Consider the following 121,896-nt stretch of genomic DNA (forward strand, 5'->3'; position numbering starts at 1 on the left):
GTTCAGAGGTCCCAGAGGCTCTAACGGTGGAGAGAGTTCACGGTTTCTAATATACTTCTCTGTCTGATCTATATTGAATTCTTTCGAGAACCGTCAGCTCTGAAACTAAGACTGCATTAGCATCCTCACCTCCTCTGCCCAGAATAGAGAGAAAAATTCCTAAGCACAAATGCTTATTCAGCAAAAGTGTTAAATAAGATATACCAGAGTGATAAGAAATAGGGAGTCCATTGCAAAAATAGTACTGTGGTGGTACAGTGGTATGATGATTGAAGCTGGATGGTACTAACACAAACATGCCACATTTATATACTGTGGTATATGCGGTACGCCAAAGTACTTCAAGGAACACTATGGTACATGTACAAAAACTTGGTATTACCATAGCACTGTGTCCCTTTGTAAGCCCCAAAATCGCAATAATACATGGATTAAAAAATATACTAGATTTAAAACATATTTATAATATTTTTCTGCATAAGGAATTTGACTTAATGAACATTAAAATTAAGGTTTTTTAAAACAATCAGGAATTTCAACCTATGATTTTGTATATTTGTATTATATTTGATTAATTATAATATAATTTAAATAACAAATATGATTTGACTTATTCATAATGAAAAAATTCTAATTATATCTATAATTTATGCTAACCATCATTGTTTATTGTGTGCAGGTAAGATTTAATTTAAGTATTCTTAAATGGAGGGAGGGGGGGCTTTTGTGCAAGTGAATAAGTTTGACATTTTTTGCTCTAGAACAAAAAGAGAATTGCACGTCATCATGTTTGTGATATCAAACGTTCATCTCTTCAATGTCCTCTGGAAATAGTGGAGTTGGAAAGACCATCATTACAAGAGATAGAAGTGATGATTCCTTTCATTCCTAGCTGAACATTTTAATTAATCTTTCAACAGTTGTGAATAAAACAAGCAAACCGCAGCACTTTCCCTCCCAAGTGCAGATACCGAAGAACAGCAAGAATTCTGCAAGAGGAAAGTGAATGAGTGAGAATAACTGAAAATAGAGAACATGGGAGCAGGTGAGAGAAAGATACAGGGAAACGGACTGAAAAACAGAGGCTAGCAGAAACAGTCAAGAGAAACTGAGCATGGAAAAGCCTACAGATTAATGCTTGGAGAGGAAAGAGGCAGTGCTCTGAAGCAGCCTAGATAAGACGAGAGTGAGTATGTGTGTGTTTATGTGTGTACAAAGTCTCCTGAAGCAGCCATTCTGGTACTGCAGAACCCAGTGGTCTGTGACAGCAGAGAAACGACAGCACAAAACCAGAGCAGCTAAGGATGAGAGCGAGAGAGGATGAAAGAGAAGAGCTGGGACCACTGGGTGAGAAAAATGCTCCATTACAATTCACACATCACACAAACTTACTATACTGCTGAAAAAAGGGCTCTCATTTAAATGAAGAGTACTTGTCCACTGACCACTGTTTACACTACACCGTTTTCAACTAAAAACTAGGGCTGCCTCCGACTTAAGATTTTTTTTAGTCGACTAGTAGTCGTTCATTTAAGCCATTAGTCGACTAATCGCACGTTTATATTAATTTAATTACTTAAATATATACTGGGTGGCAGAATATAGCCCATGCCTCATGCTCAAGCGCACACATAAAGCTTTTCATTGTCATGTAAATGTGCTGAGTCTCTTTAAACCACTGCTACTAGAAGCACTAAAGCTAAATATTAGATATTAATATTAAAGAAGCTTATTTAGCACCGCCACTATAAGAAAATTCCAGGACTCACAACAATAGAGTAAAGAGAATTACTGCATACTAAATCAAATGTTAATACTGATATTGTTTACATTATTATAAATAATCATTAAGGGTCATTTTTGTGAGGACTATGAAAGTTTCTATGACAGACACTTATTAGCATCTTTCTCAATTGACAAATATACATTTTTTGCAATTAGTTTGACTAATCTACCAATTACTCGTTTATGACGATATGTACAATAGGTACACTACCAGTCAAAAATTTGGGGTCAGGTCAGTTTTTTTGTTTTTGTTTAAGAAATGAATAGTTTTATTCAGCAAGGATGCATTAAATTGATCAAAAGTGAAAGTAAAGATATTTATAAAGTTAAAAAAGATTTCTATTTTTAGATAAAAAATACTGTCCTTTTGAACTTTCTATTCATCAAAGAATGAAAAAAGCATCACGTATTCTACACAAATATTAAGCAGCACAACTGTTTTCAACATTGATAATAATAATAAATAATAATAATAATAAATGTTTCTTGAACAGCAAATCAGCAAATTAGACTGATTTCTGAAGGATCATGTGACACTGAAGACTGGATAGATAATGCTGAAAATTCAGCTTGGCATCAGGAATAAATTACATTTTAAAATACATTAAAATAGTAAAAAGTTGTTTTAAATTAAATTGTTAAAAAAAATTAAATCAAGTAAATGCAGCCTTGGTGGTTATAGACTTCTGTCAAAGAGATACAATTTTTTTTACCTGACCCCAAACTGTAGTGTACGTGTTCAAACCAAACACAAAAAGTGCTGGGAGAGTGATCACACAACACACACACAACTCGTGCAAACTCACCGACAGCATCTACACTCACAAACGTGTCGTGCGCACAAACACACACTATGTAAACACATGAAGATACACACTTAAAGTACCTTCACCACTCTGAGTGGCTGATGCTGAAGACACTAAACCTGAAAAAACGCAAACAGCAAGGGTTTATCAGGTGTAACATTGACACACGTGCACACAGGTGTCAAACGGTCTTACCCAGGCTGCGGTTGCTAAGATACTGCCGCAAACTGACGTTGCCGAGCTGATTGGGTCGGATCCGCCCCACCTCCAGAGCTACTGCTGTGTCATCACCCTTCAGATCCAGAGAACAGCAGACCGAGTGAACCTTCAAAATCAGTACCGACACCTGCAAACGCATGCAATTGAGGTATTATATACATGGCTACACATTACTAACACTGCAGATGCATAGATAATGTACTTACAATCTCATTATTTTCATTCAGAATAACAAAAAAGTTAACTTGGGAAAAGAGGAATGAAAGGAGAGAGGAAATTACAAGGTCTTTTGTGGGTTCGTCTATGCTCTGTGAGGCAGCGCTGATGGCGTCAGGTGACTGGGCCTCATCTGCCTCCTGAGCGAGACTCACATTAGCCCCATCTGTGGAATTCTGTTCATTTAGAGCGTCCTTAAAGCCAGAGATCGATACATCATCTATAACAAAACACACATATGCATATTATTTGATTAGAGCGGGAGAGTGTACCTGCATATAAAAATAAATAGTCATTTTCCCATCATGATTGGACCTGATGTTTAGCTTGCGCTAAATCTGAATGAATTTGTGGTTATGAAGAAACGCAGTCAATATTGCTCTATCAATGGAACAATAATATCCCAAACCTATAGAAGTTACAATACAGCCCCCTTGTGGTCGCTAACGTAATACAACTCTGGTATAAGAGAATACACATCAGTAAAACATGGTGTTCTGGAGTGCATGTACCTCTCTCCAGCAGGCTGTAGCTATCACAGTCCTCCAGTGAGTAGCTGTCTATGGAGAGATCATCCAGAGACTGCAGCGAAGGACTTTTCTTCATGTTCTTAAAGGACACGGCGAAACTCGACTGTGACTTGCCCTGCATCAAACGACCACTGCAGAGTACATGCAAAAAAAAACAAAAAAAAAGGGAAAAGGTGAATACAATGAGCACATGTCAGTGCTAATATAAAGAACACCAAGAATGATAAAAATAAAAAAAATATATTGATAGCATGTACAAAACATTTTTGGGCAAAATCAAAACACCAGTCGGCAAACTCTGAACACGTCCACGGTTTTACGCACAACACTACAAGGGACAAGCTAGTGTGAAATGACCACAATCACAATACCACGGTTTTGTCCACAAACATTCACACGCACACCGATGGGCACAGAGTCCTACAGAGGGTGTCTTACATGTTGGACATGGAATATAAGGAGGTAGACCTGCTGTGCGTGGAGGTTAAGAGGTCAGAGACCACTGATAAACTGCCTTTCCTTCAGAAGAGAGATTAAACAAACACACACACACATCCAGAGATCACATTCAGAGCAAGGAAGCAGTTGTGTATTGGGTTTTACTCCCAAATACACACACATACTCGTATAACATTCATATATATTATTTCTGCAATTATTTCTGCAAACTCACAATACCGTAATGAAGACCAGACTCAATTCTATGCCGAATACTGAAAAGGTGTGTCTCAAAGGCTGATGATATTAAACATACCTCTAATCTTAACTTCATACACCTTTAAAACGAACTTCAGGCACAAAGCGGGGCACCCTACATATATTGTACAGTATGGGCCCTGTCCCACTTGATCAAATATGAAGGCCACAAGTCTGCAAGTATTTGCGAGTCTGTGAAGGTAAAGGTTGGATCAGGGGTGGGAAACTCTGCACCTCGGGGTCCACTTTCCTGCTGAGTTTAGTTCCAACCCTGATCAAACACACCTGGAAAATCCAGTGGTGGACGAAGCACACATATCAAGTACTTGAGTAAAAGTACAGGGGTGGAATTGAGGTATAATGCACTAGACACAGATTAAATAGGTTACAGCTCAGTCTGACATCATTATGAATTATTTTGAATTGTGAAGTAGCCAGCACTAGTCAATAGGATATTATAGAATATTATGCAGACACTTAATATGTATTGATCTCCAAATAAGAAAACGTTTAATTTTATAACTCGCTCTGACCAGATCATTTGAATCATTTGAGTTGTTGACTCGAGAACAGATGCAATCGGATCAGTCCAATTCATGAATGAATTAATCAATCAGTTCGATTTGTGTTTTAAAACGATTTAACGATTCTTTTAAAAGAATCAGCTTGTTCACGAATTGGACACCGCGTCTCAGAGTGCGTAATGATTTCTTCAGTTCAACATAACGAAAAACACCATGTTTTTATGAAATGTAGTGGAGTAAAAAGTATGATATTATGCTTTGGAATGTAGTGAAGTAAAAGTTTCCCCAAAATAAAAATACTCTGATAAAGTACAGATACTTGAAAAATGTACTTAAGTACAGAAACGAAGTAAAATACTTCATTACTGTCCACCACTGGACCTTTATAGTAAAAATCTAAGGGCCAGATTTACCAAACAGGGCAAATTAGCATGTGAGCACAAAACCAAAAAAACGTAATCTACTGACGACGTGCAAATTAAAGAATACAGACGCAGCCGGATCATTTCCATAATGACCAACGCGATCTACCAAGAGCAGCGCAAACTAGCGTCTGGTTTAAGACATGCTTTTTTTGGGAGCGTTAAATAATGGCACAAATACCAGTAAATTGACAAGCGCAAACCTTAGTAAATCACCTTGCATGATTCATTTAAATACTCTCCTCCCACGTCTGAAAGGGAAACTCCAACAAATGCATATGGAATAATGTCAGCTGCAAAAACAACTCAGTCCACGCCTGTCCATGTGTCTTTAGTAAATCCTGACAGTAGTTTTTTATGCAGTTCTACTTCCATTATCAATTTTCAAAAACCAAGCAGGAAAGAAAGGGTAGTTGTGTTCTAAATATACAAACAATGCAATACCTGGATATGGACTGAGGCAGCCTGCCTCCCTGACTCTTGTCGTTCCACTCCCTGGAAGAAGTGTCGGAGATGGGATCTATTACCGCAGTTCCACCATGAGAGGTTTCACTCTGTTGCCCTTTGATTTCAGTTCTGCTGCCCTCTACATCAGGAGATCCTTCTCTCAATTCCTTCTCCCTCCCTCCAGATGCCACGCTACTCCTCTCATCCATAGACGCCTTTCTCAGAGCAGGAGATGGGGATGAGGAAGGAAGGAGAGGAGATACGTTGAGGCCATGCGTACCAGCAAAAAGGAGCTGATCTACGTTTGGACTACACTCTCCTTCAGCCGAGGGTATCTCGTGTCCCTCGCCCACCTCAATCCCGGCTTCAAGAGTCGTCCTGCTTTCTGAGGGGGAGACATCAGAGTCCAGGGGGCTGGTGCTTAAATCCGGTTGGGGAATAGGCTTTAAGAGTAGTGCAACTTCTGCACTTTTCATGAGCACGCCCACGCAAGCGCTGAAGGGTTGTGTGGGACCCTGGAGCTTGGAGCCGTACTGCTCCAGATCTTGCTGTAAAGTGCGCTGCAGAGATTTCACAGCATGTTGCAGTCTGAGCAGGAACATATACTGCCCATGGCTCACCTGAGCACTCAGGTGCTTCTGAACGTGCACTAGCACCTGCACGTCTACTTCACTGGACGAGGACGAGGAATCAAGGGAAAGAGACGAAGAGGAGTCACTGAATAGGCCATCTAGAGATTGTGGTTTGTGGAGACCATTGCTTGGCGTGTTGCTTGGACACGCATCAGTGGTGTAGTACTCCTTAAGAAGTTTCTTCCTCTGCAGACGATTGGCAATCTCTGCTGACTCACTGCGAGGCAACAGACCCGACCCTACACCTGCTCTGAGCCTCTCGTTGTGCTGTGCATATCGGGAAGGGTGGCATACCCAAAGTGTCAGAGGGAAAGAGTCCACGCAAGGTGTCGGACGACCTCGCCCACTGCGTGAGCCCTCATAGTCCACCCAGAACTGAGAGAAGTGCAGAGCCCACAAGTCAGTGGCTGCTGGTGTTTTGAGGGCCTTGGTGGAGAGAGATGGTGGAGCGAGGCCCCGGTACACATCATGAACACGTGTATCCTGCTCATGAGCATGCCGCTGGAAGACCGGATGGAGCACAGAGGAGGAGTTTTGGGCATGAGGAAAGGAGGAAGAGAGGGAGGTGAAGAAGGGTTGCTCCTGGAAGGCCAGCAAAAGGGCTTCCAGACTGGATCGTGTGCATCCGGAAGAGTGCCGTGTGTTAGTGGCTACCATCTCAGAGGTCTGCACTGACACAGAGCGAGGCTGGCCAGGCTGAGCCTTCTCCTGGTCTGCAGGAATCACCAGCTACAAACATTAAAACACAGAGTTATATATTAAAATGCAAAAAAGATGGTACAAGCCATGTACAGCATGGCTCCTCAAATTAGGGCCTGTAGAAGCGCTGATCAAACTCACCAACCTGTCATTTTCTGATAACTACATTTCACTGGAAGTATGCAAACGTAAATTAATTTCTACCTTCAGCATGAGCCCGTCCACTCTGATATCTACATGTTCGTCAGGTTTCTGCGAGTCATTGAGTTTGTACAGCTCCATGAATTGTTCTAAGCTCTGACGAAGGTCCAGTGCAAACAGATTGAGCCAAATCAGACTGCGCGAGTCGAGCACCAGCTGTAGCGCGTTCAACTGCACGTACAGGTTGGGACAAGGGACTGGAGGGAGAGAGTTTATTCATGTCAATTCAGAGAATGCTTGAGTCGAACTGATATTAAGTGAATATTCTGGTCTTGTCAGTGTTAATGATGGATGTGGTCACTTCGGTCTTACTGGGATAGTCTTTGCCATCCGGGAAGTAGTACTCTGTGAATTCGGCATGGATGGCCGGCATCTCTTGAGGGAGATAGAGGGTTTTCTTATTGCAGGATATCATGCTTTGAGGACTGGAGCGTGGCTGGTCTGCTGTAGACACCTTCAACACAACAGAAAAAACTACTTTTAAAAGGTCTCACATTTTAAGCATTCAAGCCGTGTTGCATCTGGTTTGATGTCAATGATGACATCATTGATTCCCACATGGCAGCACACCATATTTGAATTTGAATTGAGTTGAGAAGAAATGGCGTTAAACAGTTATTGCAGATGGGAAGATTATCAGTGAATAAGTTTCTGTTTTCTGACTTGGACTATAGCATGCAACTCATATGCCCCACTTTTATGATATTTTTGCATCTATGTGATCTTGTTTTTTTTATGAATGAGTATGTAGATTGCAGAAAATTGTGTTGTATGCATGTGTTTATCAACACAAACCTGATAGATGCTGAAATCTGCTATCCGTAGCACAATTGAGCTGGACATGAGTTGGGTTCTCGGTGCAGATGGAGGCGAGAAGGAAGTGCTGGAGCTGGTGGAGATCTTTCCTGTGGGAGACACACAAACTCAAAAGTCACAATCACAGTGGATCATCTGCACAAACCACAGCCATGTGTTTGTGTGGCACCTCAAACGCACACCAGAGAGGTACCTGTCTCCAGACACCAGCAGCAGCTGGCCGTGGGGGAGAGCGGCCACAAGCCATCTGCGCCTGAATCCAGCTCCCTAACCATTATCCCTTCACCCTGCGCCTCTAAGACAATCGACTGACGGACTGGGGACACAGAACCCATTACGCAAAAAAAAAAAAAACTCCTAAAACTAGGACAGGTGTTAGCTGCTTTCAGGACACACTTAATGACCACTGCAAAACACTTGAAGGACTTCATTAAAGCCATGATCACCATATGCTCATAAACATCAGCCGTACTGCGCTACTGAGCTAAAAACTGTACACTTTAGCTAAAGGCCCTTATACAAAGACTCTGCTACACTCTAAGAGGCCACATGGAAAACTTTGAACATCACTGCAGCCCATAACTGTGTTGTCTGTATCATCTGAAAGTGCCCTACAGTCTTTGAGAAGAGCCCTTAAAGTGTCACAAATTATTGCTTTATAATAGTGTTTGGATGGGCATATCCAGATTTATGCATCAATGAAGAACAGCTCATAAGTAACCAGTGTCCAGATCACATTTAACCAAAATTCCCCCCAAAAAACAACAAATAAATAAAATGTATAAATTAAATACAGTTAGCAAATGTTTTATTATTTTCATGGCAAATACACATTTAGCACCCAAATTCTCATTACCAATAATGTGTAGAGAACTTTTTATGCATTGTAATAGTCATTATTATTCCCAGCAGCGATTCTCATTACCATAAAACAGTATTTTTAAATGTATAGCTGTAAAAAAAAAAAAAAATAATCCACTAATGTAAATACTATAAATGTAATACAATGTAATACAAATGTACTGCTAAATCAATAATACTATGATGTATAAAAACAACAAAAATTTTATTTTTTGGATTACAGTAATATGGGAAAATGTGTTAAATTGTCATGAAAATAATGTCACAAGGCAAAAAATATTTATGGTCCGAAAATATTTTCTGAACATCTAATTCTCTACATTTAACCATATGTTACTGTACAGGTGTGTAACGAAAGTGTTTGTGTGTATCCTTACCCTCCTCTTTAAAATGCAAAAAATATTTATGGTTTGAAAATACTTTCTTTTGACTTTTGAGTCAAATATGATCCAGACACAGGATAGGTTGCATGAAACTAATCCATTTTTTGTTTTTCAGTCACAGTAAGTGTGTGTAAATGTGCAGGACGTTCTCACCATGCTGAGGAGAGCTCTGGGACTGGCCACTGACTACGTTTTTGAGCATATCCACATTAGACTTAAACTCCTCCAGGAGAGAACGGACCCAGGTCTCACGAGACTTTGTGGCCTCGCTGTAATGCATCCAATGCAAACAGCCCTCACCTGAAAGAAAGAAAGAAAGAAAGGCATTTTCTTTAATAATCTGAACATCTTCCTGTTTAACAGGTTATTAAAGGAAGAATCTATTTTTACCAGCTTTGTGGAAGGGATAATAGTCTACAGTTATAGAACTGAAGGACACCTGCATTGCGCCACCATCTAATCTCTTATTAATTCCTGCAGAGGAGAGAAAAAAAAGACACATTTCAGCTGAACACCACCAAACTCACACACTTTGGTGTTAACAGTATTGTGTGTGGGCATGTGGTACCTCTGTCCTTGGTATTGGTGTCGTCACAAATATGCAGGTCCAAGTGTGTGATTTGGAGATGGTGTGAGGTTTCACGAACATCATAAGAGTTGAAGAGCCGTTCCATGGAAGCGCTCTGATCTGCTGTGGCTGAAGCCTGCTGTGTGCGCACCTGCTGGGCTGAGGGGGGTGGCGGTGTTACCTAAAAACACCAACTGAGTTGAAATATACTGTATCTTAAGCTCAGATAACACACTAAAGACATTCAAACAAAGACATTTACAACACTTGACGCATCACCCACTGCAAAATCTAGGATTAAAAGTTTTAACCAGTAAGAGGCACCAAAATATTACTCGGATAATAGATGCAAACATAAAAAAGAGGTAGTCTGAAACAGCTGGTGTGGTTGATTTGGAAAGGGATGAGGAAGTGCACCTGTGTGGTGTCGGGGGGCATGGTCTTCCTCTGTGCAGCTGATTTCTCCATGGCTTCACTGAGAGACTTAGCATACTGCACCATGGCCTTGAGCTGAGAGTCCGTCAGCACCCACAGCAGGTCATCCAGGATCAGAATCAGCTTTGATGCAACAACATTACAGTCTTTCATCTGGAAAAAGAAATGGACATACAGCCATGACATACATAACGTGCTAATTTAAATACTTAATTTCTTCATCGGAAATATATACACTACTGTTCAAAGTTTTAGATCGGTATGATTTTTTAAATGTAAAAAAAAAAAAAGAAGACACTTCTGCTCACCTGATGCATTTATTTTAACCAAAATACAGCAAAAAACATACCGGTACTATTGTGAAATATTTTTTTAATTTAAAATAACCGTTATCAATTTGAATATATTATAAAATGTAATTTCTTCCTGTGATGCAAAGCTGAATTTTCAGCATCATTATTCCAGTCTTCTCTTCAGTGCCACACAATCCATTAGAAATCATTCTAAAATGCTTATTTGCTACTCAAGAAAATTTTCTGATAATTTTCCAGGATTTTTCAGGATTCTTTGAAAAATAGAAAGTTCAAAAGAACAACATTTATCTGAATTAGAAAGCTTTAGTTGGGCCAAAATCAAGCCTGGTGTTGATCCACTCTGTGATCGTTGCCATCAGGCCCCTGCTGATTTATTACATATGTTTTGGTTATGTCCATCTTTAACTTCTTTTTGGCTATCAATCTTTAATTGTTTTTCTTTAGTGACAAAGAGACAGATTGAGCCTTGCCCTTTGGTTGCACTTTTTGGACTTTCTCCAAATGTCACTGGCTTGTCTGGAAATGCTGCAAAGGCTTTTGCCTTCTCAACATTTTTAGCTAGACGGCGCATTCTTCTGCTATGGAAACAAAATTTCCCTCCATCTTTCGATGACTGGCTGAGAGATGTTATGAGCTTCATTCATTTGGAAAAAATTAGGTATACGATAAAGGGCGACAGCGACACTGGTCAATTTTCTGAGATCCGGGATCCATTCATTAATTTTTTTTCTAAATATGTTAGTACTTCTTCTAGAGTGTGTCAACCTAAGCATTAAAATGTCATTATGATTGAGGCTAAAACCTGTTTAGGAGTATATGTGTGGATACTTATATGTAAGGTTTTGTTTGTTGATGATGTGCATACACTTGATATCTGGTTAAAATGTCTAAACTTTAACGATCCAACATATATTCTATACTTGAGACATTATGCTTGACATAAATATTTTTATTTAGTGGGTGGACAATATTTTTTCACTATTCTCCTGTATCTGTATCCTGGTATTATTGTAAAAGTTCAATAAACAGATTTAAAAAAAAAGAAAAAAAAAAAAAAGAAAGCTTTTGTAACATTATACACTACCGTTCAAAAGTTTAGGGTCAGTAAGAATTTATTTATTTATTTAATTAGGAAAGAAATTAAAGAAATTAATACTTTTATTTAGCAAGTATGGTTATTTTAAATTGTAAAAATGTTTCACAATATTACAGTTTTTACTGTATTTTGGATCAAATAAATACAGCCTTGGTGAGCAGAGGAGACAGAAGAGACTTCTTTTAAAAACATTTTAAAAATCTTACCGATCTAAAAGGTTGTGTGAAAAATGTTCTTTCATTTCAATTTATATATATAATATATATATATATATATATATATATTGTTTAGTTCAGTTTTATTACGTTTTATTTTGTTATTTTTATTTAAAAAATATTTTTTACAAATAGTGCAGAATCTTAAATATGTCTTTTGTATATTACTTCATAATGTTTTTCTTTTCTTTTTTAAATCCAGGTTTATAAAGGATTTAAAACCCCACATTATCTATGTGCTCACAACCACCGCTGTATTTCATTTAATCGTAAAAATTTGAGCACACTAATGCACAGAATTTTGTTTGTGTGTGTAGCTGAATGCTACCATAATAAAACCCTCTAATCAGCTGCCAATATTTAGACTACCAACAGAGAAATGGATCCCGGCTGCCCCCAGACCTCAGAACTGACCCATAAAAGAATGACTGCTACACACACACTCTCAGAAATACACACGCTAGTACACAGTGATCCAAAAGTTGACAGTTTGGATCTAATTTTGTACATTTAACCGTATGTTACTGTTTGAGGGTTGTGTAACTAATGTGTGTGTGTGTATCCTCACCCTCCTCTTTAAAGTGACTCTGATCTTTGATTGGTTGGTGATGAGGCGTATGGGGGCTCTGAGGACCTCATGTTCGGTGTTCTGGATGGCATCTGCTTCAATCCTGATCATCTGCCAGCTCACTTCCTTAAACGTTAGGATCTAGAATGCATCATAGTGTTAGCATAGAAACACATGTCTTATGGTCTCCAACACCAGAGTCTTATGGTCTTATGGTCTCCACAACACCAGAGAGATGTATGTTGTCACCTCTCCACGTGTGGGGTCCAGGATGCGTGTGTATCGCAGGTCACCAGTGGCCCAGCTGGTGTTGACGCTGAGGACCTGGAGCTGCGAGAGCTCGAAGGAGGCATTAAAGGCTTTGGCGCTGATGCGGATCACTATGGAGTTCACAGAGAGTGAGATGCCCTCCACCACTTTCTCCGCAAAACCATATTCACTGACAAAAAAGAGAATAAGAATACAAAATAAACCCCCACAAATAAACATGTAATATCATAATATTGCAAGCAAGTTTTATATTACAACAAGCACTGACCAAAAAATAATATCTAGCCAAGAAAACAAACAAACAAAAATAAATAATATTTTCTATGGCTTTTCAATTTATATACATCCAGGTTTTTCATAACAGAGGGAACCATGAAAACAGGAAAGCAGAAGAGGAGGGATACAAATCAAGGCTGATAGAGCCGATTAACTGAAACCAACCTTTGACCTGAGGCTGTGGCAATGGGTGATGGACCGTTGGGAGGGCGAGGCTCGTCACAGGTGCTCATCTCCATGACAACTTTATCCAAAGACTGAAAGAAATGATATACATACTCAATAATTAAGCTGCAGAAAATGTAACTGCCTTTAATCAGAGCAGATTAGAACAAAACTAAACTCTAAAAATGCGACTATAAAAAAATAATATAGGCTATACATATATACACTTTTATAAATAGAAGAAAAAAAATAAAACAATGTCATTACCAGAGAGATTGGATGAGTCTTCAGCTTGGTCCATGGGATCTAGGTCGTGCACACACAGGAAAAACATATTTACAATTTATACAACACTGTCCTTTGTAATTAAAGGCACTGTTTGCAGCACTGATATATGATGTGTGCACTCATATCTATGATGCTGTGTATTAATAATATTGCTGCAGTGCAGGCCTCTAGACAAACACATACACTTTTAAGGGATTGGTTTTATTGTATTTCCTTAATTTAGCCCACACAAGTATAACCAAGACTGAAGACTTATGGAAAATATCCTCAGAATTATAGTGAAACCAACTTAGGAGAAGTGAAGTGGTCCTCACTATTTTAAACATTCATAAATCATGTTGTGCTTCAAATCTAATAATCACTAAAGGTTTGTTTGAAGGTCATGTTTAGGGGTAGGGAATAGGAAATATCATTATCTTAGTATGAAAACCATAATTAATATTAAAAATGATTATAAAAGGATTAAAATAAGGTTAAATTATTTTTTATTATTAATAATATTACCGTAATAATAACACTAGTTATTATTATTATTATTAATGCTAACAATGATAATAATAGTACTATAATTCTATTCATAAATTATTATTATTATCATTATAAAAATAATATCAAAGTTGTTAAATTGATAGCATGTGTCAAATTTTAAATATTTGTAAATATATTTTGTTCAAATAAATTAAAAATAAAATGCTAAAAAGCAATATAAACCATTTTAAACACTACACGTGTCGTGAATTTAATTAGACAATATTATAATGTACAATATAACAAATGTTCATGTAATCTTTATTATAATCTTCACTATTATAATCAATATTAATAATATTATTTTAGCATTACTATTAATATTATTATTATAGTAAATATTATAAAATTAATTAACAATTAAAATTAAACTGACAAAATTACTATTTTAAACACTACAACAATATCTAGATTTAGACACCTTTATAATTTTATAAATTTTTTGTTAAAGATTACATTTTTAATAAAGATTATTAAGTGTTATTAAATTATTACCTTTTAAAGATTAACTTTAAAGGAGCTGTATGTAAGATTGTGGCCAAAACCGGTACTGCAATCACTTTCAAATTACTGTAGAGCGGTGTATCCCCTCCCCCTCCCCCCTGACTCGAGGTTGCCAGATCGGCTGCATTTTTTTATCCGACACGTGTGTAGCTGCAGCTGTGGTAACTAGAGCAGAGCTGGCAACCCGGATGCCGCAACACTACTGACTTCGTGAATGGTCGATAGGTGGAGGGAGGAGCATCAGACCAAAACAAAACATGACAACATCAACATCAGTTGAGGGCTGCAACTTCACTTTTTAAATGACAATATCCTGGCCGGACTACTGTTGTCAGTGATATAAGTATTTGAAATGAACATGATTTCTCAATGTCTAGTGACATATCAGGGCCATTTTATGATTAATTCAAATAAATTTCTTACATACAGCTCCTTTAAGTGAGGTTTACATGACAACAAGATAATCTAAAATGTAAAAATAGGGGAAAAGAGGACACACAAAAAAAACAATATTGTCCAAAACGATTAAAAAATAAATTAAAAATCTCTACTAACTGTTTGATAAACGATATGGTACATATTGTGCACAACATAGGATGGACATTATGCAAATTTGAGTGTAAATCTAGAGGGCTGAGCTCAATCAGCAGATCCTATGATTCTAGTGTCAGAGGGACTCATAGTGATGATGTTATCAAGAAGCCACGGCGTCTCATACCCGGATGGCGGCCTTATTGCAGAAGACTTTATTAATGGCGAGCCAGGTGGGCAGATCCAACATGTTCTGCAAAACCTCCTCATCCAGCTCCAGGTTGGTAAGCTGGCCCTCCCCTTTCAGAGTGCTCAGATTAATCTTATCTGGGGAGAGGTTCTTAGCAAACCTGCAGAAAAGAGAGAGAGAGGGAGAGGAACAGGGAGAAATGAGGGAATAAAATCAGTAATATGAAAGAAGTGAATGAGGGGAGGCAAAGAAAACCACACTGCAGTTTTCTTTTATGGTTTAATGACTCTTTCTCTTGACTGTAATTACAGCTTCACAAGCAAGCAGATCGGTGAGAGGTCATGCTGTTACCAATACCACCCACCACTGAGCTGTGTGTGTGTGTGTGTGTGTGTGTGTGTGTGTGTGTGTGTGTGTGTGTGTGTGTGTGTGTGTGTGTGTGTGTGGACACTTCTACACATTAATAAGTTCAATAATGACAGTTCACCGATTAAAGTACACGGTGCAAATGTGATCACATTCTGGATAAAGTGTTTTTCAATGATTACAACAGCAAAAAACAGACTGGAAGTTACTGATCTTCAATGGAAGGTCACATTGACTTCAAGATTGATATTAAAAATTATTTATATAATGTAAAATTATTAATAGAAAATAAATGATGTTAATATTATATTATTAATATAAAGTTGCTATTATTACAATTATTTTAACTATTATTATTATTATTATTATTATAACTATGCTATGATGTTAGATTTAAAACACTTTAAAATATATAATATATTTAAAAATATATTTTGTCAAATAAATAAAATAAATAAAATCAACCATTTTACATGCTAAAAGTATATCTGTTCACTGAGGCATTAGTACACAGTGTAAGGTTGATTGCATACTAGAAAAAGCTGATTTCTCCGATTACCAAAACAAGTCAAACATATCAATATATTTTGTTTGATTTCATCTTATTCACATGCTGCTTCTGTAGAATAGATGGGTAATGAATAAAGTCAAAATTTGTGTAATTTAACACCGTAGCCTTTGGCAATCCAAAACTATTGCTGGTCATTTGTCTTACACGGGAAGCTAATCATTTATTATTCATCCATTCATTCATCTATCCATGAATTACCATCCATCAAGTGGAGGGTAAATGCTCTCGTCATTGCTCTTTTACTAAAGACGCACACAAAAAATCTCATGAGTGAAAATGCAGCTCCATAACAATTTAAATGAATGCGACTACCAATAGGGGAAAGTTGCTACATTTGCATTTGGAGATCGCAGACAGGCCAAGTTTTTCATCTTGTTACTGCTGACCCGCCATCCACACTGAAATCAATAGTGTTAGAGCGTTCTCTGATGCTAAACTTGAACATTTAGCAACCTCGAGGATCTGAATCCGCAATAGTGACCAGGAGCTCTGCATAGCCATGACCTTCTGTTTCCGTGCTGATTGATTTTTCAGTTAATGTTTAAGAGTGTTCCCGCAAAGAGCAATGTTCTCTGCACGGCCCTCAGCGCGCCAAGGTTGATTTGTTATCATTTCCTTCTGCTGTTTTGAATCGGCGAGCTAATGGCACAAACAGGTCAGGGTGTGGAAAAGCCAGTCACCCAAAGCCTATGTGGCCACGGTCAATGTTAGTCTGGGGAAAAAAATGTTTTGTTGTGTCATGAACATCTTGAAGATGTTGGATGGCCTGTTTATTTGACGTTCAGCCCAGTTTAAAAGCACTAACACAGAGTCGCTTACACTTAAAATGATTGCTCCTTTGAGTCACCGTAAATGTGTAATAATTAGGTCCCAGACTATGTGTAATCGGTGTTTGAGCAAAAAGTCTTAGATGGGCGTTTAATCCGGTTTCACTCCAACAGATTCAAATGAAGAGCCTTACATAAAGGACTACAAGCAGATTACTAAAGCAAAATTACTGAGTGACAAAACACTAATAACCACTTCGATAACTTTAAAGCTTCTCATTATAGAGCTTCTCAACTAGCCTAGCGTTTAAAAACTGCACTGACGTAACCACTGGCCTGGAAACCTAGAAACAACTGTACTTTAGTTCATGTAAAGATAGCCTAGATGATAGAAGTTCACAGCGTCTGTGTTTCCAAGGACTGAATAAGGATAATGGTGTCTAAAAGTCAGACGCCGTGACACTCATTTTCCTGAAAGTCTCTCTTTAAAGTCCTGCTTAATGAGGTGGAAAACATACAATAAACAATAAAACAACACATAATAATATACTAAGCAAAACTTGTATCAAAGTGATTGTTTATTATTTTTGTATTGAAAGATGAAGAATTGAGGAGGGAAAAAAACAGAAAAGGTGGAATCGTGATTGAAGTGTGAAGTCTCCACAGAACTGTGGTGTGAATTACTAAAGCCGCCGCTGCGTGGGCTTGTTCATCACTGTGTGTGAAACAAAAGCAAACACGAGACGAGAAGTATGAAAACATGCAAACTTTCATAGACAAGCCAGTTCAAAATGAAACGTGAACAGTCTGGCCACCGCATTACGTAGCTGTGTTCTGTGAACGGTTAAATATTCATTCACACACGGCCTACCTTCTTCAGTCCCTGATATATCAGATATCGGGTCAGAACGCTCCACCACTACAGTGAAGAGATCGGACAGGTGCCAGCCGGGTGACATCAGGTGGGCTCAGCTCAACTACTCCTGGGTCGTCTAGTAGCAAATCTCAGATAAATGCATCTTTATTCTGTGCTGATGGACTGAACTTAGCACTTATTTCGATGTTGAAAACCCACAGTTAAAGGTACAATCTGTAATTTTTTCGCCGCCAGAGGTCGCATTTTCAAACCAATAACAAAGACGAAGCTTGACGCTATGAAGGAGAGTGGAACAATGGGAGATTTCGTTTTCACCATGCAGAGATGTGTGGAATTCACATGATGCTAGATTAGCCTGTTACTGATATGTGACTATTTGTCAAATGATTTGTTGGGTTATTGCTGCGCAGTTTTACACGTTTGAAACAATCGTACTAAAAGTCCATTTGAACGAAACCACAGCATTTGCAAGTAATGGCTAAATATTTTTGTGCAACACATAGGCTACTGTATTTAATATCCCTGCCATAGACTTGATAAAAAGCAATACAAACAAAGTGCAATATAACTGTATGTCATTGTGTACAATAAATAATATATATTTGCTTACCCGTCTATTAAAACACATGCGAGAGCGGAGTCTCTGTGGACAGATCAAGTCCAAGTTTGTCGCAAAGCTCTCTCCATCTCGAAAACGCAACGCTGATATTGATACTTGTTTTATTTCTCCGTTTGTCCAAAAGCCTGCTTTCCTTAGTTGATCTACGTTTACGTTTTTTGGGATTTTCGGTACTCGCAATCAATAATCGTGAACCATGATGACGTGCGAGATATTGTATCATAGATATGTAGGCTATACATAGATCCCTCATTAGCAGCTTACGTATAGCGGCCCATTGAAATGGCCACTAATGAGGGATCTATGTATATATATATAGCCTATATGGTTTCTACAAGCGGAAAGCGAGGATAGAGCGGATATTACGTATATGCGACTGACAAGGGACGAGCCATTATTTAAAACTGAAATTTCTCTGGATTTACAAATAATGTAGGCTAAGTGCACAACTACATGAAATATATCACACTGTGCAAGTGGTCTTTGAATATTTTATTACAAAAATCTTACATATTGTACCTTTAAAAACAAAAGGAAGGTCTGAAGATCAAAACCAGTGGGAAGGACAAGTCAAGTATTACAAGTTCACACATTTTTACCATTGCATGATGTACTGTATACCGCCATACTGCCCCATTCTAGATGACACGAAGGTCATTGATAGACTATAAATCAACCTCCTACAAAACGAACAGTGTTATAACAGTCAACACATTCTGTCCCAGTGATAGCAAAACTGCTGAACTGACGTGAGGGTGGTGTTGGGTCTAAACAACACAAAACAGCACTGTCACATGGACAGACACTCATTCATATCAACTATCACATAATATGCACAAAGCTCCATAGACTGAAATCACATAGAAGAATGAGTAGACTCACAGAACTTAATTTATAGCCTTAATTTTGCAGAACACATTTTAAATACGACCAAATGTGTTAAACGAAGTATACTACTGTTTAGGCAGCTGAAAGCATAAACAATTATAAAACTTTACCGTTTCAACTTAATGATGGATGGGGCACATTCAAAGTTACTGTAAAATAGCGATTAAAAAAAATCAGCGACATAAAACTGAGTGCCGAAGAGTTTTTCTAATTAGAATGTAACACAATTGGTCTATTGTACAATCGCTGCTGCTGCTACTATTTCATAAATGGAGTAAGTCAGTCCAGTCATGTTTTACAGTGAATTCACCATACAGTGATTAAGTGTGTTTAACATGGTGAATTCTGTGGCCACTCTGTCTATCTATACTGCCAAGAAATTAGACATCAAGCTGGAATAATGGCATAATTTGCATTTTGACTCAGCATCACTGTCGGAAATGAGCTCACAGAGATACAGTGTCTTCTGTGACATTGTGATAAGACATCCCACTACTGTAGGCACCGTATTAAAAGTACAAAAGTGTATAGCTCTTATGGTATCTTGGTACCATGTCTGTGAACTTGGGAAGTCATTTAAAGTCAACATGAAATGCCTTTTAGAAGTCATTTTACATCCATAAATGTAACTTTTTTTCCCCCTAAGAAAAACCAGAAGATTTCAAAAACAAAACAAATGGGTTGGACTTAATTTTATTGAGAATTGACTGAATTAAGAGCCAACTCCACACCTGAAACTTATGTGGCCTTGATGATGTCACTTGATACGGAATATGGTTCCAGAGGCGGAGCAAGTTACTGCGCTACATGATGACACACAACACAAATGCAAACATTTATTCATTAGACATAATGCAGACTAATTGTGCAGAATAAGCCAAGCAACATGCTTAGAAAAAAGTAAGAAGGACATTTGAAATTTAAATGTTTAAAATCAACATGACAAATTCTCTGTATTTTGTCAACCATATCTAACACAATAGCAGCTTGAATCATTGCACTCACTGGATGAATTTCAAAGTGTGGGCATTAGGGCTGCAACGATTAGTCGACGTTGTCGACAACGTCGACAATAAATATTTGTCGACAAATATCTTTGTTGTCGAGTAGTCGTTTGATCTCACGTGACCTAATGTAAGGGCCTGCAATCCCGCGATTTGACCGCTACGGCGCTGTAGCGCTAGAGTGCAGTGCAGCCCTTACAAATGCTATTGCGGTAGAAGAAAACACAGCGCGAATTATGACAGTGCAAACGAATCCGAACTAGCAAGGTTTAGGTTTGGGAAAGTTTCACAAAACTTCAAATCAAGAATGCTGTCGTGTGCAATACATGCAAGGCGGAACTTGCTTTTCACGGGAGCACAACATGCATGTGTGCAAGAGGAAACATCCCGGCACAAGAGGAGCCGGTGAGAAGTGAGTGTTCTCCAGCTGGAGCTTACTAACCAGCGGTAAATTTCTCTTTATTAGAGAATGCAATACTACTAATAATAGTAATAATATTATCAATAGTAATATAATTACAGTAATGTGATGACTTATTTTGTATAGAATAATGCTTGATCGAGCTTAGGAGTCAGGGCTGTTTTTATTATTGTAACACTATTAGTATATTAGGTATTATTATAGTCTTTTCACTTGCCTGTATTTTGTTCAATAATCATGAAGACTTGCAAAACGAGATGTTATATCCTTCCTATGATATAGGAAGAATATCATGGCAGTTACTGTATCATACTATTAAAAGGTGAATGAGAACGTCTCTGTCAGCTCAATTGTCATGTAAAAAAAGATTGTAATTTTGTACTTATAATAATTGTTTGCAGATTAATATTTTACCATTCTTTGTGTCCTGAAGTAAATGTCCCTTTTTCTGTTTCAGTTCTAAGAAAAGCAGTGGGCCTATTAAACAATGCTTAGAGAGCATTTGTGTGTGATTTGAGTTGGACTGAAATCTGAAAACTTAAAGAGAATGACCTGTTTAGTTGGCTCAAAGTTCATTAAAACAACTATTTCAAAAGCTGAAGTGATTTTCTTTTTTATATTATAGTTAGAATATGTATAACTCAATGTTTTAACTAATTGGAAAAGCTGAATAATCGTTCCAAACTTACTGATTAGTCTGCGGAATAATCGACGATTAGTCGATTAATCGTTCTATTAATCGTTAGATTAATCGATTATCAAAATAATCGTTTGTTGCAGCCCTAGTGGGCATCTCTTGAATGAGATGTTTGAAGGAGATTATACCCGTCATGGTGACTTATTAATCTAATGCTTTACGCCAAGGACACAGAAGGAGAGCTCTGAATAGCCCAAACGCAGCAGTTATTCACAGGATGACAAAAGCCCTCATAGACCCTATGCAAATGTCAAAATAATACACATAAACAAACACAAGTGCAATGTGTTTGGCCTCACAGAGCCGTCCTGCATCTCAGCACAGGGTTTTAGACAAGCCCCAAGAGGTGCATGGATGAATTCTAGGCAGAAAAAAAACAGCATCCAATGGGAGTCGTTAGAGAACAACAGCTGAGGGACAAAACCTGAGGAAGGTCGGCATGGCGATAACATTGACAGAAGCCAGGACGAACATCACAACAGCGGTAAAAGAGAACAGACGGTTAGCCTACTTTACAAACTAAGGACTTTCCTCCTGACAGAAGACGTTATTACTCTTTTTTATGGCCTACAAACACTGATCGACCCGAGCCATAGTCCAGAACTTAACCGCTTGCTATATAAACATAGACCTCTAGGCATATGCCCAATACATTTTTTTTAACTTAAATTTATTAAATTTAACACAACACATCAGCTGTGATTTTGTGATCTGATACGTTTCTGATTCATTTGGGGTATATAGGTTAAAAATATATATTTGGTCAAATCAGCTTCATTATACTGACCCTTCTTAAGACTGAGTCATTCAACACAACAACAGCAAAAACTCAATTTCAAAACATGCATTTCCTTATTTCTAAGACGTGCTAAAACAGCAAAGTCAAACTACCAAATGGGTGAATCAAGGGGAAACTCCAGCAGCCATCTGCAGTCATTCTGAGTCTGTGTGGGTGTGCAGTTGAGATCAGACAACCTCCATTTGGATAAATGTAAAAGGTGCTTTAAGTTTCACTTCATTTCACACAGTGATGTGAAACCTCGGCCTCAATATGTGGAAGAAACCATGGATCCTGAATCTGTTTGGGTCCCGGAGTAACAGGAAGTAACTGTTATACTAGGAGTAGGGGTGGAACGGTACATGTATTCGTATTGAACCGAAACGGTACGGGCGTCACGGTTCGGTGCACGAATTTGCACGCAGAATACACGGTACAAATAATAAAAAAAACCTCTTAAATAGCGATAAATTTCGCTCTATTCGCTTTTGGTGTGACTGTTAACGCAGCAATGAACAGGCTGCGATCAAGATTGCAATGCAGGAGTGTGTGTGTGTGTGTGTGTGTGTCTGTGTGTGTGAGAGAGAGAGAGAGAGAGAGAGAGAGAGAGAGAGAGAGAGAGAGAGAGAGAGAGAGACGATGAACAGTGTGTGTGTGCGAGAGAGAGAGAGGCGCGATCGAACAGTGTGTGTGTGTGCGCGCGTGCGAGAGAGAGGCGCGGGCGCGAATCGCGCGATGAACAGTGTGTGTGTGTGTGTGCGCGCGTGCGCGAGAGAGAGAGAGAGAGGCGCGGGCGCGAATCGCGCGATGAACAGTGTGTGTGTGAGAGGCACGGGCGATCGAACAGTGGAAACGTAAAAACATAGTCCGTCATTTTTTTCATACAGGACATCATTAAAACTGCAAATTGTTTACTTATATTTGTGTACACTCGCAATAAAACACAACATTGTGCTTTTGTCACACTCTAAACTCTTGTCAAACTGTAACCTACAACTGTTAACAAAAGTTTTTATGGTAGTATTATTTTATACGGAAATCAATTATTTATAATTCAGATGAGAATAAAGTTAGTTAATTAAAATGAAGGAAAACAAATATCTTGATCTGAAATAGCAAATTAATTTTAAATTCATTCAGGTACAATTACCAAACATATCTCAAGGTCTTTTCGTCTTTTTAATAATTTAATTAATAAACTAATTATATAAAACTACTGTCAGTGCACTACAAATAAACTGGTTCTATGCCTTTATTAATAAAACTTATTTGAAAAAATACAAGGTTTAAGACATTTATAAAAATGCCTTCTGCATTTTTGCTTTGCTTTTCACTCCATTGTACCGAAATCGTACCGAACCGTGATGTCTGAACCGAGGTATGAACCGAACCGTGACTTCTGTGTACCGTTCCACCCCTAACTAGGAGTCATACAGTTAAACATAATCGACCGAAAGCTGCTAAAGAGCCACATGTTGCTTGTCAGGTCTTTTGCAATAAACCTGATCAATGCTAAAACACACACACTGTGAATGACAGTTTCCGCAGAAGTGCTGTAGAAAATGCACCTGGGAATGCATCTGTTCAATTGTGTCAGTCAGACCGCTGCCTTTTTCCTGTGTGTGTATTGATTTTCTACACAGTCTTCTACTCAAAAACACTTTTATTCCTCCTGCAGAAATGTACAACGAGCGTTGTGGTACTTTAATTTAATCAAATGAAACAAAATCAAGTCAGACAAACATTAAGTCAAAAATGATTAAACTCTATTGTACTCAACCTCAGGTCTTTAGAAACCTGTATGACTTTCTTTCTTTCATGGAGAACAAAAGAAGTTTAGCAGGATATTCAGGCTGCTCTTTTCCATTCAGAGAACTTAGTGACTGGTCTCTCTCTATCCATTTTCATTAAAAACAGCCGCTATTTCAGGTTTGGAACAACACAAATGTGAGTAACGACATTTCAACATCGATTCTCTGATGAAATATATTTTCTCAGTATCTGAAAAACTAGTTCTAAGAGGGCAACGCCTCCTTGACCACCACAGGAGTTTTACCCTGGTTTTACAATGCATAACCATGAGCACAAACAGAAAACAAGATAGGACTGTGTTTTCTAATTCATCTTCTAAAAGGGGGGCCACGGACTGGAAATACGGGCCATGTTTCTTTCCTCTGAAAAATGCCTACTGGGCATCTTCAGATTTTCACCAAATCACTCTCCAAAAGCATATATAAATATAATAATATATAGGCCTATAACATAAATAATATAATAGTTTTATAAATGTATTTATATTTAAAATGTAAAAAAAAATATTTTAAATATAAATTAATGTAAATATATTGCATACTTAGCCTATATTTAACTAAATGAATTTATAACGTAACATAACATAACATAATATAATATACGCAACGTACCAAAAAAGTTTGATAAGCTATAACAATAAATATGAGACTATTACAGACTGAAAAAGTGCTGACGCAAGACGAAAACTTGATTTTGTGTAGGTCAAAGTCTGGGCGAAAGTCTCTCAGTGGTAAATTAATTTAAACAATAAGTCAAGGTCCATAGAGTGCATTTTTAGGAGGCCTTGAGCGCCACTATTCCTCCAAAAAATGCAGAGTGCGCAAACAACACGTACAAGCTCTAAACGTGTTCACCCTGAAGGGCATGGCCAAAAGTTACGACCCTTTTGATATGCCATCCCACACACCTTTATTTTATCACGCTGACTGGTCGACATCGTGGAAGTGAGATATTGCTTATCGAATGAGGAACACCATAAACCCACATTTCACCATTTTACCAAATGCCTCTTGCGTCATTTTGAATGAATAGAGTAGTATTGCATTTCATCTGGATACGCTCCACTGAGGGAATCAATAATGCAGGTAGGTTGGACTCAAGAACTGACACTACAATGGCAAACAATAGTGAAACCATTTGGCACAATGTGCACTCGGCAGCAAAAGGGAACCCAGGCCTCATCCTAACAATAAACCAAGACTTAATTCAAGTTTCCACAACAAACTGAACACATTAGAAATGGATAGACGTGACTCGATCAACCTGTGCAATTGGAGGGTCGACTGTCTAAGGTGCCAGTCACACCATGGACAATAACTATAACGATAACTATAAAGTTGTAATAAATATTCTAATTCTAAAACAATACGAAAGTCCACGCCACAACTGAGGAACGGTATTACTGAAATTGCTGGTACAATAAAAACATTGACAGCCAATCAGAATCCATCAAACTTTTAAAGAGCTTGAGTATTTAATGCAGCAAATGATATAACTGAAGAGCGAGTTTAATAAACAGAATGTTTTTGTGCATTGGTGCATGGAAGCTTATATAGTTATCTTTATAGTTAGCAATGTTGGCGTGAATGGGCCTTAAAAGTTCTAGAGATTTCAACACAACTGGGGAATGCATTTTTGGAAAGTTTTACATATCTTCTGCACATCCTTGTGTTGTGTATTAAATTAAAGAGATTTCACCCAAAAATGAAAATAATTTACTATCTGAGGTCACAATTGTCTGTGTTTTTCTGTCAATGCAATGAAAAGTCATTGGGTCCAATGCTGTTTTAAACCCCAAAATGCCCAACAAAAGAATTAAAGTCATACAAATTTGGAACAACATGAGGGCGAGTAAATTTATGACCGATTTTGTCATTTTTTAGTGAACTATCCCTTAAAAAAAAAGTGGCCAATATGGTTTGGCAGACGTCTCAGCTCTTTTACCATGTAATTCCACTGAAATTCTGCAGATTTTGTTCTAGCACAAAAAGTCCAAATCAGTTGATCTAGGCCTGGTGATGCGTTACATTACGCTCAAAATCAGCACAGACACACGAGGGGACACAAGTCACCTACCCAATATTATGATTTAATGTCACGAATCGATGAACGAAAGATCTGTTTATCCATAATTTGATGTACTTCCAATTGTAACGGCTTTTCGGGGAAAAAAACAGGGAGGAGACTTGGTTCTATGCATTGCTTGTTGATTGGATTTTTGAGATGAGGCCATTGCTCTCAAAAATGGAGGCAGAAAATTTAACAACACTTAGTCCGACCTTCCGGCCTTTGAAGTCAGAGTCCTTAAAAGGATGTAGCCTTTGAATTGGGACACAGGGCATGACAGGGTTGGGAACCACTGCACAAGAAGAACTAGTTACAAGTAATATTAATTGTAAAAAAAAAAAAAATTTAAGAAACAAACATGCAGAGTGAGTGAGCAGAGTTAATTTTCATTTCATGTTGACTTTAAAATCTATCAACATGGAGTTTTCATATTTCAGACTCTTAAACCTTACATTTCTCTCCCAAAATCATAAATATCTGGATAAATCCTTGGGTTACATGTGGTCCTGAAAGCATCCTACTAGACTATTTGATAACTGAACTTGATAACTTGAAACTGACATTTAAGTGTCAATCAAATACAACATTAGGTTGGAAATGGAGTCAGGCTGTCATGCCTGTAATAAGTAAATCCACTTATTACCAACGATTCAACCTGTCTGAAACGGGATGAGGGGTGGTTTCATCCAGAAGACATTTAGAACGAGATTTAGCCAGCTCTCTATCACACTGACCCATAAAAACACATTAAGATGAGGCCAGACAGACTCGTTTGGCTGGAGACATGACACCCAAAGCATGTTTTGACATCAACCCAGTGGAACAGCATTTTCTCTGGCAAGCTGTCAAACCCCAGTTATGACCCATCAGCATGTGTCATCCAGCACAGCCACATCAGCAGGAATCATCCCAGCCTTAGACCAACGGTTTATATTTATCAGACATCGATATGTATGTAAAGTGTGTCAGTAAGGGATCAGCTCTGACCTGGAGAGGTGTTTCAGGATCTGTTTCTTGATCAATCCAGCCATGACCGGTATCTCATCAATCACTTATCCAAGGACGGGCGGTAGAGTTTGGTAGCTATACATTTTAGGTTTCCTCCGGTCAAACGGAGTATTTTCTTTTGAATACTGAAGCGTCGTGATAGGCGAATATAAACATGACTCGTAGACGCGTCCGTCGCTACCGCTTTACCGTCGGGTCCATGTTGAATGCGCAGTGACGCGTCGGTGGACAAGGGCGCATGCGCAAGAGCACCCCACGAAAATGAGGCTCGCCCAATTCCGTTGAGCCAATAGGAATTAAAGTTTACGTCACATCATAGCTCAGTGTTTATACGGTATTCTATTAGTAAATAAGGTCAGAGAGATTTCTTTTTTTTTATCTTATTCATTAGAACTCTCCATATTTAGACAACATAAATCTTTGCTATCACCTTTTATCAATTTAACACATTCTTGATGAATAAAAATATTAATTTCTTTATTTTAAAAAAGAAAGAAAGAAATGACTGAATAAACACTCAAACTACGACAGTAATAATAAATCTATTTATTATTGATTGGAAATGCCATACTCCTAAACAGAAATGACCATTTGCCATGATGACAGGCAAACGCACACCAAAAATAATTCAATAATTCAATTTTTAAACTTGTACCGAAATGGACGGGGCTTAAAGGCTGAATACTACACTTTAATAACTTAACATAATAACTAGTATGACCAATAGAGGGCGACAAAACAATTTTTTTTTTACAGTGATCTCACTTGTACATGTAACATCACTTTACAGAACGACACACATTTTATTAGTATAGTGCAGAGTCAGACCAGGGCAAAACAGCAACAACGTTGTTTTGTCTATTTTAAAAAGGAGGAACGTACAATGCTTGACCTGGCAGATAAATACATTAAGACAGATCCTGTTGTAAAAGAATACATGATTTAGAAAACAGAAAAAATACAATTACACCATATTAATGATTAAGATTTGCATTCATTTGCATGACAAAGTCATATGTCTGAGATACATTGTATAGACAGCTCAGTGTTAGTCCAATACAAGCTGAAAAGGTACATCTTTGTACCTTATTTACCCCTAAATGGTATAGTACCTTAAATGTTCATATAAGTACTTTAAGTGTACATAATAGTATCTTTTAGCTTTTGTACCTTAGGGTACTGCCAAAGGGACAGCTTTGGACCTTAAAAGTCTAGTTCATCAACATACATTACATTCACTTGGTCCCAAAGTGTCCAATAGACAGAAGTGAATCTGTCTTTCCTAATATATGACAGATGATGATGCCAGTCTCTATGAGGGAGATGCTTTCAGTTTAATGACCAGCTTAAAAACAAACATGATGCAGTGTGAATACCAATTTCAGCTCCAACCACTTCGTTTCATGTTGTCAAAAAGCTCCTTAACTTTGTGCATGTCCTCTATCAGCCTAGCGGGGGCGTCTGTCTGTTCCAGCTTCTGAGAAACCTGTAGAGACCGAGTATTCAAAAGAAAAAGTTATGCTAATACACAATCTGAATCCTTAATCATTCTAGAATTACCCAATCGTCAAATGATTACTAGTGGAAAATACAAGTCTCCTTTCAAAACAGGTTTCTAACATCCTGAACTAAAACAGGATGTGAAAGTGTTGTCACATTTCATTAAAGTGTCAAAATAGGTTTCCTTTTTAGAATTTCTGTGGCTTCAAAATGCCTGAAAATCCTGTGAAACTGTTCTGTGAAACTGCCACGAATGCACGAAAGAGTAGATGAGCGATCATAACACGGGAATCGTACCTCACTGAAGTAGCGGAGCATGTATTTGTAGAGTTCACGCAGAGCTGCAGATTCATTGAACTCATTTTGATGTTTCTGATGAAGAAGGGAAATTAACATTAGGCATTTATTCATCACCATATTTTCATCAAGATGCTTCATTAAATCTCTAGGTGACAAATTGTACCTTTGACTCATCTTGAAGAAATAATTTCAACTCTTGGCTGCTGATAGAAGGCTGGTCTTTCACTATCTTGTAGTACGACTTGACTTCCTGTTTGTACTGAGGGATATCTTTGGCATAGAGTAGCTTATTGGTTGGTGAATGCTGTAGGAGAATAAGAGAGTCAATAATTTTTCTGATATTCACAGGTTTCCATGTTAGTTTTCAGTGGTTACCTTGTCTAGGTGTTGCTCAGTTAGTGAGAAGGAGTCCATGAAAGCCTGAGCGATGACGGACAGACAGCCGTCCAGGTGAGGCGTCTTTACCATGTCACTGAACACAAAGTCAGGGTTCTTCAGGATATTCACCCAGAAACGAAGTGGAAGGCTGATAGGGAGGTTAGAAAATCTTTTTTAGTTCTGCATGAACATATAAAAGTTCATGCAGAACTTCATACAGTTCATACAGTTCAAATCATTTGAGGCATTTGATAGTCAGCGATCAGTGCAGCTATTGGTGGAGCTACGCAAAAGTGTACTTCAATGGAGGTGTGTTATCCGGCAGCACCTGTTTGTTTTCCAGATGTGGAGAACATCTGGATCTGAGATTTTTTTTCTCTCTGCTTGTACATCCAGGAAGTCGAAAAAATACTTGACAGCCATTGGTGCCCTGCTGTTGGGCAGTCCCCAGATGCTCTTGAAAAGGGTCTCAACAAAAGAATGGACTGCCACCTGGTGGACACGTCAAAAACAAGTTTCATTTATATTTCACACAAGTTGAATTTTCATATTTTATGACGACATTCCATAGACAAAATGTTTTTTATACTGTACAAACTGTATATTTAATCCTCTAACCCTAACACTACCCCTAAACCTACCAATCACATAAAACTTTTTTACATTTTCAAAAAAACATAGTTTTATATGATTTATAAGCTGTTTATAACCCTCATGGGGACCAAAATATGTATGGTCTACATATATCTATCCATCATGTCTGTCCGTCCGTCCATCTGTCTATTTATACATCTATCTATACAACAAAATGCTTCTATGTGTCGGTTATTCTCACCTTGGTGGAGAGCAGCTTGGTGAGGTACATCTCTTTGAATTTTAATGCTTTTTTCTCGGGATGTTTGCTCAGGTCTGTTTCGACATCTGGATCGACCTAGACCAAACAAAACGTCCGGGTTACCAGGTTTATTTGTTGAAATTGTCAATGCATATAATTCAAGTTCTTTTACAACAATGTATTCTTATGTGTACTGACAGTGTTTGTAATATAAATGTTTAAGCTGTCTCTTTGAACAATACAAACTGCACTGAGATTCTTATGTTCAGATTCACTTAAAAGCACTTCCTCTTTTTTGAGCAGGAAGAAGGTGGCAAAACCGAAAGTGTCACACGCCCACAATCACTTCACTGCAGTGTCATGGCAATGCCAACTAGATATAACTCATGAACCCTTGACAAGGACCCATGCATGAAAACACAACGCAGTCATTACTTCACATATTCGGTGTGTCGGTGCATCGAGAAGGACACACCAAAACAGACTTTATACAGAAGTAAAAATGCCCTAAATGGCTACTCACCATATGGAAGTACTTGATAGAGAAGTTCACGTCATCTGTGCAACAAAACACCATGATAATGAGTAAATGAATAAGCAGTGTCAACCCAACACTTAGGCATCATTGGGCATTACAGACTGATGTTAAATAATTGAATCTCCACTGTGGTCACAGTGGGTTTAGGTGAGAGCTAGAAAAACCCAGGTCTACAACCAAACCTGCATAATGCAGTTGCACTCAAACAATACAGTATGCAACACCCATGCAAACATAATAAAAATATAAAAATGCATGTGTTTATACAGACAATTCAAAATGTTGGACCTTGATTTAGGCCTATATATATAAAAAAAACATTATTGCATCATATAATGAATGTACAGCAATTCCTGATCTGTTAAGCATGTAAAATGTTTATCAGTGACCAAATGAAAGTTATTATAAAGCACTATAAAAAATAATAGCGGTCAATAAGAGACTACACTGACAGATGTAGGATGTGGTATAAAAAACAAACACTTGAGACAGTTTAGACACCTATACCAACACTTCCTATACGCAAGGCCATGCTTAATTCTTGTGCCTCAATGTGACAAGATGCACAGATGTAAATGTTGCCTCGCCTGAGCAGTTTCAGTTCCAGTTCAGATCTCTTATAAAGGGACAGTTGTCATTATTTACTCATCCTCCTCAAGTCATTTCAGACCCATATTACTTCATTTCTTTGGTGGAAAACCAAAACAGATGCTTGTCAGACTAATGACAGTGCTCTCTTTCATATCATGAAAGTGGATGGAGACCAGAGGATGTCAAGCTCCAAAAGGCACACAAACCATCATAAAAGTAGTTTGTATGACTCATGCACTATTCATGTCTTCTGATCATATGATAGCTTATGTGAAGAAGACATTAAAATTCAGGTCACTATTTAGGCTCTGAAAATATTTCTCGATAGCTGTGGTCACCATTCCATCTCATTGTATGGACAAAATGAAGTTTGGATATTCTGATAAAATTCTTCCTTTTGTTTTACAAGGAAGAAAGAAAGTCCTAAGGGTTTTGAAAGGAGATGAGGGTGAGTAAACTTTTGGGCTGAACTATCCCTTTAATCAATCTTCTCCCAGCTGATGTAATAGTGTTATATTGCACTGCTTCATGAAGAAAATTTTGTTCCGTGAACACATAATCTACATCATATGCGTCACAGTCACCAGTTTATCATCCAGCTCTTTACTACATTTCCCAGCATCCTCCTTGGCCCACACCTGCACTTCCTTCACAATCACCTGCACTTCATCAATCACCATGGACACTTATGATCATCACAGCTGTCTCTCATTGTCTCGTTATCATCATCATCATCTGCATCAACTGTGTTGTTAATAGTGATGGGAAGTTCGGATCCTTTTACTGACTCTCCTGTTCGAACTCGTTCATCAAAATGAACGAATCTTTTTCCGAGTCATTTCGTTCATTCAAGTGGCTTTAAACGTTGTACTTCTAACCGCCAAATTCCCCGAACACATCCACCTATGCAATCTTGATCATATTCTGAATAAAGAAATCATTATAATGCAGTCAAAAATAATTTACAGGGAACATAAATAATTAATTTACCTTCCGAGTCTTTCGTTCATTTGTCACGTGACAGACGCAATGAACGGATCGTTCATTAACGACCCATCACTAGTTGTTAACCAGTGTTAATCTGTGTTTGTATTTAGTTCCCTTCGGTTCAGTCAGTCTTTGTCCGTTCTAATTTGTATCTAGTGTGTGTGAACCTTCTACCTGTCTGTACCCATTTTAGTTATATTATTGTTAGTAAAAACTTTGCATTGGCATTTTGGACTCCTCGTCTCCTTCTGCCTGCACCACATCGTGACAATATGTGGCAATACTAAACGTTTTTGTAGAGTGGGGTGTGGTGTTTGCAAAGCTACAGTAGAGCTGGGGAAAGATTCAAAGGGATGTGACTCACCCTTCACACTGTTCTGAGACCTCAATGGGGCATGCACTCTTGTTGTGATCACTTTAATGCATGCTCCATCACCAACCTGGATGGAAATACATATTTAAAAGCACATAAACTCAGAAGATATCAGAAAATACTACTGTGCTGCTGTAGTCTATGGATGTATTGTGGGTTAACACAACAGTTTAGCTTAATCTGGGTTTATTTGGCCTTGTGATACAAGCTTTGCAAGTGAAAGGTCAATCTCGAATTAAGCCAACAGCCACCCTTGAGAACATAAAAATACCATGTAAAACAGGATAGATCTTATATTTCTTAACCGCTGTTTTCACAGGGCTGTTATTATTTATTGTCAGTGTTTAATTTGTTATTGAGAGAAAAGCGTGCAGCACATATCTAAATGCTGCTCCCAACAGTGGTCAACATCAGGATGTTGGCTAACAGTATATCACTGCAAAGGTATTTCAAACTTATTTTTACCCCTTAGCGAAGAACGAAAAATAACTTCACCTTTATGATATTCTGGTCTCTAGATACGGCTCAGGTCCTGTCTTTAATGTACCATAGGTATATGGGATTTTTTTCTTGTTTTATCATTTGTCTGATTGCTTAGAATATAGTACACTTCTTCTCAAAAATGATGTTTAAACCATTTTTGGTTCTTTTGCACTCACCTGATAATGTTTTAGAGTATTCAACATGGTAACATGCCCTCGAATCTCTGAGGTCTCGTCGACTTCCTGTAGCATGACAAACTTTCCTTCCTTCTCATATTCTGTGAGAGCACAACAAAAAAACAGAGAGATCAAATAGTAATAGTTCTGTGGTTCTGTGGATAGTGCGACTGACAACTGAAACAACAGTTTGTTAACAACACAAATAGGTCCTATAAGCTTTAAGCCTTTAAGAAAAGTTTCATGAAGTATTTTGATAATCAACACTGAAAGAGTAATGAACAGGGAGCCTACTAACCGATTTCTATATCCCTGAACTGCTGTGTGTAGGGGAAACCAAACTTGCGCTGAAAGGTCTGTAAGATTTTCTCCTTGACCTGCTGTACTGTGTCACAGGTCAGTGCGTTGACCTCTAAGGGTTCACTGACTTCTCCTCCAGTCCCCACAGCAAACACCACCTTCAGTTTCTACAGGGGCGAAAACATTAACAAAATGATTTAGTGAAGAAGAACTACCAATTATATATGTTGCACATAAACATTGTAACAGTTCTTCTTTTAATGAGAATGAATAGAGAAGGAAACAATTTAGGGGACAAACATCCAGAGCAAAAAAAAAATCGAAATCATATATGCTCCCTTGTTTTTTCACAATCTGTTAAAGCAAGCACGAATGTTCAAATTCAAATAAGATATTGACAAAAATCAACCTTAAAAAAGTTAATAATCAAAAGAGAACTCACAGGACATATAGCGTCACAATCACTTAGCACAAACATTGACAACATGGAACAAAGAACAGAATGATTTGAGGGCGTATATACATACACAGAGCATAAGGCAAACAGGAACTGAACACAAATCCAAAACTAACTATACATGTTACAATAAAAAAAATGACACTGGAATGAAAAAAAAAAATCATATTCTGCTAATAATGTCCTCTGCAGTCAGACAGAGTCAACATCTTTCATATCACTGGAGCTCTACTCACAATATCCAATAAGCTCCAGTAAAACAAAACCTTATTTATACACGTTATCTCTTCTTTTATATACTTGGCATATTTTTATTAGCCTATTTTAGAAGGTGTTCTGTTTTTTTTTTAGATCAAAACCTTTAAACTGCCAGACCAATTGTTTATATGATAGATCAGGTATAAAGACCCTTTCAGTACATGAATCAACTGTTATGGGCAATACAGGGAAATAACTTAAATAATTAGACCTAATATATGTATCTTTTTAAAAAGTCAGTTTAAAGTAAAAATTTAAATAAAAAATGCAATATCAACCTAAAATAAATGACTTATGGCAGGAACTTTTTAGTTGCCGTTTAAAGTTGCAGTCATTTTAACTGTAATAAAGGGGCAGAATACAACTCAAACTCAAATGAGTTAGACCATCTTTCCTTAAATATGTTCCTTTGGAGGAATGCAAGTTTCTTGCTTGGCAATACAGGTACAGTCCGGTTTTGTGAGAGGAAGGCTTGTGCAAAACTGATCAGCAGAAGGCAAAATGCAGAAGCACAATGGTTTCACAAGTCTATCCATTAGAGGCTGCTGGTGGTTTAGGGGAAGATGGCCTAGTCACATGATTCTGTCTGCATACTGTCATTAATCTTTCCTCTTTTCTTGCTTACTCAAGTGTTTATGAGCTGCGAGACAACAACCATCCTACCACAGTCAATCTGAGAATCACAGGTCAGGAAAGAATCAGGAACAGAAAATGTCAAGAACTGTAATAAAAATCTCTGTGGCCCGCAATAAACAATTACTACAAAGTGTAACAAGTCCACATGTAGGAAAGCAACACAACAGTCGGAAAATGATGCCCGAAGCACTTATGCAAGAAATATTGCGCAACGAAGAGAAGTTTCAGGAAGTTACAGGATGTCTTGGTGATGGAAAGTTTATGAGCTAATTTAAGAGGTTAAACTTAGATAGACTTAATAGACAAAATATTTGGTGTTTCTTTTTAATTCATTAAAAGGGGGAACAACTAAAACGTCAATGTGGCTTGTTATGGTATTTTTGAGGTTAGTACTTTCCAGAACTGTTTAATTTTGTGAACAGTTTCTCGATTGTATAAAATTGACCGTAAAAGAAGAACATACTGACCAGGGCCTCAAAGTCCTGCGCTTGGCAGAGAAGCCAGTCCTCGCTAAGGGTGTATAGAGCTTTCTCTGTCACTGAATCCACCGGCCCTTTAGAGATCTGTTGAGTCAGAGCTGACACCAACAGAAAGAGAGGCTGTCCTACTGATTCCTATGGACGAAACACACACATTTTGTGCATAAACATGTGAGTAGTACACATGAGTAGTGAAAGATAATATGCACTTTATAAATCCACGATAAAGTGGATGTATGGACGGACCCTGAGGAAGCCATACAGACAGATGGACATCCAGTTGGTAAGAAGCTTCTCCACTATGGACTCTGTGCGGCGCAGGAGAAGTTTTGGATTCGCATTACTGGACTGGTCCATCAGAGTCTGCAGAAGGTCCTCCATTACCTCTGTGAGATAAACCAGGTCTCCATGGAGGGCCAGAGTCAACAGAGACGCCACTGTACATCTGAGACAGAGGAACAGAAAGAGAGATATAAAGAGAGGAACGAAAAAACACGGTATAAAGAACAGACAAAGACGAGTAGATAAAGGGTCAAAGACAGAGACTGAGCGAAAGAGATCAGTTGCAGTATAACTGGCTGTTATGCATCTCTCACTGATCCTTTTATGATTAAAAAGCAATCCTTGATCTGATTTCAATACTCACTATACTTCAAGGAATATTTGAAATGCCCATTTACTGAATGTTTATTTTATTCTAATACAATTATTTGTAATAATAATTATTGATTTGTTTGTTAAACTTTATAAAAATATTATAAAGTGCTACATATTATGCAAAACAATCAAGCCAATGTGTATTGCAATTATTTGCCTAAATATGCTTTTAATATATTTTTTATAATATTGATGCTTTTATGCAAAACCTTTGAAGAATCTTAGGATCTAATTTGAGGTTTCAGTTGCAACCTGTGTGTGTTTCAAAAGAGCAACCATATATTTGTGTTGTGTTTTATTTTCTTCATTTTGCTTTATTATCATTTAATTTTGTATATCATGTGTATTTAATCATTTATATTATTCATCATTTGACCATCTATACCAGTCATTCATTTTTTATATTGTATATTACTTAGGATTTTCCTCACTCTTGTGATGCTTACTATTGTAGTTTAATCTTATGATTGTGGGCTTTCGTGGAATATTTGTCTTCATGAATAAAAGATAAGATGGAATGTCTCCATTTCAAGGCTTTATGAGATGTTGTTGTGAAGCAATTTGATATAACAACACTTGCTGGATTTGTGCTGGTCAGACGAAGTCTATGCATTGAAACATCTAACATGACATTGTTTCTGTCACAGTGGTGTTTGGTTTAGTTTGTTTTCATTTGGACTTGTCTGCCTGTCATCACATGTCACGTGTCATCTTCACTGTCACTATCAGTTCAGCTGTATCACCGGTGTTTAATCAATCTTTGTCATCTGTGTTTGCATTTAAGTTCCGTTTGCTCAGTCAGTCTTTGTCCGATCACAGTGTGTGTTGCTGCCTGTTCTGCTGTCCTGTATTTTAATCATCATTAAACCTTCGTATTGAAAAGAAACCTTCATCTTCTTCTGTCTTCCTGCAACCACCCGTGACAGTTTCACTGTGATGGTCATTTTAAAGGACACTTCTGAGTTCCCTCAAGGAAGACGAATTGCTTTTTTTATAATGCCACAAAACACTATCTCTGTTTACACTTTCTGTTTACAGCTCTAAGCAACGGAACCCAAATCAGGGCCATAAGGACCTGTGACCAAGTTAAACAAGTCATATTCAAACAGAGGCGAGAATGTTTTCAAAGCGTCAAAGCATCTTCGACTCACTTGTCTTTTATGCTGAAGTTTTTCTGTTCCTCTAATGCATGCACAAAACAACTGAGAAACTGCTTATCTCTGATCAGCACCGCAAAAGCCTCACATTTTTCATCAACAGTTGTCTGCGCAGAGTCCTGAGCATAAAAAAATGACAGAGTAATAGTTAAAACATCTATTTTTACAGTGTGATATGTTTATACTACATATAGGCCAACTGCTAAATATACTGTAGCATTTTACCTCTCCAATGTCTCTGATCATGACTGTTGACAGAGGACCAGCCTAATAAGAAAATATATATTAAACAAACAAACACATTTGGTAAATCTGTAAATCTGAGTAAATATGCATCAAAAAAGTAATAAAGCTCTTAAACCTCAGGAAAGAAGATTTTTGAGGCAAAGTGCTTGTAATCCAGGAAAGGTATGGCTCCAACATTGTCAATCAAGTCGGATTTTTCTGTTTGCAAGTCAACAAAGCCTGTCAAAAAAAAAAGAAAAAAAAAGTATGATGTAATCACAGACAATTAGACATCAAAAGTAACATGGCAACAATATGAGCACTGAAGGAATTAACATTTTATGTTTTCAGCAGAACAGTAAGCAACAATTGGTGTTTGCCTGCAAAAATTGCCTGCAAAGTTGCCAAGGTGTTGCTATGAGGTTGCTACTCATATAGACTTTAAGTCTACAGTATATAGACATGATTCGATCCACCTATTCTTATGCAAATTTAGTGATGTTGCATAAAAATAAAAAATAAAGGGTACATGCTCAATTAAAGCAGATCATTTTTTTCTAATAAGAAAACACATAAACTATGAACTACATTTATCGAATACATTTCTTGACGCGCAACAGAAAATGTCTTGTGACTTTACCTCAACGGATCATGTGATCAGAAAAATGGAGGAGAGCGAGAGGTATGTTCAGATGGACGACGAGGTCAGAACATTCTTAAACATCCTTTTTGAAAAAGATTCTTGATCTTACCGAAGTTTAATACTGTATTTAGGATTTAGTTGTTTTTTCAAATCATTAACCTTCAGTATGAGCAATAGAAACAGTGACACTTGCCTTTACAAACACCACACTACAAAGACCAGCATTTCAAAAATGACCGACCTTGTCGTATATCCCTTCTGATGTTGCTTTCTAGCATTTCCAGTTGTTTGTTCATTTTCTCATTCATTTGTCTCTGGCTCTTACGGTGAACAATGGCTCCAACTAGACAGATGTGCAAAACCACATATTAATCCCTGCAGGACTTATGTTAAAATATGTGACGTAAATCTGAAATCACTTACCAACAGCAATTAGAATTATGAGCAGAATCAATGCGCCAAGGATGTATAAGTACTTTATAGGACTTGGAGACTCAAGGGTTTTAGTAAAATTCCCAACATTTATCTGAAAATTATAGTAAAATAAAGGAGATTTTTGTATTTTAAATATGCAAGGGTCAATAATTAATTAACAAGAAATGTTGCATAAAGACATGTTTATTTAATATTTATTATTTAGACTCACAATGAGTGAGTCCACTGATGTGACGGCTGGTGATTCTCCTTTAATCTTACAGATGACGGCATTGGACTCAATCTTCTCCAAAACACACTGATACTGCTGATCTCCCCGTAGACCCGTCACATTCACCTCGCTCATACTCAAGTTCAATGCATCTGCCTTTTTCTGAGAAAGAGATGTAGAATGGTGTGGAGGTTGTGAGATTCCCATGCCCATTTATTTTCTGGGAGTTTTTAAGACCAGGGCCAGGAAAAAATAGGCATGCATGCCAAAACATGCAGACTGTACATTGATCTTAAACTCACTGTAATACTAAACTCACCTGAATGTTCACCTGTAGGTAGTCGGCCACCTGTAAGGTGGTGAATCCAGTGAATTCTGGATCAGGCTCGTAGGACAAATGCCCACAGTCCACAGTGGAGTTTCCAACTTTCAACTTAAATGAATATCTGTTATAACTTTTTGGTGAGTGAAACCACATGTCCTGAGAAAGAGAGACAATTAAAATATAACTAAATGAAGCTACATATAAGCTGGGAATACTATAATGTTTTACAATTATACTAGCTGTAAATTAATTAAACAACCTGTCAAAGTTCTCATGCACTATGTGTGAAATATGGCTGTTTGACTGTTGATCTCCATATGTCAGATAAAGTGTTGTAAGCTGCTTGACTGGATGTTTTTTTTAGGATAATAGCTCACTTTTAGCCCAATGCAAGCATAATAAGCACTTCTTACCCCTGCGCTTCGGTTGTAGTGTGTTTGGAACACCGGATTTTGGAAAATAACTGATTCCACTAATTCCATATTGCTCCCTTGAACATGAATCTTCCTTCCACCACTGAATGAAGAGATATTTAAAACAATTTAATCAAAAAGCAGACTTCAGAATCAGGGTAAGTGAAACCGGTATAAAATAATACTACATATAATAAAAAATACATTGTATATAAAATATACAAAAAATTATATGATATATTTTATATTTTTAAACCATAGATGCAGAAAATCCCACTTTATTGACAGTATGTAGGAAATTTGCACAGCGTCTATTACATGGATAAAAGAAGGAAATCCTCTACATTTTGAACATGAACTCTGTTCCCCCTTGAAATTCACTCCCTGGACTTAGTCCTGATTATAATAAAATTAACAGAAAGTCCCCACAATGACATAAACATGCCTGTATGTGGAAGCTGATCTGCCAGAGGTCTGAAAGCTCTTACCTCCTCCAGGAGACTGTGGGCTGTATTCCTGTGCAGCTGGGCTGAGAACTGTAAGTGATGATACTGTTACCATGACAACGGTCGTCAGGAGTAACAACACACACTTTCACTGTTCCTTTAGTTCCACTGGGAGGAATGTTGAACCTTAAAGTGTCACTGGAGCGATCAAACACTGGAGATCTGAGGGGAAACATTCATGCACAGATATACAGTATCATTTATATCAATCTACACACTTTCATAAATACAATTAAACACAAACACACAGAATCTCACTCTTTAGGAATACAGTCCAGATCCCCTTGAATATGGATTTGAGTGACAGATTCCAGGTTCCTTCCTTTTAATGATACGTTGTTTCTGCCATGGAAAGACACATGGCTGTGCTCCAGAGAGAGAATCTCTGGCTTCTGCAGGACACAAAATGTTGCACTCAGTAAAGAAAGGCCATACAGGAAGAAAAAAAATCGATATCCACTTTATATATGACCAAAGCATTCTTTAATAAACAACAGAAATAAAAGTACATTTTATTACATACATTTCATAAATGATAATAATAATAATAATAATGTGCAGTAATTAAATATAAGTAAATATCAATAATGTTATACATAGTTTAAAAAGAATAATGATTGTGACAAATAATTTACTGCTGATATGATATAGAAGAAAGCAACTTTTGTTTTAAAATAAATTTAAAAGCAAATAGTTCCTCAAAAATGAAACAAAATCCTCAGACTCTTGTAAAGTTGTATAGGAACAATTTAAAATAGGAACATACTGAAAAAAAGACATCCCTATTCTGTGCAGTTGGGTTCATAATCAGCATGACACTTACTCTGTATTTAATCTCAGAGAGTAGATCTTTACACGCATCCTAAAAAGTAGAAAGAGAGAGAGAGAGAACTGAGCGGTTCATTCACTTCCTGAATTTTCTTCAGTCAACACAATGATATTTAAGCTATTAACAATTAATTAATATCATCTTGAATCTTTATAAAGGTTACATATACTTATTTCCCAATACGTATACGTATAATGAAGCACTGGATTGTAGAATACAGTATGTCTCACCTGTATGAGTAACTGCGGTCCAGGTCCATGTGTCCAATCACAACGCTGAGAGGAAGAGGACCACTGACACCCAGATGAGACACACTGCACACACCTGCATTCATGCACATATGATTCATATATTTTAAAGTATTAAAATATTAAAATATAATAATTTAAAGTATTAATAAATTAAAGTATTAATATATAATATAAAGTATATCATTTCTGCATTATGCAATTTTTCTCACTGTGTATAAGAAGCATTTGTGTTATCTGTGATACTGGAGCAGTTCCTCAGTGTCAGTGTCTCTGTGATCTTCTCATCCTTAATGGCAACAGTAGCAGAAACTTCTGAAACTGAATAGATTATCAAACATGTTCATGGTTATAAAAAAAAATAATATTCTGACTACAAAAATAGGCTGTATAATTGACCATATACAACTTTATTAAAGGGGTGGTTTAATGCCCCTTTTTACAATATGTAAAATAAGTCTCTGTTGTCTCCAGAGTGTTTATGTGAAGTTTTAGCTCAAAATACCCCACAGATAATTGTTTACAGCATTTTTTACAGTCCCTTTAAATGCAAATGAGCTGTTGCTCTCGGCACAGAGGGCAGAGCTTGTGTGTGTGTGTGTGTGTGTGTGTGTCATAGAAGCTCCGATAACCTCACGCAGACAAGCACTAAAATGTCAGAAACTATTCTGCCTTTTATGTTTAAACTGGAGTCGGACAATGATGGAGAGACTCAAGAAGAAGTGACAACATGTAGAATGCAACAGGACATTTCTGAATGCTACGTTGATGAATTTATGTTGCTGATGTGGAGTTAATTATCTTCAAGTTTTTGATTAGCATATTCTGTCATGATAATCTGTAAAATCGCTCGTGTGGGAACTGTTGTAAGATGTCTACAGAGTGACATGCTATTGCATTTGTGTCATGTACTGTATTGCATGTGAAAAGACGGATGCGACAGCTTGAGGAGACTAACAAATCTGCTCGACTATAACAACTCTTCCTCTTCTCAACATGGACTGTGTTCCCGGGGGCGAGTTTATGTACATTTTAGGGGTTAGTGATGTCACTAACCCAGGAGGAATGTTGTGTAGTCCCTACCAGCCGTTTGTTGTAGTCCTTAAAAAACGATTTCTTTAAAAGCAAATATCTTCCTTTGGTTTAAACTTTGAGCATTGTAACTTTGCAGATGTTGTTTATGCTCAAACAGCAACATTACACACTAACTGAAGTTAGAAAAGTGAAATCATAATCAACCACCCCTTTAATAGAAAACCAACCTCCAGTATAAAGTATGTGGTCTGAAAAACTACAGGAGCAGTTTGGGAAAACTGCAGTCAGATCAGACCCGTCACACACATTCACACTTCCTGTGGTGAAGGAACATGAGAAGGCGGGATTTCCTGTGCTCTCCAGACTCAAGCCAAGATGTAGCGTAACCTGTGTAGGAGAGAGCAATGTTTGGTAGTCAAATAAATTATTTCTTAAATATATTCCCTAAATTATGATAAATACTTTAAGATTACGACCCTCTACCTTTCTAGAAGAGTTCTCTGTCATTTGAAAAGAAAGCAGCTGTGTCTTAAGAGAGTTTTTTGGGATGGACACCCATGAAGTATTTGAGCATTCATCTTGAGTAGAACATCTAGATAAAAACATCATCAATATATCATGTACAGATCTGTTTGCACACTGCTCACCATGTCCATATAGAATAGATGATAAGAATTTAAAAGACTACATTTCTACAATGAACCATTAGGCATATTAAGTGATGATAAGCAGATAATGTGATGTGTGACAAGTCACATGTGATAAAGGCAGGCTGACCTCTGTGTGTTTAAACACCAGCCACAAAGAGGATCCAGAGCAGCTCTGCAGTCTTCCAGAGAGCTGTATTTAGCACACTGAACCACAGACACTCTTCTGAGCTACATCAACACATGAGCAGAAAGAGACAAGTGTGATAATTCAAGGTAACAGTTGAGTAGAGATATACTGTCAATGGTTTGTTTGTTAATTGCACATTTCTACACCTCACCTCTTTCCTCAGAGCGATGTAGATATGTTTGAAATCTACTGGATCAAAGTGCATTCTGGGAAGCACTGCTCGTTCATCATCAGATTGGTACAGCACTATTGGACAGCCTGGTGTGAATTTCTCATCCAAAACCAGCTAGAAACACAAACAGAAAGACTGTGATTGTTTAGTAGTTCAAATGAAGAGGTAAACAACAGATTAAATGGAGGGCAGGAATTTAGAAATGAAAACTTATTGAGAGGTGAAAGAGACCTTTATCAGTTGTCCATCACTGGTTCCTATGAACAACACAATCCAGGATCCACTTCTATCTGCTGCCACTGATGACATTGAGCTGTACTTGAACACCACAGAGAGCGGCTGAAGGTTACTACCACTCTGCAACACAAAGAACGAAAATATTATGACTTTGGTGAAGAGTGAAATTAAGTTTTGTCATGCAACATATTATACATTCTATTACAATTATTATACATAACTCAAATCGATAAAACTACTAAACTTCATAAAAGAAATAAAAAAATAAAATGTATATTGAGCACATAAATGCTGATTTTCCAACCTCAGAATCACATTTTTCACCAGTAGTGCAGAAACCCTTCACTCGGCCTTGAACTCTACTGATGTCGTACAGAGCCAGCGCGGTGTTCTCCGGATCCTGCTGATCCTGCGCACTGAACACACCTGCCCAAATAACACCGTTCCCTGAGGGAATAACGGTGGAGGCGACGAGAACTGGACGAGCTTTATCATTGCAGCACTCTATCGTTGCAGACTGTAGGGATTTGAAGATCTCTGTCTTTTTTGTTTTATTGCTGTTCATCCACAGGACGTGCACTTTCCTCTCCGAGACAGTCTTTGCGTTGAGAAATAAGTACGAGTCTGACGATGAAACTCTCTGGAATCCGTCAACAAACTCCACATCTCTAGCGGTGCTCTGGATGAAGGGGGTTGATGCTACTTCTATGTTGGTGAAAATCCCACCAAATTGAGACTGTAAAGTGTTCCACAATTTAACAACAGGATACGGATCTCCAGGTTTTGTTGGTTCGTCCTTTTTCCCAACCAAAAGGAACCTACCGGTACTTGGACCTGCTATGAACCCAACCGATTTCTCATTCTGTTCCGGTCCTACCGATATAGGACTTTCATCGTAAATACTCTTTGTAATGTCATTTATATCAAGAACTTCGCAATATCCATCTCTAAAGGTCCCACAGGTTATCAGGGTGTCGTTGTCGTCAAAAGGCACTAGAATGTTGACTCTATTTTGATGAGTGGCATTAGTGATGTCCTTCCTCTTCTCCTCAGATAGATCGAGTCTCATCTGATGTAGTCGATGGTCAGTAAGAACGAACAACTTACTTTTACCAACTACAAAGTCCTTGATGTCTCCATTAAAGTTCACCACATCACTGCAAATGCAATGTTTCAAAAGTGGGACCACAAGTATTCCAAGTAAGTATCCTCTCATCTTGCATATCTGAGAGATCAGCTAAAGTTTCGAGATCTTGTCACAGAGATCAACTGCGCTCAGATGCGTCCACGGCTGAATTGGATGGAAGTGAAAGCAGCGGCTCTGAAGATGCCTGATGACTTCCGCGCAACACCAACAAATCTGTAGTAGCCCTGATTGCGACATTTAGATGTTTTGCAAGTTATACCATTTCATGATTAAACACTTTTCGTGATTCTACACAATATATGGGACCGGAACATATACTCTCTATTGAATTCAATAATGACAGGAAACTTTACATTTAATATTTTAATTTTCAAGTTCTGCAATCTTTTGGTTACTGCTACACCCTTGTGGTGTAAAAACAGCTTCATATTTAGAATAGAATAGAATAGAATAAAATAGAATAGAACATAATATAATTTATTACCACTTCAAATTGTGAGATTTGATGAGTTTGGGTGAAACATCGATATTCTATCTATAGATATGACAATATATTGTCACTACTTTTTTATTATAAAAAAGTCACATGTGTCACAACACATTTTATTATACTCTTTAGTGAACTAGTATCATTATTTACTTATACATAGACACTACAAATATTATTTGTTAATGTGTACCTGATATTGCTGTAGACGTTAGCACTTCATAATTTACAAATAAATAGTCACTTGTCTCCATCTACAGGCCACCAGCCACAGAGCCACAAATACACATATGCCTACTGATTGATGACAACTGTAATTTATTTATACAAATATTTATATGGCAGTCAGACATATATACTTTTTTTTTTTAAATAAAACAGTTCTGGCAATATTTTGTCAAAATCTTCTTGTCACAGTTAAAATCGTCATTTTAATAAAATTTTATAAATATTTTTTCGCCAGGTTAGGCGACTGGCTATTAATACTCAAACCACTTACATCTAGTGGCAATAAATTATATTCTGATGCATTCAGGGAGGAGATCCAGTCAGTTGATTAAGGCAAATTTTATTTCTTAACAGCAGACAATCAAATAATTCATTTGATAATTCTTCAATAATCAGAACAGTTAAAATCACTTCTAATATTTCCAAGTAAACTATAATTAAAACACTCTGAGTATAATATTCTTAGCCTAAAGATAATTAAAGTTGGTTGAGTTGTGAAGGAGCAAGGTCTGAGTCCATGGTATAGACTGACCAGTACAGAAAATATTCGACTTCTAATGCAGATGCTTATCAGCGCAAGGCTAACTTCCTCTTTCCAATCTCATTCGAGCAAACCCGAAAGACAAAGTGATATCTTTCTTTTGTGGTTTGTCTCACAAAACACATATTGTCTCGAGTCTCGTACACCAAATGTGTCAGAAAGTTGTTAATCTTTACTACACAATACAGAACTACTGCACATGTCTCTTCTGCAAGATGTTCAGCTAAGATAACATTCGTTTAGCACTTTATTCTGAGACATTCGAGCATTTGTGGTCTGTCAATTGGAAACTTATAGACTCTTGACTGCATTTAAACAGCTATAGCTTACAAAAGTCAATCAGTATACATTTGAGGCATAAAGATTAATAAAAGCATTAAACATAAACATTTCAAATGATAATAATGGTAAACACATCAAATGATCAAACTAATGAGAAACACATCAACATGATAATAACGATTTCTTAAAATGTCATGATTACATTTGATTAAATTATTTTTAAGATCTAAACGATTCTTATGATAAAACATAAGAAAATGAGAGTCGGCACAGAAGCCAATGGCACATATGCGTATTGGCACATCCGGTCTTCATTGGCATGTGCCCAGTGATAGTGGCATGTGTCACTGACATTATTGGCATATGCCAGTGGTCGATAGTGGCATGTGTCACTGACATTATCGCGACACACTGACACATGACACCTGACTGACGAGTCGCGGAACATGTCACCTGTTGTGGTTGTGACACCTCCAGTAGTGAGTGACTGACCGATTAATCGAGCAGCTATTGCGCTGGCCAGTGTTACACTCACTTATACTGACACCTACTGGCGTGCGTCCGTGCAGCATCACGCAAAAATAAAGGTTTACAGTAACGGACACGACTGTTACCTTATTCGTAGTGACCAATGATAGATTTATTTAGTGTCCTAGAACGGACAGTTTGTGACTTTAAAGAACATAAAGTAGCACTCGTATTACAAAACATTCAGTGGCACATATACCAGATACAGGCGTGACACAAATAACACGTTTGTAAAAAAATATATATATTAGGCCTACTGACTTTAATGCCTTTAATTGATATTTAGAATATCACAAAATTAGGCTACTTAGGATTTTGTGTCACAATTACATCAGTATAGGTGCTCGATTAATCTGTCAGTCACTACTGCAGGTGTCACAAGTCACAACATATATGTTCCGCGACTCGGTGTCAGGTGTCATCATGTCAGTGTCAGTGTGTGTAGCGATAACAGTGACACATGCCACTATCCACTGGTACATGCCAATGAAGACCGGATGTGCCAATACGCATACCCTTACGAAAAAGAAGTTTATTCAAGTGTGCTATTAGTATACTTCTTTTAAACTAAAAAATGTGAAAGTATACTTTCAGTCTACTTTTTATGTACTTCTCAGAAATATACTTTATGTACTTCTCAGAAATATACTTCAAATTACACTTAAGTATACTTGACTTATATTGACAGAAAAGTCTAAGTATATTTGGCCTATAGGCTACTTGTTGATGGAGATATACTTAGAAGTATAATTAAGTATTCTAAGTATTCTTGGCTTGTACTTGTGTTTACTATGTTGATTGAGTAGCTTATTAAATACTTTTTTTAAAACATACACACTGTCTTATACACTAACATGTTCAAGTTTATATAGTAACAAGCTTTCGGGTAGAATAGCTTATAGAGTAAATAAAACAAGCATGGAACTGAACCTGATCTTGTACACGATAACAATTACCCTTACGAACAATACGTTTATTCAAGTAAACTTCTTTTGAACTAAAAATAAGAAAGCGTAGCCTACTTTCAGTCTACATTTTATATACTTCTCAAAAATATACTTAAAATTACACTTAAGTGTACTTGACTTATACTGAGAGAAAATTCCAAATATATTTGTCCTAAACTTGTATTCAATCTTTTGATCGAGTAGCCTATTAAATATTTTTTACATAGTTTTTCATATAGACAGTCTTATGAAACTTACATTGTTTGAAAATATTGATTAAAATATTGATATAAAACAGATATGTTTCTAATTCTGCGTATCTGAATTTTTGTGTAGGCTTGTCCACTAGTAGTGTACAGGAATTTACTTTAATTCTACTTTACTCTTTCCCCACCATTGACTGAATTTTCCAGCTATCCATGTTTTCACTGTTATACGGTAGGGGGCGCTATGACATCTTCTAGTACAGAATCTCCGAATTAAAAACACAGGAGAAGAAGAAGCTGAAAGAAGTGATAGAAGATTGCTCACTCAAATGTAAAATAACGTGATCATCAAACATTAAACAGCGTGTAAATCAAAACTGAAATGAAATGAAACTGTAAACAAATGAAATGAAGCGTAACCATGAAGAGAAAACGACTGTGAAGCTTTGGGGGTGTTGGACTCGATCTACTCCATCTGTGTTTTGATCATCGTTCTGAATCTGATCAAGGCGTAGTCTTTGACAAAAATGAGATTTTCTCAACTTTTTTGTTAAAAATGTTTCCTTTCTTTATGAAACTTACCAACATTCTACAAATTGTTGATAAAAAAGCATGCATGAAGCTAATAAAATGTTGTTGTTTTTTTTAAATTAAAGTACAGTTAAAATAATTTTTCAAGTATAAAAAATAACGTCAACATAGTAGTATAGAGGCCTACTGCAAGTGCAAATATAATATATAAATAGTAAACTATAAGTATAATATTAAGTTCACTTAAAGAAAACTTTCAGTAAACTACTAGTTGAGTAGCTAGTTTTATACCATAAGTTTTCTTTAAGTGAACTTAACATTATACTTATAGGGAGGCAGCCCCTGTGTTAAAAACTGGTAGAAAGTGGTAAGCAAAGAAAGTGGTCAGCAAAGAAATCTGTAGTAGAGGCAAAGGCTGCCCTTCAAATTGGGGATATCGTGGGACAGGTACAGCATGGAAGAGGGGGTTTTGGGCTCAGTTTAGCTCCTCCTAAATGGCACAAGGCAGGCCCAGCTCAAAGGAGGAAACTGGTAGTCAACGAGGTGCGAAAGCAGGAGGAGAGGATGAGGTGTATAAAGGCCATTTCCCAGGCTAAGCAGGGAGAGTGTGGAACAACGCAAGATGGGCTGGCAAGACCTTTGGTCAATGGAAGAGAGGATCAGTTTCCTTATTAGGTCAACATATGATGTTCTCCCATCACCGCAGAAGCTAAACCTCTGGGTAGGAGAGGATCCCTCTTGTCCTTTGTGTTCATCACCTGCCACATTAAGGCACATTTTGACAGGATGTAAGGTGGCTCTTAGCCAAGGTCAGTTTACTTGGCGCCATGACCAAGTACTGCGATGTTTGGCTTTAGCATTGGAAGGCAAGCGTAGTATGACCAATAAGTTGCCGCAGGTTCTAGCAAAACATTACACGCAGAAGACAATATTCCTCCGCCCAGGCGAGCAACCACCAAGAAAAGGTGTTAACACCAATTCTCGCCCAGGACAACTGGAAGCTGCTAGGAACTGGAAGATGCTGGCTGATCTTGATCAACGGCTTATTTTTCCACCTGAGATTGCCACCACTAACCTACGACCAGATATTGTTTTGTGGTCTGGATCAGCACGCATTGTTCAACTGATAGAGTTAACAGTGCCATGGGAGGATGCGGTAGATGAGGCATATGAGAGGAAGAAACTGCGGTATGCTCATCTGGCCACTGAAGCAGAACAGCGAGGATGGAGAGTCCAGGTTTATCCAGTGGAAGTGGGTTGTCGAGGTTTTGTGGCACACTCTACAACCTGGTTCCTCAGAGACGTCGGATTCAGCGGCCAAGAGTTGCGTCGCACAGTAAAGAACTTATCTGAAGCAGCAGAAAGGAGCAGCAACTGGCTGTGGTTGAGACGGAAAGATTCTAGCTGGCTGTGTACAGGCCGCCACGCTACGGTTTCGGTTTCTGTTGGTTTATTTGTATACGTTCCTGTGGATATTGCGTGAATGACGGGTGGTTGGGCAGATATTGTGTTTTGCGGTAGGTGGTATGCCATACGGAACAGTTGCCACTGAAACATATTAACACACCAGTGGGGCTCGATAGCCTTAGTCAAACGGGTTGGCGCGTATGGTCGGGTTGCGGAGAGATTGTGAGATTGTGGTTAGGTCTCAGCAGCAGGAGGGATGTAGAGGTCAGTAAGCTGGGCTGAGTTGAGTGGGGGACAGAGGGGGGTGACTCTGGGATGCCAGAGTCACTGTCGAGCCCTCTTGAGGTGTCTTGGGCTAGTCGACGAAACACTGAGGACTGAAGGTGCCCAGAAGACCCTAGAGATGTCCCCTACTCGGCTCAATCCAGACGGTTGTCGTGCTGGTCCTGTAGTTGCAGCCGTCGCGTGTGCTGACGCGCCAAGTACACTGCAGCCGTTAACGACGAACAGAAGGGGACAACACCATGTCACAACACCATATGGAAAGAAGCGTAAATGGATGGAGAAGCATAGTTTACTGTAAAGCTACGTCTTAGTTTGTGCTTATCTTGGCGAAAGCCGAGTACAAATCAGCATTAATTTTTAACATCTACTCTCATGTAATGGCAATCATAGTTTACCAATTATATATTATTTTTGCTCTTTTAGTGTACTCTCAGTAAACTAAGTTTAGTACTTTTATACTGCAAGTATACTTGCAAGTTTTCTTTTAGTGTACTCTCAGTAAACAACTAGTTTAGTAGTTTTATACTATGATAATTCAAAGTGTACTTTCATAAACTAAAAAAATTCTACAAGTATTAAAAAAGTAAACTACTAGTATACCCATAAGTTCACTTGCAGTACAAATGAGAAACGTAATTATGAACTAGGTGTGCACTTAAAGTTTACTAATGTTACACTTATAGTACACTTAAACATATACTTGTATATACTACAAGTGGGCCAATTTAGTCCCAAGCGGTATTAAAATGGTACACTTACAAGTTTACTACTAGTAGCCTACATATTGACATTAGTATACTTACTACATAAAGTATACTTAAAAATATACTTGAACATTACTTAAGTATACTTCATAAAATGAACTTGAAGTAGGTTATACTTCTTTTTCGTAAGGGTAGTGACATGTGGCATTGACTTCTGTGTGTCAGATGCCATGTCACTTAATGTTAATACTGTCCAACTGCTCGTTCAGATAAATAAGATAATAATTATTTAAAATTATAATAAATAAAGTCTGCTGCATAAAATGATTTCAAGAGAGATTAGCCTACATACGTGTTTCTTTTACTCTTATTTTATGTAGGATTATGAAGTGTCTTATCATGAAATGGTATAACTTAGACTACTAAATAAGTCAGGAAGTCATCAGGCATCTTCAGAGCCGCTGCTTTCGCTTTCACTTCCATCCACTTCAGCCGTGGACGCATCTGAGCGCAATTGATCTCTGTGACAAGATCTCGAAACTTCTGCTGATCTCTCAGATATGCAAGATGAGAGGATACTTACTTGGAATATTTGTGGTCCCACTTTTGAAACATTGCATTTGCGGTGATGTGGTGAACTTTAATGGAGACATCAAGGACTTTGTAGTTGGTAAAAGTAAGTTGTTCGTTCTTACTGACCATCGACTACATCAGATGAGACTCGATCTATCTGAGGAGAAGAGGAAGGACATCACTAATGCCACTCATCAAAATAGAGTCAACATTCTAGTGCCTTTTGACGACAACGACACCCTGATAACCTGTGGGACCTTTAGAGATGGATATTGTGAAGTTCTTGATATAAATGACATTACAACGAGTATTTACGATGAAAGTATATCGGTAGGACCGAAACAGAATGAGAAATCGGTTGCGTTCATAGCAGGTCCAAGTACCGGTAGGTTCCTTTTGGTTGGGAAAAAGGACGAACAAACAAAACCTCAAGATCCGTATCCTGTTGTTAAATTGTGGAACACTTTACAGTCTCAAAGTGGTGGGATTTTCAACAACATAGAAGAAGGTTTAAACCCCTTCATCCAGAGCACCGCTAGAGATGTGGAGTTTGTTGACGGATTCCAGAGAGTTTCATCTTTGTACTTATTTCTCAACGCAAAGACTGTCTCGGAGAGGAAAGTGCACGTCCTGTGGATGGACAGCAATAAAAGAAAAAAGACAGAGATCTTCAAATCCCTACAGTCTGCAACGATAGAGTGCTGCAATGATAAAGCTCGTCCAGTTCTCGTCGTCTCCACCGTTATTCCCTCAGGGAACGGTGTTATTTGGGCAGGTGTGTTCAGTGCGCAGGATCAGCAGGATCCGGAGAACACCGCGCTGGCTCTGTACGACATCAGTAGAGTTCAAGGCCGAGTGAAGGGTTTCTGCACTACTGGTCAAAAATGTGATTCTGAGGTTGGAAAATCAGCATTTATGTGTGTGTTTTTTATGTTTTTTTTTTACAAATGTTTAGAAGTTTTATCGATTTGAGTTATGTATAATAACTGTAAAAGAATGTATAATATGTTGCATGACAAAACTTAATTTCACTATTCACCAAAGTCATAATATTTTCGTTCTTTGTGTTGCAGAGTGGTAGTAACCTTCAGCCGCTCTCTGTGGTGTTCAAGTACAGCTCAATGTCATCAGTGGCAGCAGATAGAAGTGGATCCTGGACTGTGTTGTTCATAGGAACCAGTGATGGACAACTGATAAAGGTTCTTCACCTCTCAATAAGTTTTCATTTCTAAATTCCTGCCCTCCATTTAATCTGTTGTTTACCTCTTCATTTGAACTACTAAACAATCACAATTTATAATTTGTATTTCTGTTTGTGTTTCTAGCTGGTTTTGGATGAGAAATTCACACCAGGCTGTCCAATAGTGTTGTACAAATCTGATGATGAACGAGCAGTGCTTCCCAGAATGCACTTTGATCCAGTAGATTTGAAACATATCTACATCGCTCTGAGGAAAGAGGTGAGGTGTAGAAATGTGCAATTAACAAACAAACCATTGACACTATATCTCTACTCAACTGTTACACTGAATCATCACACTTATCTCTTTCTGCTCATGTGTTGATGTAGTTCAGAAGAGTGTCTGTGGTTCAGTGTGCTAAATATAGCTCTCTGAAAGACTGCAGAGCTGCTCTGGATCCTCTCTGTGGCTGGTGTTTAAACACACAGAGGTCAGCCTGCCTTTATCACATGTGACTTGTCACACATCACATTATCTGCTTATCATCACTTAATATGCCTAATGGTTCATTGTAGAAATGTAGTCTTTTAAATTCTTATCATCTATATGGACATGGTGAGCAGTGTGCAAACAGATCTGTACATGATATGTTGATGATGTTTTTATCTAGATGTTCTACTCAAGATGAATGCTCAAATACTTCATGGGTGTCCATCCCAAAAAACTCTCTTAAGACACAGCTGCTTTCTTTTCAAATGACAGAGAATTCTTCTAGAAAGGTAGAGGGTCGTAATCTTAAAATATTTATCATAATTTAGGGAATATATTTAAGAAATAATTTATATGACTACCAAACATTGCTCTCTCCTACACAGGTTACGCTACATCTTGGCTTGAGTCTGGAGAGCACAGGAAATCCCGCCTTCTCATGTTCCTTCACCACAGGAAGTGTGAATGTGTGTGACGGGTCTGATCTGACTGCAGTTTTCCCAAACTGCTCCTGTAGTTTTTCAGACCACATACTTTACACTGGAGGTTGGTTTTCTATTAATGAAGTTGTATGTGCGCAATTATAGAGTACATTTTTTTTGTCAGAATATGATTTTTTTTATAACCATAAACATGTTTGATAATCTATTCAGTTTCAGAAGTTTCTGCTACTGTTGCCATTGAGGATGAGAAGATCACAGAGACACTGACACTGAGGAACTGCTCCAGTATCACAGATAACACAAATGCTTCTTATACACAGTGAGAAAAATTGCATAATGCAGAAATGATATACTTTATATTATATATTATTAATACTTTAATTTACTAATACTTTAAATTATTATATTTTAATATTTTAATACTTTAAAATATATGAATCATATGTGCATGAATGCAGGTGTGTGCAGTGTGTCTCATCTGGGTGTCAGTGGTCCTCTTTCTCTCAGCGTTGTGATTGGACACATGGACCTGGACCGCAGTTACTCATACAGGTGAGACATACTGTATTCTACAATCCAGTGCTTCATTATACCTGTATGTATTGGGAAATAAGTATACGTAACCTTTATAAATATTCAAGATGATATTAATTAATTGTTAATAGCTTAAATATCATTGTGTTGACTGAAGAAAATTCAGGAAGTGAATGAACCGCTCAGTTCTCTCTCTCTCTCTTTCTACTTTTTAGGATGCGTGTAAAGATCTACTCTCTGAGATTAAATACAGAGTAAGTGTCATACTGATTATGAACCCAACTTCACAGAATAGGGATGTCGTTTTTTCAGTTTGTTCCTATTTCAAATTAATATGACTTAACTTATGAATATGACTTTACAAGTGTCTGAGTATTTTGTTTTGCTTTTACTTTTCCTTGGGAATAATTTGCCTATAATCTTCTCTTAAAGGGAAAATTTATCCAAAAATGAAAATTCTCCCTCATGTCGTTTCAAACCCGTACAACTTTCGTTAATCTTTGATACCCAAATGAAGATATTTGTAATGAAATAAGAGAGATTTCTATCCCTCCATTGACATCCTACGCAACTACTACTTTAATGCTTCAAAAAGTTCATAAAGAGTTTTTAAAACTAATCCATATGGATTGAGCGGTTTAGTCCAAATTTTCTGACAGATTTAATTTTAGGATTTCATTCACATATAAACATTGATCAGCGAACATAAACAAGATCAACTGTACATGCTTTGACGTGCGAGAGGTTTGAACAAACCTCATTGGTTCTTGCTGAAGCTCAAACATGCTGCGTAATACACAAGAATGAACCTCATTGGTTCTCACAAGTCAAGTGAGCATGCTTGAGCTTCCGTTGACCATAACTGATATGTGCGTTGATGAATGCTTATATGTGAATAAAAGCCTAAAATTAAATCTGTTCATCATATAAAGCGATCGAATCTCTACCGAAAATTTGGACCAAACCACTCAATTCGTTAGTTTTACGATCTCTTTATGAACTTTTTGAAGCGTCAAAGTGGTAGTTGCGTAGCTGTCAATGGACGGACGAAGATGAACGAATGTCTTATGGCTTTGGAATGACATGAGGGTGAGTAATTAATGACAGAATTTAAATATTTGGCCGAACTATCCCTTTAAAACAACAGTAGTTTTCATGTATCATATCAGTCGCAAACAATGTGTCAATCATCATGCTTTTTAAATAATATATAATATATTATTTATATTTACAATTATATATTATAATTTTTATTATCCAATTATATAATTTTTATTATAAAAATTATATTTCTGTACTGAGTGCAACTTTTGTGTCCTGCAGGAGCCAGAGATTCTCTCTCTAGAGCCCAACAAGATTTCTTACCATGGCAGAAACAACGTATTATTAAAAGGAAGGAACCTGGAATCTGTCACTAAAATCCATATTCAAGGGGATCTGGACTGTTTTTCTAAAGAGTGAGATTCTGTGTTTATGATTAGTTATATTTATGAAAGTGTGTAGATTGATATAAATGATACTGTATATCTGTGCATGAATGTTTCCCCTCAGATCTCCAGTGTTTGATCGCTCCAGTGACACTTTAAGGTTCCACATTCCTCCCAGTGGAACTAAAGGAACAGTGAAAGTGTGTGTTGTTACTCCTGACGACCGTTGTCATGGTAACAGTATCATCACTTACAGTTCTCAGCCCAGCTGCACAGGAATACAGCCCACAGTCTCCTGGAGGAGGTAAGACAGGGTGTCCGGGGGTCCTTAAAAAGTCTTAAATTAGATTTGAAAAATGTATGGCCTTAAAAAGTCTTATTTTTACTTATGAAAGGTCTTAAATTTTCGATGGCAATTTGAGTTAGACATATCTAAATGTTTTCCAAATTAAAACTTATCTAATTAGCGTACTTTTTTATTTATTATTCGTTCTTTGTGGATTTGCTCGTTCACGTGACATTTCGCGTCACATTCGCGCCAGCTTTACGTCTGTCTCCTGCACGCGAAACAGCAGGAGAGGAGAAGAAAGCTGGTTAATTTCAGTTCAATTGTAAGTTCATTCTTTATGTGCGTAGTGGTGTGGGATGTGTATCGTCTATTATGATATTGTAATCATTGTTTTACTTTAACGTTAACTATGTACGAGGGCGCACTGCGAGCTGACATCGCATTTGTCTCTCATGCTTGCTTTCACTGCGTGATGTGTCAGTGCAGTTATAGGTATGTTCCCTAATAGACGTATAAAGTTTTTGTATTTTATATATCATATGTTGTTATCATACAATATTACATCAGCAAGAGGGCTGTTTTCCCGTGCACAATAGCAAATATGATATTTATTTTATATAACAGTTAAATTAACATTGTTACATTTTATAAACAATATTGTCAATATTGTTTGTTTTCCCTTTATTTCGCTGACGAGAATTTCAAAATGAAACCGTAGCAAGCAGAGTCTCAATGCAAAAGACAGCGATGATTTCTTGACTGAAATCCGCGTTTTGAACGAATCATTTTAACGATTCAATAAACAAACACTTGCAGTAGGCTTTATGCACAGCTTCACTACTTCCTGAACTTCAGCCAGCCCTTTGTTTCCTGTCTGTCATTATTGGACAAACTGATTAATCCAGGTGTGCCTGATTATATTGTTACTGAGGCCAGGCACACCTGGATTAATCAGTTTGTCCAATAATGACAGACAGGAAACAAAGGGCTGGCTGAAGTTCAGGAAGTAGTGAAGCTGTGCGTAAAGCCAGTTCCATGAATGAATCAGCCGTTTGAACAAATCGGTTGAATGAATGACTCCCTGAGACAGTGACTTGCCGCCACCTACTGGCGGGTTTAGTTTCACATTAAGTACCCTGTAATTAAAATGTTACAATTAGAAATCAGTTCATATTTAAATATTGAATTAAGAATTGAAAGAATTGAATATATCATAGCTTTATTTATGCAATTGTAAATGGAGTATAAATATATTAATGCCAGTTCTGATGCTGCTTCTGTGTCTCCTCTGCACTGCAAAGATGGATTTTGATTTAATGATTTAATTTAACTGGTAACAGTGGTATTGTGTTATTATTCTAATATAATTTAATTTGAATGTAATTTGACATAAAAGGTGATGCATACCTCTAAGTAAAAAAAAATGAAAATGCCCCTGGAACTCAATTTAAGGTGGCAAATATTGCCCTTTAATAAAAAATGTTAATTTCTTTCACTGCTGTGAACTGACCACTGCATAGAATATGAAAAATATGAATATCTTCGTGAGTCAGCTGTCAACAACAGGCCTAAACCAGCCATGGTACCAGTACACAAACACAATCAGTAAAATATCATCTAATTATCATCAACAAAACTTTGAAAATATTGAGACATATTTGTCAATATTGCGCACCCCTAATGTAAGGTATTAATTTTGATTTCTTCAGGTCTTAAAAAGCCTTAAATTTGACTTTAAAAAGTGTGCAGATACCCTGTAAGAGCTTTCAGACCACTGGCAGATCAGCTTCCACATACCATCAGTGCCTTGAGATGACATCGGCACATTATAATTACTTAATCTAATGTCCTACAGCCCATTTTAGTCACGGAATTTGCAAGAATGCTGTTAATGTGGTAAAATAATATTTGCAGTGTAATGATCTGCAGAGTTAACGTTAATGTTGATGAAAAAATAAATTAAATAAAAAACCCACTCATATGCAAGACAGGTCAGGACATTTCCTACATGTTTGTCTTTGTTCTGAGAGCTGCAGTTTGTAATGGTCACTTTGTGCATTTACGGTAATTTGAGGTACAATGAGAACTGCGCATGTGCGTAGAGTGTGTGTCTGTAATAGATGCGACAAGTGAACAGGAGAAGAGATAACCACTCTACCGACTTCAGTACACTTTCTTTTATTTTCCTTTCTATTTGTGACCAGAGTTGAATGTTTATTTATGCTTTTTCTCACTCAATCCCCATGTATGAGGATGAGTGTGACGTTTAAGTCATTTTTTTAACCCTGGGCAAATACACCATCTCTAGTCTCTCGTTCCTCTTTTCCTCCGACACCACATATTGTTTTTCTCTCTGGGCAACAACATCTCAACTTTGAGTTACAAAGTTTACTGACTCATGTGTGACCAAGACTAGTCTTTAGTTTAGTAAAAGCAAACTGCTTCCTAACAGCCAGACTTTTTTCCTGTTTTTGGGAGGTTTTACTTCCATTGGTTGCTGAAACGTCTTGAATTTTGTGTGTTTGTGTATGTGAAATAAACATGCAGGAAAGTTAGTGGGAGGAATTAAAATGTTAATACTGTACTTTTACTTTAGCATTGTTTATTATGTATTATTGACTGAAATTGGTTTTAATATCTCTTCATTCAGCGGTGGAAGGAAGATTGATGTTCAGGGGAGCAATATGGACTCTGTGGAATCAGTTATTGTCCGTCCCTCTAATAAAGTGTTTCAAACACAATACAGCAAAAGCTCAGGGGTAAGACTGACACACAGAGGTCAAAGGGCGATTTAGCAAATGCTAATTTTGCAGTGAATTTTTGAGATCAGAAACTTTCAGTATGACATGTAAAAACTCTTATATGTCAAAGAAACAAGGGGATAAAATCTTCAATTAAAGTCATGTTGGAGTCATATTTTCATTGTCTCTCTTTTCTCAGGATGTGTGGTTTCATTCCCCCCGTTATGATGGCAGTGGACCGTTTAGCTTGTTAATGAAAGTTGGAAACGTCACTGTGGACTGTAAGAAATTGTCCTACGAGCCTGATCCAGAATTCACTGGATTCACCACCTTACAGGTGGCCAATGACCTACAGGTGAACATTCAGGTAAAGAATTGCTAAAAACCGAGGAAGATCTGAACTTTATAGTTAACACAAATTCATCTTGTGGATCTCTATTTCTCAGAAAAAGGCAGATGGATTGAACTTGAGGATGAGCGAGGTGAATGTGACGGGTCTACAGGGAGATCAGCAGTATCAGTGTGTTTTGGAGGTGTCTGAGTACAATGCCGTCATCTGTAAGATTAAAGGAGAATCAGGAGCCGTCACATCAGTGGACTCAATAACTGTACGTCTGTTTTTGATATTTTCAATTCTTTGGTAAATCTATAAACATGGAAGTTCATAATTTTACTTGATAATTGCTCCTAACACTGCTGAGTTAAGTTTAATGTAAATCTTACTCAACTTTATGAGATTAAAAGACATTGCTTTTCATTGTCATTTCAGATCACGATTGGGAATTATGTTCTCAGGATGGGGAATACAAAGGATTTGTTCTGCCTCAGTCCACAGAACACACCTGGCCAAGTATGAAATAGCAATGAAAACACTCACAGAAAAAGAAACGTTTATCAAAAAAAAAAAAAAAGTTTTTTTTTGAAAAAGGCTTAAATTTATTATTTGCTATTTCTAAGACTAGAGAGCTCTATACTTTTTATATCTGCGTATTTCTATAGAATTATACATTTGAGCAGTTTGCATTTTGTTTTATATTCTTCATATATATATTTAAATATATTAACTATATAAATATATTAACTATCTATATTAATATTTTTAAATATTCTGCTTTAAATAAAGAAATTATGTTTTGTCATGCTTTAACTAGTCAAAAACCTCTGCGTTCAAATATCCTGTGAGAGCAATCCTGAGACTGAAAAGCAGGTGGCGCTATATACTTACAATTAATTCAAAGTTCCTGCAGGGACTGGTTTGTTATTTAGTACTGCAGTAGTTATTTTGTAGGAGAATGCTTTCATTGAATCTTTTTCATCGAACACCTACACAATTATTCTGTTATATTTTGTTATTAATCTGATCATTTATGTTATCACTCAGTATACTGCTTTACACCTCATACTTACTAATAAACATGCCAAACATGAAATCCATTAAAAAAGAGTCTGGTCTAATTTAAATTAACAAGCACACATGAACTCACAGAAACATTATTTTAGTTCTGCAAGTCACCAGCACACATTCAGAGCACACAGCGTGGTTACTCTAAAATAAAATATAATATAATATACTTTGTCTATAAGAACACTAAAAGGTCTTCTAAACACAGATCTGAATTGTTCTATATCGTATCATCATCACATGTGCTGTGTTGTATATTAAAGATTTTTAACAAACAGCTGCTGTGCATAAAGTTGAAATATTTCATAGTAGTGCCTTAATATTTCATACATTTTCATTCAATAACATAACGTATATAAAAGTGTGCAAATATCAGCCTAGTTCAGCTAGGCTAATATTATTATTAGGCTGTTTTTGTTGTTATTATCATCATCATTATTATGCCAAAACTGTGTTGACCAGTGTTGCATGAACTGGTGAGTTAAATAATGATTTTCAATGTAAAGAATTTCTGCATATAAGCTACAAATGTAGGCCTATGCTTTTTCTATCGTCTACGAAGTGTGTGATATTTGTGTCCATTACAATATTTTTTTCATATTTATTGTCAGAGCCTTATAGGAGTCAGGACACTAATACAAATTTTATTATTAATCAAGTTGTTGTACAAACTATGTGGAAAAAATCTTACTTCATAAAAGTGTAAGTGTAAAACTTCCTCTAGATGTCATCAGATAATTTCTAAACCGTTTAGGCCTATTCTACTTTTTAATTGTATGCTTTTTAATTCTATACAAATGACCGCAGATCTTTTTTTTTTACGTTTCACTAAAGTAACTTTTTGGATAAATGAATGTTTCAGAAAGTAGGATACAATTTCTCTCCCACCCTCCTCTCACAGCACTGCTGATGATCACTGTGACAAGATCTCACGATAGAAGGCCTGTCCAACTGCTCCTTCGGATATTTAAGATAAGAGTTATTTAAGATTTTAATAAATATAAAGTCTGCTGTCAATAAAATGATTAAGAGAGAGTAGCCTACATACGTGTTTCTTTTACTCTTATTTTATGTAGGATTATGAAAAGTGTCTCATCATGAAATGGTATAACTTACAAAACAAGTCAGGAAGTCATCAGGCATCTTCAGAGCCGCTGCTTTCACTTCCATCCACTTCAGCCGTGGACGCATCTGAGCGCAGTTGATCTCTGTGACAAGATCTCGAAACTTCTGCTGATCTCTCAGATATGCAAGATGAGAGGATACTTACTTGGAATATTTGTGGTCCCACTTTTGAAACATTGCATTTGCGGTGATGTGGTGAACTTTGATGGAGACATTAAGGACTTTGTAGTTGGTAAAAGTAAGTTGTTCGTTCTTACTGACCATCGACTACATCAGATGAGACTCGATCTATCTGAGGAGAAGAGGAAGGACATCACTAATGCCACTCATCAAAATAGAGTCAACATTCTAGTGCCTTTTGAGGAAAACGACACCCTGATAACCTGTGGGACCCTTAGAGATGGATATTGCGAAGTTCTTGATATAAATGACATTACAACGAGTATTTACTATGAAAGTCCTTTATCGGTAGGACCGGAACAGAATGAGAAATCGGTTGCGTTCATAGCAGGTCCAAGTACCGGTAGGTTCCTTTTGGTTGGGAAAACGGACGAACAAACAAAACCTCAAGATCTGTATCCTGTTGTTAAATTGTGGAACACTTTACAGTCTCAAATTGGTGGGATTTTCACCTACATAGAAGAAGGATCAATCCCCTCCATCCAGAGCACCGCTAGAGATGTGGAGTTTGTTGACGGATTCCAGAGAGTTTCATCTTTGTACTTATTTCTCAACGCAAAGACTGTCTCGGAGAGGAAAGTGCACGTCCTGTGGATGAACAGCAATAAAAGAAAAAAGAGAGAGATCTTCCAATCCCTACAGTCTGCAACGATAGAGTGCTGCAATGATAAAGCTCGTCCAGTTCTCGTCGTCTCCACCGTTATTCCCTCAGGGAACGGTGTTATTTGGGCAGGTGTGTTCAGTGCGCAGGATCAGCAGGATCCGGAGAACACCGCGCTGGCTCTGTACGACATCAGTAGAGTTCAAGGCCGAGTGAAGGGTTTCTGCACTACTGGTGAAAAATGTGATTCTGAGGTTGGAAAATCAGCATTTATGTGCTCAGTATAGCCTACATGTTTTTTATTTTTTTTATGTTTAGTAGTTTTATCGATTTGAGTTATGTATAATAACTGTAATAGAATGTATAATATGTTGCATGACAAAACCTAATTTCACTATTCACCAAAGTCATAATATTTTCGTTCTTTGTGTTGCAGAGTGGTAGTAACCTTCAGCCGCTCTCTGTGGTGTTCAAGTACAGCTCAATGTCATCAGTGGCAGCAGATAGAAGTGGATCCTGGACTGTGTTGTTCATAGGAACCAGTGATGGACAACTGATAAAGGTCTGTCTCATATCTTATTTTTCACTAATTTCTGAAAAACCCTCCAGATAGAATAAGGCTGTGTAAGTAAGATTTATGTTATTGTGTTATTTATGTTATTCATGTGGTCATGAAAATGGACTCTAGGTTTGAAAATGGTCATGACATTAAAATGATAGGCCTATAACTACTGCAAACACAACAAGTAGTTTCTTCCCCAAACTTGAGTATCTGTGGATTTGGCCATTCACATATTCCATAATAAAACAATGGTAACTTGATTTAAAAAAACACACACATTATCTTCAGAAATATGAATCAGATTTGGAAAACCCATATTTAATGCATTATTACACAAAACAGAACTTGAAACATAATTAATATAATAAAAAATAATTATATATTTATAAATAACTATCACTCTGAGACCCGTCACTTTCAACTATTTTAATGGCGAGTACACTCAAAGTCTTCAGTACACTTCAATATGCTACAGACGTACATCTATTGCTATTTTGTATGTATTGTTTTTATTATTATTGTGTTGTTAGTGGAATTGAAGAATTGAGCTTTTGTGACTCATGTTTACGAAGTGTTTAGGCAGTGCAAATGCAAATGGGTTTTAGTGTAGTTGTACGCTGGACTATATTGTGTTTTGGTAATGTTTTAAATTATATTATACATTTCATTATATATATTCTGGCAACGGTCCTGGTGATTAATATATCATCATAAAACAACATGTATAATCATTTTATTATACAATTAGATAAATAGTGCTTTAATTTTCATGCCGTCTACCCATATATTAAAGGGTTAGTTCACCCCAAAATGAAAATTCTGTCAGTAATTACTCACCCTCATGTTGTTCCAACCCCGTAAGACTTTCGTTCATCTTCGGAACACAAATTAAGATATTTTTGATTAAATCTGAGAGCTGGATCACTCCTCCATACGCTTCTAAAGGGATCGAAACTTGCCGGCCCAGAAAAGTTAAAGACATCGTTAAAATAGTCCAAGTGACTACGGTGGCTCAATCTTAAGTTTATCAAGCGACGAGAAAAAATTTTGTGCGCAAAAAACAAACAAAAATAACGACTTTATTCAACTATTCATTTCCTTCTCTGTGGGCCTCGAGATTTCACGTAGTGAATGAATGAACGAATGAACGTAATGAACGAAAGTCTTACGGGGTTGGAACAACATGAGGGTGAGTAATTACTGACAGAATTTTCATTTTGGGGTGAACTATCCCTTTAAACCTTTATTTAGTTGCAATAAAATCAATGTAAACAAAACAATGCGTAAAAGTGAATAAAAGTTAAGCAAATGAGGTATCTATGTGGGGGGGGGGATTTTATTATCAAAAAAATAATAAATTAAATAGGACATACACACAGAAACTTGGAAAAATAAATGAATTAATATAAGCAATGACTAATAATGTGCTTCGTCATATTTTCACTCTGACTCTCTTTTTGTATCTTTATGTTAACAGTCTGTTTTAGTTTCTGTTAGATCTGTTTTATAGTTTTTAACTTAGTTTCTGCATTTCTGAAAACCTTGAGCACTTTTGTGGAATCTGTGAATAATCATACGGTGATAGGTACTCAATATCTTAGGGACATGAATAAAGCATCACAATCATTTAATGATTTGAACTGAGTAAAGTTTGGATAATGATGCGGTTTGTATTTTTAGCTTATGTTGGATGAGAAATTCACACCAGGCTGTCCAATAGTGTTGTACAAATCTGATGATGAACGAGCAGTGCTTCCCAGAATGCACTTTGATCCAGTAGATTTCAAATATATCTACATCGCTCTAAGGAAAGAGGTGAGGTTTAAAACTGTACAGTTAATAAAAAGTGATACTCGACATTTAAAATATATTTTTTTAACCTGTTGTTTTTTCATGCTTGACATAATTTGTGAAACATATAGACTTTTGCACCTTTTCATGATGCTGCATTTACACAATTATTAACTGTAAATATAGCCATTTAAAAAAAAATCAAGTGTAATGTATTTCACCATACCTTACGTTATATTATCCTGACATTAAATTAAGAAACTATCTAACACTGCTGCAATGGGTTTTACTAGAGCTGCTGAGGGAACGACTGTAACTGACAACAAATTTCTTCTGACTGCTGTAATCAACCAATCTGGGGGTTTTTTCTTTCTCATTTAAAAAGCAATGGGAACGCAATAGTGGATGTTTACTTGCTTTCTGCTCATGTTTTGATGTAGCTCAGAAGAGTGTCTGTGGTTCAGTGTGCTAAATACAGCTCTCTGAAAGACTGCAGAGCTGCTCTGGATCCTCTCTGTGGCTGGTGTTTAAACACACTGAGGTCAGATTCATATCTGTTGCACAAGTATTTATTAAGTATATATGCTAAAAAAATCTGTAACATGGCCAACATGATGCAATCTGGCAAAACAACTCTAAATTATATATTTCTGCTTGTCTAGATGCTCCACCGAGGACGAATGTTCAAAATCTCCATGGATGTCCACCCCAAAAAACTCACTTCAGGAACCTCTGGTTTCTTTTCAGGTTTGGGATGACAAATCTTCCAGAAAGGTATTATTATATTTGTTTGAAATAACTATTTTACATTGATTAGCAATTCCTATTGACATATTAATAGCCTTTCCTTCACAGATTACGCTACATCTTGGCTTGAGTCTGGAGAGCACAGGAAATCCCGCCTTCTCATGTTCCTTCACCACAGGAAGTGTGAATGTGTGTGACGGGTCTGATCTGACTGCAGTTTTCCCAAACTGCTCCTGTAGTTTTTCAGACCACATACTTTATACTGGAGGTTGGTTCTCTGTCAGTGCATTGGATTGGTGTAGTCGTTTGCTTAATTGTACTGAATGTGCACTTGTAGTGTACTTCATATTTTAAAAGTATATATTTTAAAGGCGTTTCACCGCACTCACGATAAACAAGGTGCCAGACAGACACAACTAAACAACTCAGAAAATAAATAAACTGTCTGCACACTTGAATCCTTTAAAGCAATTTTAATCGCCAAGCTTTCGGTCACAAGACCATCCTCAGGGCATTGGAAGTATATATTTAAAGTATATATTTAAAACATATATATGTATTAATGAGAATACACCTCCATGACTAAACACTTGCCACACTTAAGTACACTTAAAAAGTGCACTTCATAATAATGTCAAATAAAAAAAATTACTTTCAAGTATATCTTAAATCATTGTTTTAATAAGTCAATAACTTAAGTTAAATTTGAACTGTAGTGTCATTCAATGCGTTAATATATATTTTAAATGTGCTAAATTGCAAACTCATTGCAAATGTATAATTACAAATATATTTAAAGAGCTACATGACATACAAGTTTAAATAGAAATGACATAACTTTTTAGTTTATCATATTTCAGACAATAGGAGTAATTATGACATTATGTATACTTAAAGGGATAGTGCACCCAAAAATAAAAATTCTTCCCCCTTGACTTCTATAGTATTTTATTTCTCCATACTATGGAAGTCAAGGGGGTCCATCAACTGTTTGGTTAACCATATCTTCAAAATATCATCTTTTGTGTTCAGCAGAAGAAAGAAATATACAGGTTTGGAACAACTTGAGGGTGAGTAAAGGATGACAGGATTTTCATTTTTGGGTAAACTATCCCTTTAAGTACAGGGTATATGCAGGAATCTTGAAGTTAATTTTAATACCTTTTCAAGACTTTTTCAAGACCTTCTCAATATTTTTTAATACCTCACCGCCACTTCAAGCTGTAACCATTTACAGTGATACTTTTAACTTAACAGTTTTAGTTTGTGATAAAGACTATAGACCACTCTGATAAAAAAAAAAATCAAATAGGCTGGGATAGTAAATTAAAGCAAAGTTTATTAAAAAACAAAACAAAACTTTGCTCCACCCTCAACAACAATCATGCTGACATGTGCCTCCGTTCTTCGTTTAAAAAAAAATAAAAATCACTAAATTCACACACTTTTACGATGTTTTTGGGACTCAAACTGTTGGACAGCTAATTCAGAAAAAATTAGGGATCCACCGAAATGAAAATTCTTGGCCGAAACCGAAAACCGAAAAAGAGGAACCCAAGGCCGAAAAACCGAAAAACCGAAACACCGAAAGAAATTATGCCAATTATAAGTACCATTGCATTTATGGTTATGACTGTGTACAAACTTAATACTAAAATCAAGGCATTGCAATTGCATAAATTAACATTTTCAAAGAATAAATCAATTACAAATTATGCAAATATTTATTTAGCACAATGCACAGTATAAAATAAAATTCAAACTAAAATGTTTAACTTGACCCCACTCATGTGTACATTAAATAATAATCTGCTGGCCTGCAGAAAGGTTTTAAAATTAAATGTTCTCTCATAAAAACAAAGCCGAGCACGAACTTCTCATCACACCAGCACCCAGTTTGCATGTCTAAATTAGTTGATTACATTTTAAAAATGAGCATATACTAGCATAAAAAGCCATTTTAATGAACAAAGGTCCATGTTTAATACAAATGTACACGAAACTTAATGAAATATGTTTAGTGAAATTAGAAAATATTTAAGAGAGCGTTAATTTAGTACATATTCCTATACATATTTTGTTGTAATGTCACAAGTAATAATCTCAGGGTTTACTGGGTTTTACATGATTATTTTTGTATTGGTGGTGGTAGGCTACTAAAAAATAAACATTGTCACGTGTTTATCTTTCTTCTCACCGATTCCTGATGGTTAGAGGACAGTTACTTGAGTCGTCCCCTGTCGTTTCAAAGAATAGTACAACGGCGAGCGCGTCAAGTATAAACGCCTCGACCGTTTGGAGAGGTAACGTTACGCGCGCTGTCTGTGGAGACTCGCGCTGCAGAGGCAGGCGAAAGTATAAACAAGGCTTCCGTCTCCTCGCGGGTTCAGATATACTGAAATACGTCCAAACCGCAGACATGTTGCTTCCATAGACAGTAAAAGGTTGCTTCAGACAAGCACGTGCAGGTCGCGGTTTCTGTTTGCGTCATCACAACATTTCGGCCGTATTGTTTCGGTGATAAAAGTCTTTCCGAAAATGCACTTTTGGGCTATTTTCGGTGGCCGAATATTCGGTGCATCCCTAGAAAAAATACTTTCAAAATTTAAGACTTTATAAAGCCGTGATAAGACTTTTTAATACTTTTTAAGGGTCTTAATTTTCCCAAAATTGATTTATCACCTTTTAATACTTTTCAAGACCCCGCGGATACCCTGAAGTATGTCAAAAGTACTTTTAATTGCATTTAATATAGATTTAATAAAACATTTTTTTTCTATTATACTCTTTTTAAAAGAATGCTAAAGTATACTTGTTTTTCACAAGGGTTTGTAGAGAGGCTGAAGGATATTGCTGTATCAATGTTATTTTATTAATGTAGAATTAAGCTGTTTACTGTGAATATGAGAGATTTCCGATTCATCAACTGCTATAAGTAAATAACTGGAAGAGTAACATAGTTCAGGAAATGGTGAAACCATTTGTTCATCAAACCAGTGAGTATATGATTACAATAATAAATAAAGAACAATATCAAGATATTTTGCAATATCAAGTGTAACGGACTGTTTTTGTACAACTAAAGTAACTGGAAGCGCATGACACCAGAAGCCACGCACTTTCAAAGTTAAAAATGGCCGCTTCTGCTAGATTAAAACAAAGGTGGATAAAAGACAATTAGCACAAGGGATTGCCAAATAACAGATCAAGAAAGTGTAAATACACAGCATCAGACTCAAATCAGCAATATATAACCTATGATGACAACATACATAAAATGTGCTGTATTCCGAAATTGCCTTCACTACTACAGTAATTTACATTTTTTTCCTAGTCATTTTTCCTATAATCTGTATGTTTTTGTTGTTGTTGTTTTTGCCTTTAAACTCAGGGACTTGTAACATTGATTCAGTAATATGTGTGACTGTTCCAGAGAGGGAATTAAGTTCTGTCTAAATTCTATGACCACAGAGCACCCGCACAAGAAATGTCTTATTTCCACGAGTTATTTCCTCTCACTTTCTCAGCAATCGTAACCATGGTGGTAAGCCTCAAGTCATGACACCTCTGACTCTGAAGCAGCAGGGGGAAACAAGAAAAAAAAAGAAAAAAAGAAATACAAGCAAAACAAATGAGACAAGTCTGAGCTGATAAAATATAGTATATCTTGCTTGGTATGTGAGCCACTTTGGATTTAAATGTCTGGCAAATGCATGCAGTAAATATAAATGTGAGAAGTCCTGATCAAACTTCTGTTTTTTTTTGTGATGACTAGCTATATCCAGAAAATCAAGTAATCATTTTTAAAATTTCATTCTGATTTTTTTTGTAATCCATTCAGATTTAAACGTCTCAGCTGTTGTTGCTGTTGAGGATGAGAAGATCACAGAGACGCTGACACTGAGGAACTGCTTGAATATCACAAATAATTCACCACATCCTTCATATACACAGTAAGAACTGCACCGCCTAAAAGAGATTCTTTCATTCTTCAAAATGCCATAAAGTGTTTAACACATTTCAATCACATTGTAACATTAAATAAATGCAGGTGTGTGCAGTGTGTCTCATCTGGGTGTCAGTGGTCCTCTTCCTCTCAGCGTTGTGATAGGAAACATGGACCTGGACCCCAGTTACACGTACAGGTGAGACCATGTTTAACCAAACTATTCAATGCAGTATATTTGCTTATTGAGAAATAACAATTATCTTCATAAAAAGTCAAGATGATTAATTAAGTTGAAATTAATGAATTAATTAAGCACTAAGTGAAAATAGCAGTATTTTCTTTGCAATAGGTGTAAATAGTAGTTAGATGCAAATTATACTTATAGTCCAAATAGTGGCAGATACTATTTGCACCTCAGTGTATTGTAGTTTACTATCAAAACGTATACAATAACACTTATACTAATATTTTCTTGATTTTTATATAAAATAAATCCCTCTTCGAGCTGACATGCGATGGGAAAAGGTAGAAGAATGAGTTCAGAAAAAGGCGCAATATTTTTGGGTAATTTTGTCTGGCTCAACCAGATAATGGTGGCCAGATTTAGTATAACTAGACTTTGCCAAGAAGGCAGGCTATTTGCACTTAATTTATTGTTAATAGCAGAAATATCATTGTGTTGACTGAAGCGAAGTCAGGAAGTGAATGAACGGCTCAGTTCTCTCTCTTTTTCTGCTCTTTAGGATGCGTGTAAAGATCTGTTCTCTGAGATTATCTACAAAGTAAGTGTCATACTGAGAGCTGAGGATTTTGTTTTTAGAAGCACCAAAGGGCATGTAAAATGTTCTTTAAAATACTTGCATCTCAGAACAAAATGTTCAATAACTTATATACTGTGCTAGATTATAGTATTTTTTTCGTGTCTTTGTCTGATGATGTTTTCAATGAGCCCACCATTTGTGTCCTGCTGGAGCCAGAGATTCTCTCTCTAGAGCCCAACAAGGTTTCTTTCCATGGCAGAAACAACGTATTATTAAAAGGAAGGAACCTGGAATCTGTCACTAAAATCCATATTCAAGGGGATCTGGACTGTATTTCTAAAGAGTGAGATTCTGTGTGTTTGTGTTTAATTGTATTTATGAATGTGTGTAGATTGATATAAATGATACTGTATATCTGTGCATTCATATTTCCCCTCAGATCTCCAGTGTTTGATCGCTCCAGTGACACTTTAAGGTTCCACATTCCTCCCAGTGGAACTACAGGAACAGTGAAAGTGTGTGTTGTTACTCCTGACGACCGTTGTCATGGTAACAGTATCATCACTTACAGTTCTCAGCCCAGCTGCACAGGAATACAGCCCACAGTCTCCTGGAGGAGGTAAGACAGGGTGTCCGCGGGTCCTTAAAAAGTCTTAAATTAGATTTGAAAAATTTATGGCCTTAACAAGTCTTATTTTTACTTATGAAAGGTCTTAAATTTTCGATGGCAATTTGAGTTAGACTTATCTAAATGTTTTCCAAATTAAAAATATCTAATTAGCGTACTTTTTTATTTATTATTCGTTCTTTGTGGATTTGCTCGTTCACGTGACATTTCGCGTCACATTCGCGCCAGCTTTACGTCTGTCTCCTGCACGCGAAACAGCAGGAGAGGAGAAGAAAGCTGGTTAATTTCAGTTCAATTGTAAGTTCATTCTTTATGTGCGTAGTGGTGTGGGATGTGTATCGTCTATTATGATATTGTAATCATTGTTTTACTTTAACGTTAACTATGTACGAGGGCGCACTGCGAGCTGACATCGCATTTGTCTCTCATGCTTGCTTTCACTGCGTGATGTGTCAGTGCAGTTATAGGTATGTTCCCTAATAGACGTATAAAGTTTTTGTATTTTATATATCATATGTTGTTATCATACAATATTACATCAGCAAGAGGGCTGTTTTCCCGTGCACAATAGCAAATATGATATTTATTTTATATAACAGTTAAATTAACATTGTTACATTTTATAAAAAATATTGTCAATATTGTTTGTTTTCCCTTTATTTCGCTGACGAGAATTTCAAAATGAAACCGTAGCAGAGTCTCAATGCAAAAGACAGCGATGATTTCTTGACTGAAATCCGCGTTATGAACGAATCATTTTAACGATTCAATGAACAATCACTTGCAGTTCCTGAATGAATCAGCCGTTTGAACAAATCGGTTGAATGAATGACTCCCTGAGACAGAGAAGGTGTTTCTCAATGTCAAGGATACTTCCTTGGTAGGATTGGTCCTTCCAAGTCACTTCCTTCAGAGGCTAGGCGAGGCTGAGACCGATTCATTCAAATACTGATTCATTCAGTTCGGGAATAAAATTATCTCATACATGGGCTTTTTTACAGCATTTTTAAATGCTGACATTTTTTATTAATGTTGGTGCCACGTCGCCCCGCCATAATTTTGATACCTGAGCTGTACAGTTGAACATAACACGTGGTGTTTTTTCCCCGAAGTTCAGTATTTGAATGAATCGGTCTGAAATAATGATATGACTCACTCGTTTAAGACAGTGACTTACCGCCACCTACTGGCTGTTTTAGTTTCATATTTAAACATACAATTTAATTGATTCCATCATTTCATATTTCTATATTCAAATGTTTTATTTTTAACATTAATCTCATAACGACTTTTATGCAATTGTAATTGCAGTGTAAAAACATTCTCCTCTGTATTAAGATTTTGACTTTTAATGACTTAATGACTTTTGTTAATTTTATTTTACTGATAACAGCCATAGTGCCTTATTATTATAATAACTGAGTAGTTTATCGATTAATATTAAGAACTGGACATGCAGTATATGATGCTGATCGCCCCTGGAAATCAATTTATATAATACAATACAATATATAAATGTGGAAATAAATAAAAGTGGAAATAAATAAATGTATAAATAAAAAATGTGTGAAAAAAATACAATTATACATAAATAAGGAAATAAAAGTATAAATACTCATTTCTTTGTATTTTTTTTTACATTTCTTTGTATATTTATTTATGTATTTTTGCTTTTTTGCATTTCTTCGTATATTTATTTATTTATGTATTTATTTATTTTTAATTAAGTCAGCTTTGGCATTCCATACTAGAGAAGACATCTATCCATAAAATTCCTTTTTCTTCTTTTTTGTGCTGCGTGGTGATTGGAGACCAACAGCCAATCACAATTGACCTCTAATTTTCCGATTGGTTGATTTTGTGGCACACTTGTAACGCTGTTGCAAGTTGCGCGCGTGTGTGTCAATAGTTGAGCGCGCGTGTGTGTCAATAGTTGAGCGCGCGTGTGTCAAGAGTTGAGCGCGCGTGTGTATCAAGAGTTGAGCGCGCGTGTGTCAAGAGTTGAGCGCGCGTGTGTCAAGAGTTGAGCGCGCACAGAATTAAGAGGTTGAGAGAGAGAGAGAGGGACTTGACAGGAGCGCAGAGAATAAGTTTGTGAGAGAGCACCTGAGTAAACTGCGGGAGAGGAGTTATTATTGCACGTTAATATGGATAATAGCAAATACATTTATTGAGCACGGAATCGTTTTTTCTTTGCTCAAACGAATTTTTTTTTTGCGATTGTTAATTTCTGTTCAAAATATAATGCAATGTGCTTGCAAAATATAGTTCTCTGTGCTCAAAACTTACAATTACTCGCTCAGGAATGAGGCACATATATAACGCCATACGCAGGGGGGCGAGCGCCGTATCCATGCACTTCGTGAATGTGCGGGGCGCCAGGGATAAGCCGAACGGGAGAACGGCGTATTGATAAACATGACCCTCAAAGGCGAAACGTAAGAATGGCCTGTGACGGGGATTTATCTGGATCTGAAAATAGGCGTCTTTCAGGTCTAGAGAGATGAACCAGTCCCCCTGGCGCACCTGCGCGAGGAGTTTCCTGGTAGTGAGCATCTTGAACGGTCTCTTCATGAGCACTTTGTTCAAAGACCTGAGATCTAAAATCGGTCTGAGGCCGCCGTCTTTCTTGGGAACCAGAAAATAACGGCCGTAAAACCCCGACTCGGTCATAGATGGTGGGACTCTCTCTATGGCGCCCTTTTGCAACAGCGTCGCAATTTCTGAGCGGAGCGTGCCGGCGGCCAGCGGGCTGACAGTAGATTCGAGCCGCGCGCGCGCACGAGGCGGGCGGCGGCGAAACTGTAGCAGATAGCCGTTCTTTATAATGCTTAGCACCCACGGGGAAATGCCTGGAATGGCTTCCCACGCTTTGGAGCATGCGGCTAGTGGCCGAATGGCTATATCGCCCTGATTGCTGCACATAGCGGGCTGGACACAGTGTGTGGGCGCGCTTTGAATGTTATATGGCAACGGGATTTGCACTCAGAGAGGAGTCTATGGGCCGTGAAACAGAGCGAGCAGAGAGGGGACACGCGCACGAGCTCGTGGGCGTGTTTATGTTCTCTGATATTAGAGCGGGCTGTGCCCGTTTCATGTGATGGGGCTCTGATAGAGACACGGGATATGTTATGCTTGTGTGTATGGGTGAGCACATGATTGTGGGCACATTTTCTACACAACTGGCAAATTTTCTCTTTTTGAGATTTCTCTGGGTAGCCGTAAAAACGGCTTTTTGTCGCTCGCAAGCGGGCTGGGACACCGGCTTGTTTGTGGCGGTCAACACTTCAGCAGTCGGCGAAACAACGGGGACTGGCAGAGGGCGAAGCTTTGACGGCGGTCCGGCCGCAGCGGGAGAGCACCGTCGTTTTCTTGACTTTGCTAGGCAGACTTCTGATGATCAGGCTTCAGCGTGATCTTAGGTCGCGGGCCTCGTGGGGGCGGCGGTCTGCGGCGGCTGTCAGAGCGAGAGCGAGGGCGGCCGCCCTGTCTGCGCTGGGCTGTTTGAGTCTGCGGAGGGGGGCGCTGTGGTGGAGCTCTGGCAGGAGGCTCGCGAGAGCGGCCCGCGGAAGAGCTAGCGCGGCGGGGCAGAAACAAATTCATCGCCTGAGTAGCTTTCTGGACCTCGGAAAAGCGATCGACGATTCCCGTGACAGCAGATCCAAAAAGGCCCATCGGGGAGAGGGGCGCGTTAAGAAACGCGGCGCGCTCAGAATCTCCCATGTCGGCGAGCGTGAGCCATAAGTGTCTCTCGGCTACACAAAGGCTGGCCATGCATCTCCCCAGAGCTTGTGCGGCGGCTTTAGTGGCGCGAAGGGCGAGGTCCGTAGCACTTCTCAGATCCGTGACAGCGGGGGAGGGGTTTCTACCGCTTTCGGCCCACTCACGGAGAATATCGCTCTGTAATACTTGGAGGACAGACATAGAATGTAGCGCTGCGGCGGCCTGACCGGCGGCGGCGTAGGCGCGAGCATGAAAGCTCGAGGTCGCTCTGCAAGCTTTCGAAGGAAGCGTGGGGGAAGAGCGCCATCTAGCAGAGGGCGGGCAGAGGTGTGCGGCGACCAAGTCCTCAACGGGCGGCATGGCTGAGTAACCTTTTTCGACGGCTCCGTCCACCGAGCGCAGCGAGGCGGATATATCGGAGCGGTTTCTAGCCGAGAGCGGGGCATTCCAGGACTTCGTCAGCTCTGTGTGAAGTTCAGGCAGGAATGGGGCGGCCCGGTTGCACGCGGGGGTCGAGCGCCGATGAAAAAAGCTGCCGTCCATCCGGTTCGGGGCCTGCTCGGGTGGAGGAGACCACTCGAGACCGAGGCGTTCGACGGCCTGTGAGAGGAGGCGCATTAGTTATTCCTCTATCCCGGCGCGGGTCCCCGCCGACTCTCTCGTGGATCCGAGAGATGACCATTCTTCACTGTCTGAAGCGAGCAGTGAACAGGAATCCTTCTCCTCCGCGGCGTCATCGGAAGCGACAGAGCGGCCACTCGGCGGCAACTGTATGTCCGGCAGGGGCGGGGAGGGAGAGCGGGAAGCGGCGGCGGCGGCCCGCATGGTTCCGCAGGGGGCTCCGGCGGCCTCTAAGAGCGGCGTTTCTTCTTACGCGGCGAAGAGGGAGGCGGCGCGGGAGCGGATTTTGCTGCCAGAAGTCGTGCCCGCAGGGACGACAACGGCAGGCTCTCACAGAAGTCGCATCCTCCATCCGCGAGGGCGAGTTCTGCGTGCTCGAGTCCCAGGCAGAGAGCGCAGATGACATGGCGGTCTCCGTCCTCGAGACGAGCGCGGCAAGAGCCGCAGGAAAAACGAGACATCTTTAAAAAGACGCTCGGCTCTTTTAGATAAATATAGAGAAAAGAGAAGGATACAGTCGTCGGATGGCGCTAGCTTGCAGGGCGGCTGAAGGTGGCGAAGACGGCCGGCTTCTTCAGGGTCCGGGAGCTCGCTAGAGTGATGCCTTCTCGACGGCGACGGCTTTTCTCAGGACAGCAGAAGCGTGCAGCTTGCTGAAGATGAAATGAATCAACATATAAGCCTGGGAGAGACTGTTATATACACCATAGCCACGCCCATTCTGGCGGGCCATGACGCAATGAGCGCGCGGGCGCCTCTCATTGGAAGCGGGTTCAGCCCCGCTCTCCCATAGGCTTAAGCAGTTCTCTCTGAGCGAACCAATGAGCTGCTAGCTAGCCTGGTCTAGGTCTGCCGCAGAGGAACTGCGTTGTCAATGGATACAAATTATGAAATAATTTTTTGGCTTCAATATCTCAGCAAAGATGAATCTTTCCCGCAGCGTAAGCTAGCTTACGCAATACGAGAGAACCTCTCGTAAGAGAACCGACCGTTTTTCAGGGGTGTTTTTCATAAACGTGAATTAAATGAGAACGCGAAAACAGTCCAGTTTGAGATTCACTCTATGTCATGTCCATGCACTGAACTCTTGTTATTTGACTATACCAAGGTAAATTCAATTTTGAATTATAGGTCACCTTTAAGGTTGCAAATATTGCCCTTTAATAAAAAAATTTAATTTCTTTCACTGCTGTGAACTGACCACTGCATAGAATATGAAAAATATGAATATCTTCGTGAGTCAGCTGTCAACAACAGGCCTAAACCAGCCATGGTACCAGTACACAAACACAATCAGTAAAATATCATCTAATTATCATCAACAAAACTTTGAAAATATTGAGACATATTTGTCAATATTGCGCACCCCTAATGTAAGGTATTAATTTTGATTTCTTCAGGTCTTAAAAAGCCTTAAATTTGACTTTAAAAAGTGTGCAGATACCCTGTAAGAGCTTTCAGACCACTGGCAGATCAGCTTCCACATACCATCAGTGCCTTGAGATGACATCGGCACATTATAATTACTTAATCTAATGTCCTACAGCCCATTTTAGTCACGGAATTTGCAAGAATGCTGTTAATGTGGTAAAATAATATTTGCAGTGTAATGATCTGCAGAGTTAACGTTAATGTTGATGAAAAAATAAATTAAATAAAAAACCCACTCATATGCAAGACAGGTCAGGACATTTCCTACATGTTTGTCTTTGTTCTGAGAGCTGCAGTTTGTAATGGTCACTTTGTGCATTTACGGTAATTTGAGGTACAATGAGAACTGCGCATGTGCGTAGAGTGTGTGTCTGTAATAGATGCGACAAGTGAACAGGAGAAGAGATAACCACTCTACCGACTTCAGTACACTTTCTTTTATTTTCCTTTCTATTTGTGACCAGAGTTGAATGTTTATTTATGCTTTTTCTCACTCAATCCCCATGTATGAGGATGAGTGTGACGTTTAAGTCATTTTTTTAACCCTGGGCAAATACACCATCTCTAGTCTCTCGTTCCTCTTTTACTCCGACACCACATATTGTTTTTCTCTCTGGGCAACAACATCTCAACTTTGAGTTATAAAGTTTACTGACTCATGTGTGACCAAGACTAGTCTTTAGTTTAGTAAAAGCAAACTGCTTCCTAACAGCCAGACTTTTTTCCTGTTTTTGGGAGGTTTTACTTCCATTGGTTGCTGAAACGTCTTGAATTTTGTGTGTTTGTGTATGTGAAATACACATGCAGGAAAGTTAGTGGGAGGAATTAAAATGTTAATACTGTACTTTTACTTTAGCATTGTTTATTATGTATTATTGACTGAAATTGGTTTTAATATCTCTTCATTCAGCGGTGGAAGGAAGATTGATGTTCAGGGGAGCAATATGGACTCTGTGGAATCAGTTATTGTCCGTCCCTCTAATAAAGTGTTTCAAACACAATACAGCAAAAGCTCAGGGGTAAGACTGACACACAGAGGTCAAAGGGCGATTTAGCAAATGCTAATTTTGCAGTGAATTTTTGAGATCAGAAACTTTCAGTATGACATGTAAAAACTCTTATATGTCAAAGAAACAAGGGGATAAAATCTTCAATTAAAGTCATGTTAGAGTCATATTTTCATTGTCTCTCTTTTCTCAGGATGTGTGGTTTCATTCCCCCCGTTATGATGGCAGTGGACTGTTAAGCTTATTATTGAAAGTTGGAAACGTCACTGTGGACTGTAAGAAATTGTCCTACGAGCCTGATCCAGAATTCACTGGATTCACCACCTTACAGGTGGCCAATGACCTACAGGTGAACATTCAGGTAAAGAATTGCTAAAAACCGAGGAAGATCTGAACTTTATAGTTAACACAAATTCATCTTGTGGATCTCTATTTCTCAGAAAAAGGCAGATGGATTGAACTTGAGGATGAGCGAGGTGAATGTGACGGGTCTACAGGGAGATCAGCAGTATCAGTGTGTTTTGGAGGTGTCTGAGTACAATGCCATCATCTGTAAGATTAAAGGAGAATCAGGAGCCGTCACGTCAGTGGACTCAATAACTGTACGTCTGTTTTTGATATTTTCAATTCTTTGGTAAATCTATAAACATGGAAGTTCATAATTTGACTTGATAATTGCTCCTAACACTGCTGTGTTAATTGTGTTGAGTAAGAATGTAAATCTTACTCAACTTTATGAGATTAAAAGACATTGCTTTTCATTGTCATTTCAGATCACGATTGGGAATTATGTTCTCAGGATGGGGAATACAAAGGATTTGTTCTGCCTCAGTCCACAGAACACACCTGGCCAAGTATGAAATAGCAATGAAAACACTCACAGAAAAAGAAACGATTCTCAAAAAAAAAAAAAAGTTTTTTTTTGAAAAAGGCTTAAATTTATTATTTGCTATTTCTAAGACTAGAGAGCTCTATACTTTTTATATCTGCGTATTTCTATAGAATTATACATTTGAGCAGTTTGCATTTTGTTTTATATTCTTCATATATATATTTAAATATATTAACTATATAAATATATTAACTATCTATATTAATATTTTTAAATATTCTGCTTTAAATAAAGAAATTATGTTTTTGTCATGCTTTAACTAGTCAACAACCTCTGCGTTTAAATATCCTGTGAGAGCAATCCTGAGACTGAAAAGCAGGTGGCGCTATATACTTACAATTAATTCAAAGTTCCTGCAGGGACTGGTTTGTTATTTAGTACTGCAGTAGTTATTTTGTAGGAGAATGCTTTCATTGAATCTTTTTCATCGAACACCTACACAATTATTCTGTTATATTTTGTTATTAATCTGATCATTTATGTTATCACTCAGTATACTGCTTTACACCTCATACTTACTAATAAACATGCCAAACATGAAATCCATTAAAAAAGAGTCTGGTCTGATTTAAATTAACAAGCACACATGAACTCACAGAAACATTATTTTAGTTCTGCAAGTCACCAGCACACATTCAGAGCACACAGCGTGGTTACTCTAAAATAAAATATAATATAATATACTTTGTCTATAAGAACACTAAAAGGTCTTCTAAACACAGATCTGAATTGTTCTATATCGTATCATCATCACATGTGCTGTGTTGTATATTAAAGATTTTTAACAAACAGCTGCTGTGCATAAAGTTGAAATATTTCATAGTAGTGCCTTAATATTTCATACATTTTCATTCAATAACATAACGTATATAAAAGTGTGCAAATATCAGCCTAGTTCAGCTAGGCTAATATTATTATTAGGCTGTTTTTGTTGTTATTATCATCATCATTATTATGCCAAAACTGTGTTGACCAGTGTTGCATGAACTGGTGAGTTAAATAATGATTTTCAATGTAAAGAATTTCTGCATATAAGCTACAAATGTAGGCCTATGCTTTTTCTATCGTCTACGAAGTGTGTGATATTTGTGTCCAGTACAATATTTTTTTCATATTTATTGTCAGAGCCTTATAGGAGTCAGGACACTAATACAAATTTTATTATTAATCAAGTTGTTGTACAAACTATGTGGAAAAAATCTTACTTCATAAAAGTGTAAGTGTAAAACTTCCTCTAGATGTCATCAGATAATTTCTAAACCGTTTAGGCCTATTCTACTTTTTAATTGTATGCTTTTTAATTCTATACAAATGACCGCAGATCTTTTTTTTTTTTACGTTTCACTAAAGTAACTTTTTGGATAAATGAATGTTTCAGAAAGTAGGATACAATTTTTCTCCCACCCTCCTCTCACAGCACTGCTGATGATCACTGTGACAAGATCTCACGATAGAAGGCCTGTCCAACTGCTCCTTCGGATATTTAAGATAAGAGTTATTTAAGATTATAATAAATATAAAGTCTGCTGTCAATAAAATGATTAAGAGAGAGTAGCCTACATACGTGTTTCTTTTACTCTTATTTTATGTAGGATTATGAAAAGTGTCTCATCATGAAATGGTATAACTTACAAAACAAGTCAGGAAGTCATCAGGCATCTTCAGAGCCGCTGCTTTCACTTCCATCCACTTCAGCCGTGGACGCATCTGAGCGCAATTGATCTCTGTGACAAGATCTCGAAACTTCAGCTGATCTCTCAGATATGCAAGATGAGAGGATACTTACTTGGAATATTTGTGGTCCCACTTTTGAAACATTGCATTTGCGGTGATGTGGTGAACTTTAATGGAGACATCAAGGACTTTGTAGTTGGTAAAAGTAAGTTGTTCGTTCTTACTGACCATCGACTACATCAGATGAGACTCGATCTATCTGAGGAGAAGAGGAAGGACATCACTAATGCCACTCATCAAAATAGAGTCAACATTCTAGTGCCTTTTGAGGAAAACGACACCCTGATAACCTGTGGGACCTTTAGAGATGGATATTGTGAAGTTCTTGATATAAATGACATTACAAAGAGTATTTACTATGAAAGTCCTTTATCGGTAGGACCGGAACAGAATGAGAAATCGGTTGCGTTCATAGCAGGTCCAAGTACCGGTAGGTTCCTTTTGGTTGGGAAAACGGACGAACAAAAAAAACCTCAAGATCTGTATCCTGTTGTTAAATTGTGGAACACTTTACAGTCTCAAATTGGTGGGATTTTCACCTACATAGAAGAAGGATCAATCCCCTCCATCCAGAGCACCGCTAGAGATGTGGAGTTTGTTGACGGATTCCAGAGAGTTTCATCTTTGTACTTATTTCTCAACGCAAAGACTGTCTCGGAGAGGAAAGTGCACGTCCTGTGGATGAACAGCAATAAAAGAAAAAAGAGAGAGATCTTCCAATCCCTACAGTCTGCAACGATAGAGTGCTGCAATGATAAAGCTCGTCCAGTTCTCGTCGCCTCCACCGTTATTCCCTCAGGGAACGGTGTTATTTGGGCAGGTGTGTTCAGTGCGCAGGATCAGCAGGATCCGGAGAACACCGCGCTGGCTCTGTACGACATCAGTAGAGTTCAAGGCCGAGTGAAGGGTTTCTGCACTACTGGTGAAAAATGTGATTCTGAGGTTGGAAAATCAGCATTTATGTGCTCAGTATAGCCTACATGTTTTTATTTTTTTTATGTTTAGTAGTTTTATCGATTTGAGTTATGTATAATAACTGTAATAGAATGTATAATATGTTGCATGACAAAACCTAATTTCACTATTCACCAAAGTCATAATATTTTCGTTCTTTGTGTTGCAGAGTGGTAGTAACCTTCAGCCGCTCTCTGTGGTGTTCAAGTACAGCTCAATGTCATCAGTGGCAGCAGATAGAAGTGGATCCTGGACTGTGTTGTTCATAGGAACCAGTGATGGACAACTGATAAAGGTCTGTCTCATATCTTATTTTTCACTAATTTCTGAAAAACCCTCCAGATAGAATAAGGCTGTGTAAGTAAGATTTATGTTATTGTGTTATTTATGTTATTCATGTGGTCATGAAAATGGACTCTAGGTTTGAAAATGGTCATGACATTAAAATGATAGGCCTATAACTACTGCAAACACAACAAGTAGTTTCTTCCCCAAACTTGAGTATCTGTGGATTTGGCCATTCACATATTCCATAATAAAACAATGGTAACTTGATTTAAAAAAACACACACATTATATTCAGAAATATGAATCAGATTTGGAAAACCCATATTTAATGCATTATTACACAAAACAGAACTTGAAACATAATTAATATAATAAAAAATAATTATATATTTATAAATAACTATCACTCTGAGACCCGTCACTTTCAACTATTTTAATGGCGAGTACACTCAAAGTCTTCAGTACACTTCAATATGCTACAGACGTACATCTATTGCTATTTTGTATGTATTGTTTTTATTATTATTGTGTTGTTAGTGGAATTGAAGAATTGAGCTTTTGTGACTCATGTTTACGAAGTGTTTAGGAAGTGCAAATGCAAATGGGTTTTAGTGTAGTTGTACGCTGGACTATATTGTGTTTTGGTAATGTTTTAAATTATATTATACATTTCATTATATATATTCTGGCAACGGTCCTGGTGATTAATATATCATCATAAAACAACATGTATAATCATTTTATTATACAATTAGATAAATAGTGCTTTAATTTTCATGCTGTCTACCCATATATTAAAGGGTTAGTTCACCCCAAAATGAAAATTCTGTCAGTAATTACTCACCCTCATGTTGTTCCAACCCCGTAAGACTTTCGTTCATCTTCGGAACACAAATTAAGATATTTTTGATTAAATCTGAGAGCTGGATCACTCCTCCATACGCTTCTAAAGGGATCGAAACTTGCCGGCCCAGAAAAGTTAAAGACATCGTTAAAATAGTCCAAGTGACTACGGTGGCTCAATCTTAAGTTTATCAAGCGACGAGAAAAAATTTTGTGCGCAAAAAACAAACAAAAATAACGACTTTATTCAACTATTCATTTCCTTCTCTGTGGGCCTCGAGATTTCACGTAGTGAATGAATGAACGAATGAACGTAATGAACGAAAGTCTTACGGGGTTGGAACAACATGAGGGTGAGTAATTACTGACAGAATTTTCATTTTGGGGTGAACTATCCCTTTAAACCTTTATTTAGTTGCAATAAAATCAATGTAAACAAAACAATGCGTAAAAGTGAATAAAAGTTAAGCAAATGAGGTATCTATGTGGGGGGGGGGATTTTATTATCAAAAAAATAATAAATTAAATAGGACATACACACAGAAACTTGGAAAAATAAATGAATTAATATAAGCAATGACTAATAATGTGCTTCGTCATATTTTCACTCTGACTCTCTTTTTGTATCTTTATGTTAACAGTCTGTTTTAGTTTCTGTTAGATCTGTTTTATAGTTTTTAACTTAGTTTCTGCATTTCTGAAAACCTTGAGCACTTTTGTGGAATCTGTGAATAATCATACGGTGATAGGTACTCAATATCTTAGGGACATGAATAAAGCATCACAATCATTTAATGATTTGAACTGAGTAAAGTTTGGATAATGATGCGGTTTGTATTTTTAGCTTATGTTGGATGAGAAATTCACACCAGGCTGTCCAATAGTGTTGTACAAATCTGATGATGAACGAGCAGTGCTTCCCAGAATGCACTTTGATCCAGTAGATTTCAAATATATCTACATCGCTCTAAGGAAAGAGGTGAGGTTTAAAACTGTACAGTTAATAAAAAGTGATACTCGACATTTAAAATATATTTTTTTAACCTGTTGTTTTTTCATGCTTGACATAATTTGTGAAACATATAGACTTTTGCACCTTTTCATGATGCTGCATTTACACAATTATTAACTGTAAATATAGCCATTTAAAAAAAAATCAAGTGTAATGTATTTCACCATACCTTACGTTATATTATCCTGACATTAAATTAAGAAACTATCTAACACTGCTGCAATGGGTTTTACTAGAGCTGCTGAGGGAACGACTGTAACTGACAACAAATTTCTTCTGACTGCTGTAATCAACCAATCTGGGGGTTTTTTCTTTCTCATTTAAAAAGCAATGGGAACGCAATAGTGGATGTTTACTTGTGCTTTCTGCTCATGTTTTGATGTAGCTCAGAAGAGTGTCTGTGGTTCAGTGTGCTAAATACAGCTCTCTGAAAGACTGCAGAGCTGCTCTGGATCCTCTCTGTGGCTGGTGTTTAAACACACTGAGGTCAGATTCATATCTGTTGCACAAGTATTTATTAAGTATATATGCTAAAAAAATCTGTAACATGGCCAACATGATGCAATCTGGCAAAACAACTCTAAATGATATATTTCTGCTTGTTTAGATGCTCCACCGAGGACGAATGTTCAAAATCTCCATGGATGTCCACCCCAAAAAACTCACTTCAGGAACCTCTGGTTTCGTTTCAGGCTTGGGATGACAAATCTTCCAGAAAGGTATTATTATATTTGTTTGAAATAACTATTTTACATTGATTAGCAATTCCTATTGACATATTAATAGCCTTTCCTTCACAGATTACGCTACATCTTGCCTTGAGTCTGGAGAGCACAGGAAAACCCGCCTTCTCATGTTCCTTCACCACAGGAAGTGTGAATGTGTGTGACGGGTCTGATCTGACTGCAGTTTTCCCAAACTGCTCCTGTAGTTTTTCAGACCACATACTTTATACTGGAGGTTGGTTCTCTGTCAGTGCATTGGATTGGTGTAGTCGTTTGCTTAATTGTACTGAATGTGCACTTGTAGTGTACTTCATATTTTAAAAGTATATATTTAAAACATATATATGTATTAATGAGAATACACTTCCATGACTAAACACTTGCCACACTTAAGTACACTTAAAAAGTGCACTTCATAATAATGTCAAATAAAAAAAATTACTTTCAAGTATATTTTAAATCATTGTTTTAATAAGTCAATAACTTATTAAGTTAAATTTGAACTGTAGTGTCATTCAATGCGTTAATATATTTTAAATGTGCTAAATTGCAAACTCATTGCAAATGTATAATTACAAATATATTTAAAGAGCTACATGACATACAAGTTTAAATAGAAATGACATAACTTTTTAGTTTAGCATATTTCAGACAATAGGAGTAATTATGACATTATGTATACTTAAAGGGATAGTGCACCCAAAAATAAAAATTCTTCCCCCTTGACTTCTATAGTATTTTTTTTCTCCATACTATGGAAGTCAAGGGGGTCCATCAACTGTTTGGTTAACCATATCTTCAAAATATCATCTTTTGTGTTCAGCAGAAGAAAGAAATATACAGGTTTGGAACAACTTGAGAGTGAGTAAAGACAGAATGACAGAATTTTCATTTTTGGGCGAACTATCCCTTTAAGTAGGCCTATGTCAAAAGTACTTTTAATTGCATTTCATATAGATTTAATAAAAAAAATGTTTTTCAATTATACTCTTTTTAAAAGAATGCTAAATTATACTTGTTTTTCACAAGGGTTTGTAGAGAGGCTGAAGGATATTGTATCAATGTTATTTTAGTAATGTAGAATTAAGCTGTTCATCAAACCAGTGAGTATATGATTACAATAATAAATTAAGAACAATATCAAGATATTTAGCAATATCACGTATAACGGACTGTTTTTGTACAACTAAAGTAACTGGAAGCGCATGACACCAGAAGCCACGCACTTTCAAAGTTAAAAATGGCCGCTTCTGCTAGATTAAAACAAAGGTGGATAAAAGACAATTAGCACAAGGGATTGCCAAATAACAGATCAAGAAAGTGTAAATACACAACATCAGACTCAAATCAGCAATATATAACCTATGATGACAACATACATAAAATGTGCTGTATTCCGAAATTGCCTTCACTACTACAGTAATTTACATTTTTTTTCCTAGTCATTTTTCCTATAATCTGTATGTTTTTTTTTTTTTTTTTTGACTTGTAACATTGATTCAGTAATATTGTGTGACTGTTCCAGAGAGGGAATTAAGTTATGTCTAAATTCTATGACCACAGAGCACCCGCACAAGAAATGTCTTATTTCCACGAGTTATTTCCTCTCACTTTCTCAGCAATCGTAACCATGGTGGTAAGCCTCAAGTCATGACACCTCTGACTCTGAAGCAGCAGGGGGAAACAAGAAAAAAGAAAAAGAAATACAAGCAAAACAAATGAGACAAGTCTGAGCTGATAAAATATAGTATATCTTGCATCATGCAATGTGAGCCACTTTGGATTTAAATGTCTGGCAAATGCATGCAGTAAATATAAATGTGAGAAGTCCTGATCAAACTTCTGTTTTTTTGTGATGACTAATGATATCCAGAAAATCAAGTAATAATTTTTAAAATCTCATTCTGATTTTTTTCGTAATCCATTCAGATTTAAACGTCTCAGCTGTTGTTGCTGTTGAGGATGAGAAGATCACAGAGACGCTGACACTGAGGAACTGCTTGAATATCACAAATAATTCACCACATCCTTCATATACACAGTAAGAACTGCACCGCCTAAAAGAGATTCTTTCATTCTTCAAAATGCCATAAAGTGTTTAACACATTTCAGTCACATTGTAACATTAAATAAATGCAGGTGTGTGCAGTGTGTCTCATCTGGGTGTCAGTGGTCCTCTTCCTCTCAGCGTTGTGATAGGAAACATGGACCTGGACCCCAGTTACACGTACAGGTGAGACCATGTTTAACCAAACTATTCAATGCAGTATATTTGCTTATTGAGAAATAACAATTATCTTCATAAAAAGTCAAGATGATTAATTAAGTTGAAATTAATGAATTAATTAAGCACTAAGTGAAAATAGCAGTATTTTCTTTGTAATAGGTGTAAATAGTAGTTAGATGCAAATTATACTTATAGTCCAAATAGTGGCAGATACTATTTGCACCTCAGTGTATTGTAGTTTACTATCAAAACGTATACAATAACACTTATACTAATATTTTCTTGATTTTTATATAAAATAAATCCCTCTTCGAGCTGACATGCGATGGGAAAAGGTAGAAGAATGAGTTCAGAAAAAGGCGCAATATTTTTGGGTAATTTTGTCTGGCTCAACCAGGTAATGGTGGCCAGATTTAGTATAACTAGACTTTGCCAAGAAGCCAGGCTATTTGCACTTAATTTATTGTTAATAGCAGAAATATCATTGTGTTGACTGAATCGAAGTCAGGAAGTGAATGAACCGCTCAGAGTTCTCTCTCTTTTTCTGCTCTTTAGGATGCGTGTAAAGATCTGTTCTCTGAGATTATCTACAAAGTAAGTGTCATACTGAGAGCTGAGGATTTTGTTTTTAGAAGCACCAAAGGGCATGTAAAATGTTCTTTAAAATACAAATAAAATTTAAAATTCTTTCTCAGAACAAAATGTTCAATAACTTATATACTGTGCTAGATTATAGTGTTTTTTCGTGTCTTTGTCTGGATGATGTTTTCAATGAGCCCACCATTTGTGTCCTGCAGGAGCCAGAGATTCTCTCTCTGGAGCCCAACAAGGTTTCTTTCCATGGCAGAAACAACGTATTATTAAAAGGAAGGAACCTGGAATCTGTCACTAAAATCCATATTCAAGGGGATCTGGACTGTATTCCTAAAGAGTGAGATTCTGTGTGTTTATGATTAGTTATATTTATGAAAGTGTGTAGATTGATATAAAGGATACTGTATATCTGTGCATGAATGTTTCCCCTCAGATCTCCAGTGTTTGATCGCTCCAGTGACACTTTAAGGTTCCACATTCCTCCCAGTGGAACTAAAGGAACAGTGAAAGTGTGTGTTGTTACTCCTGACGACCGTTGTCATGGTAACAGTGTCATCACTTACAGTTCTCAGCCCAGCTGCACAGGAATACAGCCCACAGTCTCCTGGAGGAGGTAAGAGCTTTCAGACCACTGGCAGATCAGCTTCCACATACAGGCATGTTTATGTCATTGTGGGGACTTTCTGTTAATTTTATTATCAGGACTAAGTCCAGGGAGTGAATTTCAAGGGGAACAGAGTTCATGTTCAAAATGTAGAGGATTTCCTTCTTTTATCCATGTAATAGACGCTGTGCAAATTTCCTACATACTGTCAATAAAGTGGGATTTTCTGCATATATGGTTTTAAAAAAAAATATATTTTTTGTATATATATATATATATATATATATATAATGTATTTTTTATTATATGTAGTATTATTTTTATACCGGTTTCACTTTCCCTGATTCTGAAGTCTGCTTTTTGATTAAATTGTTTTAAATATCTCTTCATTCAGTGGTGGAAGGAAGATTCATGTTCAAGGGAGCAATATGGAATTAGTGGAATCAGTTATTTTCCAAAATCCTGATAAAGTGTTCCAAACACACTACAACCGAAGCGCAGGTGTAAGAAGTGCTTATTATGCTTGCATTGGGCTAAAAGTGAGCTATTATCCTAAAAAACATCTAGTCAAGCAGCTTACAACACTTTGGGCCCTATTTTAACGATCTGAAACGCAAGTATCAAGCGCGAAGCGCAAGTAACTTTGTGGGCGGGTCTTAGGCGCTGTTGCTATTTTACCGGCGGGATAAATGACTCTTGCGCCCGACGCAAGTTTAAAAGGGGTTGGTCTGCAATAGCTTCATTATTCATAGGTGTGGTTTGGGCGTAACGTGAAATAAACCAATCAGAGCGTCATCCAACATACCCTTTAAGAGCAGGTGCGCATGTTGCATGGCGGATTGCTATTATAACGGCGGATTTACCAGGCGCGCGCCAGGAGCGGTTCACAGCCGAGGAGACCAACGTTCTTGTCAGGACCGTGAAAGACAGAAGTGACGTTGTATGGGGATGGGAGAAACCCACCCAAATCAGCGTCGGTTAAACAGGCGTGGGAGGAAAAAAACTACATTTTTTTACATCTTCATGGACACCACAATGATTTCCCTCATGTGTTAATATTTTTCCTTGTTATAATGTATGATTTGCAAAAATAAAAACTGCTTCATCTGTGTTGTTGAGAGAATCAAAGTGTAGCCTATGCGCGTTGTGCTCCCGCTACATTATGGCCAAGCATGCGCGCTTAAATAGCATTATGAACAACGCGCAACTCGCCACTGACTTTAGACTAGGTTTTTTCTGGTCAGTGGCGGAATTGTTTTCTGGAACTGCAAAATAGCACTAGGGAATGTTTGCGCCGACCCGCCCAGGGAGCGCAAGTTCATTCCCTAGTTTACCGACGTGTGTCTGTGGAGGGAAAAGCCTGCTTTGCGTGGGTGCAAAATAGGAATGATACATGCGTCAGTGTACAAAGTCATTTGCGTGGGTGCAAGATAGGGCCCTTTATCTGACATATGGAGATCAACAGTCAAACAGGCATATTTCACACATAGTGCATGAGAACTTTGACAGGTTGTTTAGTTAATTTACTGCTAGTATAATTGTAAAACATTATAGTATTCCCAGCTTATATGTAGCTTCATTTAGTTATTATTTTAATTGTCTCTCTTTCTCAGGACATGTGGTTTCACTCACCAGAAAGTTATAACAGATATTCATTTAAGTTGAAAGTTGGAAACTCCACTGTGGACTGTGGGCATTTGTCCTACGAGCCTGATCCAGAATTCACTGGATTCATCACCTTACAGGTGGCCGACCACCTACAGGTGAACATTAAGGTGAGTTTAGTATTAGAGTGAGTTTAAGATCAATGTACAGTCTGCATGTTTTGGCATTCATGCCTATTTTTTCCAGGCCCTGGTCTTAAAAACTCCCAGAAAATATATTATTGTGAGCAGTCAGTGTTTTTGCACATCAGCATTTGAATCTCCATACACATCTCTTTCTCAGAAACAGGCAGATGCATTGAACTTGAGTATGAGTGAGGTGAATGTGACGGGTCTACGGGGAGATCAGCAGTATCAGTGTGTTTTGGAGAAGATTGAGTCCAATGTCATCATCTGTAAGATTAAAGGAGAATCAGGAGCCGTCACATCAGTGGACTCAATAACTGTACGCCTCTTTATAAAATTTTTTTTTTGGGGGGAGGGGGGCTCTCATAGTTTGACTGTTAAGTTTAATATAAATCTTAGTAAACATTACGAAATATTTTATGATAGATACTATAGATCATTTCTTACATTGTAATTTCAGATCAGTGTTGGGGATTCTGATGATCTCATGACGGGACAACATCGAGAGTATTTGGTGTTTTTTTCTATAGTATTTTCTTTAATATGCTTATTCTTTATTCTTATCTTTTGCATTTTGTTATCAATTTTTTGAGTCTACACTATCTAATCTGTTTGTTCTATTCAATGGCCACTGCATTTCAGATACGCACTAACCACACAGCCTTTATAATTAAAATTATGCTGTAAAGTCCTGTTTATACCTATAAGTCAGAGATTACCACAGTAATATTATTCTTATCTCATTTCTCACCCTTCTGATCTTGTCAGATCCATTCTGTGGAGCTGTTCTCCAGACAGCAGGTGGCGCTTTACACTCACTTATTATACACCGTAAAAACAGTCATTCAAAGTTCCTACAGAAGACAAGTCTGCTATTTAGTACTGTAGTACAATTATTTTGCAGTAGAAGTCTTTGCGTGTATATTTTTCATTGTATCATTTCATTGTACCTACAGAATTCCATAGTTCTCTCATTAATCTTATATTTTATAGATGTAATAAGTATACTGCAAAACACAGTATAATTACAAATAAACATTTTACAATGCTTTACTTCTAGATTATTACTACAGTTATATGACGTATCTCAGCTATTAATTACAATATAATTATTCTTTATTTCTAAATATTGAGCAATACATGCAGTTCAGAAATGTGTGCCAAAATAAATCAGTGCCAATCTTCACATATTTCACAAAATGGAAATATTCCTACTAATAGGTGAAAAAAGAACACAAAATGAGGTGTGAAACCAAGAAAAACTCCAAACCTCTATGTTTGCTCAAAATCTAACAATGCTGTAAGATGTTAGACTTAGTTTCCTCTATTATTCTGCAAATAGAGTCACTTCAAATCACCTTTGTGAAGAAGAACTGCTTCAAATAACTAAATTTACTATAATTATTCTGGCAGAAAAGCATAATTATTAAAACCACAAATACACAGAGTAACAAACATATACAATTACAGCACATGCTTTGAGACACAATCCATCAGACAGTGATAAAAATAAAGGTAAGGAGAGAGAGAGAGAGAGAGAGAGAGAGAGAGAGAGAGCGAGAGAGAGAGAGAGAGAGAGAGAGAGAGAGAGAGAGAGAGAGAGAGAGAGAGAGAGAGAGAGAGAGAGAGAGAGAGAGAGAGAGAGAGAGAGAGAGAGAGAGAGAGAGAGAGAGAGAGAGACTGCTATTACTATAGCAACCAGACAAGCTGTATTCCTGAGCTCTTCGCTTATGGAAGGATCAATAGCACATTATCTTCTAGGAAAGCCCCTTCTTCATATTTTTGTTATGTGCATTTTTTTTTTAAACAGATCATTAAGAGTTAGATGGGGAGTCTGAGAGGGTAAATTCATTCAAATAAAGAAGTGTGAAGACTGCACACTGAAAGTTACTGCTCCAAAAGAATTTATTAAAAGGCAACGTTTCGACCCTCAGGTCTTCATCAGGCACAATATCAATGTAGAGTGAAGTCAACTAAATTAATTCACCGAAAATTAATTAAAACTCGAAATTAAAAACTCGAAAAATTTGAATATCGTGCAAAAGTTCATTTATTTCAGTAATTCAACTTAAAAGATGAAACTAATATATTATATAGACTCATTATATGCAAAGTGAGATATTTCAAGCCTTTATTTGTTATAATTGTGATGATTATGGCTTACAGCTTATGAAACCCCAAATTCAAGATTAGAATATTGTGAAAAGGTTTTCATAGCTGTAAGGCATAATCATCAAAATTATAACAAATAAACGCTTGCAATATCTCACTTTGCATGTAATGAGTCTACACAATATATTAGTTTATCCTTTTAAGTTGAATTACTGAAATAAATGAACTTTTGCACGTTTTTCGAGTTTCACCTGTGTGTATTAGAAGATATTTGTTTTTAATGACTCTACAAGTTTGATTAAACTATTAAACTCAAAATATGGAGAAAATATGTTGTATGTTTTAAATATTTTGAGGCAAGAACAAAAATACTAAACTTAAGGTATTTTAAGGTATTTATCTGCCAAAATTATTTGCAGAAAATAAAAGCAAACTACAGCTACAGGTTGTATTTTACTTTGCATTTTTTTTTTTTTTAATGCATAAAACAAAAAGCTCACAGGAGAAAGCATACATTGACTACAACATAATCAGTTAATAATATTTGGTTGGTTCTCTCTTGTTTGTAATTTGTTTGTATGAAACCCAGGCCAAAAATTATGTTCTCACAATCGGGCATGTTTCATTGAGTTATCATAAATAAAACAATAGACTCCAAGCACAACTGTGCAATATGCTTACAAAATCTTTACCAAATTTGTATTATTTTTAAATAAAGGGTGAAAATGCCAATTTTCCTAGGCTGGACATCACTTTTGGCCACTACTATGATTACATCAATTTGTAAACTTATTCAGGTTTCACATCAGCAAGAGAAACGCATCAGCTAGCAAGCTCTTCAAGGAATTAGAGCATCATTCACAGAAGCATTGTGCTCACACACACACACACACACACGAATGCTCCCCTGGATCACAGCAGAGAAACACGCAGTCCCGAACTCTCAGAAATTAACCCTACTGAGCTAGGCTTTTGAGAAAAGGGCATCTGCTTCCAATAAGCCCTGGTTAATACTTGTTATCTGCACATTCAGGGGTATGGAGATTTCTCAGAATCCTCGCAGATCCAACTTGCAGGAGGAGCGCCACAGGCTGCCACCACATCCCTGAGGAGACCCAATGAGATTTATGTGCAGGAATGAATAGAAATATGGAAATATTTATGAAACTGAAAATAATTATGGAAGGAGCGTAAATATGTTTATAAACCTGACCAAACAGCACTTGTGACGGCAGAGGACGGGGTGTTCTGTTTTTGTTGGGAGGACTGCGAGTATTAATGAGCTTGTTGAAGAAAGAGATCTTTATTAAAGTAACATATGTTCACAAATTCTTAATCCTGTCACATAAACCTTCCTGCGTTTTTTATTTTTTATTGTTTGGCATATTTATTAAGCTATTTTTTTCATTGGAACTCAATGTTTTTTTTTTATCCCATATATAAAATTGTGTGTGTGAGAGAGAAAAAGAGAGAGAGAGAGAGAAGGGTCATCAAACCTAACAGCCTAAACAGTTCACACAGGTGGCCTATTCACCCTCTGGCTAACACGACAGGTGACAGCTCTGTGCAAAGGTATTCTTTTCAACTCTTTATAGAGCCATTAAACAATCTGTGAGCAAACATTCCTGGAATTACCATTAGATATGAAACATTTGTGAGGTAAATTCTGCAAATTAGGCTGAACTCTATTGCAGTGATTCAGTTAGGTCCAGTTCAGTGCATAGTCGATTCTTTCTGCCTGACTAAATAAAAGTGCCAAAAGCTTGTGAAGACTGTAATCAGAGAGAGACTAAACTGCATGGCAAACAAACCGGCTTTCCCAACACTAATTTAGACTCAGTAAATCTCCTGTGACAAGGTAAACTGAAGCGAAAGAAAGAAAGAAAGCAAGACAGGAAGAAACAGTTAAAACACTGATCTTCTTTGATTAAAAAAAGTACCTTAACAAGGGAAGTGTATAAAATAAATACAAAAACAAAACATTCATCATTCATGCTACATATACATGAGTGAGAAAACAATAAATGCTTCACATTCATAAACAAATTGATAATCATTACAGTCTATTTCAATAAATATATAAAATAACAAAATAAAACAAAATAAAATCTGCTCTAGCCATGAATGTGAATTTTAATTAAATCGATTCACATTAATTAACAATTTGATAATTATTAGTCTTTTTCCATTAAGTAAAATACAAAAAAATTATTCAAGCTCCAGCCATGATTTAGAAATAAAATGTCTCACCTTAATTCAAATTTGAATAAGACAATAATGCTTCACATTCATTAAAATTTGATAATTATTAGTCCATTTACAGTTAACATTTTTTAAATAAAATAAAATCTGCTCCAGCCATGAATAAGAAAAAATTCTTCACATTAATTATCAATTTGATAATTACAGTCTCTTTAAAGATAAAATAAAAACAAAACTCATAAAAACTGTGACTATAACTGAATAAGGTAACAAAAAGAGGAATAGCTGTTTACTTATGTGAATGTTTGAACTCAAAGGCTGTGAAACCAGGCACTTATTTCACAACCATTAAAACGAGTAAATTATGTCACACCAATACAGCACCAAATCTTGTGCCATTAATCAAATTTACTGTATGTCATTTATTGTGATTTGGGGCATGATGATCTGGTGTTTTTCTGAGAAATCTCTCGATGATTGTAATATCCAGACATTCTCATTCAAGCGTTAACTGTATTTAAGTATTATCTGCAATGCATGTTGGGACAATGCTATCAGGATGATATTGATAATACAAAGATATTAGCCGCATTAGTACTGTCCTTGAGTCAGCGGGCACTTTGACAGAGAGAAGAAGAGAAAAGGGCGAGAGAAAGCGAGAGAGTATGCATCAGAAGGGGAGGAGCTGCTGATGGGTGTTCCTACTTGTCTGGCGTTCTGCCACTTTGTTCTAATCACCACTTCCTAGAAATCCATTTCCTGGTGTGTGGAATTCTGGGAAGCCTGCTGTACTGTAGGTAATCCCAGAGAAATTCCTCTCATCTCTCATCTCCTTAGACCATGAAAGAAGACACTCTCCTTCCATCATTCGGTGTGCACATCAAGGTTACGTTTGTGTGTGTGTGTGTGTGTGTCTATGTGTGTGTGTGTGCACGCGCGCTGCTCCCAGGAAGGCAGATGCCCTTCTGGGAACACATCTTTTGTTGCTGGTAGCCAGAAAAGCGTTTCAGGAGGGAAAAGAGAAAAAGTTTTTCACTCATTATGTTCCATCTTGGCTCCAGTTGAGCACAGTGATGCTGATTCAAAGAGAGAAAGAAGGAGAGAGAGAGACATGAGAAAGAAAAAAAACAAATCTATGTGCATAACAACCAAACCTATTAGTGTGAGGGATATTGACTGACAGGAAGAAAAATTTAAATACGGTCCTAATTTATTCACCCTCATGTTGTTTCAAATCTGTTTGAATGTATTTTTTTTTTTTTAATGGAGCACAAAAGCAGAAATTTTGAATACTGTCCTGGTTGCTGTTTTTAAAAAAAAATTATATGCAGTTGGAGACTGGAGCTTTCAAGCTTCAAAAGGGATGCAAAAGTAATCATAAATATGATTCATGAGGTTTTTTATTCTTCTGAAGTCATATTTGGTTGAGAAACAGACTTAAGTTTCATAAGAATTCTTGACATTTGTGAACAAATCGTTCACACCTGTTCTGTGAATCAAATCAACCATCTGATTAAAAAAGATACGAGTCAAAAGAATGATTTGTTCACAAACCAGACATTAGCCCCTTTCACACATTCAGTCTGTACTAGTAAATTACCGTTAAGAGATCATGTGTTAAAAGAAACAGGACCTTTTCAAAAATACCGGTAAATTGGTTCCGGGATTTTACCAGTAAGGGAAGTTGTAACATTACTGGTAATTTACCGGTAATGTGCTCTGTGTGAACGCAGAATGAAGATTACCGGTATGATCACGTACTACGTCAGAACATGCTGACGTAAGAAGTCTGCTTTGGGCCAATCATAAATACTTATGAAGATGATGTGATTACTCAGCGCTGTTTACATTAAGCTTTTTAATAGTTTTTCTATTCATATATATGCTAGATGATCATCTTTGACCGTTGCACCATGTTTTGCAGCTCTTTCAACGTGTCGCGCTCGAGACCCAGCCTTCTTTTCCATTCATACTATTAATTGTATCTTGTGTTTTTAAGGGCAAAAATGCGTTCTGTTTGATCATCCTCTTATGCCTTTCACTCAGACGTCAACATTTTTTTTGTCAAATCGAACAGATAGTAAAACTAAAGAACTAAAACTAAAATGTTCTCTCATGAATATTTTCAGTGAATAATGACCCAAAACTAATGCATAGACTACTTTTACAATCCGTTTATGATGCTTGTGTGGCTTTTTTAAAGCTTGAAAGCTTCAGTACCCATTTAATGCAATTTCATAGAAAAGAGCAACGAACATATTCCTTAAAATATTTCTTTTGTATTTCCACAGAAGACAGAAAATCATACCAGTTTGGAATGACACACTCTTATATGCCATGATTGAAGAACCATTTTTGGTTCTCCAAAGATCCTTTTAGTGAACAGTTCTTAAAATAACTTTTTTTTTTCTTAGTGGTTGTCATTTAAAAGAATCTAAAGAACTTTCTTCCACAATAAAGAATCTTTTGTGCAATGGAAAGGTTCCATGGATGTTAAAGGTTCTTCATGGAACCATAAATGCCAATAAAAATACTTTATTTTTAAGAGTGCATGATGGTGATTAAATGATGACAGAATGTTAATTTTTGCTCAACTATGCCTTTAAGGAGTGTGTGAGAGAGTGAGTGTGTGGGTGAGTGAGCGACAGAGAGAGTGACGCTGATTAAGCCATAAAACGATGTGTTAGAGCTGTTATGCAAGTCTGTCTCCTCACACTCCAACCTCCACTCCGTCTTCGCTCTTTTACACACTCCTTTTCTGCACCTTTAGTTAAAAATAGCTGCTAAAGGTTAATTGCTGTGCATTATCAGTTTGCAGAATCAGTGCTGTGTTTTTGCCTTCATCATATGTGCCGAGAGCCATTTGGATCTGCTTGCGTCTGAATAAACGTGTGGCTCAGGCCAGGGCAGGCTCACTCAGATCTCTCTCTGACATATGGTGCTACATTATCATCTTGAGTTTGTGTCTGTGTTGCATGTCTGATCACATGAGTGTGAGAACACAGTGCCCTTTAGTGCACATAGTGTACTGAGATAAAAGAAAATCTAATAAACAACTGTCAATCTCACGACACACAAATGAAAATTGCACTGTTAACCAGGGCGCACACTGCGATTTATAACAGTCCTTTACGATTATTGCTTGTCAGACTGTACGAACATGATCCTCGCTGTAAGCCATGTCACACTGTGATCTCAGTTGTCGTTAATGTCAGACTGTACGACAGTCAAGACGTGTTAAAAATGGACGTAGGCCTACACACACAAAAAAAACTCCTCTGGAATTTACATCAATCAATGACACGTTCGGTGACAGTAAACTGGATTACACGCGGGATTGAAATGTGGCTACAAAGAAATCTCTAATGTAAATTTTGGTCATGGCTTGTCTTGAAAAACGAAGACAATTTGATGGTGGTCGTAGAAGTCTTACTGCAGGACTGTGAGTCAAATCTTCTGACACTGCCAGAATTTTGTAGGAGGTAAAATTTGTATCGCATTTAATCAGCTGTCGAAAAAAAGAAGACATTCCCATTTTATATTAGTTATATTATTTATGTTATATTAATATGTGATTCTCAATGGTCAACCCTTCGTAGTGTAACCGAATGTGCCATTTCTGTAGCATTCTGTCAGGGTTCTGTCACTTCGGTCTAGTTTGTTCTTGGTTTTGAGACAGAGCCCTGAAACTCTTGTATTTCCTTGTCTGCCTGTGTGCTTGGTTTCATGTTCGGAGCGTGGTGTTCGGATTCCGGCACTCATGTCATGTTTGGTATCGATTCTGTGTCTGGATTTGGACATTCATGCTCCGTGTGTTTGTCTTCTGTCGTGAGCGCATGGAATGAGCATTTGCTCATTCTCATGTGCTCTTCTGTCTGTGTGTTTTGTGCTTTCATGTCATGTTTTGTCTTGTGCTGTGTAGCACGCAGTTTGTGTTTTACCCTAGATGTTGTCATGTCTTGTGTGAACACGTGGCTTATGAGTGTTCTCATTAGCTGCGTGTTCATGTCTCGTTTTGTGTGAGCACATGGCTTGTGATTTGTTTTACTGGCCATGTGCTTGTGGTCTAGTCATGTTTGTTGTGAGCACATGGCTTGTCATGTTTCCTTGTGCCATGTACTCTCCTGTCCATTGTCTAACCCCGCCTATCTTGTTACCTGATTATTGGTTCAAGTCAAGTCAAGTCAAGTCTTCCCCCTCGGGGAAGTTTTTTGTTTATATTTTTAATTAATAAAAAAGCCCTTGTTTCCTGCACTTGAGTCCTCGCCTCATCTCCTCAACCATTAACCCTGATACTTTCAAATACCTGGATCAGCAAAATTGGAACTGCAGTAAAACATGATTTACTAGGTTGGATTACAGTTCCTGACAATCATAATTGTAGGCCCCTCTAGACAGACAAAGAAACAGGCAGGATAGGGAGAGACACCTCTCAGCTATGTCATTTGGGGGCAAGTTATGGGCCACACATTCACACAAAATGTTGAGGTTTTGGAATACAGTCTCAAGGGAAAACACACCGTTCCCTACACACACAAACACCCAGAGTGCACAGTGGCCACATTGACCCCTAGCATTAATGCTAAGGGTCTCTCTCTCACACATACACAGACACAAACACACACGCAAAGGATATGAACGCAGAGACCCCACCCGCTCATTACTGTGCAAGCAAAAACAACCACAGCTTAAGAATAACAGGACGTGAATTGAAGGGAGGAATCAGAAACTGTGAACACAACTGTAAGGAAACAAGGGAGGTTCAGCAGTCTAGATAGACACGGGGGAATTTTTTATTTATTGAATTGAAATGTAAAAACATCAAGCATGCAGCAGGATGAGGGAATTTTTTTTTTTTTCAAATCTAGTTTTTAACGCAGCTGCCAAATTAATCTTTGTTTATGTTGGTTTCATATTAATTTAATCAAGATTTGCTATAAAAAAAATATCAAGTGTGTGACAAGTGACAAAATAACATTTATAATATATATATAACACATTTTTAGATGTTGTTTATGCTGTTTTCTAGGATGTTATAATATTTGACAACCTAAACTACCCTTGCCCAACAAATGACAAATTATCTGATATTATAAAGACTTAACCTCGACAAACCCTAATAAGGGGTCTTCAGGGGTCCTCTTGGTGATGTAATTTTCTGTTTCATGATTTATAGTCATATAAGAGCAAATTGACTTGGATTTTGGTTGTACCACACTGACTATGCCACAAATGTATAATATTTAGAAACATATTGCTTCACTGCTTACTCTTTAAAAGATATAATAAAATGAATAATAATTTTGCCAAAATAATTAAATAAAATTATAGAATAAAATTTCAGCCTTGCAGTTCGGGTTTTTATTCTTTATGAAAACATTTGAATGGTAATACCAGACATTTTAGCTTTATTTCTATATTTATCATTTTATTCCCTATATATAATATTTGTATGAATTTTAAAAACTATACCGGTATGTATTTTTAAATAAATGAATAGATAGTTATATGTAGATAATTATATGCAAACTACACATATGTATATACGTAGTAATGCTTATAGTATTATGAGATTAATCACATACCTACAAAATGCATAATTTTGCATAGCATTGTGTCTACTGTAGTATATAAGTAGCACAGTATGCATTTCTGAGAAACATCTCCGTAGTGTTTTAGGCTCAAAACAATGCCTGCAGCGCTCTCGGCTTATTTACAAATCTCAAGAGGATTATTTTCCTTGTTTAACATGTCACACATGGGCATAACAGCTGATTGCACAATACATTCAAATCCCAGTGATTGTTTATCACTTTATTTTGTATACAGTGTATGCCTGCTTTGTGATGGCTCCTTTGGAAAGCATGTTTTGGCTCTGATAAGGATTATCCATTTTTGTAAGTCAAATCACAAAATAGATTACAACCAACCCTCATGACTCAATATGGTACAAGAGAAATAACATTTTTCCTATTTTCTAAATACAAACGTCCACTGTCTCCCTACATCTTCTAATCAGATTGCCTCCACACAGTCTCACACAGACACACAATCCCCCTTTACCAGAGCTTTATATGTCATTGAAACTGACATCTGTGTGCAAACACTGTGTGGCCTGAAACGCTACACTGCCGAACGCAGGGGTGAGCTCATTACCACGGTAATGCACAGAGTCAGATGACTGGGATACGCCAGGCTAAATCTAAAGCTCAGACACAACGCTTTGTTCTTGCATTCATTCACTGCAGCTGTTAGTCTGGGTTTAAGGCTATAGGATGTAATAGAGCAGCATAATGTTGGACAAGCTGAGTCTGATCTCACTGGCAGCTAGAAAAGAAAGTAGCACTGATGTACTTTCTGTTGTTCTGTCCATAAAAAAAAATACAGTGGTGCAATCAGATATTAATACCACCATGTACTTACCAAGGTGCATGTCCAGAAAATGTGCTTCTTAAACTTACCTGTAATTAGCATCACAAATAATAAACTAAAAATTGTAGTATGTGTGGTAATAAATAGAGTTAGAGAATAGAGTTGGCGTGAATGAAGGTGTGATAGTCTTTTCTTCCCTATTGTTGTGTATATCCGAGTTAAACGGCTTTTTGAACAAGATTTTTTTTAAACTACATTTTTCTAGTTCAATAAGCCGTTTCCCTCAGATACGTTACAATAGGGAATAAAAGACTATAACACTTCCGTTTCATGCTCCCTTTATTTGTTTGTTATTATTCTATTGTTGAGGGCCAAAAGTTGAATGGAAAGGATGTATTTATGTATTAAAGTTCAATAACATAGTGGTTGTGAATGCATTTGTCAAGTATTTACGACTTAGTTACGAATTTTGGACACAGACACAGTATCCTATATATGGTTTAGCTAGCTACATTTTTTGAGTAGCACACATTATTTCACTTAAAAAGTTCCAATGTCCCAGCAGAGATAGCAAATTTCACGTACTTTCAGAAGAGTCCTGGTCCAGATGATCAACTCCTAATGAGATGCATAGGTAGCTTTCTTCAGATAATTTCTCCAGATAAACCTGGGGGGAAAAAATTGCATGGTGATTGGAAAAAATATTCTCTTAAAACAAGGTAGACAGTGACATTTCTGAAAAGTAAACATCAGCTAAACTAAACATTTTGCATTGATCCTGATAAGAAAGTCTGATGCTTTTCTCATATTATGGGAACACAGTTTTAATCCATACACAGAGATAAGCAAGACTTCTTCAGAAGGTCACCGGAGGACGATGATATAGGCTGTGATCCAGACAACAGACGAGAGACTGTGACCTTTATCACTAATCTTTATGCTTTATTCATGAATAGAACCATTAAGCCATACAAACACAGGATCAGGAAACGATAAGAGAGGTATCCGGATTTGAAGGTGTGGAGCTGTGATGGTTTGTTCTGATAAAGTTTCCCCTGTAGACATTTGACTATGAATGATGCACAGGTTTAAATGTTCTTCCTGACACCTACATTTTTACAAGTCTCTGACCTCCGGCACCTTCAGGAAGTGCTCAGACTGCTTCCTTTAAAGCCTTCAGTACTTCCACGTATTCAGTTTCAAACATTCAAGTCAAAATTGATGCATTAATGTTTATTGAAACAGGATGTTTTGGTAAGGCATATGGTGAGGAAGCTCCTTTTTTAGGTAGCCAATAACCTTTAGTTTATGTCACAGCCGTGAACCATGACAACTTTCTATTTCCAATCAGAGGCAATTGGTATTAGGGGGAGGGACGTTCTCATTCTGAAGAGTATTTAATTGGACAAAAGTTTATATACACAATTGTTACTTTATATATAACAACTGTGACTTTGTTTCTTTTAATTGCAACTTTATCTCACAAAGTGACTATACGTTTAAAAAAAAATACTTTTTTTCTTGTACTTGCAACTTCACAGTATATATCTCACAAAGTGATTTTATATCTCGCAAATGCAACTTTGTTTCTAGTAATATCGTCTTAATATCTCACAATTATGACTATCACAATTGCGATCGTATCTCTCGTAATTGCGACTTTACATCATATCTCACAAAGTGACTTTGTTTCTCATAATTGCGACTTTGTTTCTCGTAATTGCGACTTTGTTTCTCGTAATTGCGACTTTACATCATATCTCACTAAGTGACTTTGTTTCTTGTAATTGAATTTGTGACTTTACAGCATATCTCACAAAGTGACTATTTCTTGTAATTGCGACTTTACGGCATATCTCAAAATTCCTTTACATCTCACAATTGTGGCTTCATATCTCACAAATGCAACTTTGTTTCTCATAAAAGCAACTATCTCACAAAGTGACTTTATACCTCACAATTCTGACTATATATCACAATTGCGACATGAGATGGCACATTCACCATTTCCTTACATGTAGCTACAATCTTGAGCAACAATCTTTAAAGAAAACACCAATGACAAGTAGAAATTATCATTGTGCTAATTACCACGATGCCACAGCTTGCTAGCATTATTCACATAAATGCATGAGAAAAATATTTCATGTTATAACATAACTAATGAACAACATCAGAAAAACACAATTTCATGTGTCAGCCTTTCTGTACAGATATTTATTTGCTGAAACCAAAAGAGGAGCAGATATGCAGACCAACCCATCAAGAGCACACAGGATATAGAATGCCACACCATCCAAAACCAGTCTCCATGGCAACCTGAGCTGAGGAGCCCGCCACGGCATTTACAGCAACCCTCAAGTATAGCCTATATTTCCTCTAGAGGTCAGGAGGCGGGTGACCACCCCTATGATTCATTGAAGTTCGAAACAGTGTTTGTTGAAGAGCTGCTTGAACGCTTTGCCTTCAGCCACTAGCGCAAACATGCTGTAAGCCCATGGAGGCATTTTATTTGTGGAGGAGATGCTTTTATGGGCGCTGATGCATTTTTTTGGCACCACACGTGAATTTTCTGAGCCACTGGACCGCACACACATCATTTTATGGGTATGAATTCAACCGTCCCAACTGAAGGCTGCGATTACAATACCCTGCACATTTCTGAGAAACACCAGAACAAAAAAAGTACACTAAGCTGAATTTCAAACGTTTCCCTGGAATTAGGGAACTCAGAGGAGGGAGGGCCTGTGCGCGCGTGTCAGATAGTTCTGTTTGTGCAAGCTTAGTGAAAATAAGTCAGTTATACAGAAAAAAAAAAAAAAACATGGGGATGTATGTAGTGTGCTTTATGGATGTTCCTCATTAGAAGAAGATGAACATTGATCACAAAAGATCAGTTATCAATTTAATAGCACAAAAGGTCTGGGATTTCATAAACAGTACATTATTGGATCACCTCAGGGACAATGGGGCTGGTGATGGCCATTTATATTTAACTAGGTAAGTCAATTATACATCAATGTAAACTCTTTCACGCTCAGATTCTAGGAAAGCATCCAAAGTCTGATAACATGGCAGTACCAGACAAAGCAGAGAACAAACCAGAGAAGGAGCGGATGAGCGCGTAATAAACAGCAGAGAAACCGGCGCGCGCAAATGTTTACAAATGATGGCACACAGTTACGCGATCACACACAGACACTTTCTGATTAATAAGTGAGAGATTAGGATATGACCTGTGTCATATTACAAACACCTGATCTGTAAATATTGATCACGCTTTGAGTAAACAGCACTAAATAAAAACAGCAAGCGACAGATGGAAAGAAAAACAATAGAGCAGACCAGATGTTGTTGCCTTAGACTGTTGAAAACAGAATTTCAAATATTATTAAATCAAATTATATATTTAATCTATAGCATTTTTTAAATTTGTAAATTTCTTACAATTCTTGTGTAATTATTATGCATGGAGCTTTTACAAGCTCATAGGCTATTACTTGGAAATTAATTTGTCACACTACAAAAATATATGTGCTAATAAAAATGTGTTTTAAAAAGATAAAAAAGAAATGGTAACAAGAAGGCTATGCTATGTAATGGATAATCCACAGCTAGCTGTGCATTAGCCTAAATAAGGGATAATCATGACATTAAGTCAAAGATCCACCCGACGCGAAGCAGAGTGCATTCAAATTGTTTAATGCACAGTTTGCTTCGATTATCCCACTTACTGTATACCATGGTCATTTGTCAGCATTGACAACTTAAAGCTTTTATTGATGTTTGCAGCGCAATATTTGACCGGAAAGGGTAAAAATTATTCAGTTATGGTTGGTTAGATCTATCATTCTGCCCACTTTGAATCAGACACACAGATAAAGTAGTGTGTAAGATTAGATTTATTTGAATAAATGAATAATAGCATTTATTTGAATTCATTATCGAGAGAGAGAGAGAGAGAGAGAGAGAGAGAGAGAGAGAGAGAGAGAGAGATGAACTACCTTTGTCTATTCAGCCTCTCTCTATTAACAACGAAGCTGTGAGTTTAATTACTTCAAAACCAGCAAGTCGCGACGACTCACGAGGGAGTAGAGCTGCACGATTCTGGATAAATTGAGAATAGATAGATATCATGATTCTGAACAGACAAGAGACATCTAAACAAAACAACATATAATCTTAATTTTTAATCGGTTTGAATGATTGATTCAATAACTCGCTCATTAATACTTGACTTGTTTCATTACTGGATGGATCCGTGTTTTTGTACAAATCTCTTGAATGAATGATTCAATGACGTAAGTCACTTTAATTGCCAAATAATTGCCAAGTTACTTTAATCGCTACTGTAGACATCAGTGTTTACTGTTTATATTCAAACTATAAACTTTTATCCTAGAACTTCTGTGATAATATGAATATTTGTAACACAGAAATAACGATACTGTGGGGTTGAAAAGACTGTTTTTAAAGCTGTTTCATACCTATACTAAGACAGATCTGAATGTTCCGGTATGATTTAGTCAAAGGTTTAATATACAGAGCTGAATCGTTGTCATTTAGGAATGAGATTGCATGGGTGTTTGAATCGAGATCGAGATCTTTTAACAATTAATCATGCAGCCCTACAAGGCAGCGTTGATAAGTTTCTGTGCTCCTGAATGTTTCTGTGTTTGTAGCGCGATCGTATGTGTGTGCTTTAATGAAAACAGCGCAAGTGACTTATGTGTGTGTGTGTGTGTGTGTGTAACCGCCGGTCCTACTCGACCCAGAATTCGAAGTGGGAGGCGGGCACGCTAACAAGGACACTAAAGACCACAGCCGCTAGTGTTTACACACTCTTACTGGCCTACGTCCGTTACACTCACCCTCCTAAACCTCACTCCCAACCGGGTCACGGCACCAAATGTAACCGGTCCTACTCGACCCGGGGTCTCCAGCGTGGGAGGCAGGCACACTAACAAGGACGCTAAAGACCACAGGCTCTCGCATCAGTCACTAGTGTGCCTCTTGAGGCCATGGATTTACACACACAGCTCTTACTGCCTTACATCCATTACATGTGTGCTTCAATGAAAACAGCGCGAGTGACATATGCATGTGTGTGCTTCAATCATTCAATGAAAGCACTGCATTAAAATAGAATAATTTATAGGTAATAGGTAATTAAACTCACTTGGAACTTTTGAGTTTAGCTTGGAGTGAGAAACAAAGGGGAGGTTGTAAAAAATAAAAAAATAACTTGCATCACAATAAGTGTATTGCGATTGTCAAAACATTTGGTAACTAAACATAATTTAATTTATGTTCATTCATTTATTAATGTTTAGTGACAACGTGTTACAATGTTTACATGGATGGTACAACGACTGGTAGGCTACTGGTTTTATTAGTCCTGGACACAAATTCCACGATTTCAATTCAATTTGATTCCGATCTTGATTCAATATCGATTAATTTGGATAAATGGCAGCTACAGTAGCTACATGTTAGTTTTTCTTAAGGAAAAAAAAATCTCTCAACTAATGCTGCAAACATACATGGAGCCCTGTCAGCTCCTATTATTAAAGGTTAAAATTAACAACTCAAATTAATAGAATGTTTTTTATAATAATAACGTTAAAAATATTTTTTATGATACGTAAAAATATAATAAATATGTAATATAGTGCATATATTTAGCTAAATACTCCTCTCTATAGTTAATTTTTCTAGCTAACTAGCATGCTATAGTATAACGTTGGTAAATGTTATGTGACATTGTTCTCCAACTGTTTTATTGACCTCTTTCCGGGGTTTTGAAACACTGATTTGTCAATTACATGAGACAAGATACATTTCGGTAAGTTGTACTGTATCTTTCAACATACCTTCTAATGTTCATTCGTGTTTATTTACAGTTAACTAGTACTAGTAATAATGAGGAAGAGATGATCAGTTCATGTGCCGCTTGAACTGAGGCGATACAGCCATCTGTCACTCACGTCACTTTTAAGAGCGCCAAAACAATATTTTATTTCGTAATAAAATTGACAGAATTTGAAAGCTGTTTTATATCAAAAGTAACCTGCTCTGTCTGGTCTTTCGGTGTCAGTGTCCTCTTTGCTTCGCGATGTTTTTTTCACAGCATGAGAAAATCATAGGAGAAAATGGACGTGTGGCGCGAGAAGAGTGTCATCATTGACTGTACTGCAGCCCTGTTCCAGCCAATCAGAATCGAGTATTCAGACAGACGATGGTATAATAAAAATTATAATTAGAAATATAGATTTAAAAAACTATATATAGATATATACTGATATAAAAAGTCAATGTTACCCGTAATCTACTGTACCTATCTATTTTGCATTTTTAAAAAACAAACATTTTTTTAATGTTTATATTCTAATAAATACAACAAAACAGTGTTTTTCTAAGTTACCATTGGAGGTAGCAAGACAATATTTGCATAAAAAAACAATGCAAAAAGTTTTTATGGGTGAAGTGGGTAATTTCTGTGCCATTTTGGAAGCATAATTTTAAATATATATTATTTATTTATAAAAAAAATGTTACATATAATAACATAATATTTTATACATATTACTATATTTCAGTAATAAAAATGATTACCAAGCATTATTCTTTCTACATCCGGTTTACATATATCTTTATTTATTTTTATTGAACCTTTTTAAAGGTTACTTCAGTTGTTCCCTTATCATAACATAAATTGTAAAATTGTATGGAGATTAATCAATGCTTAACTTCTGAATGCATTTAACTGTTGCTATTAAATAAAGCACCAAAAGGAGAATAACAAATATTAACAAGAAAAAAACAAAAAACACACACATTAGCCTCCACTTTCATATGGGCATTAGAAGTATTACTGGTTGGAAGCAGTGGGCAGAGCAACCTGCTTCTGAATGAGAAATGAAAAGTACATCACATGTATCAACAAGCAGCTGGTAAATAGTTTCAAATAAAGATTGGATAAAGTTGCATAAACTCATCCTACCTCATCAATGACAGCTGTTATCTGCACAGGAAACACTGTTTACCAAAACATTATAAAACAGGGTTTTTCTCATGAATAAACACCTGAAATTATTGTACAACTGCTGCAAAATGTTGACTTCTATAGGTTACCATTGGAGGTAGCTAGCAAGGCAATATTTGCGTAAAAAAAAAAGCAAAATGTATTTATGGGTGAAGTGGGTAATTTCTATGCCATTTTGGAAGAATAATTTTAATATTAATAGGCATGCATATATATAAAAATGATCAATTTCAACATTTTTGTAGAGACTGTCTTATTAGATGCATGATGGATTTTCAGGATATTCCATAACAAAATATAAATGTCACACAAGGACACAGTCTGTCTCTCTTCCTTTAGTGTCTGTCGTGTGTTTTCCACAGCTCAAGAGCAGTATGGTGAAGTCCAGAAAAACAGGATCCATGACATCACACAAACACCTGTTGGAGGACAGATGGCGGGACATCTGCGGCCTGCAGGCTCTGGAGCAGCCGTCCCACTGTGGCTTCTCTTCCGTCCCTCTGCGTCCACATCACCAGTCCCGCGAGCACCTGACTCTGAACCGCGAGGGGGTGGTCAGCACAGCACCGGTACAGATGAGCAGAGGACAGGCCCAGGTCCAGCAGCACAGACTTCCACTCCGAACCCAGACGAGCGGCCAGTTGGTTCAGATGCAGCATGGTTGGAACAGTCGAAAGGATGTGGTCAGGTACACCACACTGAACTGAAAACAAAGAAACAACCTATGATTTTCAGTAAGTCAAACAGTGAATACAGTACGTCAGTAAGTCAACAACAAAAAACAAATATGTAAGGAAAATAGGGCATTTGTTTCGCATTCAGAACCGGTTCTATTTTTTGTAAGCGACTGATTTTCGTGAGGTGAGGTTCTGTTAATGATCCTTTGACATCTCTTCTTGCATAGTCCTTTCTGGTTGACATACAGACATACAGCATAACCAGTGTAATCCAATTCACAAATAAATGACTCTTTTGAACTGATTCTTTTTAAAGAATCAATGAAAAAGACTGAAAAATTAGTCTAAAACGTATACTGCATGTTTGATACTTAAGTGTAATTACTGACCTGTTGGTCATTTGACAAAAAAAAATATTTTTCAACATTTTAAATAAAAGTATAATTAATAAATATAAAGTGTATACACACACACACACACACACACACACACACACATATATGTGTGTGTGTGTGTGTGTACATATATATAAAATACACTTTATATTTATTTATATATATATATATATATATATATATATATATATATATATGTGTGTGTGTGTGTGTGTGTGTGTGTGTGTGTGTGTGTATAGTCAAGTCAAGTCAAGTCATCTTCATTTATATAGCGCTTTTAACAATGAATTGTTTCAAAGCAGCTTTACAGAGATAAACATATAATTTAAGGTAACAGATTGTTTTGGCGTTATAGCGGTTCTTGAATAATGTTACTTCCAGCTAAAGTTAACTTTGATTGATTCACCTCCGTCGAAATGATCAGACTTTAAACGCGAACCTGTGATTAACGCTGACGGCGTTCACATGCTCATTCAGAATTCTATAGTTATGTGCTTTTTAAAATATGTGCGCAGGTTTGTAATTCATACAACCCAGCCTAAACAAACTACTTTTCTTGCCTATAAATTTTGATACAGAATTTTGTTTTATTTTATCACTTCGGGGTACGCGAGCCGGAATTCACAGCGCTTTATCTGTTGTTTTTTATACAGTATATATATATTTTTTTGTGGAAAGTTAGGAACAATTATGCTGGGGTATATTTCTTAAATATTAAAAATGTTTTTTACAACAATTATACATTATTATTATTAACATGACATTGTAATAAATATATATATATATATATATATATATATATATATATATATATATATATATATTATTATATAAACTTTTTTCTTAGTCAAGACCAGTTACTTTTTGCATGTGTAATTTTGACCTCAGAAACCCTGGGGGCGGATGGGTGAGAAAACAGCATCTCTCATATAATATGAGCATATTTATTTGAATAACTCACACTGAAACTGTACCATGACCCTGACTGAAAAAGCTCATACTGCTGAATAAAATATGAAAATGACAATAATCCAGCAGCCATTAGTCTCATATACATGAAGCATCAGTATAAGCCGATTTACATACAATACAGAAAAAGCCTTAGAAATATTGAAACCGTAAACATCTTTTGAATTATTTTAGAAGAGAAGGACTAGGAAAACATGTTCAACCCATCAAAATCAATTTCAAGGTGGCGACATCAACATCCCATCTTTTCTTTCCGTCCATGCGCAATAGAATAGAGATGTGTTTTATTTGAGCAGTGGGGATGAATGGAGCAAAGGTCGGTTTGAGAGTTTGTTTTGAGCTTCACAAATTCTTCACAAAATCAAGGACGTCCATTGATTTCTGCAGTCAAGAGACAGGAGTGGCCACACTGGGCCATTACAATAACAACTCTCTATATCCACATCTTTAGTATCTTCTGTTCTGAGTGGAATCTAACACTCCTGTGATGGACATTTCATCATTTTCTTCTAGAATTTGTGTTTGCTTTGTTTACTTCTCAGAATAATCTAAAGATTGTTTGGCAAACATGTATGAAAACAGTCATTATTTTTACAATTCCACTTTGTGACACTAATAGGTGCAGAAATGGCACACTTCAGCTTTAAATTGAGGAGAAAAGATACACTTTCAGGGCATATATCCAAGTGTAGTATTCTGTCATGGATTTGGACACTTTGCGGAAGTTCTTCACGGTTTTAAAGCTTCTAGACCCCAGAGACAAAGAAGATTAGTGTGTTGAGGTGCCCCGACAATCAGTGATAAACACCACAAAGAGGATTTCATGCAGTGAGTGCTGGTTTAGCAAACCAGCACAAAGGGAAAGGGGTGGGGGAGCCAGGAAAGATCCATAAAATGTCTGTGGCAATACTTTATCTGATTAATGTCAGATGGGGGTATAGAAAAGAAAAGAAAAGAAAAGGAAACAATGAGACAGCCAGAAACAATGAGACAGCCAGACACAAAGAGAGTAAAGAAGAAAGTGTAGAAAAGACATTGGGAGTGAATGTAGAAATAGCCAGACAAAAGGTATCAGGGAAAGGAAAAATCAATCTGTAATCTGCCAAAACAGTGAACAGTGTGTGTGTGTGTGTGTGTGTGTGTGTGTGTGTGTGTGTGTGTGTGTGTGTGTGTGTGTGTGTGTGTGTGTGTGTGTGTGTGTGTGTGTGTGTGTGTGTGTGTGTGTGTGCTTTAATGTTTTTTATTAAAATATAAATGTTTTAATATATTAGCATTCATTTTTATTTCAATATATTCTAAAATATAATAAAATAAATATAATAAAAGTAATACAAAAATATAAAGATGAATAAAAAATTAAGCACACATATGTACAATGAGTAGTAAATTAGTAATGATACTGATTTTACTTTCACAACCTTCAAGTACACAAAACATGCTTTATTTTGACAAGGAAATCACAGAAAATAACAATTAACATGTAGTTCAGTAAGTGAATCAGATTAAATTAGTGAAGGATTCTTCTTAACGGTTTCATTAAACGATCTGACTCGAGACTCATTTGAACGTAAATCGTGGTCACATTTTGTTTATGTGTGCAGTTTTGCCACTGTATGCAATATGCTGTTCACAGGCATATTTATTTTATTCTGCTGGCAATAATGTATGATAATCTAGGGGTTATCAAGAAAAAAGTAGCATTTGAGTGTCCATGGGACTAACAACAGGGCAGTGGAAATGGATGTGGAAAATCTTTATTTTCCTTTATTTTGAGTGTCAGATTTTAAAAGTGCAAAACACAAATTAACAAGCTAATAATAAAGTCACTCATGTTATAGCATAATAATGGAAAATGTATAGCACAAAATTAAAGTTGGTTAAAACAAAAGAAAAAAAGAACAGTGGTAATCAAAATGAATAAATATTATTAATATAAAATGAATAAATTATCGTGAAAGAAAGAAAGACAGGCAGAAAGAAATAAATAAAAAAAGAAAGAAAGAAAGAAAGAAAGAAAAAGAGAGGGTGCTCTGTAAAGAACATTGCCTGGGTTTCTGCGAAATGCTTATAACTTTTCTGAGAATTGCTTCTTTTTTATAAGATGGAGCATTCCAGCTTCAATTTCCGTGCGTACATGTGGACGCTTAACTCCAGGCTGCTGGAGGGAACAGATCGTACACTTTAAGAATGTAAAGAAGCCTTGATCTGAGGGGACAGTTACAGTATCTTTAGGCTGAAGAGAGCTTATGGAGACAAGTGTATGTACAGTATATAGCCTATCCATCACGCTTTTGTTTTAAAAAGTGTCCGTGAGTGCATGTTTAACAGCTCCAAGTGCTTACAAAATTAATTAAACATCCCTGTGAGAGGATGCTGTAAATTTGAAGGATTAGGAATATGTTTTGGGCTTTGTTGAAGGCAATAAAAACACTCAGATGTGAGCGAGTATATATGTGTGTGTGAGTGTGTTTGTTTGAATTTCCTAACCAGGTCTCTATCTCGCTCCCTCTTGCTCTCTCTCTCTGTCTAGGAAAAGTAAATTTGTTAATTTTGGGCAGGGTGATAGTAAACCACCCACACATGGCATCTAGGGAACAGAAAGCTGTGCCGTATCTCCGGAAAATTCCAGGAAATCTCTCACAAAAAAAAAAAAAATCCTGCTTTTCAACAAGCTTGACGTCACAGGACAAGGCTTGTTTATCTGAAGTTAAAAAATAGAGCTTATAAATAAGTACAATATACAATATAAACCATTTATTGGTTTATATAATAATTTTATTTAACATCTAACCTAACATAAACCAGCAGGACCATCACAATGTGACAGTAATGATCCTGTTTCAGGAGGGTTCACTGAGGACATATACGCCGCATTTACACTGCAGGTCTTGATTGCCAATTCCGATTTGTTGACTTTATCTGATTTTTTTGATGACCAGAAGTGACCCATTTCCGATATCTGCATTTACACTATACACATGGCAAAACAACCCAAGGTAGACGTACTGACCCAGAAAAGCATAGGCCGAAAAGGAAGTAAAAATGGACAAAGATGAAAGGATAATACAAGCATTTGCTTTCCGCACCATCTTTAAAGGTCAGCAAATACATTAAGGATGAGAGAAAAGAGGAGAGCCCTTGTTGCAGCCTGGGCAATGAAAAGAGTCATGTGATCGTGGTTGGTGTCCACCTGAGTTGACTTGATTCGCCACGTCGCTTTTTGTACGACTTGCATTAACAGGGGAATATCTAATCTGTCCGCACATGGCAGACGCAAATGCACATATCCGATTAATATCCGATTTATTTCCACATTTGAATGAGGCCTGGAAACAATCTGAGAATATTGGATTCTATGTGATTTTTTCCTGCTTACACATTCGTGGGTCATATCTGATCTGTGCCACATGGGAGGAAAAAATTGGAATTGGGTCACTTGAGCCATGTAATGTAAATGCTGCCTCACTACAGGTCCTCAATGTGAAGACATCACACAGGACAAAAATGCCATCATGTTAACAAAAATCATTGTGTCTTAACATGTCTCAAATTACTCACTTTATTAAGTGTATATAAGCATAATGATAAAATGATTTAAATGATTTAAAATGGATTTTTTTAAATTAAAACTTTTTATTTAAAACTGAATTTGGTGGTTTGATGTGTTTGGCTTCTTCTATGATCTATCTATTTCATAAACGTGATTTTAGTACATTCCACTTTTTATCAGGGTTCAAATGTTCCACAACATTCCTTTACTTATGACAACCATTCAGCTTCTCAATGAAGGAATTATTGTTGATTACTGGATGTGCTCTGAACTGAAAAAAATGCAGACTGAAAGATAAGATTACACCACTTTCAAATGGAAATTTGCGGTCAAAAATATGTGGCTTATGTGTACACGCAAAGAAAACAAATGGAATTAACACTTGAGTTAATACATGGAATGGATACTAAACACCAAACAACTATCAGACAAGATATTTACTGTCCTATTGGAAGATCCAAACATGGGCCGTTATAAGATTTCTAGCAGAAGTTGTCAGGTTTTGATTTTTCATCTGTTGGTATTTGATCGAATCCATGATGCCATGTATCTAGCCTGTGCTAGAAATCTTATAACGAGCCATGTTTGGATCTTCCAACAGGACAGTGATCCAAAAACAAACATCAAAATCGAAACAAAAATGGGTCACTGAGCACAAAACCAAGCAATGGCCGTCCCAGTCCCAGACCTGAACCCTATAGAAAATGAGTGGGCTCACGCTGAACTGAAGAGAAGAAGCGCCAACATGGATCTGGGAATCTGAAGGATCTGGAGAGATTCTGTATGGAGGAATGGTCTCTGATCTCTTCAGGGATTATAGGAGAAGACTCAGAGCTGTTATCTTGGAAAAAGGAGTTTGCAAAAAGTATTTAATAAAAAGAGGCAAATAATTGTTCCCAATTATTTATTTCATAATGTGATTTTTCCCCCACTTTCAATTCTTTTACTTTAATAAAAGGTTAGATTTTTGCATTTAAAAAAATAAATAAAATTGATCTTTGATCATATTTACCGAGGGGGCAAATAATTCTGACCAGCACTGTGTGTGTGTGTGTGTGTGTGTGTATATAGATAAATAAATATAAAGCATTGATTTTATTTATATAATTTAATTTATATTTTATATTATTTATAATATTGTTTTTGAGATATTCAAAATTATTACAACTAACAAACCATTAATAAAAATAACAATTATGTATTTAATTAGCATTAATAGCATGATATATGGTAACACTTTACAATAAGGTCTCATTTGTTAACATTAATGTATTAACTAACATGAATTAACTATGATTTGTATTTATTAATGTTTGTTAATGTTATAAATTTAGCTGCTAATTTTTTGTTCATGTTAGTTCACAGTGGATTAACTAATGTTAACAAATATAACTCTTAGTTTTAATAATGTGTTAGTAAATAAACATGAACTAAAATATTAATAAATGCTGTAAAATATTGTTAATTCTTAGTTCATGTTACCTAAAGTAGTCAAGTAATGTGTGTGTGTGTGTGTGTGTGTGTGTGTGTGTGTGTGTGTGTGTGTGTGTGTGTGTGTGTGTGTGTGTGTGTGTATTTTTTTTAATTATAATCATTTTAATATTGCATTAGCTCTGGCCAGTGTTTAATATCCCTTCCACAAAGAATGGATTTTCTTCTGTAAACTTAAGATGTTTACAATTTGTAACTTCAGTTATATCACTTTTTAAGAAAAGATTGAAGAAAAGAACAGTTTATATAGAAAATGTATATTTCTTTTTGACAGTAAAAATGCTGCAAAAAATAAAATGTATAATATTTTGTGGTGGGGTCAGTGAAAAGGCGGGAAGGGAAATTACAAATCTGAAGTGACTGTGCCAGCACAAAAGTACATATTGTGGTTGGTTATTCTTCAGACGACTGACAGTTCAAGTCATTTAATCCAGCTCCATATAAACAAAGACAGACCCAAAATCTCTCAGTTGTCGAACTGTAAAAGATTTGCTCTTCATCTCGAGACAGATGGTTTTGTGCTATGAAGTGGCTCAAAATGTTCTAACGGCGGACCATAAATCTAAGAACTATTAATTGTTCTTAATAGACCCCATCTGTAAGCCTTGCCATTGGGCACATGGACAGTGAGATAAAGTGGTGCTCTTGTGTGGCTAAACTGGCTGTGTACATCCGAGAGTAGAGGCCAGCTGGCACGGCCTAGCGATGCAGCCGCTTTCACATTCTGACAGGAAGACTCTCCGCTAGCCAATGTTCCTGAAAATGGGTGGAGGGAGAAGAGGAGGAGAATCGATGTGACGTTCCAACAAAAACAAGTGAACAGCACTGTGTTGGCTTGTTTCAAAAAGCAAATTATTAAAAGTGTTGCACGAGGAGAAGTCCGGCTTAGTCGACACTAATGCGATTGTTACTAGGAATACAACTGGGGTATCTTGCATGCTATTATTGATTAACTTACTTAAATGCTTTCACCATTAACGGACTTCTAAAAATGATGACCTGTTCACAAAATCAACACTCACCTAAAGTATTATTAGGAACACCATACTAATACTGTGTTTGACCCCTTTGGCCTTCAGAACTGCCTTAATTCTACGTGGCATTGATTCAACAAGGTGCTGAAAGCATTCTTTAGAAATGTTGGCCCATATTGATAGGATAGCATCTTGCAGTTGATGGAGATTTGTGGGATGCACATCCAGGGCACGAAGCTCCCGTTCCACCACATCTCAAAGATGCTCTATTGGGTTGAGATCTGGTGACTGTGGGGGCCATTTTTGTACAGTGAACTCATTGTCATGTTCAAGAAACCAATTTGAAATGATTCAGCTTTTTGACATGGTGCATTATCCCTGCTGGAAGTAGCCATCAGAGGATGGGTACATGGTGGCTATAAAGGGATGGACATGGTCAGAAACAATGCTCAGGTAGGCCGTGGCATTTAAACGATGCCCAATTGGCACTAAGGGGCCTAAAGTGTGCCAAGAAAACATCCCCCACACCATTACACCACCACCACCAGCCTGCACAGTGGTAACAAGGCATGATGGATCCATGTTCTCATTCTGTTTACGCCAAATTCTGACTCTACCATCTGAATGTCTCAACAGAAATCGAGACTCATCAGACCAGGCAACATTTTTCCAGTCTTCAACTGTCCAATTTTGGTGGGCTCTTGCAAATTGTAGCCTCTTTTTCCTATTTGTAGTGGAGATGAGTGGTACCCGGTGGGGTCTTCTACTGTTGTAGCCCATCCGCCTCAAGGTTGTGCGTGTTCTGGCTTCACAAATGCTTTGCTGCATACCTCGGTTGTAACGAGTAGTTATTTCAGTCAAAGTTGCTCTTCTATCAGCTTGAATCAGTCGGCCCATTCTCCTCTGACCTCTAGCATCAACAAGGCATTTTCGCCCACAGGACTGCCGCATACTGGATGTTTTTTCCTTTTCACACCATTCTTTGTAAACCCTAGAAATGGTTGTGCGTGAAAATCCCAGTAACTGAGCAGATTGTGAAATACTCAGACCAGCCCGTCTGGCACAGACAACCATGCCACGCTCAAAATTGCTTAAAATCACCTTTCGTTCCCATTCTGACATTCAGTTTGGAGTTCAGGAGATCGTCTTGACCAGGACCACACTCCTAAATGCATTGAAGCAACTGCCATGTGATTGGTTGATTAGATAATTGCATTAATGAGAAAATGAACAGGTGTTCCTAATAATCCTTTAGGTGAGTGTAAGGCCCTGTCCACACGGACACGGGTATTTTTATAACCGTGACTTTTTTTACGCGGTTCGGCCGTTCGTCCACACGAAAACGCACTGAAACCGAACATTTTTGAAAACCCCTGCCAGGGTGAGGATTTTCAGAAACAGCGGTTAAAGTGTTGTCGTGTAGACAGTGAAACCGTGGTTTTTGCCTTGCGACGTCAGAGTGTGCGCCGTTATCCGCTGTGTTTGACGTCAGATTTGCGCTTCTGCTGGCGTGGCATGCTCTTAACCGCGCTTGATAGTGTGTTTTTGCGTTTTCATGTAGACGGAGACCGAGCATGTGTGGACGGTGTTTTTTTTTTTAAAACGCTGTAGGAAAAACTCCGGTTATAAAAATACCCGTGTCCGTGTGGACAAGGCCTAAGTCTGCATGGTTTTCATCACCTCCTCATGGTCTCATACAAGTCAGTTTGGACAGGAAAACTTCCACAATAACTCTATAACTAGCAGTCACAGGGAAATCTGAACAGGTGTAAATTAAGCCATAATGGAAGTCAGTTGGGCTGAATTTGTCTAAAGGCCCAACACAGAACATTTCGCCTCGTGAACAACTTCAAATTCAGAACCTTACGGCTTCAGGTACGATGATTCCCAGAACCCGCAAGTGAAGGCTTAAGGAACAATTTGCATAGTTTTCCTTAAAGCGAGCATCTCATAAATAAACATGCAAATGCGCATGACCCGCAGGTGTGCAAATGGACTTGACAAAAGAGAATATCATGTCCCCACTTGACTAATTTCCATTCAAAAGTAGGTATAAGATGATAAGGATTGTGCATGTGTTTCCTTTATTAATGTGTTCGTGACACTGAAGATTCAGCACCCGTCACAACGATAGAAGATAAAAGCAAGTTGAATGAAAAACACGTTCCCATGGCAACGGAATGACATCATTGCTGTTAAGATCCAAATTCATAGCGACATGAATATTAATAATTTGAGCAGCGGACGAACATAAAAGTGGGAAAGGAAAAACAAAGCACCACAATTGTTAGTGTCCCTGAACAGCCTCTGACAGTCAAACATATTAAGCTAAGAAGATCTTTAAATTAAAGCGAGTACTTAAGTGTGAAGAATGTTTGCTCAGAATAGCGCTTGTCCTCGACTTCCTAGAAATTTGCAAGTACGCTTCTTTTTTCCCCCTGTTTCTTTTATGCTTTCTCCCTCCCCAACCCCATCCCCCAATATATTACCATCTGAACCACAGTAAGTCAATAAAATCTTCAGCTCAGCAACTGCAGACGGGAGAGAGGGGGAGAGCAGCCCACAAACGGCTTTGATTATATTTTTCCTAGAAAGGAGGATGCTCAGCGAGAGTGCTGGGCGGGCCGCAGCGCTAGTGCCAGGAATTAATGCAGCTTTCATGGAAAACCAGGCAGCGCACCAATCTGGCCTGACTCAAAACACAACTTCAGCTCTTTTTTTCTTTTTTATACCTCGCTCTCCCTCTGTTTTTCTTTTTACGTCTTGTTTTTCTAGAAGGGAAGGGGTTGGGGGGTTTTCAAAGGTGTTCTGGGATTTGGTTGACTGACTGAATGACTAAAAATGGGAGATGCGGAGCGTGAACGTGGGTTGTTAGTGGGTGTTCTGTCCTCTCATGGGAAAACAACAGAAGGCACATAATAAGCTGTCTTTCAGCAAAACAGCAGCTGAAATATATATAGTGCACAGTGAGAACTTTTGTTTCCATAAACATCTGTGCAGCTGAAACAATGGTGTGGATGTAAATAATGCATTTCACAGAATGTATATGCAAACACATTGGCTTTCAAATCATATGGAAATTTGCTATGCTTTAAATGCATTTGTTAGGCTACAGGTTCTCTCTTCTCTGCTAGAATTGGTAACAGAGGGTTTGGTGTTAGGAATTATTAGAGAAGGGCAATTAAACCACATGTTATTTAACTCTCTGGACAGATACGGCAGATACACTGGCTTGACCTCCAGCTTTCATAACCTCATCTCAGTTAAAGGATGAATGGGTTCATTATGAGGCAGAGAGTGAAATAAGGTGAAACAGAGGGAGTGTGAGGGAACAGATAGATAGATATCAATCTAAAATGGCATAATGTTATAGAATCCATGTATATATATATTTTTTTCACATATTTGTTTATTTATAGATTTGTATTACATATTTTATGTTGTATATTAGTAAAATAATAATAACTATAATAAACCATATAATTAAATTACAAACTATACAATATGATGATGCATCAGACAATATGCCATTATAGGAAATAATAGAAACATATGGTAATTTAGAAGTTATAGCGAACTGTCAAATATTAAAAGATGGGGTAAGATTATACGTTTACAGAATGTCAAATACATTTGATATGATTCGTATTCATTTTTTTTTAAGTGTGATTAATGTAAAATACTAAACTACATCTTATTTAGACAATTTAGTTGACAAATCCCTCATTAACAAATAAACAGAAAAAAAAACTTTGATATTCAACATAATACAATGTCATTGATCACTATTTTCCAGAGACATAAAATTAGATCAATTAACCTCAAAACTGGACTGCACTGGACTGACTAAATCTCACATATGTTGATATTAAGATGAAATGACTAAATTAAAAATAGCATAGCCATTCATCAAAAGTTCTGAGATGAGATTTTGTGTCATCTATGGTCAGGAGAAAAAATAAGGTGGGTCTCTTATGCTTATCAAGCCTGCATTTATTTGATCAAAAATACAGAAAAAAACAGTAATATTGATATTATTAATATTTAAAATAATGGTTTTCTATTTTAATATACTTTAAAATATATTTTATTTCTGGGATACAAAGCTGAATTTTCATCAGCCATACTACAGTGTCACGTGATCCTTCAAAAATCATTCTAATATGCTGATTTATTATCACTGTTGAAAACAGTTGTGCTGCTTAATATTATTTTATTACCTTTGATACTTTTTTCAGGATTATTTGATGAATAAAAAGTAAAAAGAAAAAAACAGAAAAAAAAACAGCATTTATTTAAAATAGAAATATTTTGTAACAATACACACAGTTCAAAAGTTTAGGGTCAGTATTTTTTTTATTAAATAAATTAATAATTTTATTCAGCAAGGATATGTTAAATTTATAAAAAGTGATAGTATAGTATTATTAGGAAATATTTCTATTTTACATGCTGTTCTTTTTAACTTTTTATTCATCAATGAATCCTGAAAAAAGTATCATAGTTCCAAAAAAAGTATTAAGCAGCACAAGTGTTTCCAACATTGATAATAGCTGAGTATCAATGCTGAAAATTCAGCTTTGCATCACAAAAAATATTTTAACTATATTTTGAAATAGAAAACCATTATTTAAATTATGATAATATTTCACAATATTACTGTTTTTTCTGTATTTTTGATGTATTCAAGTAAATGCAGACTTGATGAGCATAAGACACTAACAAAAAACCCCCATTAAAAATAGTACTTTTTCCAAACTTTTGACCGGTACTGTATGCTATATACACATAAATTACATTGTTTAAATCAATTCTATTCAAAATGGTTACAATAGTATTAATTTATTACAGTAACTTATATAGCTGTCTGTCTCACACACATGTGGTCTCCGGTTCCCGCCGGTGTAGGATTAACGTTAATCTACACACGCGCGCGCTATTTATTTTCATTTTATGTAACTTATTTGTTTACTGTCATTGTTGTTCTGTGAGATTTAGCTCAAACGATATAGCGCAAGTAGGCTACATACAGGACTCACCTGTGAACGGCGGAGGAGGAGACTCAGACTCGGTGTCTTCCGTACACAGTCGCAGTAATTTGTCTTTGATCCAGGGGAAATCTTTCTCTAATGACTGTGTAAAGTGATAGAAGGCGTGCGAGCCGCGAGTGGGCAGAATATCCAGCAGCTTTAACGTCTTTTTCCTATTAGACGGCTCAGACTCAATCTCCTCTAAATAACTCTCCGTTAATATCCCCTCCTGGTATAAATACTGTATGATCATGTCGTCCACTAAAAGCTCCTCGGCCAAAAAAAGCCGTTGAAATCGGAGCAGTTTTTTGTGTTTTGGGTCCATATTTGAACCCGATGACCTATTTTAAAGCCCGAACTATGCTGAATGTTAACCACAACAACTGACTTGACTATAAAGACATTGCTACAACAGCAGGGGGAATAGCGATGAATCCTCGTTAACTTATCAATAATGGTTGGCAAATGCACATAAAGTAATGTTTGTGTGTGTATCACAGAAACATCACAACTTTGCGCTATTGTTTATAATGTTTTCTGTATTAGGCTACACATTTCCGCGTCATGTGTCGCATTTATTTCTACCGGCTGGAAACGAGGTGCAGGAGGAACTCAAGGCATCTTTCTTGTTCCCACATTTGGCTATTTCCACACAAATGGGCTCTATGCACGGCAGTATTTCCGGTGAAGGTCTAAGGATGCTGGATTACTTCCGCCGATCGTAGAGTAGAATGCTATACCGATCATTTATATTGTTTTTTATACTCTATTGCTATACTAAAGAAACGTTAGTCACAAAAACAGACAAAACAGACACCCCTCACGTTGTTTATGCTTCTTTGTTTATTATATCCTCCTGAGACCCAGAAAAAAAAAAGTTTTTTGAATTTAGTTTTTTTCCATGTCATCACACTGTTTAGAGCACAATAAACAAATGGTAAAAAAAAACATATATATAAAATAATATTTTATTCATACGTTATGCTATGTCCTAGTGGACGCCAGGACTAAGTTGTTTAAAAAATAAAATGACATGAAATTATATGTATAGGCAAAAACAATGGGATTTTTTTTTCAATCACCAATACATTTTGGGGTTTCAGGATTTTTTCAACCAAAATTTGTATAAAGATTATTCTCAACTATGTTATGAAAGAAATAATGGAATGAATTGATACACCATTTTACTTTTTGCAATATGTGGGTAAAATGGCCATAAGTTAATATTCCCATTCAATGCAATTTATCTATACACTGTATCTAATTTGCACATTAATGTGTTCTTGGAGCAACATTTAATGAAAGAATAAGGGTAATAATTGGAGTAATAATTGGCAACATTTTAATAATAATATCTAACATTTCATAGAAATATTGATGTATAATTTATTTCCATATTCACTTGTTGTGTCTCCCAGAATGCCTGATAAACATGATTTTAGTCCTGATGTCCTCTACAGTGGACACGTTTGAAATCAATGCCCTGTTCTGTAACAGAAAGTTTTTTTTTTATTTGAAACCCCGTAACATTTTCCTGAGATGTTGTTTTATGAAATACAATTTGAAAAGTAGTCCAATTTATATTATAATTACACTATATTATCATATTTCCATAAGAATGCTACATTTGATCACTAAATTAATCTCAGACATTTTTAAAGACCAAGGAGAAGTTGTTTTCATGGTGAAACCTCCAAACATTTGATATCTCTGAAAAGTCCTGAATGTGCTCTTTACAGGACACCCAGGTTGTGTCATGTGACATGTATGATGTCAGAGAAGTTCACTAAAATATAATGTCCACTACAGTGGACAAAAGTCTATTCTTGGGTCCCAGGAGGATATTAAATAAACATAACTCTATATAAAATTACATCTAAACGTATTAAAGTTTCGTTTCAAAGACGAGAGGACAGTACATTTTGAAGACTCTGCCATAATCCCGTTTTCCTCGGGTTTCCTCCGCTTTAAATCTCCCCAACCGGAAACGCAAGAGCATCCTTGCATCAAACGCGGAAGTTATGCGTGCATAAAGCCCATTAGGCTATTGTGCAGAAATTAGGATAACCTGGGATTAGGATAACAAACCAAAATAACCTGACAAGCTGTATTTTAACCTAACATAATACAGCTTTTTTCAACCTTTTCAGACCCAGACACTGACAACCAGACCCTCAATTATAAAATTTTGTAGGTAATGCATTAAAAACATTAACGAGCATCAAAACATTAACAATGCACTACATTTATCATTTATTTTATTAAGAAAATCTATGTTTAATATGCACTTTACTTTCACAGACTATTTATTTGCCTGCTTGCCAACTTAGCACGATTTGATTGTATTTTGTAGTAACAATTAATCTTAAAAACAATTCAACTTCAAAAAATGCTAAACTTTGTATATTATTAAGCTGCCAGTTACTGACATTTTCCCCTGATTAGGATAGTTCTTTTGAATATATTTCCTTGTCCTCGTGAAATTTTGTCTGAAATGCTAAGCTTTTTTTGCCCATAAACTGGCTTTAGTTGTTCAAACGCTTGGTTCTGATTTTTCAGAGCAACAGTAGTTCCAGGAAGAGCAGATTATTTGAATATCATGGCATTTATGAGCTGCAAGAAGCTGGAGGTAGCCTA

General features: G+C 37.0%; 6 protein-coding genes across 9 annotated transcripts in view; 3 read left to right on the top strand and 3 right to left on the bottom strand.

Moving 5' to 3' along the window:
• bltp3b (bridge-like lipid transfer protein family member 3B) overlaps window positions 1–27,290 on the bottom strand; it is a 32,649-nt gene extending 5,359 nt beyond the window's left edge. Inside the window, exons 1-19 of one of the 4 annotated variants that reach the window (XM_056237237.1) lie at window positions 27,040–27,290; window positions 15,183–15,345; window positions 13,412–13,450; window positions 13,145–13,236; window positions 12,683–12,872; window positions 12,434–12,574; window positions 10,223–10,393; window positions 9,806–9,986; window positions 9,628–9,711; window positions 9,391–9,537; window positions 7,973–8,082; window positions 7,490–7,631; window positions 7,181–7,374; window positions 5,643–7,006; window positions 4,025–4,075; window positions 3,539–3,687; window positions 3,092–3,246; window positions 2,787–2,937; window positions 2,672–2,710 (exon numbers count right to left, since the gene is read on the bottom strand). In XM_056237237.1, the coding sequence (XP_056093212.1) occupies window positions 2,672–2,710; window positions 2,787–2,937; window positions 3,092–3,246; window positions 3,539–3,687; window positions 4,025–4,075; window positions 5,643–7,006; window positions 7,181–7,374; window positions 7,490–7,631; window positions 7,973–8,082; window positions 9,391–9,537; window positions 9,628–9,711; window positions 9,806–9,986; window positions 10,223–10,393; window positions 12,434–12,574; window positions 12,683–12,872; window positions 13,145–13,236; window positions 13,412–13,450; window positions 15,183–15,345; window positions 27,040–27,083 (3,607 nt within the window). In that variant the 5' untranslated portion in view covers window positions 27,084–27,290. Of the gene's footprint in view, window positions 1–2,671; window positions 2,711–2,786; window positions 2,938–3,091; window positions 3,247–3,538; window positions 3,688–3,994; window positions 4,076–5,642; window positions 7,007–7,180; window positions 7,375–7,489; window positions 7,632–7,972; window positions 8,083–9,390; window positions 9,538–9,627; window positions 9,712–9,805; window positions 9,987–10,222; window positions 10,394–12,433; window positions 12,575–12,682; window positions 12,873–13,144; window positions 13,237–13,411; window positions 13,451–15,182; window positions 15,346–27,039 lie in introns of all 4 variants that reach the window. The other 3 variants (XM_056237236.1, XM_056237239.1, XM_056237238.1) reach the window with 3 other exon arrangements.
• Window positions 27,291–28,184: 894 nt separating this feature from the next.
• On the bottom strand, window positions 28,185–44,579 carry plxnc1 (plexin C1). Its single transcript, XM_056237276.1, has 31 exons — window positions 43,586–44,579; window positions 43,276–43,401; window positions 43,024–43,158; window positions 42,813–42,913; window positions 42,519–42,627; window positions 42,263–42,422; window positions 41,213–41,321; window positions 40,983–41,076; window positions 40,747–40,785; window positions 40,182–40,315; window positions 39,906–40,085; window positions 39,418–39,520; window positions 38,999–39,160; window positions 38,680–38,841; window positions 38,457–38,559; window positions 38,275–38,376; window positions 37,527–37,630; window positions 37,391–37,432; window positions 37,160–37,284; window positions 35,598–35,796; window positions 35,340–35,486; window positions 33,520–33,688; window positions 33,222–33,322; window positions 32,554–32,629; window positions 30,597–30,631; window positions 30,074–30,169; window positions 29,567–29,730; window positions 29,236–29,386; window positions 29,024–29,164; window positions 28,858–28,932; window positions 28,185–28,546 (listed from the first exon to the last, which is right to left on the bottom strand). Exons 1-31 carry the CDS (start codon window positions 44,495–44,497, stop codon window positions 28,442–28,444), a joined length of 4,461 nt encoding a protein of 1,486 aa, XP_056093251.1. The 5' UTR covers window positions 44,498–44,579; the 3' UTR covers window positions 28,185–28,441.
• A 6,492-nt stretch (window positions 44,580–51,071) lies between these two features.
• On the top strand, window positions 51,072–59,150 carry LOC130072254 (plexin-C1-like). Its single transcript, XM_056237275.1, has 15 exons — window positions 51,072–52,044; window positions 52,221–52,346; window positions 52,473–52,612; window positions 52,723–52,818; window positions 52,999–53,107; window positions 53,204–53,363; window positions 53,480–53,579; window positions 53,719–53,812; window positions 54,010–54,048; window positions 55,118–55,251; window positions 55,346–55,525; window positions 58,161–58,269; window positions 58,451–58,618; window positions 58,698–58,859; window positions 59,021–59,150. Exons 1-15 carry the CDS (start codon window positions 51,142–51,144, stop codon window positions 59,105–59,107), a joined length of 2,607 nt encoding a protein of 868 aa, XP_056093250.1. The 5' UTR covers window positions 51,072–51,141; the 3' UTR covers window positions 59,108–59,150.
• A 1,588-nt stretch (window positions 59,151–60,738) lies between these two features.
• On the top strand, window positions 60,739–77,819 carry LOC130072251 (plexin-C1-like). The gene is made up of 15 exons (XM_056237273.1): window positions 60,739–61,813; window positions 61,996–62,121; window positions 63,802–63,936; window positions 64,353–64,453; window positions 64,575–64,686; window positions 64,768–64,927; window positions 68,501–68,612; window positions 68,711–68,804; window positions 69,352–69,396; window positions 69,582–69,712; window positions 69,809–69,988; window positions 76,683–76,791; window positions 76,973–77,140; window positions 77,220–77,381; window positions 77,553–77,819. The coding sequence occupies exons 1-15, from the start codon at window positions 60,908–60,910 to the stop codon at window positions 77,637–77,639; spliced, it is 2,628 nt and encodes an 875-aa protein (XP_056093248.1). The 5' UTR covers window positions 60,739–60,907; the 3' UTR covers window positions 77,640–77,819.
• Window positions 77,820–79,233: 1,414 nt separating this feature from the next.
• LOC130072252 (plexin-C1-like) lies at window positions 79,234–89,493 on the top strand. Its single transcript, XM_056237274.1, has 15 exons — window positions 79,234–80,347; window positions 80,529–80,654; window positions 82,335–82,469; window positions 82,888–82,988; window positions 83,110–83,221; window positions 83,303–83,462; window positions 85,157–85,268; window positions 85,367–85,460; window positions 86,010–86,048; window positions 86,252–86,385; window positions 86,482–86,661; window positions 87,047–87,155; window positions 88,266–88,427; window positions 88,600–88,761; window positions 88,903–89,493. Exons 1-15 carry the CDS (start codon window positions 79,442–79,444, stop codon window positions 89,032–89,034), a joined length of 2,664 nt encoding a protein of 887 aa, XP_056093249.1. The 5' UTR covers window positions 79,234–79,441; the 3' UTR covers window positions 89,035–89,493.
• A 16,906-nt stretch (window positions 89,494–106,399) lies between these two features.
• Window positions 106,400–119,826, bottom strand: cradd (CASP2 and RIPK1 domain containing adaptor with death domain). The gene is made up of 2 exons (XM_056237327.1): window positions 119,269–119,826; window positions 106,400–106,876 (listed from the first exon to the last, which is right to left on the bottom strand). The coding sequence occupies exons 1-2, from the start codon at window positions 119,582–119,584 to the stop codon at window positions 106,581–106,583; spliced, it is 612 nt and encodes a 203-aa protein (XP_056093302.1). The 5' UTR covers window positions 119,585–119,826; the 3' UTR covers window positions 106,400–106,580.
• Window positions 119,827–121,896: the final 2,070 nt, after the last annotated feature.

This window comes from Rhinichthys klamathensis, unplaced genomic scaffold (assembly GCF_029890125.1).
Source record: "Rhinichthys klamathensis goyatoka isolate OS25496 unplaced genomic scaffold, OSU_Roscu_1.1 h1tg000485l_1, whole genome shotgun sequence".
NCBI classification, from domain to species: Eukaryota; Metazoa; Chordata; class Actinopteri; order Cypriniformes; family Leuciscidae; genus Rhinichthys; species Rhinichthys klamathensis.

Coding starts and splice junctions, on each gene's coding strand:
- cradd (XM_056237327.1), bottom strand. CDS start 119,584: ATGGACCCAAAACACAAAAAACTGCTCCGATTTCAACGGCTTTTTTTG. Junction 106,877..119,268: donor TCCTCCTCCGCCGTTCACAG/GTGAGTCCTGTA, acceptor CTTTGTTTTCAG/TTCAGTGTGGTGTACCTGAC.
- LOC130072252 (XM_056237274.1), top strand. CDS start 79,442: ATGAGAGGATACTTACTTGGAATATTTGTGGTCCCACTTTTGAAACAT. Junction 80,348..80,528: donor GTGAAAAATGTGATTCTGAG/GTTGGAAAATCA, acceptor TTTGTGTTGCAG/AGTGGTAGTAACCTTCAGCC. Junction 85,269..85,366: donor CCACATCCTTCATATACACA/GTAAGAACTGCA, acceptor AAATAAATGCAG/GTGTGTGCAGTGTGTCTCAT.
- plxnc1 (XM_056237276.1), bottom strand. CDS start 44,497: ATGAGAGGATACTTACTTGGAATACTTGTGGTCCCACTTTTGAAACAT. Junction 42,628..42,812: donor TGGTGTTTAAACACACAGAG/GTCAGCCTGCCT, acceptor GTTTTTATCTAG/ATGTTCTACTCAAGATGAAT. Junction 38,560..38,679: donor CATCAGTGGACTCACTCATT/GTGAGTCTAAAT, acceptor TATAATTTTCAG/ATAAATGTTGGGAATTTTAC.
- LOC130072251 (XM_056237273.1), top strand. CDS start 60,908: ATGAGAGGATACTTACTTGGAATATTTGTGGTCCCACTTTTGAAACAT. Junction 62,122..63,801: donor GTGATGGACAACTGATAAAG/GTCTGTCTCATA, acceptor TTGTATTTTTAG/CTTATGTTGGATGAGAAATT. Junction 77,141..77,219: donor ACCTACAGGTGAACATTCAG/GTAAAGAATTGC, acceptor TCTATTTCTCAG/AAAAAGGCAGATGGATTGAA.
- LOC130072254 (XM_056237275.1), top strand. CDS start 51,142: ATGAGAGGATACTTACTTGGAATATTTGTGGTCCCACTTTTGAAACAT. Junction 53,108..53,203: donor CAGAGAATTCTTCTAGAAAG/GTAGAGGGTCGT, acceptor TCTCCTACACAG/GTTACGCTACATCTTGGCTT. Junction 58,860..59,020: donor CATCAGTGGACTCAATAACT/GTACGTCTGTTT, acceptor TTGTCATTTCAG/ATCACGATTGGGAATTATGT.